The sequence below is a fragment of the Lemur catta genome, chromosome 8, assembly GCF_020740605.2.
Source record: "Lemur catta isolate mLemCat1 chromosome 8, mLemCat1.pri, whole genome shotgun sequence".
Taxonomy (NCBI): Eukaryota; Metazoa; Chordata; class Mammalia; order Primates; family Lemuridae; genus Lemur; species Lemur catta.
The window spans coordinates 41,506,272-41,630,809 of record NC_059135.1 but is presented as its reverse complement, the minus strand read 5'-3'; the positions used below and the strand labels follow the sequence as shown (position 1 = coordinate 41,630,809).

The 124,538-nt window shown below is 32.9% G+C and overlaps 1 protein-coding gene and 1 non-coding gene across 2 annotated transcripts; both read right to left on the bottom strand.

Annotated features, from left to right (window-relative positions):
* Nucleotides 1-12,944: 12,944 nt before the first annotated feature.
* LOC123644177 lies at nt 12,945-13,060 on the bottom strand. The gene has a single exon (XR_006737004.1). It is a non-coding gene; the product is annotated as a U5 spliceosomal RNA (small nuclear RNA).
* On the bottom strand, nt 12,989-80,946 carry TFPI (tissue factor pathway inhibitor). Its single transcript, XM_045559141.1, has 8 exons — nt 80,678-80,946; nt 46,679-46,795; nt 39,520-39,717; nt 35,485-35,523; nt 30,841-31,017; nt 30,117-30,212; nt 13,888-14,067; nt 12,989-13,170 (listed from the first exon to the last, which is right to left on the bottom strand). The coding sequence occupies exons 2-8, from the start codon at nt 46,779-46,781 to the stop codon at nt 13,064-13,066; spliced, it is 900 nt and encodes a 299-aa protein (XP_045415097.1). The 5' UTR covers nt 46,782-46,795; nt 80,678-80,946; the 3' UTR covers nt 12,989-13,063.
* Between the last annotated feature and the right edge of the window lie 43,592 nt (nt 80,947-124,538).

The window sequence follows — 124,538 nt, the reverse complement described above, 5'->3', positions numbered from 1 at the left end:
AGGAAGAATTATGGGGCTTTGCATAGATTAGAAAGAAGTATGTTCTTGCTAGAGCTTCCCAGAAGCAGGGCTTGAGAGAAAGATTTGGGTGCAAGTGATTTATTGAGGTTTTGCTCTTCAGACTTTAGAAAAAAGCAAAAAGGGAGGGAAAGAAGCAGGACTGGGAAGAAGAATGAGGTGAGTGAGCATGTGGTCTAAGTTAAAATTTGTATTGGACCTAACCCACAGGGGTAGGGCTCTGAAGCACAAACTGCATTTCAGAATTGTCCTTCTGTGAAGCAAAGAGGTCTATCTTCAGTAGCTACTTATTGGTTTGTCCTTGTTGAATCACCCAGGGGATGGGGAAAATATTTTCTAGGGAGAGTGATTGCCATCAGCTGTGGACTTTTGTCTGAAGAAGGACAGCTGGGAGCTGTTAGCAGTCAATATTCTCAGGAAATGAGAGATGAGTTCATCAGCTTAATAAAAGATATATGACACCACTCCTGTGCCCAAGCACTCCACCTGGGGGCTTGAGTATTGCCCAACCCTGTCCATCACCACTGGTGTCTGCATAATCCTCCTGAGGGCTTAATATGGGACCACGAAACTTGCTGCTATGACCACAGACAGCATCTACTCATAGACACTACCTGGGGACCTGGGGGCTGGCCTGCCCATTCCATTGCAGCCACCACTAACACCAATTCCTGCCCACCCACCCACCTGGCCCACCAATGCCACAGCTGGCACCACAGAAAGCCACCTGGAGGTCTAAGAATCCAACTGTTTGGACCTGCTTACACGTGTGCCTGTGTATACCTACTGGAAACCCATGGACAGGCACTTTTAGCCTGCTGCTGCCACCACTCGGGCCTGAAGACTGGTTCACCTGGCATCACCATCCCCAACAAAATTTCACCATAGTCTCCACTAACAACTGTAGCTTAAGCCACTGAGGAAATCTCAAATATCACTGATGCTGTTTACAGCCAAAGAAATCATACAGAGGCTACACTACTGCATATATTCAGAATCAAAGCTAAAATGTCCACCCAAACAATATTATAGATACATCCCCAGAGAAATGTTTTCCCTTGTGAAAGTCAATTGAAAAAATTGGAAGAAGCAACTGTTAAACCAGATGCACAGATATCAACACAAAAAACATGAAAAAACAAGGAAATATGATACCTCCAAAGGAACAAAATAATTCTCCAGCCACAGATTCCAATGAAAAGGAAGTTGATGAAATGCCAGAAAAAGAATTCAAACTAATAATACTGAAGGGGCTCAGTGAGATGCAAATGAACACAGATAAACAATAAAAAAGAATCAGAAAAACAACTCAGTATATGAGTGAGAGCCTCACCAAAGTGATATATATCATAAAAAAGAATCACACAGAAATCTTGGAAGTGAAGAATTCAATACATGAAGTAAAAAATATATTTGAGAGGAAATAATCTCAGAATTTGAAGACAGATTTTTGAAATAACCAAAAGACAGAAAGAAAGAAAGAAAGAAAGAAAGAAAGAAAGAAAGAAAGAAAGAAAGAAAGAAAGAAAGAAAAGAATTAAAAAGAATGAATAAGCCTACTTGATATATGGTATACTATAAAGTGACCAAATACACAAATTTTGAGTATTCCAGAAGATGAAGAGACCAAGGCATAGAAAACCTATTAAATGAAATAATAGCTAAAAATTTCCCAGTCTAGCTCTTGCACAGAAAGTTAATAGGTCTCCAAATAGACACAATTCAAAAACATCTTCTCCACAGCACATCTAGTCAAATTGTCAAAAGTCAAAGACAAAGAGAAATATAAAAACAGCAAGAAAAAAGCATTTAGGCACATATAAGGGAATCCCCATCAGACTAATAGCAGATTTCTCAACAGAAATCTTACAAGCCAAGAGAAAATGGGATGATATATTCAAAGTATTGAGAGAAAAAAACTACCGGCAAAGTTATTCTTCATAAATGAAGAAGTAAAGAAGACAAGCAAAATTAAAAGGAATTCATCACCACTAGACCAGCCCTGAAACAAATACTTAAGGGATTCCTATACCTGGAAGCAAAAGGGTGATGTCTGACATCATGAAAACAGACAAAAGTATAAAACTCACTGATAAAGCAAACACACAGATGAGAAGAGAAATGATTCAAATGTTACTACTACAGAAAACCACCAAGCTGCAATGATAAAAAAAAAATAGGAGAGATAGAAAGAAAGAATATACAAAATAATCAAAGAACAAATAACAAAATGACAGGAATAAGTCCTCATATATCAGTAATAACTTTGAATGTAAACAGATTCAAATTTTACTTAAAAGACATAGACTGGCTGAATGGATATAAAAACATAAAACAACTAAATGCTGCCTACAAGAAATTCACTTCATCCTAAAGATAGATATAGACTAAAAACAAATGGATGGAAAAAGATATTCCACATAAACAGAAGCCAAGCTTGAGCAGGAGTAGCTACACTTATATCAGGTAAAACAAGTCAAAACCAGTATAAAGAGATAAAGGAGGTCATTATATAATGACAAAAGGATGTATTCAGCACGAGGATATGACAATTCTAAATATATATGTAATCAACACCAAAGCACCAGATATATAAAGTAAATATTGTAGCTCTAAAGGGAGAGATATACTATAATACAATAATAATTGGGGATTTCAATAACCCAATTTTAGCACTGGACAGATAATCTAGACATAAAATTAACAAAGAAACATTGGATCTAAACTTCACTTTTTACCAAATGCACATAATAGACATGTACGGAACATTTATCCAACAGCTGCAGAATACGTGTTCTTTTCGTCAGCCCATGGAACATTCTCCAGGATAGACCTTGCATTAGGCCACACAACAGGTCTCCATAAAATTTTTGAAAATCAAAATCATACCAAGTATCTTCTCAGAAGAAAATGGAATAAAACTAGAAATCAATGATAAGAGAAACTTTGGAAATTGTACAAATAACATGGAAATTAAACAGCACATTCTTGAATGACCATTGGGCCAATGAAAAAATTAAGAAGAAAATAAAAATAAATTCTCGAAACAAATGAAAATGGAAACTCAACATACCAAAACCATTGGGATACAGTAAAAGCAGTGCAAGGAGGGAAGTTTACAGCAATAAATGACTAAATTAAAAAAGTAGAAAGATTTCAAATAAATAATCTTATGATGCACTTCTAGGAACCAAAGCAAGAACCAGAGGCTGGAAAGGGCTTGAGTGTAGGGGGGTGGCGGTATGAAGAGAGGTGGGTTAACAGGTACAAGCATATAGTTAAATACAAGAAGGAATAAGCTCCAGTGCTCAATAGCAGAATAAGTGGTGACTATAATTAATAACAATGTATTACATATTTCAATATAGCTAGAAGAGAGGACTTGAAATATTTTTAACACATAGAAATGATAAATACTTGAGGTGATAGATACCCTAAAACCTTGACCTGATCATTACACATTTTATACATCTAACAAAATACTACATGCACCAAATAAAAATGAATAAATGTTATATATCCATTTAAAAAAGGTATGTAGAGGGACACCAAAACAGAGTCTACTAAAAAAAATGTTACAGGTAAATAAAAATTGTTCAGGTGATGTACCTGGATTGTTATTGGAGCTTATCAGAGACCAGTAAGCAAGAGAGCCCCACATGAATACATAAGGACATGGGATGTAGGGCCCTGTAGATTATAGTAAGGAATTTGTATTTTACTCTGTGTGCGATGGGTCATATAATCCTAGAAATCCTAGTTCTAGTGGTTCTAGAGGTTAGGGTAAGGAGACAAGTAAAAAACTTTTCCTGGGAAATGTTTTTACACATTTCTGCAAGGTAGTAATTTAATTTAATGTCCACAGTATTCACCATAGTCCCTTATAAATGATGCCCATAAAATTCATTTCTCATGGTATTTTTAAATATTCAGAAAATAAAAAAATAATACAGTTGGAGGACTCTCTTTTTGGATTAATTATAATAATGGATAAAAATTCAATTTTGAGTTATATTAATGGGGGTATTGTCATATGTCACTTAATGATGGGGATACATTCTGAGAAAAAATATAGTTAGGTGATTTTGTTTTTGTGCAAACATTGTAGAACGTACTTACACAAACCTAGATGGAATAGTGGTACAGCCTATTGCTCCTAGACTGCATGTTACTATACTGAATACTGTGGACAATTGTAATTATTTATGTATCTAAACATAGCAAAATATAGAAAAGATACAGTAAAAATATGGCACAAAAGATAAAAAATGGTACACCTGTGTAAGGCACATACCATGAATGGAGATGTAGGAGTATAAGTTGCTCTGGGTGAGTCAATGATTGAGTGGTGAGTGGATGTGAAGGCCTAGGACATCACTGTATACTACTTTTGACTTTATAAACAATGTACACTTAGACTATGCTAAATTTATATAAAATATTTTCCTTTTTAAAATAAGTTAACTTTTGCTTACTGTAACTTTTACTTCATAAACTTTTTAATTTTTTAAAATTATTTTACTCTTTTGTAATAGCACTTAGTTTAAAACATATTGTATAGCTGTATAAAATATTTTCTTTCTTTATATTTTTATTCTTTAATCTTTTTTCTATTTTTTTTTGTACTTTTAAAACCTGTTTGTTAAAGACTAAGCCATACACACAAACACACACACATGCACACACACACACACACGCTCACACAGGGTCAGGTTCACCCATATCACACTGTTCCACCTCCACATCTTGTCCCACCAGAAGGTCTTCGGGAGCAATAAAATGCATAGAGCTCTCATATCCTATGATAACAATGCCTTCTTCTGGAATACCTCCTAAAAACCCTTCCTGAGGCTGTTATGCAGTTAACTTTATTTTTTAATAAGTAGAAGGAGGACATTGTAAGATGATGATAAAAACTGTAGTATAATAAATACATAAACCAGTAACATGGTCATTTATTATCATTGTCAAGTATTATGTACTGTATGTAATTGTATGTGTTCTACTTTTATACAACAGGAAGTGCAGTAGGTTCATTTATACTACGACATCACTTGGCAGTAGAAAACTTTCCACTCCATTATAATCTATGGGACCACTGTTATATGTTCGGTCCGTTATAGATTGAAATGTTATTATGTAGGCAATGACAATATTTTTAAGTACCTTATAATATCTAGTAGCAGTGCTGGGTCTCTGTTTTAATTTAGGGAAAGTTGAGGTAGAAAAGTAGCATTGTTGACAGCTGGCATTTTCCCCAGAAATATGCTGTACTCTTGACATTTTCGTTATTTAATTGCATGAAAATTTTATTTCCGCTTTTTAGATGAGGGAACGGAATCTTAGTAAGTTTACACAACTGGAAATTGGTAGACCTAGAACTTGAAACTTAAGGTGTTTGCATATTAAACTTGTCCTTCTTTACAACATGTTACCCTCAATTTTCCATTATTTGTAAAATATTTAATCTGGTAAACTATTTCAGATATTTTTGAAAGTAAACTATATGAACAAAAAGATAAATTATACCAGTTATTGGGGCTTCAGTTAGATAATTCCATATTAAGAAAAAGAAAATTGTATTAGCAAGATAGGAAAACATAGCACAATGTTCAGCAAGTTTACATTAAAACATTAACCACTAGCATGGTTATTTTTCTATTTTGTATTCTGGTTTCTGGATCATATTTTCCAATATTGTTCACATGTGGATAATAATATAGGTTTCTCAATATTTGGGAAGATGGCACAGGAGTGATGGTGCTCATTTTTTAAACTTTTAAAATTTTAAGATGAGTTTTATATAGGTTTGTTAGAGAAATAAAAAAAGCAATTCACTGATTTTTTACCCCTTTTTAACCATGTTATAGAAGTTTCCGTATTAAAAATATCATTAGTACCTCTTAGGTAATTATCTCAAAAACAAATTATTATAAAATTTACTAAATTCTCTAATATACAATTCTTTACATTTCCTTTAATTTTGTTAACAGTAAACCCACTTTATATTTATGTTCATTTCTCATTTTATAAAATTACCTTAGCAAATTTGCCTAAAATTGCCTGCTTGAACTTTTAATAGCCTGTCCTATTTAAATAATTGTTGTTATAGCTCAGAGACTATATTCTAAAACTGTGAACATTAATTATTCACAAAATTGTAATGCCAGTCACTACCATTTTATTGAATCCTTCTGAGACAGGAAGCACTGTGCCAAGCCCTTTACACATATGCTCTCATTCATCTGCACAACCATTTCACAGACAAAGCAGTAGAGGGTGAGAGACACGAAGGTCTATTGAACTCAAATCTAAGTTGATCTGAATATAAACTCTATGTTCTTTATCATTATATTTGATTTGGCATTTGGTTTTGTCTTCCATAATCTGTAATGTATTCTTCATTGGCATCTGAGGGTTTATTGGCATCCAGCAGAGATGAGAGAAGCTGCAGGATGTACTGGATTTTAAGGATTTTCTCCGTAACTAAATGATTCTGCATGTTTGTGTGAGGAAGAAAGATAAAAGGAATATGTAAAGAGTTAAAGAAAAAGTTTCTTAACATTACAATTTTCAAGATTTTTTCATTGAAAAGTGGCAGATATTTAGAGTAAAATATGGTAATTATTTTCTGGAGTAGCAATTTCTTGGCAAGCTATGTTGTTTAGGTAGCTCACAGCTGTTCACATTTTGGAACTCTCTGGAAATTTCCCTACAACAATTTATAAATTTTGTGAAACATTCCATTGAGAGTGGGGAGTATTTAAAAATAGAAAGAAAGAAGGACTATTAGAAAGTTCAAATTTTTGCCTTCTGATTCCAAAAATTGACTAAAAAGAAAGAAGTAGCAGTTATCCTCTGGTTTCTAACTTGAGAGCACCTACAACTTAGAAACAGAGTTCTGTAAATTAGAAGTACACCCTTTGTGAAAATACAGATTAAATATAGATTAAAACCCCAAAAACATTCAAGTTCATAACTGAATTGGCTGCTGTTATCTCACAATTAATGAAGAACAGCAACACATCAGTAATGTTGACAGGAATGGGTTGATTGGGGCTACAATTATGATTTGATTAAAACTTATTAGAATAAATTGTAGATTGAAATAAAAAATTGTGGTACTAGAAAAATCTAGTTCTAGCTAATTGTTCTTAACTAAATTTGGCTAGCTCTTTAAGAATGATTAAACAAGACACTAAACACTTTCAAAATTGTTTCAAAACTTTTCATGAGCTTGAAATACCTTGATGAGTTAATGTAAATCAGATGCACATGTATTATTTCTCTGGATATAAATATATGTTATATATGCATATCCATATAAAATACTGAAGTAGAAAAAAGTTAATGACTACAGAAAATGTATGAGTCATAAACAAATGGCTAGTTTGTTTAGTCAACAACCCCAAATATTTAGGCATTCAGAATCTTGTAAAGTAAGTTGAGATCCCTGTAAAGTAGTAACTTGGAAGCTTCTCATAAAATCTTTTGATATTTGGGAATTTATCAGGCACTGAAAAGGGAAGTTACAGGTATAGTCAGTTTAGAAATGGTAAGCTGCTTCAATATAGGGTAGTTTTAAAGGAATATAGAAGACTGCTGTAAATGACAACCTTATGCTAGAAGGGATGTGGATATTACCAACAGAGCCTGGTCAGTGTTGATTTTTGTTTATGAATCACAGAACATCTCAACATTTTTTGGCCTACCATATGTTGGTATTGGATGCTTTTAAATAGAGTATTCTCATAAAATCTTAATATGCCCCAAAGTGGAAGAACAGTTATACATTGGCAGTCTAGTCTAAAACACTCATTCTAAATACAAGTAAATGTGGGGCCAGAAAAATTAGATGTCAAATAAATTCATCCACCAAGTTGATCTTAGTTTTGGTACAAAAAACATCTTTTAGTTTACACTCCCTTTTTCCATCTCTATGACTTTTTCCTTCTATAGCTTAGAGCTTTTTTAAAAAAAATTTATTCTATCCCTTGTTTTAAAAACGTATTGCATTTTAATTACCAAGAATTTTTTTGATAATCTAGTACTGTTGTCTATTTCTCTGTGAATATTCATTATAAAGGTTATATTAGATAGAAAGACATTTAGCTCTTTGTATGTCCTTCAATAACATACTTGAATTTTCAATATGAGGTTATTCTCTAAAAGCTTTTTTAATTATCTTTTATAGGATTTACTGTTACATAAGAATTTTGTTCTATTGTGGCTAGTACATGTTTTCTACTATTTTTTGATGTAGTGCACAGAAATGCTATTGATTTCATATGTTGAACGTTAATACAGCAATCTTGCTGAATGAGCTCCAGTTATTTCTAATTGTGTTTTAGATTCTCTTGAATTTTCAAGTATGACAAGCATATTATTATATGATAATTAAATATAATATTTATGCTTAATTTCTGTTTCTTACCTTTTTGCATTGACAAGGCTTAAAGATTACTTGGATATGATGAATAGAGGAGATAGTGGAGAGCATATTGATCCTGTTTCTGACTTTAATGGAAATGTTCTTAGAATTTTCTCACTAAGCATCACATTGTTTTATGTTTCCAGTTGATATTTATCATCATATTATCAGCTCTCTTCTCTAGTTTGCTTAATATTTAAATCATGAAATAAGTGTTGAAGTTTATTAAATGATTTTCTTTCTCTATTGAGAATAATAATTTAGCCTATACTTTTTAATGTTAATATTTTCATTATATTAAACAATGTTCAAATTTGAACTATCTTTACAATTAATAATAAATTATCCTGATTACTAGTTTTTGCTTTTGTCAGATCCCTATGTGGCTAAGTTACTGATCCCACCATTTACAAAATTTATGTTTTTTCATTACAAATGTTTGTTATAGTTAATATTTTTACAAAAGACTGTATTACAATATTATTTATCTTAATTACTGAGATATTTTTATGCCCTCTTAAATATTGTGGCTGAGGCAATTAACTCATTTGCCTTACTCAAGTCTCAGCCCTGCCAGTCAGATCCCAAGTTTCAGATAGTGTTTACACCAACCAGATGTCTGGGAGTGGACTTGTGAATCAACCCATTCAATCAGAAAGCAGTATTTCTCTAAACATGGTGTTTGGGTCAAGGCTGGCCATAAGACATTTGGGTTAAGAAGCATGAAGCTGGGACTTCAATTCAATTCAAAGTTTTCTAGAAGATTTTATCCAAAGAGACCTCAAATTCTAAAAATTATCTTGAAACCCTGTGAGATTAGAAGCAAAATATACTGGGTAACAAAATCAAGAAGCATAGATGGACTGAGTTATGATGACTTTATGTGAATCTCTGAATCCATCCATATTGAAGTCAAATGCCTATGGTCTTTTCAGTTTTGTTATTCAAGTATATCTCTGCTTTGTTTTGAACTAATTGTGCTAGGATTTTAATAGTCTTTGCACAAACTGATAAGGAAATCTTATTCATTGTTTTATTTATTGTATTATGTTCTATGGTTAAAATGATCTCTCTTCTCTCTTTCTCTAGTAAAATGAATCACCACACACCACTACTATCCAAATCCTCTCTTTAAAAGTGCTATGAATAATTCTAGCCTAGGAACCATCTAAGCAGTTCAGAGACTGGGCCTGAGGGACTGACAAGAGCAGGGTTTTCTGTTCTATATAGCAGCATGCAGGAAAAGCAATTAAGATGCATCCAAGCTAAAGTCCTTGACAAACAACTGAAAGACAGAGGTTGGAAAAACTAAATACAAATGCTAATTTTATAAAACCAGATAAGAGCAGGAGCAGCTGATGAAAGAATCAACACACCCCCTAAATATTAATTAACTAGCCAATTAATAGTTGGCTAGTTCAGTGTCATTTTCTTCCTGCTTCTGGTATAGAGATGGGTCAGGCTGACTATAATAGTCAGGATCAAAAGTTATTTATATAATGTATAGTTATATGATATAAATGTAAATATACATGCTTATATTTATACAATCATATATGAAATAATGGTAGAAATACATATGTAGCAAAGTAAATGTAGAATGTATGAATTGTTAAGGCATAGCATACTGATTTGCTTGACAAATAAGAAATCATAATACATGGATGTGTACTTGAAATTAAAAAGGAATTATTAGAAAATTCCAATTTAATAACTATCTTTGAGTTAACAAAAAGCAGTAAATTCTTTTCTATGTACTAACAATTTCATGAGTACAACAATCAGACTTTATTATTCAGAATACTGTATTTTACTTCTTATAATGTAAAAAATGAAATCATTTGAGTAGTTTTCAGCATGACATGTTAATTTTGAATACAGAGAATAAAGTAGGTAAATACACATATATACTATATAATGTAATTTTATATAAAATTCACAGTTAAATGCATTTGATTATGCAAAATGAAGGAAGACAATACCATCAAGAACTTCCCTTTTAAAAACACAGTATAAAATAAGTTTCACATGCATTATACATTGCAAACTATCTCAGTATATGTCTTTTTTTTTTTTTCTTTCTTTCTTTTTTTTTTGAGACAGAGTCTCCTTTGTTGCCCGGGCTAGAATGAGTGCCGTGGCATCAGCCTAGCTCACAGCAACCTCAAACTCCTGGGCTTAAGTGATCCTTCTGCCTCAGCCTCCCAAGTAGCCGGGACTACAGGCCTGTGCCACCATGCCCGGCTAATTTTTTTCTATATATATATTAGTTGGCCAGATAATTTCTTTCTATTTTTAGTAGAGACGAGGTCTCGCTCTTGCTGGTCTTGAACTCCTGACCTCGAGTGATCCACCGGCCTCGGCCTCCCAGAGGGCTAGGATTACAGGCGTGAGCCACCGCGCCTGGCCCTCAGTATATGTCTTTTTTAACTAAGTAATGAACTGATGAACTCAATAATTATTGTTGGAGAAAGCAATCAGTTGACGCACCAATGTGCTGTTTGTACGTGCTTGGTGGCTACTTGCCACGTGACCTAAGGAGATTTTGCTACTTATTTAAAGCTCTTACTATTCACAAATAAATGATAACAGAGCATATTTCACAAGGGCTTTTGATTTCTAAAAATCTCGAACACCACAACAAAGACTGAATTTAAAACAATTATTTATGTACTGAACATTTTAAATCAAGATATAAAATTTTCCTTAAGGTAAACAAATTGACACTATTCAGTAATGATCTGAATATTTTATGCCACAGTCGAAAGTGATTTGGAATCATATGCTGGGACTTTTCATACTCCATCTGTGAAACAAGTGACTCTGTAGCTGACAGCAGCTGCACTATGACTTCAGATGAAATGCCTGGAGAGGATCAGATTTTTAAATAGGAAATCAGCATAAATAAGCTGAGTAATGAAGATTATATTCAGTGAACAGTGACTGCTCTTCACTAAACTGAAGTAGTCATGTAACAAAGTATGGTCGGTAAATCTAAAAGTATAGATCAAAATTAAATTGTGGGGGTGAGGGTTCAGTTAAGTACCAACTAGTGAGTCTTTGGGGGATTTTGAGTAGTGTAGAAATACAAGAAATTTCAAGAATAACTCAATAATGATTTAAATGATACAGTGAACAGTAAAAAGCCTAAGGTTTGGATGAATCTTTTGAAAAAGGAAATAGGATTTGGAGACTGATTAGAGGTGGTATATGATAGGAAACAAGAAAGAAAAATTGAGTTCAAACTTTCAAGACTGAGGAACAGACAGAATTATAATACTACCGTTAGAAGTCCTGAAGGTAACCAAATGGATGAGGTGGTAAGTTGTTTCTAAATGACAAGTTCAGATTTAAATGGGAAAATTGAGGTGAACACCATAGAAACCAACAAGTCTCGGTGGCTGCTGAAATGCCAGACTGCACACAGCTCAGCAGAGAAAGACAAAGGTCTGGATTTAGTAAATTAACTCCAGAGAAGTGTTAACCCTGACAGTGAATAGCACATGGATTTTCTAGTAGAAATCTTCCTTGCTGATAATTTTCTCTTCTATAGAAATAAGGTACTTTTTTTGAGCATAATTTACTAGTGACATACTGTGCAAAACCTAATGATAAATGAGTAAATTTCAGCAGGTTTAATTATTCTTACTATTTTTAGTAAGAGAAAATTTTGTCAAGCAATAAAATTAGGAAGTACATATTAAAAATGCCTTTTGATTGCCATTAAAACATTTCTATTTCATAAAGTTTCTTCTTCTTATGAGATATATTTAACACATAAGTATTCAATTATTTTGACTGATAGTGTGGGTTATAAACAAACCACCAAAAAAAAAATTAAACCAATCCAAGCCAGGCAGGCACAGGAGTAGAGTTGACTGTCCTTTGTTCAAAGAGAGTTTGGATCAATATTGATGGAAGTATTGGTAAGTACAAAAGGAGAAAAAGTATAATCTAGGGAGGGAAGCACAGAATAGGATTGTATTATTACCAGTTCTTTCCAAATGCACAATCTAGTGATCTTTATCAGAAGCAGGTGTTTGTCACCATTTCAGATGCGAAATCCAAAAAGTGCTTGTCTGTTAATAGCTGTATTTCTTAATGTGGTCACAGGCTATAAGGGAGATCATCATATATATGATCATAAAAAAAATAAGTGAAATGGAAAAAGTGGACTGATTTGATGTGACCAGCAGTACGATAATTTGTAGTTAAATGACAGCTAGAAAATGATCAAGAGAATAGTAAATTCACATTAGCCAGTTAATAAATTATAGACCTAGAACAAGCAATTTGACCAACTTAGAAAAGAAACTCTGGTGCAAATGTATTGCTAGCAAGTACCATAAGCATAAAAAATTGCTTCATGAACATATTCCTTTAAAGTATTTTTAGCAAAGGAAAAAATAGAAAATCATAGTGAAACATTCTATATAAAATATTTAGTAGAATTAATGTTTCAATAATATAACAAATTTTATATCTTTTTTTTATTAGCCTTGCCAAAGCAAGGCCTCAAAAAATTGATCAAAAACTCGGAGTTGTTCCTCTCCATAGAAATCTTTAGTAAAAGGCAAAAGATTTATTCGATCCAAAAAGAAACCAGGGTATAATTTATATCTTTTTAACAAAAATTTCTTCATATACTATTTTCACTGACTGCTTCTTTCTTTTTCTTTTGGTTTTAATTAGTCCTCCTTTAGATATTCTTTGGATGAAACCTATAAAAGGAAGAGTAACAAATTTACGTATGATAAAATAACACAATGGAGCATTTTATCTAAAATTTTCTCAAATTATCTTTTAATATTTCAAACAAAAATATTAGTTTAAAGCCTTTAATTTGCCTGTCTTTGTGTAGGACACCCTATTTCTAAGGAAGTCATTTTGCATATATGAGTTAATAAAAATGGATAAGCATGTGGTTGGTTTTTGTTCACAGGTCATCTTCAGTTAGAAATCCATGCTATTTAAAAAAGCATAAATATAACTGTATATGGTTGATATAGTTACAGATGATTTTTATTTACATTTTCATACTCTTTCTATTCTATTATAAACATGTATCATTTTTATATTCAGAGGAAACTAATAAATATGTTAAAATTTTATGCATTATAAGAAAGCTTATAGGTATTTTGGTATAATCATTTAAAATGAATGCTTAGTATTTAAACATTAAACGAGTAGCATGTTTAATTTGCCCTGAATTGCTTCTTTTTCTATGAATGCATATTAAGAGGAAATATAGTTATATAGCCAGCAATATTATCTAAATTTATTTGAAAATAGAACATTTATTAGCTAAATAATACTTTGTTTCTTATAATAAAAAGAACAGTTGCATGATATTTTTAATAGAATAAAATTTACTTATAATTTCAATACAATTGTTATTTCAAACACTAGTGAATTCATGGGAAAAATATCTTCCATACCTTTTTTACATGTCCTCAGACATGCTTTTTTAGAAGTGAAGTTGTTTTCATTTCCCCCACATCCACTGTACTTAAATAGGCGGCACTTCCCAATGACTGAATTGTAGTAGAATCTGTTCTCATTGGCTTGACACAATCCTCTGTCTGCTGGGGTAAGACACCACGAGGGGCCGTGAAATTCTAAAAACATTAAGAAAACGTGGTAAGCCACATATGATAGTGCATCTGAGGCCTTCATGTTACATATTTTTTATAGATTAGTCTTGTGGAATATCTATATAAAACAGTAATCTGGATGAATAAAAGTAGTATTTAATGAAAGTCATGTATTTCCATTCCCAAAAAATGCTTAACTAATTCCCAAGTGTCTACTATACTGAATTATAAAGAACTCATTTGCTAAAGGGAAGTATTATGACTATTTGGTATGTAAACAAACCAACTGTAACCACTATTCAATAATTGAACAGTTGAAATTTTGATTTATATATTCACATTTACATATCATTTGCTAATGAATGTCATCTTCGAAAAAAATCCTGATGAGCAAACTTTTTCTTCATTGCGTGAAAAAAACGCTGAAGTTGAGGAAGAAGTTTAGTCTCTTGATTAAAAACGTTCTGAAAAATGTAATACAATACTAATTTAAAGTGCAGGAATTCAAGTGTGGCAAGTTTTAACTTTAAGTGTCAGGAAAAGAGCCCAGAAGAGAGATATTTGATTTAGTAATAACATTTTTTTTTTCTTGTGAATTGAATCACCAGTTCTAGATAAGCTAAATGTTTTTGCAAAGGAAGCAATATTGCTAAAGCCAGTAAAATGAAACACTGGTTTGGACCACACATGAGCTGTTCTGTCAATGGGACCAATGACTTTCAAAACAGAAGAGGAAAATACAGCTAGAGTATTAAGAGAAACATTCATATACTAAAGACAAAAGAGAAAATTAGTTTTAGCTTAATAGTGGTTTTTAGCTCATTTGGGAATTCCTGTTGTCAAGGGGAAACTCTTCAGTGGTACATCTAAACCGATTGATGTTAATAAACCAGTACTGCAAGGAAGTTGTTGGATGGTGAAGAATCAATGTAAGAAAACTCTAATAGCTTTGCCAAATAGTGAGATGCAATACAGCTAATACTGATGAAGAAGATTTGATAATGTTTAATACTGGAAGGAAATAGAACTTTGAGAAATCTAGTAGTCAATGAAGGCTAATAGACTACGCATAAAGCAAGAAGCAGTCTTTTGGCAAATAAACCCCAGATGAATAGCCTGTATAAGAAAAGAAAGAAAATGAAAGAAACAGAGAAAAAATGAAAACAATCTTAATGTGATATAAGCACTTTTACTACTTCTTGCCATCTAGATATTTAAATAAAGATTAGAGTATCTTGATATAAAAACTCATGTAATAGAGAAAACATTTCTGGAAAATATGAGAGGGAATGAATGTGAACAGAAGAATTTATAAGAAGAAATTATAGAAAGGTAATATTTTTGTGCCAAAATTCAAGAGCAATAATCACAGAAAGAACATTACATGTTATTTCTGTCTTTGACTAGATATATACACACCGATTTTAAAAGAAAGTCCTAGGATCTGTAAAATTAAAACACTGTTCAAAATTATGTAGTCCTTTATGTTTTACCTCATCTTATGTGGGGATTATAGTGTATTATTTTAAATAAATGTTACTGTGTATATTTGAGGTTTTTAACCAGATGTTATGGGATACATATAGATAGTAAAATGGTTACTATAGTGAAGCAGATTAACATAGCTAACATCTCACAGTCACAATTTTTTTGTGACAAGAGCAGCTAAAACCTACTTGTTTAACAAAAATTCCTAATCCAATACTATTTTATTGACTATAGTCCTCATGTTGTACATTAGATCTCTAGACTCATCCTTCATGTTTGCTATTTTGTATCCTTTGACATGATTATGTACTGTCATAAATCAAAGTTAAAATGCCTTTGGTGAGAATGTGTGCTAACCATTCTAGAAAATGTTGACATTTCCTGTCATTAAGAATGGTTTATATGAGAGGAATTTTCTAACAGTCTAGGAGGGTTAGGTTGTAATTGAGCCATACTATTTTACAAATTTTTCCAATGTGTGTGATGTGGATTCTAATCATTGTACAGCCTAGAAAACGAAATGATTATTAATTGCCATCACCTTTATCTCATGAGCTTCCAAAGTCATCACCTATGTTCAGAAATAAAAGAGATACACTAGAAGCAATTAGACTGATTTGAGAGAGAGCGAAAAGAGAGGAAATTGTTATTCTTTTTTTTCTCAAGCACCCACAGATGCTTCCAAATAAACGTGCATGATAAAATGACATATGACTTATACATCAATATCACTTATACATCAATATCACTTTAGCATTTTGCACATAAGATGTATCAGCCCACAGTAAGTTGCAGATAATATGTGTGAATGTATTTGTAAATCATACCCTCCTTTACAAATGTTAGTTATTATAATATATCTTAATAGCAATTCCTGACCTAAAGCTTCTTTATTCCAGGGCAGAGATAATTTTCTGATGACAGAGAGCAAACTCCTCCTTTCTTTCCCCGATAGACAACCTATATTAAACATAGCCCCATAATAAAAGTGAGGTTAAGCTAGCCTGGTTCATCTGGGGCTACAGTCCCTGGATTGGAAGTACCAAGGCAGGAGCATCTGTTATCATAGAACAAGTTCCTGAAACACCAAGTGAAAACTAAAACCATAATGGACCTTTTCAGTGGAGCTGAAACCATGGAGGATATATCGCAGGTGTGGTGGGGAGACATATCCTAGTTTCTGTCTTCCTTTGACCATCTAGTCATCCAACTGTATCTGCTATTGACTCAACCTACTCAGAAGCCAGAGGAAAAGGGTTCCCCATAAAAGTGCATGAGACAAGAGAAGGCAGGGGGATTGGTTTGAGAGCAGTTTGCCAGCACAGATGCCAGCGGAGAAAGTTTCACTACCAGTTAAATTATTCAAGGGATCAGATTGCTACTACCTGACATTCTTTGTGACTTCTGAATTAGAGGATGTCTGGCATGCTGCTTCTGACAGCCTGGGATCTGGTTTGGAGACGCAAATTGCCTCTATTTTCAGATACTTGCTCCTGTTCAGAGTGCCTGTCCATGACTCAGCCTCAGCCGTGGCAGTTGTTTGTCTCACTTTGCCCTGATTTCAATTGCTGCTTACACAGATCATTCAACACAACACAGCTTTGAGCCAGATCAATAATGAGGTTCCTAACACTAGAAATAAGAATATTTTGATAGTGGGTTAAAATTTGAAATAAATCACTGAGGATGTTGTTTTATATGTAGTTAACATTTAGAAGTTTTAAAAATGCAATAAATTATCAGTTAGGGAGTCTTTATAAGGCAATTATTTTTCAGAACATGAATTTTACCTGATATGTAAGTTAATTAATTTCTCTTAAGATCATTTTAACTTTGAGCACTAAGACTATGATTGGGTTACTATAGCATAAACCACAGTAGACTTAAAGCAATGAAGCAGACAGTTTCTTAAGGACATTTTAGCTCTAAGATTTTTTTGAGTTCTTGATTATCTTCTAGTTAAATCTCCAAAGGTGAGGAAATTAAATTTTTTGTACCCATGAGAAGATAAGCTTGATTGTTTTCAATTAGCAAATTTATTCTAGATATAGATATGCACTCACCTACTCAAAATCCAGACTTTGATATCTACAATGAAAGAAAATATAAAGGTTTTGAAGTAATTGCACAATGTGATTTTTTGGGGTCTAGATTATAATTATTCAAAGAAATTTAAGGTAGAATAAAAAGACACTAACCTGACTTTTGTTCATTTTCCAAAAGGAATTTAATGATCAAATGCATTATATCTTGATTCCGCCATTAGTATTAAGTTGGTTAGCTTCTGTCTAGAGAGTTTTTGACAGGTTTCAGAATTCAGGATCCACTTTTTTTGCTATCAGGAACTACTATGATCTAGTATGACTGCTAAACTCTAAGGTGGTGCTCCAAAGTCAGTTTTACATGTAGAGTGGTTTATATAAATTTACTTTGAAATTTCAGTAGGAAACTTCGAATCTTATGCTCACTTTGTATCTTTGCTGCGGTGTCTTTTCTACTATTCACATTTTGCATGCCTATTTAGACTTTCCTTTCTTCCAATAAATGAGGTTTTATGAAATAACTCATGACTTGTTGAGTAATTTTTTTGTCTTCTGAAACATTTTTCCATAAATTATCTTTGTAAAACTTTCAAATAATACAAAAGTTTAAGAAATGTAAAACAAAAATTCTCCATAATTTGATTTCCTGCCCTTTAACCACTATCAGTGGTTTGCATATCTCAAAATTGTTTGCATATGCATATGTATTAGTGTACTGTCCTACGTCTTATTACTATACTTGATAATATTTTGTGGCTTTGTCTTCATCTTTTTGATAGATATACCTCATTCTTTTTAATGCATGTATAATTTTTTAATGAATTTACTATAGTATATTTGTTCAATTTATTACTCATGAATATATAGATTAATTTTTTTCAATTCCACATAATGACTCATGAACATTCTTGAACACTGGTTTAGCTGCTTCTAGAGGAAATATTTCTAAAATTAGAATTATGCAAAAGCAACATTCAATTTGTAATTTGGTAGATGTGAATTTTCCACTGAAAGTTTGTCAAAATTTATACACCTATGATGGCATTTAAGAGTGCCTAAACTTTATTTAATAAAACATGGACCTTGCTTTCACGCCTTTATTTACCATGAATCAGTGGTCCCCAACCTTTTTGGCACCAGGGACTAGTTTCATAGACAAAAATTTTTCCACAGACTGAGGGGGAAGGGGAATGGTTTTGGGATGATTTAAGTGCATTACATTATTTACATTTGCAGCTGCTCCCCAGCACTAGTATCACTGCCTCAGCTCCACCTCAGATCATCAAGCATTAGATTCTCATTAGGAGCATACAACCCAGATCCCTCGCCTGTGCAGTGTGCAGTAGGGTTTGCGCTCCTGAGAGAATCTAATGCTGCCACTGATCTGACAGGAGGTGGAGCCCAGGCAGTGATGAGAGTGATGGGGAGCGGCTGTAAATGCAGATGAAAATTCATTCACGTGCCCCCTGCTCAGCTCCTGCTGTGCAGCCCAGTTCCTAGCAGGCCACAGACTGGCACCACAGGCATAAATCACTTTTTCTCTCTCCCTTCACTAACAAAAATAGAGAGGCACTATGTGGGACAAGTAATTGATAATAGCTCCTCAAATGTTCTGTGAAATATCAGTCACATAGAATTTATGATGCCACTGATTTTAAGATGCATTATTGTATGTACTACTTATAAACATCATTATGCTATTATACATTATCAGTTATAAGCTTAATCATGATTAGAACCATGTTAAAATGTGAAAATATATGCATCTTAGAATCAATAAAATATACTCATTTATATTTTTGTGCCAACACACGAAACTCACACACACACACATATACATATACATATATAATCACATTTAAATGAAAATGGAAATGGTATATGCTATCCATTGGGCAAAAAACTGAGAGAATGTGTTATCAGTGGAAGAAGTGATTACTATAAAGATAGTTTTATGAGGTAGGGAGCTTACATGTTTGCTAGGTTACAATTTTAGAAAAAGATTCTTTTACACTGAGCTTATTCTGAATTGTTGGGGCTCCTCCAGCAGCTGCTTCCAGTTTGTATTTACTTTGTGATGAATTGAAAAACAAAAAAAATACAAAGAAATAGTAAAATGAAATATGCTGGAATGCTAACAGTGATTGTGTAATGTGAATATGGGCAATTTTTCATCTTTTTTTCTACTTTTCTATTTTTTTAAAATTGTTGGCAATTATAGGCTCAAGTTATATATGACAAGAAAATAATCTTTTTTCAGAGTAAGTCCATGTCCTGGAGTCATAAAAAAAGACTGGAGATTGAAATCTGCTTCTGATTAGGAATGGGTAGTAAAACTTGTCCCTCTCTCTGTACTACAGGAAGAATATGTGTCTCTGTTCATTAATCAGGGAGAAATGGTGTTAAATGGTGGAAATTAACATTCTATATAGAAGAGAAAAGAGGGCAGGGAATGGGAAAATAAACAGTGTGCAATACTTTTTTTTTTTTTTTTCCTGTGTGTACTGGGCTCTTTAGCTGGGGATAAAATGTAAAAAGTGGGTTTCCAGGGAATTTGAAATTGAAAGGTGACAAAGTATCGACTGTGGGAAACCTTATTCAGATAGAGAATCTATCCACACATTAAAAAGGAAAGAAAGAAATTGAGTAGCTATTTCTTGGGTGGATTTGTTTTCCTAGATACTGCCCAATCCAGTTTACAAAGTCGTATTCATTTAGGAATTTTTCTAAGCAAAACCACAAAGAAAGAAAGCCATGCTAAAATTACAAATTATGAAATTGTTAGGAATATACTTTATTATAAGATAATTATGTCTTACAATACATTAGAAAAACTTTTCTTTAGGACATGTGCAAAATTGTAAATACTATCAAATTTTAGCACAAGGTGAAAATTAATGTTTATTTAGTCCATTGATTATCTTTCTAGGAAGAATGAGATTTTAATAAACAGGGGAGTTAGAGGAGCATATGGCTGAAGGAAAGTGAAAGCACATAGGTCAGAATATTTCTGATGTGTTTGGGGTACTTTGTAAACTCTAGGCTATCTGAAGAATAAGATGCATGAAGGGGTACAATGAGATACAGGCTGGAAAAGTACATTTAGAGAAAATTAAGAAGTTTTTTGAATACTAATATATTTGGATTTTATGATGCACATGTTAATGAGTCACTGAAAGTATTAAAGGATGAAGGAGACAAGTTCTGATAGTTTTTGATACATGAAGCAAACTCAACCAGGCATGTATAGGTTGAATCCAGTAACTTTCAATAAAGAATATAAAAAGACCCTAACTAAAGCAGTTACTGTGGGAGTGGCTAAAGTTTAGAACCAGATTGAATTTGGGCAGGGAGAGAGTTAGAGATGAGATAATTTTAGTGTGTCTAGACCAGTTAACTTATAAAGTAGAATATTTTCTAATGTATTATGAAATATCATTACAAAATAAATTCTACTTATAATAGTTTTGTAATGTGTAATATTTTGTGGCTTGCTTTCTTTATTGCTTTACTTAGAAAAATCTCTGAATGTATATGGAATTGTAAGCTATGTCCATGGATTAGCCAGCATCTAGGAAAACAAATCCAAGATGGAAGATGGAAGCTAAAACTCAGGTTTTGAGAAGACAGACAGATTTAATTTTGACATCATTTAATGGATGTACAATATTATTGTGACTCTGTCCTCCTGTAACCCTTGTGCAGCTCTCTGTCTTAGCATGCAATAGATAGGCATTGAGGTCATTTATTTATCCATCTCCTTCCCCTGCTTGATAGGCACACCTGTAAAGGGTAAAACTACCCTCTTATTTATTATCCATATACTCCCAGTCTTTGTGATAGTTCCGTTATATAAAAGGTACTCAATGTTTGTTGAACTGAACTGAAATTTAAAAGTACACAGACTCGCAGCTGAGGTCTTAAGATGAAGTTGGAAATACAGGTTTACAAGTCCTTCAATTAAAAATAAGATCCAAAGACAAAAAAAAAAAGTATGTGTATTTTTAAATTAGGTTTGAATTTTATAAGTGCTATATATATTATTTCAGATAATCATAGTATGCAATACATTAGATGAAGATATTTCAGATCAAAGCTGCAGATGTTAGTTACATTAAAATCATCAATAAAATTTATATAAGTAATACTTCTGATTATTTTATTTTTTCTGCTATAAAGCTAAGATGAAACTGGGTGATTATCATCATCATCATAAAAAACTCAGAAATTAATATTTTAAGCTCTTATGTGCACAGCATTGGGTTAAAAATTTTATATTTCATTACAATTTCCACAAAAGTTTTGAGATATTACTCTCTACACATAACAAATGAGGAACGTGAGGCTGAGAGAAGTGGTTTGATTTTTTTCAAAGCCACAGAGATAGTCCACAAATAGCAGAACTGGAATTAAAAACCACATATTTCCATGCATAAAGCCAATGCTCTTCACCATTATAATAAGTCATTCTAAAAACTAACTGGAAAATTCAAAAAATAACATCTGAGAAAAATATTTTAATAATTTTGTCAGATAAAAAGAACATTGTCACAATTTCTCTTTCATAACTGGTATCCAAATTCCCTCTTCTCTGAAGCTCAGGTTCAGAACATGATAGATGTGTCTTACCCAGAGTTACCTGTATGAAGTTGAGGTTTACTAAGTTTGAAGAGAGAAAGACATATAATCAAAATAGGCCACCAAACGAGGAGGCTAGAAACAAATCTGAGGGGCAGCAGTGCTGAGCCATACAGTATTTAGAGAACTAACACTTGAAGGAAAGAATTATTGGGTTGGCATGTTGAACCTGGACTGATTCTAGAAATGACACAGCAAAGTTCCAGACTTTTATGTATGTGATCATACTGACACTGGTCAGTGACATCCATATAATGGTATCAGATGTGATCAAAAGCTAGAAACGCCACTCTGCTGTGTCCCTAGAAAAGATAGAGTTGGGATTTTCCTAGCTGACACATTTTATATCAATGCTTTTCAACTTCATTTCTGCAAAGAGTGTCCAGTATTCAGACAGAAAAAGGGCAGTCAGACAATTATATACAACAGAGAGTAGCAAAGTCTTTTGTAAACTATTCCTACCTCATTACTAACCTGCCCTATAGTAATCAATACAAAATTTATATTACAATAGGGATTTTTAAAAAATTTATTTCAAAGTATTATGGCGATAAAAATGTTCTTGGTTATAAGGATAGCTTTTGTAATGCTTGAGTCAGGATTATAAGTGTGCCCATTACCCAGATAGTGTTCATTGTATCCATTAAATAGATTTTCACCCATCTCCTCCTCCCCCTTCCCCCAATTGATTTCCATTGAGTTATACTTCCCTTCATGCACATATGTGCTCATTGGGTAGTTCCAATTTAAAAGTAAGCACGTGGTGTTTGTTTTTCCATTCCTTAGAGACTTCACTTAGGATAATGGCTCCATCCATATTGTTGCAAAAGGCATTAATTCATACTTCCTCATGGCTGAGTAGTAGTATTAATACATGGTATACATATACCACATTTTGTTAATCCGTTCATGAATTGATGGGCATTTGAGTTGATTATTTATCTTTGCAATTGTGTATTGTGGTACAATAAACATTTGAGTGCAGGTGTCTTTTATAAAAATGACTTCTTTTCCTTTGGGTAAATACCCAGTAGTGGGACTGCTGGATTAAATGGTAGTTCTACTTTTAGTTCTTTAAGGAATCTCCATACTGTTTTCCATAGAGGTTGTATTAATTTGCAATCCCACCAACAGTGTGTAAATGCTCCTTTCTCTCTGCATCCATGCCAACATCTATTGCTTTTGGACTTTTTACTAAAAACCATTCTGACTGGGGTAAGGTGATATCTCATTGTGGTTTTAATTTGCATTTCCCTGATGGTTAGTGATGTTGAGCATTTTTCATATGTTTATTGGCCATTTGTCTATCTTATTTTGAAAAGCTTCTGTTTATGTCTTTTGCCCACTTTTTAATGGGGTTGTTTGATTTTTTTTCTGATTTGCTTAAGTTCTTTGTAGATTCTGGTTATTAGCCCTTTATCAAATGTATAGCTTATGAATATTTGCTCTCATTCTGTACGTTGTCTATTTGCTCTGTTGATTAGTTACTTGGCTGTGCAGAAGCTTTTTAATTTAACCAAGTCTCATTTATTTATTTTTGTTGTTGCTGTGATTGTCTTTGGGGTCTTCTTCATAAATTCTTTGCGTAGGCCAGTATCTAGAAGAGTTTTCCAACATTTTCTTCTAGAGTTCTTATGGTTTCATGCCTTATATTTAATTCTTTTACCCATCTTGAATTAATTTTTGTGAGTGGTGAGAGATATGGATCCTGTCTCATTCTTCTGCATGTTGCTATCCACTTGTCCCAGCACCATTTATTGAATAGAGATTCTTTTCCTCAGTAAATACAAGGGATTTTTATTGCTTTAGCAAAAAAATATGCTTTATCAAGTTAGTGTTATCAATTTATTAGTGTTTATACTTTGGGTTGTATTAATTTGTAAATAAGTTTTGGTTTATAGTTGTATAATGAACACAAGGTTAAGGAGTTTCTTCCTACCATTTTACTTGTTCATGCAAAACTACTTATTTAAAAAATTTGGTTTACAAATTGGAAGTCTGTGATTTTTCCCTTTTAAAAATGTGTCTGTATGTTATTCAAACATGAGAAACACTTCTCTGGAGGACTCTTATAACAAAAACAAAAATTGATCTTTGTTAAGACTAGAAGTGGTCCAGGAAGAAAGGGATTAGAAAGGTAGGCAGTGGTCATCTAGGGTGACTGCATTTGGATGGCAGCAATTTTGGCAGAGATGAAGTATCACATTTTTGTTCCTCACCAGCTCTCCTGCCAGGAAGTAGAAGGCCTGATGGATACTCTCCAGAAGTTGTTATCTATTTTTGGAAAGCCAGCTTGTCAGAAAATCAGCAGAGGAGGCTCCAGATTTACTACGCAGGCATATTTAGATTATAGGGGATGTTTCTATGCTTCTTGGCTTGAGACCACATTACGAAAGGCAGGATACTTCTTTAGAACTATCGAAGTGGATTGGGGATGAAATGAGGTTTTTTAGAGTTGTCCACAGTACTCGTGATTAACTGTAGTATATAGCTGAATGTGTAACTCTGTAGTTGATGGAGTATGTTTTCTTTTCAAAAAGTTTTCACACTTGAAATATTCCTCTTACATGTAATCATGTCTTCAAAAAGAGGCCTAATAGGTGACAACATTATCTTGCAGATCTGGAAATTGACTGTATCAGTGATGTTGTTTAGTTGTCACTTAAGTCTTTTGTGAGCATAACACCTCTTCCAGAAGGCCAATGATAACCAAAACTTTTTAAAAACACTTGAGAACATTAGTTTTTCTTTGATAGTTAGACATGTACTAATGAGATGTAGTGAGAAGACTATATTCACTATCCACGTAAATATTCAAACTTTATTAGTGGTATGCTATCAAAGGCAATACATATACATATAAATATTAAGGAAATGCCAAAAGCACAAATATTAACAGGTGCATAAAATATTATCCAATCCTAAAAAGAACATGGATGCATGAATGTAGAAGGCGTTCAGAAAGACTTGGTAAATATGATCAGCATTCTTCCAACCATCATTTGTTCTTTCTTTTGTAACTGTGAATCATAAAATTAATAAATAAAAACTATGAGTCATCTGTTATGTGCTTAACACTGGGCTAAATGCTGGGAGTGGGGATAGTCTATAAAATATATATACATGATCTTTTTCTTCAAAAAAAACCTTGTAATCTGGACAGTGAGGCAGACCAAACATAATATCAAATGATACGAGTATTAAATGAATAAAAAATAAGAAGCCAAAGGGAAGAGAGAGGAAGAGGTTTCATTATGGTCATGGAAAAGCAGTTAGAGAAGAAGGTGAGGTGGGCCACTGAAATTTTAGGTGAGAAAAATCACAGAAGACATTATACGGAATGAGGGTGGATAATTTGTGTTAAGTGATAATGAAGAGAGCAATGTGGATGGATGAAATATTTTATATTTAAGGGACAGCAAGAAAATCTGGAATAGGTAGAGGGCTAACAGATAATGCAAACTTAAGCCAAGTGTAGGAGGATAAATTAACACAGAGAAAGAATATACTCATTAAGTATTTTTTGATTTTTTTAATTTTAATTTTTTTGTAAAAGATAATGGATATGTAAATTTGTTTGATTAAAGATAGCCTACTCATAACATAACAGATGCATAGGATTAGGACAGTGAAGTCAAAAAGGTCATATATAATTCATAGATATTTGATTCTGTCTCGGTCTCTCTATCTCTGCCTCTCTTTCTATATAAAGTACATTATACTTGACTTATGTCAAATATCGGATTACATTATGCGTATTATATACATATAGTATATCTGAGTTATACTGAGCTCTGTGATATCTATTTATATCTAACTCATGTCTACATGACCTGATTTGCCTAAACCAGTATTAGTTTATGCCTATTATTTTAGAATATCATGTCCCAAAATATATGTGATTAAAAATATTGAAATACTTTTAAATATAAAACTATTTTTATAAAGCTACCAAAATGACTATTTCAACTTTTATCAATGCATAGATATTTAAAATAGGTATATAACTTAATTTTTTTAGCATCCCCATTCATTTTCATTAGTGTCCCAGTTTGGATGACATGTGATTGTTTAGATAACCTAAGCTGATAATCTGAATACAACAAGTAGGCTGCAAATGGAAGAGACATAAATGTACATTTCATTGGAAAAAGCAATAGAATTTAATGAATGACTGGAAGAAGAGAGGCAATCAAAAGAAATTATTAACTGTTCCAATTGGAATAATCAGAAAAACAGTGGCAGCACTCTGAAAGGATGAAAAGCTGGAAATATTGAAAAGATAAAGACAAATGATACAAATAAACTTTTTTTTTGGCTTTGAAATCACATGATACTTCTCCATGCCAATAATCTCAACTTGTTTCTAATAAACACATTTGAACTGTTTGAGTTTCCATATATGCATTAATTTAGTTTTAGCCTGAATTCTTCTTTAGGTTAGTTGTGATTTTGTGACTATATGTTTATAGATGCATTTATCTGAATAATTAGAGATTTCATAAGTGTCTGAATGATAAATTTCTTCTACAAATGGGAATTTACAAAAACTTGTTTTACAGATGAGAAACCTAGGCCTGGGAAGTTAACAGTATTTTTCTGAATCACATGAATAATAATAATGAGTAATAATACATATTACTTGCTAGATATCAGGTTCTGTCCTAAGAAAGCTGTGCATATTGACTGAGTTAACCTCACAGCAAACCCTATCAGGTTACTACTATCGGACTACCATCCTCATTTTACAGTGGGAAGATAAGACTCAGAGAGATAAAGAAATATCCTAGGGTCACACAGCTATTAAGTGGAAGAGCTGGGATTTTAACCCATGTCTTTGGGCTCAAGGGTCTTTTATCTGCTGTATCATACTGCCAATCCAAAGGGGGAAATTGAGGGGAACCAATTGTGGTGGTTTTTAATTCTGAAGATTATGTACAATATTCAAATATTATGCTTAAGGACTGTTATTTAATGAAAATAATTTTAAAAGAATGCTATTCCATTTACATTGTGGGTAGATTATTATTCCTGTACACTGAATTGAAACTTTAAAGGATTTACATCTTTTCAGAATAACCTGATACCCACAGAGAGCTTTGCATATTTGATAAAACCTTTGAACAAGGTTTTCCATAAACAAAAAACTGTATTTTCTTAAACTATAATAATGTATTTATAAAATTTGAGCAATGACAGATGCAACTATATGGGAGCATGGGAAATCAAAAGGTGTCTTTATAGATCTCAGCAAACCCATTGGAGGGAATGGAGAAGGTATTGCCTAGGTTTTAAATAGAGAAGAGGGACAGCTGCAGTCCCACCTTCTCCATCTTGGATGAGTTGGGTCAGGGATCATGATGGTCTTAGGAAAAAGGGAGGCATAGCTTCATTGACAACCTTTACATGTCAAGCTGCCCTTGCTATCAAACTTCCCATAGTTATTGCAATATAGTTTTATGTTTTAGACTAGGAAGCTTGCAAAACAAAAGAAAAAGAATTCCTTATACTCCTAAAAAAAGAGGAAAGGGGGTCAAATTGGCTACAGGAATGTAGATTTTGAGTTAAATGTATACAATCAAAAATAAAATAGTGTCCTAAACAAATAAAGGAGACATTTGCCCTAATTTTAAGTGGAGTTGCTATGAAAACATTATCCCTTAAAAGTATATTATTTAAATAAAGATCCTTATTAATTTTTTAAATTTGTGTTGTCAATGCTTACTGCTTCAGTTAATAGTTTACTCATAACTTTTCATTTATTTATTACAATTTTCAATGTGCATCTACATAAAAATATAGAGAGGATATATGTCAGGGAATGTTTAATATTCATTAATATTACTTTCTTACACTTATTTTCATTGCACCCTTTCTGATATGGTAGTATGCTTGCCAAAAATCATGCATTTTATACTTTATAAAACTTCAAGGCAAAACTATTCCCTAACCTATTCCACTAATTTTAATGATAAATGACTGAAGATCTCCACATGAATTGGTAAAATAATTCAAACAAAAAACATTGGAACATATTGAAAACTGATTTCATACATTTATTTGTTGATATGTTGTATCACATGTATCCTTAAATTTATTAATAATTTTTGCATTCTAAACCTTTCACAGCAATAAGGTTTAAAGTGGTTTTAAACATGTGATATTTAACTGGATAAAACAAAATACCATTGAAAGACATAGAGTTGGAGAGACATAAGGAAACGATGCAATGAAATCCCTTAATTTTACAGGTAAAACATCAAACCACAAAGATACTTATTATCACAAGGCAGTACTTAAAAATGAGGCTTAAATCCATCTGCCATTGAATTCACTGCTCTAATTATAGAATCTAAGAACCTGCAGGCATTTTAAACATAAGACATTACCCAACTCCCACTGAAAGTTTGCCTCCCCTTTATGACATCTTAAGTGCTATTAGAACATTGCTTGAATACCAGCAATTTAGGGAATTTGCTAATCTCTGAGACAGCATCCATTTTTGAAGTTCTCACATCAAAAATAAACATTTTACAGAAAAAAATATCTACTTTAGCACTCACACATTAATCCTCATGCTTAGGCTGGGTTTAAGGAAATAAAACAGGATGAGGATGGCGAGGGTGGGTTATAGGGAGAATCTGGAACGGGCAGGACTCACGGAGGCACGTACAAAACATAATTCTCCCGTCCCATGATAGTGTTTCAAGTACTGAGAGCACATAGTATGTTCCCTCTTAGATCTCCTTGCCTCTGTAAGCACGCTTCATATTCTCTCTGTGCCTTCTAAGGTGTGGAATTCAGTGCCGAAGCAAGTCCCACTGATGATTAGGTCGGTGTGGGACTGAGCTGGACATTCACAGCCCTCATTCTAGATAAATCACAATTAACATTTGCTGTGCTTTAAATCCATCCGGGCAGAAGGTGGGTTTGGGGGTCTGTTGTTTTTGGGTTTTTTTTTGTTTGTTTGTTTTGTTTTTGCTTTTATTGCTTGCTTGCATATTTGTTTTTTTGTTTTATAAGGAGGAGCCACTCTAAGACATTCTGATTCTGAATCCCATATGATTCTGATACATGGCCAGGGTGGAGAACTCCTGGCCCAAACACAATTTTTTTTTATAGCCTAAGGTTGCAATTTTAATAGCTACAGAATTCCTTAAACTCATGCCAAGTTTACATTTGACATGTTCACACAGACTGCTTCTAAGCAAAACCTTCAATATCTTAATGAGTACATGTGATTTTTACAATTCAGCTAGGACATTTATATGTTTAGGTTGTTCCTAACTGTCCAGATATTTGTGGTTGCTGGTTACGTTTTCCAGTATTTTCAATTTTTTCTCAGCTTTGCATTTTCGTGGGACTATTTCCTGTATATTTGTTTAAATCTGATAAATATGTTAACAGGGTAGCACCCAGAAAAGAGACCTGCAGAAGTTCAAAAGAAAATTCCCTCCCCCAAAGTGACATACCATTTGAGTATGGTTATTCAACCCTGTGACTAACCAGAGACTCTGCCCAGCGCCACGCTGACATTAAAAGTACTTTAGACTCCCTTTGACACACTGCTGCCAGTACAATAATTCTCCATCATATACTGAGGCTGATAATTCCTAGTACTATCTTATACGATAAATTTAGCAGAGTTAAATATCATAGGAAAATTTCTTATGTGATACATAATCAAAAGCCTACTTCAAAGCATACTTTAAAATAGCTTTAAGATTTGTCACCTTTATGGGATTGAACATTTTAAACACTTTGAATCTCAATACTTCAATACACTGTTATTAAATAATAGAACAGGTAGGTAATTTTTAAAGGTAAACTGCTAATACACAATCCACTTCTATTGTTACCATGATAATATTTTTGTGGAAACAATAAAAATAAAGAGATTCTTACCAAAAATTCTGGGAACCTTGGTTGGTTGGGGAGTCAAGGAGTTATTATTCCCAGCATCAAGCTGGGTTTTATAATCATCCACCTGGAAATCATTCACTGGAAAAAAATACAGCCAATTAAAATAAAAGAACATTGTCACAATCTCATACTTGTATACATGAAGCAAAGCACAAGAGTTAAGAAAAATTGACTTCCAGTAATTTTATTCACATTGCTATGTTAAATTACTAAATAGTGAATCTTTAAATACATATATTATAAAGTAATTTCTATGAATAACTTTATAGATCTTGGTCAAAAAACTATAACAGTTAATGTTTGAGTCATTCCTTTAATAAATGCTATGGGCAGATAAAAGTGATTGATTTTAGGTGATACCTTCCAAATTACTATTTGTCCTCAATTTTTTTTTTATAATCATAAGGGATTTCAGCAATTCTACAGTTGTGCTGAAATTATACTGCAGTATTCTAAGGAGGGAAAATTAAATAATGTAACATAAAAAATAATATGAGAGCTATGAAAACCGTTTCCACTAGAGTTAAATTTCTTAATTCTTAATGCTTTTTTTTAAAACATACAAATCTCTTTCAAATCTAATGAGCACAAATATCTCTTCATTTGCATGCCTAAAACAAAACTTGGGTAAACTTGGACATCCTCTAAGATGCCTTATTTTTAAAAGGATGCTAATGAATAAACTAAAATGAGATGAGGAACTTACATGTATCCTCACAAGTGTTCTTGCATTCTTCCAGAGATTCAAAGTTGTTTTGATTGCCTAGGCATCCACCGTACTTGAAACGTTCACACTGTTTTGACTGATTGTTATAAAAATACCTGGTAATATAACCTCGACAGATTCCAGCATCTTCTTCCAAAAAGCAGAAATCTGGCTTTTCTAAAAATTAAAAAAATGTCAAAAAGTAATATTCTTTTTTTGGTACATAATTTAGTTATTTTAATTAAATTTATAAATAATGGGCTAAGTTCCTTAAGCAGTAAACATAAAAATTAAAGACAAGAGGTAAAAATATAACATTATCCACAACTATGGAATATTAAAATTATCTATCATATCTACTGTGTACTTAGAATAAGGAAGAAATAGCCATTGAGACACATATTTTGTGATTGGCGTTTCAATTTCTAAGTTTCTTTATAAATATATACAACTATTATGTACCCATAATATTAAAAATTAAAAAAATGGAAAACAGTATGTGTGACTAAAAGAGGGAATATTTATAATATTTATTTGGAAACAAACTATTACATCTAGATACAAAATCATATCCGTGTAAATCATAGTAAATTAATAAGGAAGTAACTATCAACTATTTTATGAATTGAGAGAATAAAAGATAGTAGGTTATTTTATCATGTTCCACACTTGCTTTGGATGTGCAAAATATTACAGCAAAAATGGGTTTAATTGGTTTTATTATGTTTATATGTAAAACATTTAGAAAAGGTCTGTCAATATTTCATGTCATGAAGTGTGGAGTGTCATTAGGGAAAGCAATGCAGTGTATTACTTCATTAGGAATGGTTTGCACCTGCAGTGTGAAAAACATAAATTAGGTCTAGATAGATGTGTGTATGTTTGTGTGTGTGTACAACAGAGAGAGAGAGAGAATGTGCATACATGAGAGATATATCTGAATTCTGCCAAAACCACATAACTGCTAAATACTGGTTTTTAACATTTTTTCTTTCATTTTTCTGCTTTAAGACTGTCTGAAAATGATGGGTTTAATCCCTATACTGTAAAAGTATTAACATGACTATGTCCTAGATATTTTATGATAGTCATTTATTCTTTTCAACAAGTGTTTAATTGATATAGATACTCAAATGTGACTTAATTTATCCCATGGTAATACTTTCAGAATGTGTATAAATTCACAAATACCAAAAAATTTCTTTGAAAAGATAATGTGTACTGGTTTTCAGTTAAGAAAATATGATCACTATATTCCAAGTAGTATGCTTACCTAATCTCAGGGTTAAAACACTTAGCTTCTCCAGTATGAAATTTTTATTTCATTTCATTTCATTTCATTTTTTATTTTATTTTAGATGCAGGGTCTCACTCTGTCAGCCAGATTGGAGTGGTTCAGTGGTGCGATCGTAGCTCACTGCAACCTCCAACTCCTGGGCTCAAGCTACCCTCCCCTTGTTAGTATCCCAAGTAGCTGGGACTACAAGCATGCTACCACAACTGGCTAATTTTTAAAATTATTTTGTAGAGATGGAGACTCTCTATGTTGCCCAGGCTAGTCTTGAATTCATGGTCTCAAGGGAATCCTCCTGCCTCAGCCTCCCAAAATGTTAGGGTTACAGATATGAGCCACTGCTCCCAGCCTGAAATAATTTTTTAAAAATGTTCATCATAAATATTTTCTATGAAGAGAAAGCATCTTGAGGAAAGAAATTGCCTCCAATCTAGGGTCTGACTTATGACTTGAAATTTATGATTCCAATGACTCGGAAAGGGGAGAATAGTGATGATACCATGAAGCGTATATAACATAGGTCATATTGGAAGGTATAGTTCATGACTAATATAATTTTTATATATGTGTATAAACATACCTTTTGTTACCTCTGAAGAGAAAAATAGAATGGTTTAAATTTTTAAAAGTTGGAAAGGAAGATTTGAAAAGTATGGAAGCTTTCATGACTAGCCTTATAAGTTCCTGTATTCTTCTGCAGAAATTGATATCTGTACTAGATAGGACATCCTCCACTGTATCTCTTTTTTTTCTTCTTCCAGGCATTGGAATGACTCCAATAGTACAGAGGAAGAAAGGAAATACATGTTTAGGGATTGGAGAGGCTTTTGCAAAAGTCCAATACCCCTTCTTTGATAGTGCTCCAAACCAGGCTAAACCCAGCTGTCATAAAAGTTGTGCCAATGTGATCTACATTACCAGCCCTGTCTACATCATACTCTGTGAAAACAATTGAGATAATTTTCAAAATCACTATGATCACAAGGCATATTGGGCTTGAATTTTTTTAGCACAAATCTCCAATTTCTCAATTTTTTTTTCCCTGTGGCTATATTATCATAGTGGCAAAAAGGAACTGTGGTATCTTTTCACATCTTAAAGCAACTATCTCAGGGAAGCAATGCTCATAATTGTTTTACTATATAAAGGTCATGTATTTAATAATGCTAATGACTTCTACCAAAGTTGCAGATCTGGAAAAGAACTAATCTCCCATAAAACTTATTTTATTAAATAAAATTTCCTATTATAATACAGTTTTAATAATCTCTACTCTGCATCTTCTCAAAACACCAATTTCACAGTTGACTTTATTTACTGTTTATCGTGTCTTTTTTCAGAGTGAATGTTACTTTGCTTTTCATATTGCCTTTTGTTTTTCAAAGTGAATGTTATTGTGGTTATTATACTTAAGTATAATATATGGGAAATGAATAAAAACTCTTTAAATTTTTATAATATTTTTATAAGGAAAAATACATTCAATTACTATCATTTTGTTTTTGTCTTAGTATGTATACTTTATGAAATTTTAAATCATCTTAACAGAGGGCATAAGAATTTTATGTTTAACAAATGTGGTGGGTAAAAAGTATTGCATATAAAGAATAAAAAACATAAATTATGCTAAGTATAATTTAAAAACTGTACAACTAGAAGTTGTTATTATTCATATTGAACCCTCATTAGAGGACATAAACCTATTTTAAGATGAAGTAAAAAATTCACACATGTAAAATAATTCTTTTTAGGCCTACAGTTTGAAATACAGTTATAAATCAAGAAATTAATTCCCATATTCTTCAGATAAACAAAGTAATATTCTTGTTGACTTTGTATAGACAGCTCTAGCTCTAAACTGGTGCTCAGTTAAAACTGAGTTACAGAGAATGCGGACATGGCACTATATCAACTTTCATAAGCCGTGGGATTTTTCCCGTTGATTTTTCTTTAAGCCGGCATACTTGGGAATTGACTTAGATCAAATTTTATTTCAAAGGGTTTGTAATAAATCTCCACTCTCTTTATAATTGTTCTAATGCTAGGAAGCATATTACAAACTTAACTTCAAATAGATAGAAGTCTTTGTTATGGATTAGTTTTAGCATCTAAACATTTTTAACATGTATATGAATAGAGCTTTATTCTTTAATTTTTGTGTATAATATAAAGTAAGGATGGTTAAATTCTGAATTATCAAATGTATATTTTATAGCAAAAGTTTACCTGTATATAATTTTTTTCTAATTCTATGCTTCTGGAAAAAGGTCTTAATATTTAAATGTTGGTATTTCCTTTCATGAAAATATCTTCTTTCACTTCGTGGACAAAATTCCCTTTATAAATATGCTTTATTCTTTGATATTACAGATGAAGACTTTGGTTAATTGAAGCACCAAACACTTTTGTCAAGATTAATTCAATATTTACAGGAAAAATTTTTTAAAAATTGTAAATAAATACATACATTCACTTATGTTGTTTGTACGAACTTCACCATTGAATTTATTTTATTAATTTTGATTCAAATTCTGATTAGTGAATAAAGTTTAAAGATTATCACTGAGTCACAGAAATTTTCAACTCTTTCCCAGACAACTAAATCAAAATAAGTAAAATTAAAATGCACTTTGCATTTCATGCTCCTTCATGTCTTGAGTTAAATAATTTAATCTTTTTTTCAATATTTTCTCATTCAAATGTAAATGCCATAAATGATAATTAGACCAAACCAGTTTCTAGACCATTACTAGAAGGAGGTTGGTTTTCTTGATCTATTGATAACATTGTTTTTGCTGATATATTCAGCAAAAAGTAATTATTTTTAATTAAAAACAATAAAATAATTTAAATCCCAAAATTAAAAATGTGCTCACATACACTAAATAATGTTGACAAAGGCAATTATTTATTTTTAAATATCTCCATTTACTTTTGCATATAGAACTATTGACAATTCAAAACGTATCCATTCAGGGGAATATTTAATGAAATTTGCTGAAGCCACACAATGCTGAGATTAACAAGGGATTAGAGACCAGAGAACTAAAGACTAGAAACATTTAAATTACTATTTGGAAGATGTTAAAATAGCATGTGTGGCTCTGGATTGTAAATGGATTAAAATTAAATGTCATACTACATTAGGATGAGAGTACATAGGATGTTTGGAGCCTCCCCCAGCAAATATCATGTGTATGTTTTTCTAATTTTTCATTATATTCAAGGAAATAAAACACCATTTCAAAGATCATATGAATTTATGATCAATCTCATATCAGAGAAACCTAAGAATTGAATATCTAGATGCCTTATATAAATGCTACTAATTTACACACATGAATATTCACCTTTTCTGAATGTTGTCTTTGTAAACTTCTTTGAATAATCTGCAATCAAAACAATATGTATATATGTTAATTGCTACAATTTATAATGTAATACCATGAATTTGAATTGAACAAACTAGGATGACATATTTATTACCATTAAATTATTCTTACACAGAATGTCAAAAATTAAATTTCTTTTCTCTAAAAATTTTTTCTAGTTATTATAACCATGAAGCCACTTAATTTTAACATAATAATGTTTCAAAAACTATGTTAAAAGTTTCTAACACATTTACAAAAATGAGAATTCATAGTAACTAAATTTTCTGTTCAGAATATCTATAATTAAAATGATTAAGCTTTCTAAAAGAAGACAAATGGCCAATAAACATATGAAAAAAATGCTCAACATCACTAATCATCAAGGAAATGCAAATTAAAACTACAAAGAGATATTACCTTGCACCTGTAAGCATGGTTTTTATTAAAAAGTCCAAAGCAACAGGTGCTGGCATGGATGCAGAGAGAAAGGAATGCTTATACACTGTTGTGGGGACTGCAAATTAGTACAACCTCTATGGAAAACAGTATGGAGATTCCTTAAAGAACTAAAAGTAGCCCTACCATACAATCCAGCAATCCCACTACTGGGTATTTACCCAAAGGAAAAAAGGACATTTTATAAAAATAACACTTGCACTCAAATGTTTATTGTACCACAATTCACAGTTGCAAAGATGTGGAATCAACTCAAGTGCCCATCAATTCATGAGTGGATTCACAAAATGTGGTCTATGTATATCATGGAGTAATATCAGCCATAAAAAGGATGAATTAATACCTTTTGCAACAATTTGGATAGAACTGGAGACCATTATCCTAAGTGAAGTATCTAAAGAATGGAAAAACAAACACCACACGTACTTGGTAGTAAATTGGAACTAACCGATGAGCACACATGCAGAATGAGTAAAACTCAGTGGAAATCAAGTAGGGGGAATGAGGGGGAGGTGATGTGTGAAAACCTACCTAATGGTACAATGAACACCATCTGGGTGATGGGCACACTTATAGCCATGACTCAAGCATTATAAAAGTGATCCATGTGTTGCTATAAACATTCTAGTGCAGATGTCTTTTTTATAGAATGTCTTTTTTTCCTTTGGGTAGATGTCCAGTAATGGGATTGCTGGATTGAATGGTAGTTCTACTCATAGCTCTTTGAGGTATCTCCATATTACTTTCCACAGAGGCTGTACTAGTTTGCAGTCCTACCAGCATTTTATGAGTATTGTTATCTCTCTGCATCCATGTGAACATTTATTATTTTGGGACTTACTATGCTGAAATAAAAAAAAATAATGCCAACAACAGCAACAAAAACAACCCAAAAGTCATCCATGTAACCAAAACCATTTGTATCCCCATAATATTTTGAAATTAAAAAAATGTGAAATATGAAAATAATTCAGGCATCTTACTTTACACATAAAAAGAGATAATTTTTATAGTGAGTTGGGAATAGGGATGGAATGGACCAGCATCATCTCCTTTCCTGATTTCTTCTCCTGTCTTGTTATCTCAACTCCATTGCAAGTTTCACTCAGAGGAGAAATGAAGGAAAGGCATCTGGGACAGATTATTGGTACTAATTGATCAACACTAATGTGCACATATGGGAAATAACATTCATAGGGTGTTGGGCAGGTGGGAGGGGGAGAAGGGGATGGTTAAATCCACACCTAACAGATAATTAGTTGTTCTACCAGAGAGACAGAAAGGTAGAGAGAGAAAGGAGAGCAAGAAAGAATATGAGCTGGATTACATGTCCTTTTTAGCCATGGAATCATCTTTCTTAAAACAGGCAGATGATCCTTCTACAGGCAAACTCAAAGGGGACCCTAACCAGATTTCTTAGGTGTTTCTGTACAAGTCCATTATCTCCCACACATTGTTACAAAAAATCCAGCTACCTCAGCTTCGTAATCTCCAATATTCACCTACTCTATTCTGGGAGACCATCATGCTATACTTGGATTTCCTTTTCTTAACTGTAGTTCAGAATAACTTCATACAGAAAGCAGCGGAGATTGGAGGGCTCATCTTGTATGTTTCTCTTCTCTCAGAGATCAGAATTCTGTGCTGCCTTTGAATCATGTCTGCAAACAACTGCTTTATACATTTTGTCCAGTTTTTTAGTACTTTATGTTGGAAGAGAAAGTCCAGTTCTAGTTATCTATGATGGCCGAAGGTTGAATTCTCTCTTTAGGTGATTATTAAAAAGTTTAGCAGTATTTTTCATATGTGCCAGTTACAGCCTTAAGAGTATAAAGAGTATAAAACACTCAGGCCTTCATACAACAATATGAAGTGGCTTTTGAAGAGATAATGAGGAGATGGGGGCAAGCGACTTACATTTATATGCCAGTCAGTAACGATGTTATAGAAGAGTATAAAGTAGGGCTGTCACTGATGAATGAGATGATTACATTTGATTAACTTCTTAAAAAAGGATAACTTTTACACAATGGTAAGCTCTAAGACTTGTGAGTTATTTAAAAAAGGAGAAACAGGTTATGTATTTCAAGAAGAGACCAGTTGATGAAAATAAGTAGGCTGCCAAGCGAAAAAGCAAGGATTACAAAGAATGGATAAATCAGGCCTCTGGCCAAGATACTGAAGACTAAGAATGATTTTCAACTCAACACAAAAGGATACATAGCCCAACATGTAGGGAAGAAAACGGGGTATAGAAATCTGTGATGAATGGAAAAATGACCAGGCAATTATAAAAACCAAAGGCACCACTGAGGACCACTGAGCTGCCTAAACTGTGTCAGTAACATTCACAGAACATCCATAGAGAGGAAAGAGGAAAATAAGTGCTCTGAGGCTAAAGAAATATCTTCATGTCTATTCTCTTACGTTAGCTCTAGAGCATACAACAGAGCGTCTCAGAGACTCATAGAGGAGAGCAGTTCTCTGTTTCCACCACATTGAGATTGTCCCACAGGCCAAAAGCATCAAGATGCCAAAGCTGTTTAGTAACAGCTGCTTCGGAAGGCATTATCAGAGTGAGAATGGAGAGCTGCCTGACTTGCAAAATACAAGACATCTCGTGTTCCTAACTAAAGATATCGTCTCTATAGTACTATTGCTCAATCCAACTAGTTCTAAAAACATGCTATGGGGGAATATTGGGCTAAAAACTAGGGACATAAAGGCAACTCAGATTATTTTATCCCTCAAGTAGTTCACAATTCAGAATAACCTGAGATAAAAACATTCAAAATTTTGACCAGTAATTACTTTTAATTTTTCTTAGTGAGAAGAGATAAAACCGCATATAACATTGTAATTTGCAAAATTTGCAAAAAAAAAATTAATAGGATTAAGGCAGAATAAAGTTTAATAATTTAATATAATATGATGTTCTTTTAACCTTGTAACTTAGTAAAATAACATAAAAAGAAAAGTTGGGTTTAGGAAAGTATACATGGGGTAGCAGGGATGATATTGTCTTTTCTACAGTATTTTAAGGGTCCAACAGAAAAGACTTAAATTTCATTTATATGGTTCTACTAGCTGATGCAGTTTAGAATTTTCCAATTAGGAAATACAGAGCCTCAAAGTGAATTTTCAGATTCATGATCATGAGAGAGAATTATAATAAGACCGTTGTGTTGATAAAGGAAAGACTAAGTCAATGTGACTAACATTCACTCTCCTGTCAACTCAGAGTGCAATTCAGGGAGGCTGAATTACATTCACTTCATACAATGATACTTCACTGTTCTGTGAATTTGAGGGTTTTCCTTCCTTCTTTATTATGGAAAAGAGTACAGGACAGTAAATGAGGCTGAATATATTTTATAATAATTGATTTTAAAAAATAAAAAAAAGATAGTTGAACATGAAAGCTAAATATGTGAAAATAAAAGATTCTTTGGAATGTTCAAAAAGTATCAACTTATTTTCCTAAAATTATCAAATCTAATATTAGACCCAATAATCCTTAAGGCTCTTGAGTAATAAGGGTTGCCAGAAGCCTACCTCTTACACATATTTTATTGCACTCTTCCAGACTGTCAAATCGATTCTGATTTCCTTCACATCCCCCATATACAAATTCTTCACACTGTTGAGTGAAAATATTGAAGAAAAATCTCTTCATCATTGCTTTGCATGGGCCATCATCTGCCTTCAATGCACAAAATGAATGCATAGGTTTCAGTGGTGGCAATGCAGTATCTACATGGGAAAAATAAAAGAACACGTAATCCTCCATCAACACTTTAATAATGTTCTTTATAATAATGTCCTCTATAATATGTCCTGATTACAACAATAAAATATGCTAAGAAACCATAAAAAGTTATTCAGTTATCAAAGAGATAAAGTTAATAAATTCACCAAATAAGGCACATTTTATAATCTATTACGGTTTAATAGTTGATGACTTACCAACTATTAAAGGAAAAAATGTATTATGACTTTTTTCTAGATTTTTGTTAATAGGTATTGCTTAAAATCTGTGTCAGTTGACTGAGAAGGAATTGAGTAATAGATATAAGGCAACCTCATTCAAAGGGATGTGTCTACAATAGACCTCTACCTTTAACTCAGTTAATGGACAATTCTTTTGAGTTTCTCTCCCTAAACCATAGTTGTGTCACTTTTCCCACATAAAACAACTCTTTAAAAACAACAGTATATTCACATTCTCATATATATACATATATATCTAAATATATATGTTTTTTATATATCATACTATAATGAACCATTCCCTAATTATGGAAATTAACTTGTTTGATGTTACAAAAAGAATACACTGCATGGGGCATTCTTTTACTTACTGTGATTGGTTTTTAATAATGTTGAAAAAACTTAAACATTGCTTTCTATATTTTAAATAGAATGAGGCAATTCTTTTGACCTTGAGCTAAATTTTTTTTTCTCTAGACATTTAGTCACTGATTTTAATAACAGAAAAATTTCCTATCTTGAGAAGGGACATGAAAATACAGGAAACTCAACTAATTTTTTAAAAATTTTATTTGTATCAGGTCCAGTAATATTAATAGATGTCTAATTTTAAATAAATTGCATTGTTTACAGAATCTACCAGTAAAGAAAGACACTGAAAATTGTGCTTGGTGCAACAAAAATAATAATGACTAAAGAATGTCAGATCATATTCTTGAGTATTGTCTATATATTGACTCTATGTATCTTCTATGTTTTTGGGAATTGACTGTTGATCCCTTATGGAGGATAGTGAAACCTGTAAATAACCTGAACCAATTTGCCCTCTAGAGGGCAGTAGTATTAAATTAAAACAGATTATATGTGTATGTTCAAAAGAGGTTTAATGCATGCACTCTAAAATAATTTACTTTGAACAAAAGAACATATATAGATGTCACTTTAAAATTTTCACATAAAACATTTTTAAAGCCTGAAATTAAGGATAAGTTTGTGGATGTATGATCATCTGAAAGGAAATCCACTTTAAATGCCCTGTAACTTCAAAAATTATGTGAATATTTTTTAAAAGAGAAAATATGCAAATAATAAAAGTAGGATTAGATAATTTTATCAAGTCTCTTCTACACTTACGCTGTTATTATTCTAATTATATATTTCGTATTATTAATATCAAGTATAACCATATTTCAATAATGTTGAAACTCTATAACAAAGCTATTGGAACATTATTGCTAATTTTTATATGAGTTATAAAATGAGAGGTAATCCTTGCAATCTTGGAAAGGTTAAAAATGTAGCTTTCTATACTTAAGTTGGAATTTTTATGCTGTTTGATTCATATGACACTGATTATTTATGAACATGTGAATTTTATCTGAACTACTAACATAAATTTAATTTTAAAAAATTTGAGTTGAATTTATAAAATACTATCTCACCATTTTGATTTACTTGATAACTGACTTAACTATTTTTTTAAATTTAAATAAATTGAGCTGACAGAACTGATAGAACAGTAAGTTTTTCAGACCCAAAATTTAGTAAGGAAGAATAAAATATGACAAGGAATAATTATGATAGATGGATACCTTCAGCACTAAACCTAATTGTCATGAACTAGTTAACTGGAAAGTAATAATGCCAGCCAAACCTTTAAATAAAATTGAGTTTTATACACCTGGGAAATTGTATGTTTTCAACTGTCTCTGGGGTTATGTTCCATTGACAAAATATAAAGTTTGTGTTTATCAATATGGTATTTTTTATAATTTTACACCAATAACACAATGTCCCTAAATCCAATAAATATCTATAGCATATATGTATATAACTTTGTCAAAGTGAATTAATAATTACTGATGAACATGTACAAGTTTAACTGGCATTTCTTTTTCTTTCTAATTCTTTAACATTTTTTGTTGAACTTATCTGAAATATGATAATTGGCTTTAAAGAGTCTCTCAGATACATCATGAGTTTCTGGTACCTACAAATATGAATATTACATGGTAAAATTCAGAATGATAATTTTTCTTAAATGTTTTTAGACTTCATTGAAATTCTCCACTTTTCTTAAATGACATGCACAAGTACTTTTTAAAGAAAAATTTATAACGTAAATATAATCATACTTGAGATAAATACAATCATATTTGAGAGGGTTGGAAACATATTTTCCATAGAAAAATATTTGTATATAAACAACCATGACGTATAAAAACCATGTTTTCTCTCTTCATCACTGAAATTATAATTGTTAATTTGAATTCAAAAATCACTGAAAGCTTTTTCTGAATAATGCATTTACAAATAATTGTAAATGCATTTATATTCTCTGAGTTTATTTAAGGATTTTATAATGCCATAACTGACATTTTGAGTTGTTAAATTGTGAGAAGTCAGAACATTTTGCATAAAGACATTAAGTGGAGCATCCGACTTAGAGCAGGCCCACAATAAGTATCATTGAATTAGCACTGTTTCTACACTATAAACATGTATTTTGATACTGATAAAAATTTGACCTATCAGTTCTATAAATATATGATCTCAGAATCAGTTATCAGAACTCATATACATAATTTCAAGGAATGAACCAGCTATAAAAATATTCTGGCATTTGGAATCTTATAGATTTCTTAAAGCTGTATGCCATTATCTCAGAAATTCCTGTAGTACCTCTCATATGGTATCATGGTCCTCATTCCCAAGTTAATGTTACTTTAGAACTTTAAAGACAACAAATTAAGGAAGCAGCGTTTCAGACAGGCATCTTTAATATAAATATACAGATCTATACATGTAGCATACAAGAAACTTTATCTAATACCTGAATTGCCATTGTATTTAGAAAAAAACATTTCTTATAAATCAATGCTTTATATCAGATTCTTTCTCATTGATGATTCCTCTACTTTTTACTCTTAATTTTTTTTCTTTATAGAGAGATGGGATCTCACTCTGTCTCCCAGGCTGGAGTGCAGTGGTGCGATCATAGCTCACTGTAACCTCAAATGCATGGGTGATCTTCCTGCCTCAGCATCCTGAGTAGCTGGGATTACAGGTGCACACCAACACAGCCAACTATTTTTATATTTTTTACAGCCACAGGGTTTCACTATGTTGCCCTGGCGGGTCTCGAACTCCTGGCCTAAAGAGATCCTCCTGCCTCAGCTTCCCAGAGTTCTGGGATTACAGACATGAGCCATTGAGCTCGGCCTCTTAATATTTTTTATAGTCCTTATTGTCAAGCTAAATATTTTCCATTTTCTGTATTAAGGATACACCCCACGCTCAATCGGTTATTAAGTAATTTTGCCACCAGGTGGTGATAGTGTACCACAAAAACAAAAGATAGTAAACTACTAGTTGAGCAGTCGCCTAGCAATAATGACAATACCTAATGTTTACTGAGTAATGATTATACTCTGGACATTTTGCAAATGTATGGATTTTTATCTCCATTTTATAAATTATAAACTAGTATTTCAGAAATTAAATAAATGGCTCAAATTCACACCATAAATGATGGTTTTGAATTGACCTCATTTGTTTTTATACCAGATATCTCAAACTTTCTTTATAACTGAGTGAAATTGTTATAGGTCCATGATTAAGATTCCAAAACTGACATTTGCATCAAGCATGCAGATTCAGTTATAAAAAGTTCTGCTCAGTTAATAACATTTCTTTCTAGAACTCACTTTGTAAAACTAAAAATGGCTTCAATGGTGGAGATAAATGATAATTTTACAGCAATTTGTTAAAGAAAAAACACTAAGTATTAACTTTTATTAACTGTATTTTATTATTAGCTTTTTCACCTTTATAATTCATATTTTAATGTATTTCCTCGATGAATCCTACATTAGAATATTCTTTTGTGCAGTGAGCTTGTGCCCCACACCTGAGCACAGCATCCCTGGAATTGGGCAGTGGCCAGGTGTGCTGTCTGACACACAGTTCCCTGACACTCCACTCAAAAGGGATGGAAGTATGCCCTGGTTTTCATATTTTACTTTGAATAAACCTTTATGAATGTTAATAAATATGTGTTGAGCATGTGTCAGGCACTGTGCTGTCACTGCAGATATGACAGTAACTTAGGTGGCAACAAGCAGTTCCTCCACCATGGGACATACAGTCATTGGAGACTGACTTACATAAATATTCAGGAAGTTCTGGGTGCTGTGCGAGCATATAATAGGATACCTAAGCTAGCCTCAGGAGGTCATGGATAACTTTCCCAAGACTTGAAATTGAGACTTGACAAAAATGCTAACAGAGACAAGGATTATCTGCCTCTTGCCATGAAACTGGAAAACACAGGGTGATCTAATAGGAATTTAATCTGATGAAACCATAAAAATAGGATTATGGTTTATTTAATCATTTTTTAATTGATGAAATGTATTTTATGTCTCATAGTCTGAGGGTTACATTCTCACCTCCCCCTTCCCTGTGTCCTGGGATGTTGGATAGAAGGCTCACTATAATATTTTGTACCTGAGAACATGCCATACTAGAATTCTCATTCTCCTGGAACTTGTTTGTGAATCTAGGGCTTTCAGGTAACTTGCTAAAAGTCTATGCGCTGCTTGCCTCTCTGACTAAAGGATTCAATTTCTCTAGCAGTGAAGAACACAGACATGTACTGTTTGCCTTCTCTGCATCATAAAATGTGCCAGATGTTTTTTATGTGGTTTATATAACAGCCATATGGAATTAGTTATTTACCTCATTTATTTACAGCTTAGAACCTTGGAAGTCAGAGAGTTTAAATAATTTATTTAATTTCACAAAGGTACTAGATGGCAAACCACATCTACAAACTCAAGACTGTCTGATTTTGAATATTATAAAAGACGTCTGCCTTTCCCTAAATGTTCCCTGCTAATCTTCTCTCTCCCAGCCCAAAGGTATTTTTTTAAAGCTGTTTTCATTATTGTTGTGGTCTTATCAAGAAGTTTATTCTATCTCATCCTCTCTTCTGGTTGGATTGATTTTTAAAAAGTCTACTATTGACTTGTGAGAGAAGCAATAAAATTGTACATATTTTTCTATAAATAACAGTACCCTATTTCAGTTGAAATGGATGATGGCATGATCTTGGCATCTGTGATAAATTATATCTCCAAAACTGAGTTTATTCAGATGTGAGATCATGTTATTGCAAAATGAATTAGAAACAAAGCAAAAACAAAAACAAAACTAGGTAACACTGTGCAACTAGACAACCCAGAGGACTTCAAATCTAACTTCAAGATCAAAATTCTTTGTTACCCATCTAGGTTTGGAAGCTACCTTATAGTGATTTTAAATTCTCACTTAATTGTTGGTGAGTTAACTCTGGTTTATGGTTGACTGTGGCAGCAACAATTTCAGGGCCCTCCTGACTAATGGGTATATGTTGTCTCAGTCTGATTGAGGGGGATTGGAATGGGAGAATACTGGGAACATTTGTATGCATTATCCTCCCACTTCCCAAAACTGAGGTTGCCTGTCTTTTCCCTGCCGGGACTGACTTTATCTTCCACATCCTTTGTCTCCATAACTCCTAGAATGTTAGAACTTTAACCCAATCCCTTTTGAGAAAAAAGCTGAATGAAGAAACTCATCTCATAATGGTCAAATTCCTATTTTCAAAAGGCACATTACAATATTTACTGCACTAAATAATTTTCCATCTCCAGGAAATTTTTATAACATCACTTCCCCTTGCCAAGCTCTCAGGTCGCCAAGCTTGGATGAGTCTCGTTCCTCTTTGCATCAATGGCAGTACCTATGCATGCTTCCTTCACTCCATTTACTACACTGTACTGAAATAACCTTCCGCTCTTCAGTCTCCCTATGAAATTGTGAGATTCTTGAGAATCCGGTCTCAGCCATCATTGCTGCCCTAGCACCTTCCACACTTTCAGGCACAGAAGATGTTTTATTCAGTCTTTATTACAGAGAAGTAAACTGAACACAATCACTTCAGAGATTTATTAGAGATATAAAATAAGAATGTGTTCATGAAAATCTTTTGCATATCATAAACTGCTACACAAAAAGAAGGTTTTATTTTGTTAATATTCTATCACTTTTACTGAGAACTTGAGATTGCTATCAACAATTTGCTAATTTGCCACAAAATGTTACTTTTAAGAAAGATATACATTTATAATGACAATCACTGTACAGTCTTCTCGTTCTATTTTTTTATTGTTAATATTTTTATTTTTTGATGCAGAGCTTTATGGGATAACTTGTATTACCAGGTCCTTTGGTGTCCTGCTTGACTAGATTCTTACACTGAACTCATCTTGGAAATTCTTACTTTGGAAATATGGGCAAGAATGAGAGAATGGCTGAAACCTTAGATGTCTGTAGTTCCCTTTCCTTCTCACACTTTTCCCACCCCAGGGTGGCATCAAGTGCCCTGGAGAGTTGTTCCCAGAATAGTTTGCTCCTTGCAATATCCCAGAGCTACTCCAGTGTTTGTAGCCTGAAAAAAGGGAAGTCTTTCAACTAAAATGATCTTATTTTTGGACTAAGTTTTAAAAAAGAAGAAGAAGAAAAAAAAAAAAAAAGACACAGTAGGCATAAGAGGTTTCCAAAGAAAAAATTCACTTCAATAAAAACTAATTTTTCTACACAACAGAAAAATATGCTAGAGTTTGGATTAAAATTGAGAGCTTTGACTAGCTTAAAAAGATAAACACATATAACATTTTACCTGTGATATTTGTATGTTCTTCACCTTCCTCAGGATCAGCTTTAAGAGGGGCAGGGGCAAGACTAAGCAGAAGAGAAGCCCAAAGAACATGTTCTTTCTTCATTGTATAAATCACCTCTGAAATACAGAAGCCATACACATCTAATAAATAAAGCGCTAATGTCAACTTGACTATAGACTAGTAGAAATCATGCATCCTTCCAAATGCAAACTTCTATGACATTTAATGTAGGTTTGCACACATCTCACTCCACACAATCCATGAGTCATATTTAAAATATGTATGTAGTTTTCAAAATTATGGACAAATACACTCAGTACATATATTTAATAATATTCAAGTACCCAGGTCATATTCTAACTTTGAAAATATAAATAAAAAGGGCAATAATTGAGCGACATTGATAATGATGATCACTATGGCTAAGTACATGTTAAAATCCATTTTCACGTACAATTCTACTTTCCACACCTTTCTCATAACTATTCTTTTTCAGACAGAACTAATTATATTTTTTGTATTTTGCTATGATTTCTTTAATACAACTTTCAATTTCTGCTTTCTCTTTTCCTCTGCTCTGGTCTTTGCATTAAAAAGGAAATACTATTTACAATTTTCATCTTTTTTTAAAATATATTTGTTTTTATAATCAACTCCCTAACCAGGTTTTCTATGAGATAGCAGAGAGCCAGAACTGCAGACAAAAGAAATGTCTAACATTCCAGCCAGTCCTATTCCCCAGTTCATCCTCCCTCAATTAAGTGAGCCATCTGATTCAAAAGAGTTTCACAGTGACTCTGTGAAAAACTGACACTTTTACACTCTAAGGGAAACAGCTTTCAGCAGGAGAATGAGACACTTCCTGCTTCAAGATGATTTAAAGGTTCATGGCAAAAAATCATGAAAAAAGCACCTCTAAATACATTTTTTAAAAGATTTTTTTCCTTTGTATTTAAAGATGGAAGGAAACGTGTCATGTGCCTGTAGCACAGGAAGAGAAAGAAGGGAACACATGCTCATGTTCTCATCCACTAATGCCATTCAAGTCAGGAAGGAAAGAGAAATCTTATCAGTAAACATTCACAAATGCAGGGACAGATACTCCCTCAAAAACAATCTAGAATTCTCTGGTTTTGTCTGTAGTGGCTCATAGCTTCCATATACACCATTAAGGTGTGCATAGCCTTATAATAAATAATAAAGTAATAAATATCATTTTTCTTAAAGTCTCACTAAAATCACTAGTGAGACATATAATCTGTTTTCTCACACTTTGGAAATGTTAACCCATTTGATTTTTGGTCAGTGGAGGTGTTATATACCTTGTAAATCATACCATAAACTGTTTCAATTCACAAATATATATCTACATAGATACATAATTTTGAAGACTCAACTTTTATTCTTTATCTTATTTTTGAATACATATTTTTCAGAGACTCTCCTGTTTCCATTTGATTATTTAAAGTATAAAATCCTATTCTACTTTGAGTGTAAAATGAAGCACGTTTATTTGTATCACATGGCTTAGGGAGCAGGCTGAGGTTGGGTGCTGCTGAAGAACTTGAGAATTAGGGTTCTAATGCCAGGAAGTTCCTGTCTTAAAAAATGGCGGCCTAGAGTGTTGCCCAAACAGTAGTTTAGTATTCCTTATTTGCAAGGATCAGAAGCCAGCTCACAAATATTTAGATCATCAGTTCATCTATTCTAGAAAATGTGGAGCAATCTAGGAATAGAAGGGCAGGTTTGTGTTGGATCTCAGAGACAACTAGAGCCAGGGAACTGACCACCACCAGGCGCCTCTCATTGCTGTTACACTCCTTAGACAAACTTGATTTTCTCTTCATGCAGCACAATTTTCTCTACGTAAGCATGATGCCTGGTCACTGACCTGTCCTGGTTTTAAACCTTAAGATAAGAATGCTTCCATCAAAACAGTGCGATTTCTTCTCTTTATGAAGCAGTTTCAAATAGCTTGAGACTAGCACTGATAGTTTCAGCTTGGAACAAGTGCCACCTTTTGGACCAATACATTTGAGTTGGGAGCTGTGGAAGATCATCATGGGTTTGGTGGACCCTACACCAGTCAGAAGTCAGGATTAAGAAAATGTAATAGTATTGCAAATCTTAATGGAAGTACGGTTTTGATAGTAGAGTGGACAGGTGTAGCTCTGACAGGGAGGGGGTTATTGCTTCCAGAGGAAGGGTAGGGTGTTGGACAGATAAAACTATGACTGTATTCTACAGCAAGCCATAGTTAATTATTTGCTGATCCAGAACTTTATATGATGCAGTCAACTTAAAAAATAGATGAGCAGAGTATCACAAAATACACAGACACACACCAGAAAGAAAAAAGGCAGGTATATAATTTTTAAAAAAATAGGAAAACAAACAAAAGGCAAATAAAGTACATGCATTACAAGAGCAATGCAATCTTCAAATTTTTACAGAAAAATCCTATTGTGGGTGATAACAGATTTAATATAGGGATGAATCCGTGTACCAAATCTGATATATAAAGTATCTCTCTTTTCTTTTCGAACAATCCAAATTTCCTAAAATTGGAAAACACAAGTTTACAAACCACCATCCAAGGATCTCTTTCCCTATTGTCCTGCAGGGGATTGCCTGTGAGGAACTGCTTGATAAGCATATAGTCCTAGTTTTTTGGTAGAAATATCCTCTTTAAAAAAGTTGACAATTATTTAGAATGCTTTTAGATTTACAAAAAAAAACTTGAGAAAAGAGTACAGAGACTTCTCTTACATCTCAAACTCAGTTTTCCTATTTTTAATATCTTATATTAGTATGGTGCATTTGTTACCATTAATATACCAATATTGATACATTATTATTAACTGGAGCCCATACTTGCATCAAATTTCCTGTTTTTCCCTAGTCCCTTTTTTGTTCCAGTATCCCATCCCGAATACCACATTACTTTTAGCTGTGATTTCTCCTTCGCTGCCCTTGGCTGTGACAGTTTCTCAGACTTTCCTTGGATGATGATCTCGACAGTTTTAAGGAATACTGGTCAGGTATTTTGCAGGGTGCCTCTTTATTGGAATGTGTCTTTTTTCCTCATAATTAAATGAGGGTTATGAATTTTGGGGAAGAAGATCACAGAGGTAAAGTGATATTTTTTATCACATCATAACAAGGGCACATATTACCAACATGATTTATGACTGTTGAGCTTGACCCTGAACATCTGGTGGGGTAATGATCATTAAATTTCTACTCTATGAAGTTACTTCCTACCTCCACCTTTCCATACTGTACTCTTTGGAAGGAAATCACCACGTGCAGCCCTTTTGATCTCTCTCCTTGAGGTTAGAGTATCTACATAAATTAATTGGAATTCTTTTGCATCAATATTTGTCTCCTCCCCTCTATTTATTAAATTATTCAATCCTTTATATCAGTATGGACTCAAGAATATTTATTTTATACTTTGTGTTATAATTCAATGCCACTTCATTTATATTGTTGCTCAGATTGTCTTTGGCCAATTTGGGTGTGCATTTAGTTGGCTCCTGTGCTTCTTTGACATCGTTCCATGAATGTGGGTTTTAAGTTTTTTTGAGTACCTCCTTCCTTTTTGTCACTACAAGATGCTCCAGGCTTATATTATGCCCCAGTATTAGAACCAGCCATTTCTCCTAAAAAGCCCTGATTCCTTTTGTTAAATATTGGTATTAGAAACCAAGATATGGGCACTAGGTTTGTTCATTACTAGGGGGTCATTTTTTAGGCCCTCTCTTTGACAGATCAAAGAAATATATGTGTATACTATTCTACATATAAAGATACACTACCTTTAAATATATCTATATCCTTCTGTGACTAGTTTATTTCACTTAGCATAATGTCCTCAAGTTTTGATGTTGTTGAGACAGAGTCTTACTCTGTCACCCCTGGCAAAGTGCAGTGGCATCATCATAGCTCACTGCGACTTCAAATTCCTGGGCTCAGAAGGCCCAAGTGATCCTCCTGCCTCAGCCTCCCGAGTAGCTGGGACTACAGGTATGCACCACCATGCTTGGCAATGTCCTCAAGTTTTATTTTGGCAAGATCTCCTTCTGTTTTAAGGCTGAATAATATTTCATTGCATGTATATGCCACATTTCTTTATTCATTCATCTGTTGATGGATACTTGGTTGTTTCCATATCTTGGCTATTGTGAATAATACTGTAAGGAACATGGAAATGCAGAGATCTTTTCAAGATTCTGATTTCAATTATTTTTGATACGTATTCAAAAGAGGGATTGCTGGATTATATGACAGTTTTCTTTTTAATTTTTGAGATATTTTCATAATATTACCCAGGGCTGCTGTACCATTTTACATTCCCGCCAACAGTGTACCAGGGTTCCAATTTTTTGACATCCTTACTAACATGTTATTTTTCAAGTTTTTTTTTTTTTATAATAGCCATTCTAACCTGTCTGAGGTAATATCTCATTGTAGTTTTGATTTCCATTTCCCTGAAAATTGATGATATTTATCATCCTTTCATATACCTGTTAGCCATTTGTGTGCCTTCTTGGAGAAATATGTGTTCAACGCCTTTGCCTATTTTCAAATTTGGCTTATTTATTTATTTACTTTTGCTATTGAGTTGAAAGAGTTCCTTACATATTTTAGAAATTAACTCCTTATCAGATACATGGTTTGCAGATATGTTCTTCTATTCCATAGTTTGTCTTTTAATTCTGATGATTGTTCCTTGGCTGTGCAAAGCTTTTTAGTTTGGTGTAGTTCTACTTGTCTATTTTTGCCATTTTTTGCATGAACTTTTGGTCTCATTTTCAAGAAATTATCGCTCAGACCAATTTCAAGATTTTTTTTTTCACTATGTTTTCTTCTAGCAGTTTTACAGTTTCAAGTAGTAACCATAATAGTCAAACTCATAGAAGCAGAGAACACAATGGTGGTTGCCAGGAGCTTAAGGGGGGGAAATGGGACGTTGTCCAATGGGCATAAAATTTCAGTTATGCTAGAGGAACAAATTTTAGCTATCTGCTACACAATATAGTGTATATTGTTAACAACATGGTAATTTGTGCTTCAAAATTTGTTAGGAGAGTAAATCTCAACTTAAATATTCCTATCACAAAAAAATAAAAATAAAAACAAAAACAAAGGAGGCACAAGGAAACTTTGGGAGGTGTTAGATATGTCTATTACCTTGATTGTGTTGCTGGTATCATGGGTGTTTGCATATGTAAAAACTCATGAAATTGTACATATTAAATATGAGCAGTTCTTTGTATATTAATTATACCTCAATAAAGTTGTTTTAAAAACCACTAAAATAAATAAATAAGGAAAGATCTTTGTCTATATTTAAAAAAATGAGTTCTTATATATGTGTTCAACACATGAATCATTCTAGCCTTTTCTCTTATCTGTAACAGGAAGAAAGAAATATGATTCCCACCATCTACCAACCATTTAATTAATTGTTCAATTCTAATATACATGTATAGCAATATGAGAATTGTTAACTCATATCCTCATGGTTACAACTTTATTAACTAGTGTGCAGTGTGTCTATGTGCAGCTACTTTCCCATTAGATTTACAGACTTCACTTATATCCAAAGTTACTTAGGTCTGCACTTCTGCACCTTCAACTCCTCTGGTGAGGTTGTTCCATGTATTTATAATATATTGAGATTTGCTTGTCACAGTCTATATTCCTTCCTGGGATTCCTGACCTCTTAAATCATGGTTTTCATTTGTGTACATCATAGTACACTCTGTCATATAGTTGCAATCATACAGGATGTAGTCTTTTAAGATTGGCTTCTTATGCTTAGCCATATCCATTTAAGGTTCCTCCATATCTTTTCATGGCTTAATAGCTCATTCTCAGTTTTTCTTATCACTGAATAATATTCCATTGTATAGATTTACCACAGTTGTTTATTTACATATTGAAGGACATCTTGGTTGCTTCCAGTTTGGGGGATTATGATTAAAGCTTCTATAAACATTTATGTGCAGCTTTTTGTGTGAACTTAAATTTTCAAATCAATTGGGCAAATATCTAGGAGAGTGATTGCTGGATCATATTTTAAGACAATGCTCTCATTTGTAAGAAACTGGCAATCTGTTTTCCAAAATAGCTATATCATTTTGTATTCCCACCAGCAATGAAGGAGACTTCATGTTGATCTACACCCTCACCAGCACTTGAACTGTCAATTTCTTGGGTTTTAGCCATTTTAATAAGTGTTTACTGGTGTCTTATTGTCATTTTAATTTTCAATTTTTTGATGACAATGATGAGTATATTTTCATTGCTTATTTGCCATCTGTATATTTTCTTTAAGTATATTTTCAGATCTTTTGCCCATTTTTAAATTAGGTTGTTTGTATTTTATTGTTGAAATTTAAGGATTGTTTGTATATTTTGGATATATGTTCTTTATCAGATATGGGCTTTGCAAATACAGTCTGCAAGTCATGTTTTCAGTTTTGTTTTTGGTGACTTTCAGGATGCTACCAAAGGACTTGGTGGACTTTGATTTCTTTGGTCTTGCATCACATTGTGTTAATATGCTTAGAAATACACTGACATTAAAAACCACTATCTAGGTATAACAAATAGTTCAATATCTCAGAGTTCATCAGTTTTAAAGTACAATTGGACTATTTCCTTAATATTTTGACTTATAATTTCCTGCCTTAAAATTTAGTTACCACATTTTTTCCTACGGAATCATATTTTACTTTCTTTCTATTTGGTTGATATTGCATTGTTTGGACAACTATAGCATCATTTTAAATGTATAACTTTTTATTGTGTATTATTTCTTCGATATTTTGCAACTGTTCAATAATCCAATCTTTAATTTATTTAAACTTTCTTATTATAGAAGTCAGCTTAATAGAGTTCATGGATAATATCAGACTGTTGATGAGTCAGTGGCTGGATACATTTATAATCAGGTTTCTAAATTAGTTAAACCTATCATGGGTAATCTTGCACCTAGTTTCTTTCAAACATCTTTTTCAAATACCCTTTCATATGTGTGATTTATCAAGATATAGTATGACAATACAATCAAGAATGCTTTGGACATTTATTTAAATTTATTAACTACAGAAAACCATTCTGTTTTAAAGAATATTTAACAGATGGAAATTGAATTGGTATTTTTGAAAATGAAAGTAAAAATACATTTTTTTCATAATTTACTTTAAAAATTAAGCATAATTTTTGCACCATCAGAACTAATCAGTCATACTGATTCTTAGATTGGGAACCTCTTTTTGATTTATTGGCTTAACAGTCTCTTCATAAATCTTCATTAATTTCTAATTTGGCATCAGAAGTTGTTTAAGCAAGGATATTATATAAATGTGTTAATGACTAGTTGTGCATGATAACATGTTAGAAACTAAGGGAGATTTAAAAGTATAGGCAAAGCCTGGGACCCTTAAGAAATTTACACTCAAGATACTTTGAGAAATAATGTTACAGAAAAGGAAAGTCAGTAGTTCTTCTGAACCAGAAAAATATTTTAAAAAGCATGTTGTGATTTATGCTTTGTTAAAATCCAGGGTATGTGGAGGGATAGCGAGAAGACAATACAATCAGTGGAATTAACAGCTAGAATATTGCAGAGGGTGACATTGAAAATTACAAACAGGAGGCTATCATTGGAGCTACAGAGAAAAGGGCAGATGTGAGAGACTCTGAGTTAAGTACTGATAAAATTAAGCAATTGAGTAGATAAAGGATATTAAAGACAGAGGATTCAAGAATATCCTAATTGAGTTTTTGTGCTACTTATACAACTAGATAAATTGAAATAAGTGTTGATTGCTGTGCATGTTACAGATAAATTCAGCTCTGGAAAGATTGCCTTTGAGGTTATAACATTTCCAAGTGGACCAATATAAAGGCAGTTACAGACATGGGGCAGCAGCTGGGTGATGTTCTGCTGTATCATCATCATCTTCATGAGGCAGGATCATTTCACCAATGACTTTCAATAAGTCATTCCCAAATACTTTAACTTTATTTCCTATCAGTCTTTCTCACAATCACTTAGCTTTATGGACTTCACCTATCAGTCTTTTGGGTTCATTGAAACACTAATACTTGAATACTCTAAGACTATTCTATGTTTAGTACTTTGAACTTGCTATTTCTTATGCTGGGGACACTCTTCCACAAGATCTGGAATGGCAAATTCCTTCTTTATTCAGGACCCTGGTCAGATATCCTCTCTACCAAAAGATCTTATTCTTGTACTAAATTTAAAAGGAAACCACCACCTGTTCCTCCATTTCTCTCTATCATCATAACCTGATTTTTTTTGATTATTTGTCCTTCATTATTGAATTGTAAGAGTTCTTTTTATGATTATGAATATAAATCCTTTGTCAAATATACATGCATTGTAAATATTTTCTGTCCTTGACTTGCTTGTTAATTTTTGTACAGGTGCCTTTTTAATCTCCATAAATCTAATTTTTAAATAATTCAATAGCTATTAGTATATTCACAGACTTTTACAATATCATCACAGTCAATTTTAGAACATTTTCATCACCCCATCAGGAAATTCTTCACAGTTTAGCCATCATCCCCAACTCCTCAATTTCCAGATCTCTATGTAAGTGGAAAACAATTATTCTACTTTCTGGCCCTACATATTGCCTATTCTGGAAATTTTATTTAAATGGAATAATATAATATGTGCCTAATAACATTTTCAAGGTTTATCCATACCACAGCATATATCAGTACTTTATTTCTTTTTGTTGCTGAAAATATTCTATAGTATAGATATACCATGATTTATGTATCTATTCATCAGTTAATGAACATTTGTGCTGTTTCTACTTTTTGCATATTATGACTAGTGCTGCTGTGAACATTTGTACACAAGTTTTGTTGTGAACATATGTTTGCATTTCTCTGGGGTATATACCTAGGAGTGGAATTGTTGGATCATATGGTAACTCTATGTTTAATCATTTGAGGAATTGCCAGACTGTTTTCCTAAGCAGCTGCACCATTTTAAATTTCTACCAGCAATGTCTTGCTTCATTTATTGAATAGCACTTATCACCATTTATATACTTATTTGGTTACATGTGTGCTGTCTCCATGACTAAAATGTTTTCCATTTTTAGCACAGGCTTTTTCATAACATTCACAATTCTATGCCCAATACTCAAAACAATGACTGATGTAAGTAATACTTGATGAATAAATTAGAATAAACTTTGTAAGCTAAAATTAAGCTGCCATATAGATCTCTGGATATACGTAGGTAGTTTTATTTATTTTTGCCAATTTCACCAAAAATAAAGAGATCAGAAACAAGTATTATGAAATGGTGCCATCAGTATTTTTTTTCTAATTATGTCTTTTGTATTGCTTATTTCACTTTTCTAAAGGTATGAAATATTTCAATTAAAATTTTATTTAAAAGGAAATTTTTAAAAGAAAATAGAACACAAATGAAGTAGATTGAATATTTATAAAAGTTTGCTTAAGTGATAGGTATTTTTCAGGTCAAAGGGAAAAGACAAGAATAATTGCTGAAATCTAAGCAAAAGAGAAATGTTAAGTGTGTGGAAGAGATGACTAAAGAAATGTGTGATTTAGAAAGAGATAATTAGGTGAAACAAATGCATTATTTGCTATTTAACCATGTATTTATGAAGTTAATATTCTTTATGAGAGAATATGTGAAAGATAGGGAAGTGCTCTCACTGGAATCTACTAAGTGAGCAGCAAAAAATGGAAAAGAAAAGGGAAAAACTCTGGGATTTTTACTTGTTCAAGATATGAGATCTTCTATGAACGAACTTCGTATCGACTGTAATCCCCCTAATAATCCTATCCTAAGAAGTATGATGCATATCCTATGGAAACTGAGCGTCAGAAAGGGGATATAACTTCCCCTAATAGAATGAGAGAGAGTAATACTTGCATTCATCTCTCTGTGACTCCAGAGTTCACGGATACTTCACCATACAAAGCTGACTTCCCCAAAATTAGTCAGTCTCCAGTGTGTCTGGAAAGCCTCCTGTCTCCAGTTGCCTACAGGATTATTCTGATGTGCTTGGTTTATCACTGTGGGGGAGGTGGCTCTCTTCTGTATAGAAACCAAGGACCATTAAATCAATCCAAGTGTTGCCCCATGCCTTGATCCCAAGTAGCCCCTTTCTTACCCTTTTCCTCTCTTCTTTCTTCTTTTCCTCCCTTTCTCCTGTTCTTTCTCATTCTCTCTCTCTCTCACATTTTTTTTAATTCTTTCTTTTTTAAAAATGTTTGCCTGGTGGTTAAGAGGAGGGGTTTGGCGTAAGACCATGTTTATGGGCTGAATTGCATCCCACTTCAAATTCCTATGTTAAAGCTGTAACCCACAGTACCTCAGAATGTGACTGTGTTTGGAAGTAAGGACTTTAAAGAGGTAACTAAGGACAAATGAGGTCATTGCAGGCAGGCCCCAATCCAATATGACTGGTATCTTTATAAAAACAAGATGTTAGGACACAGATACACACAGAGAAAAGACTCATCATCTATAAACCAGAGAGAGAGGCCTCGGAAGAAATCGACTCTGCTGACACCTTGATCTGAAATTTCTAGCCTCCAGAACTGTGAGGAAATACATTTCTGTTGTTTAAACTACCCATCTGTGGCACTTTGTTACGCAAGCCATAGCAAGCTAATACAGACTAGAGAGCTTCAAATACCAGTTCTGTAACTTACTAATTATGTGAATTTGACACTACATTAACTGTCTCGTTGTTTCCATTTCCTCATCTATAAAATGGGTATTATACTGGAACCTACCTATACTATTATGCAAGGATTAAATGTAAAGGAATTAGAATGGCGACTAGCTTAATAATGCTAGCTATTATAATTTTTATAAGTAATTCTTGACACCATCTTGTGTACACTGTAAAAACAGACGCTCAATATTCATAGAACTTATCCTGTGTTGAAAATATCATTTCAGACTCTTTGAAGGTCTAAAAAAATAACTGAAACATAGCACTGATTTAAAAGAAGGTTAGGGCCAAAGTAAGAAACATTTCTGTTCTAATATGGTTAGGTATGGGAGCCGACAGTTGCTAGACTACAAGTTGTAAAGTGAAGAAGTACAGATCTCAACGTAAAAGGCATGTTCTGATGATTCAAATCCATTGGAGCTAAAATATTTTGGCAATTTGGCTTTGCTGGCTGTAAGAGAAAAATTCAAAGGGAATAGCAAAGGATATTGAGATCATCCCATGAGAATTTATGGGATGATCCAAAGAGCAAGACACTCACATAGAACGAAAGAGACTTAAAGTAGGATGAAATTATGACAGTAGATTTCTAGTACATCATGTTGGGAAAGGCATGATCCAACTATTAGGCAGTAATTGATCTACTCTATCATTAGTTTTAGGGTACACATATTATTATTTTATCTTTAAGTTAATGAAAAATCATATATGTTGCTTAAGTATATATTATAATCATGGTGTTCATATACTTTAAACTTTCTAGATCAGATTCTCTTTATCACATATTGTTGAAGTTCGTTTTAAAAGTTTCACTATTAATTGAATAGCTCAATCAGTACTTTGCCACGTCTAAAAGAAATTTAATTTTAGCTGCTACTTTATTTATGGTGTACCAGTGAAATACAGGAGAGACAAAACCTGACAACCAGAAAAGGAGAAAAAAAGTAACTTGAAGAATCTTTCCAATTTTCTGCTCAGCAGTGGCTAACGTTGTTATCCTCTTGGTGTTTATTGCTTCCATCTACTCAATTTGGCTCATCCCCAGGGGGCCTATACTTCTACCCACTAGAACCTGCACTTTTTTTTTTTTAAATCATTAACCTCTGTTCTTTTTACTTTTTATTTTTCAACTGTTCCTCATTTTGGGTGGGTTTGCTGCACACCGATATCAAGAAAAATGCATAAAGAAAGGAAACATGAGAATAAAACTATAGTGTGGGAGGCAGACAAATAAACTCTACAGGGATTTTAATAGTTTTCTATTTTCTTTTTATGTTTTCAAGTTTACTTTGTATAAGTAGTATTCTCAATAGAAAATTCCAAAACACTTACATTAACGAGGGTCTGGAAGTGGATTTTTGTAAAAAACTTTTCTTAATAGACTTCTAACTCTTGTTCCCCAAAGGAGAACTTGCAGAATCTTAGGGAGAGATTTAAGAGTCAGATTTTTCTCAGGAAAAAGAGTTATTTTCTGAATAAATACATTGTGGGAATGCAAATGTTTGGGCAGTTTCCCAAGGGAGGTCTAAGGCTGTGCAATTGCACATTTGCCACATACCAAATTCTGACAAGTCAGCACAGAGCCTTCTTTATCTCTTTATTAACTTCCCTCCTGGGTCCCACATTTTTGGAGTATTGAGTCATCCGTATAAGCATTATTTTGGCATTGAGATTATTTACCTAAGACATAAAATAAAAATAAAATATCATGAGGTTCACTGCATGGTATCTATACCAAATTTATTTTAAGAAATGATATTAGAAGGACAAAGATGTATTGTTACAAAACTTTTTTTAATAATTTACTTTTTAAAAGTGATTTCTTATCTATTAGGTTACTGTATCTTGATAATGATGCTGTGCAATCAATTAGGCAGGTATGTTGAATTTATGTTGAAGATGTGTGATTTCTTTTCTAATATTATATGACTAGATGGCTAGGAAGTGACAAGGCTGAACTAGATTCTGAACTACATTATTCCAGAGCATCCTTAAAATAAACAAGATAAATGGAATAGAGACCGAAGTCCAACTCAGGAAAATATAATTAACAAATATATTAATTACTAATGTTTCTCTATACTTATTTCTCTAGAAATATTACTTTGCAGCTTGAAGAAGATGGTTAGGGAACATTACCAAGGAAACTACAGCATAAAAATTGGTTTCTCTGATTTGCTAATTTTACAAGTCCAATTCATTAACCAATATATGTTTTTACCTTGATCATTATTATAATTTTTGATTCAGCAAGTTGTCTAAATGTTTTCTCAGCAGTGGGGAACCTATGGCCTTGCGGCCACACGTAACCTTTTGGATCCTTGAGTGTGGCCTTTTGACTGAATCCAAATTTTACAGAACAAATCCTTTTAATAAGTTTGGATTTGGTTGAGGTTGTAAAACTTAAAAACTCTGGGGATTTGCCTCTTATGCCTGGCAATAGGGCACAGAAGTTTACCCAGCAGTCAGAGCCTGAATGAATAGTCTTAGAACAAGCCTAAACAAGGGATGTCTAAATGAGAAACCTGAAAATCTGTCAAGTATCATATTTTCTTTTTCCCCCTTAAACTTTAGAGGACATAGAAACCATACATCATATATACACACACTAAAAAAATCTTCATTGCAGACAAGAGCAAATCCTATTTTATTTGAGCCTTGTTTCAAACATGTAATTATAACTGTTGAATTACCTGGGATTAATTTTTATACTATAGATTAAGGCTGTTTAGATTTTCTCCCTACATGCCATTTTGTTACCATTGGGTGGTTAAATTACAGTTTGTCACTTTAACACATTGACTGCCATGTGAGTTGTATTTAACACATGCTAGCCTTGGGCAGTGTGAAGCAAAACCCTGCAGTTGGTCCATGAAAATCTTACTTGTTGATGTTCTTACTGTTACAATTAATATTGATAATTTAATTCTAAAAAGGTGGATTACATTGCATATAACTCATAGAAAACAATAAAAAATAACAAATTAGAAAGGGTTGTTTTGTTTTAATAAAACACCATGGCCCCAGGGAAATTTTTTTTCTAGTGTGGCAGGCAATGTGTTAATTATAATAATCATAATGCAAATAGCATTTTCCATTATGGCACCTTCATTATTGTTTTGTTTTTCTCATTTGTATCTCACACTCATCTTAAAAGAATGTTATCCTCATTTCACAGAGGAAAGAAACAGTGTTCAAAATAATAAAATAAATTGTCCAAAAAACAGCTTGTTAGTGGGAGTGTAAGTATATCTGATTCTGAAGCAAATGCCTTTAATCACTGCTCTAATTTGTCAGATTTTTAAAAATAGTGTTGGTGAAAGCAAATTTAAATATTAGTAAAAATCATATTTACACATTGATGTGTGGATTTATTAGTGTGATTTGTTTTAATAAAAATGGTAAGTAAGAATTTGAAAAAGGTGGAAAAAATTTGATAAAGGCAGTCACCGTCTTACAATGGAATCATATTTCAAAATATATTGGTAGGACCAGTTATTTGAAACTCTAAACATACTATATTATAAATGAAATTCACATTGATAGGCAAAGTAGTAAATAAATTAATTAAAAGGCTCAATGTTTAAGGCAGGTAGCCTTCAATGAACTAGTCTAGGGTAGAGGTTTGGCTAGAATGCTTCATCAGACCCAGTTTAAGGGAACTTTCCTTTGCTATCACTTTCAAAGCAGCCTACAAGGCTTGAAATGAATCTTCACCAGATAAGGACATAAGTGATTTGTGGATAAAGCTCACAGGAACTGTCTTAGTCTACTAGGGCTTCTATAACAAAATATTATAGATTGGATAACTTAAACAACAGAAATTTATTTCTCACAGTCCTGGAGGCTAGGGAATCCAAGATCAGGATACTGGCCAATTTGGTTCTTGGTGAGGGATCTCTTTCTGAGTTGCAGATGGTGGCTGCTGCGTTCTTTCTATGGCCTCATAAGGCCTTTCCTCTGTGTGTGCAGAGAGAGAGAGAGAGAGAGAGCGCTCTTCCTCTTTTTATAAGGCCGCCAATCCTATTGAATTTTGACTGCACCCTTATTATCTCATTTAACTTAATTACCTCCTAAATTCCTTATCTCCAAGTACATTGGGGGTTAGGACTTCAACATTTTGTAGGGACACAATGCAATTCAGAGCAGGAAACTTCCTAGTCTTTCAATGAAGTGCCTCTAAATTTGGCCAGTAAATTTGTCTCAGAAGTGAGGATGACTACCCTTCTCTCAGAAAAGAGGTAGAGACACATCAGCCCTAGAGTCTACTTTCTAATGTGTAATATAATAGCTATAGACTTCCATCTCTGTTTCTTGCTGCATTATTAAGCTTGAGGCAGGACTGGTCATAACCTATTACGTTCCTATAGGAAATACAGAAATCACTAACCTCTTATATTCTCTGCTTTCTATCAGTTTGCCCAAATTATGTGGTTTTTTTTTTCTGGGTAGTTATTTCAGAGGGAACAAATGTCTCAGGGAAATAACTATACTCTACAAGACTCTTCCAATAAGTCTTTTTTAGTTCACAATAAGGACAGACTTGGCAGAGAAAACAGACCCTCACTGCCTAGTCACTTCTCTCCCCTCACTCTTCAAGTGCAGTTGACCATCACATGTTACAGAACAGAGGACACTGCCCTGGAGGTCAATTCTTGTAACCTGATTGGGAATTTTTTTTTCTCATTAGTTAGTTGTGTGAGCTAACTATAAAACTACTCAGAAGTTTTATTCTGAAATTGGAGATTTTTTCATAACTTTGAATAATGAAGTTTGCGTGATACATAAGGTTCAAAAAGCTAAGTATGTAACATTTGCCATAAGATTTTGAGAAAATGAGCAGTCATTGTCACTAATATGAGAAAGGTGGCGAGACATTGCCAGCTGTAGCAGAGAGAAATTTCTGTGATAAATCCCTACTCATAGAGTCCTCCTTACTTCTTTGCTTCTAGAGTTATGCCCTGACTTAATTTCATGAAAGCAATGGAAATATTGCTTCTGTATCAAGTTTCTGCTCAAATAGTTTCTTTTCATAGTCTTTACTTGAGTACTGAAGACAAAATAGCTCCATGAGTATGTTCTATTCTTCCTCTGTTTTTTAAAGCACTGAACTTGTCCTTATGTTACATATTACACATTTATTTGCTTACTCTCTGTCTTCTCTCAAATGTAAGCTCTTTAAATGCAGGCATTATGTCTGGTCACTCTAGAATGGAACAGGAGCTCAGTGAATATTTGTGGAATAAATCAATGAGTTAAAACATCAGTTAAATTTTTTCTTTTTTTACAGAAAGTAAAAAGTCACTGGAGGAATTAAAAACAAATGTATAAACTAAGATTATTTGAAACTGTATCATTGAAAGTGAATATAATGGGCCTCAATTATATACTAATCCTTTATTAGAGAAGACAATAGTTATTTAACTAAACTATTTCTTCCTTTCTTCTACCCTTCTACTTTTTCCTTCTGCTTCTCAGAAAACCTGCTCATATTCTGTGCTCATAACTCCTATTCTGACAAATCCTATTGAATGGACAATAATGGAGTCACACCAGCATCTGGCCACAACTGACTCACCTGAACATACTCAGGTCAACTACTGCTCTATTGGAGAGAGGCGTGGTAAAGACTTGCATAGAGGGCCAAACATTAGAGCAGAAGCTATCGTGATCTTAGTTGTTTACACGGTAGTCTCTGGCCTAGCTCATGACTGAGGTTCTCCAATATACTCTATAGTCTTTCAGCTTTCAAGGTCCTATTATATGAAATGTTTATTGTGTCTACATGAATTCTGTTCTATGACACATAATGTGATATATTTTATAAGCACCATATTTACATAATAATCATTTTCTTTCTATAGTTATTACAAAAATAACAGAAAAACAAATATATTCACAGAATTTTTGCTATGTGTATTTTGCAACCATTTTATCCTGTTTTTAGAATAATTGTATTGAAAATTGCCATTCAGAGATACAGTGCTAATACATACTTTTTGCAGGACCCTATAAAAGTGTTTATTCTTTGTACTTTTGTCTAAGGAGTGTGTGTGTGTGTTCTTTTAAACTTTATCAATTGCTCGTTTGGATTTCAATAAGCATTTAGTGGCTGCTACTGTGGATAGTATAATGGCTGTGAGCAAATTAGAGAAATATTTTACAAAGTATGAGGATGCAAAGTAAAGGTTGGCAATAATAACATTCTGGATTTGCTCTCCTATGTTTTTTTTTTCTTTCAAAATCATTTAAGGATTAAAAAGAGATGATATAGAGCAAATGAATATATTGATATTATTTCATAGTAGGCAAGACAGCATGATAAAATGAAATGTATTGAATGTACAAAAGAAAGGAATAAAAAGATCCAAGTTTTGATTATTAGTTTTTTAAAGGCAAATGCATTAACCATCTATGAGATTCAAGCTTTTCATATGTTAAATGAGGCTCTTCTAACCCACTTGTATTTATGATGAGTAAAGATAATATGTGTAATCACACAGCACATAGTGAGTAGCCCTCGTGGATTTTCCTTAGCACAATTTAATCCATGCCTGCAGACTCCAACATCTGTGATTTTCTACACAAGTAGAAATAGCCTCCAGAAAAAGTTTGATAACAGTAGTTAGAGAATTAGCATTTGTTTTCCGAATGACAGATGTGATTTATCCCAAATCAGACAACACAAAAAAAGAAATTGAAGGTGGGGGGGAGGTAAGTGTGAAAACAAAGAGTCTAGTATCCTTAAATTAAATAAGCATGTTTTGTATCATTAGTTATATTCAGAGAATTATTGACATCTTTAACATCACACTACCACCCATCATATCATCTTCATTCATAACCCTTACCTATTTGAGTTTAGTTTGACACTAAACTGCAAGAGTTAGATACAGAATCTTCTCTGTAGAAAATTGTAAAATAAGATGGAAAAAAATGTGTGTCAATATATCATATCATACTATGCTCAAAATCAAAGAAGTTGAGCTGTATACTCGGTATAGGTGGATTACTTCTCTCAATAATATGAGAGTTGTAAACTGGAAGAAAATAATATCTGGAAGATAGATCCTAGTTAAAGTGAAATATCAAAAACCTTTGAAAAATTTGAAAGAAATCTTGACAAATTTGGACGAAGAGTGAGCAAAGTGTGTGAGAAATTCTATATGTGTAAGTCAAATGAAGGAAGAACTGTTTTTGTATAATAAACTTTCTTAGAAGAAAAGAATATAAACATTTAATGAAAAAATTAGGGAGATTTATGAAATAGGATTAAATAATGACAGATTGTTCAAAATGCTGAAGCACAAAGTAAACCAAACAAGCAATATACTATATAAAAATCTTCAGAGACATTATCATATATATCCTCCATATTCACATTACAGCATGACAAATATTTACCACACACACTTAAAAAAGGACATAAAACTAAAAATTTCTCATAACATACATATTTGAAAGTTTTTATGGTGTGATTTGAAGTATATTCTGAAATATCATAAAACTAGATGCCTCTGGTTCATGTTTTGGAATGAGAGGAACTTATTATATGTAGCATAATATTGAAAATGGGATTAGAGAGAGGTAGCCTGATTCATGAGGAAATTAAGAAGTAAATTCAAGACAATTTTATGATTAAATTGATAAGGCAAGTGAGGAACAGAGAGGAATCAAGGACACTTATAGCTTCTGACTTAAACAAAGGGGTCAAGGATGGTTGTAGGCACTGAGGTGGGGAGCCTAAAAGACAAAAAGCATATTGTCTTAGAGTTCAAGGTGAGGTAGTTTGAGTTGGAAGTATTTGGGATACCTCCAGTGGAGCCATAAAATAAGAAGCCTAGTACATAGACATGGAGCTCAGAATAGAGTCTCTGGTGGAGATAAAAATGTGAAAATCAGTATATAAATGATGATTATTCCTCTGGAGTGGATGAGATTTATTCATTTGACAAGTATACATATATATATATAGAGAGAGAGAGAGAGAGAGAGAGAGCGAGAGCATACTTGATATGGAGAAAGCAGTCTTCTAAGTGCTTCTACAAATATTAATTCATGTAACCCTCATAATGACTATGAAGTCAATGTGGAGATTGGGAATGAACATCCCAGAAGTGAACTCTGAAGAACAAGGAAGAGAAAAATAAGTTTGAGAAGACTGAGAAGAAATGGCCAGTGAAGTAGGAGAAAACCTGGGAGGATGTAGTCACACACACAATAAGGATGTATTTCCAGAAATTGTCACAAGCCAACACTGTCAAAAGCACAAAGGGTTCCAGAAGGCAAGGACTAACACATATGCATGGGATTTAGAGATGATGACATCACCATTACCCCTACAAAAGATTTGTTAGCATGATGTGGCAGCAGCAGGTGAGCTGGTGTAGGCACAGGAACAGAGGCTGAGAAAACAGCAATTTAGAATATGACTTAATAAATCTGTACTGAAGAGTAAGATAGAACATTTGAAGGGAAATTTTTGTGGAGGGTACAGTTTTATATGGTTCTGCCATTAAAAACGGAGAGACAAAAGCTAAAAGTAAGAGATAATAGAGGATGAGATCCCAGGCACAGGTGAAGAGGGTTCAACTTTGGCCTAAAGAAAAGATGTGTCCTCCATTAAAACAATAGCTTTCCTTGGTTGGGGGTAGAAGATACAAAAAAATTTGCAGTTTGTGTGATGGGTGTGTGTGTGGTGAGAAAGTTGTTGAGGAGTAGATAGGGAGTTGAAACTTTTCTTGCTTGGATTCATTTCCTTTGTGAAAAAGAGATTGAGATCGTCTTTTCAAACTGACAAGAAGTCTAAGAATGGACTTTGAAAAATGTAAAAGTTTGATGTTTTCCCTAGGTAAAGTGAAACGAGGCATTAATAATTTATCATTCAAAGATTTCTGGGCTGCTTGAATCCTAAATCATAAATTCATAGTAATATCTGCCTTAAAAATTTGGTTCTCCATCCCTCCAGATTAAACATTTGAATAATTCATAATTGGACTCTATCAATTGGACAGAGATAAAGGAAAAAGAGTCAGGACTGTAAGAGGAACTAGTAAAAGGAAATATATATGGGGTTTTATTACTTAATTATCAGCTACTAATTTTTTCTACATGAGTATGTTCTTCATCTAGAAATGCAGATGATATTTTAAATTAGTAAAATCACACTTGGGAATAAAAAATATGAAAATGGCTAAGTGCATATTCATGTTTACTTTAGCAGAGAAAATGATATTCCATTGTAAACAATGTAGGCTTCCAACATTATGACATTATTACGTATGGTGGCACATGCATCTACCAGATGTAATATCCACAGAATTAAATTGGCAATGTTAATGACTAGAAGATAATGTGGGGAATAATCAGGGTAATATGAATTTTAGAAGATGTACACAAAAATATATGTGTATTTTAAGATAAACTAAGCAAAAATTGGTGTTCATATAGAAAAATATGGTCAGTAAGACTAAATACATTAGGTCAATGAGATTATCGATTTTATCTTGTTGAAGCATTCTATTTCTGTACTTTGTATAATGTGGGATGATAAGTTTAAACTCATTATTTAAGCTACCTGTGTTGTAGTGTTTTCCTATCAGCAGCCAAAATGCAGCCTGTCAGTTATTTTGCTATTTTTTACTTTCACAAACAATCTAGTAACCAATTATTAAACTTTTTTGATTGAAGGATGCTTAGAGTATAAGAATATAATATTAATACCATAAACCCAGATAGGAATCCCCTTTTCTTATCATTAAAACTGTTTTGACATTAAAACAATGCCTAGGCTGGGCACGGTGGCTCACGCCTGTAATCCTAACACTCTGGGAGGCCGAGGCAGGCGGATTGTTTGAGCTCAGGAGTTCCAGACCAGCCTGAGCAAAAGCGAGACCCTGTCTCTACTAAAAATAGGAAGAAATTATATGGACAGCTAAAAAATATATATATAGAAAAATTAGCTGGGCACGGTGGCACATGCCTGTAGTCCCAGCTACTCGGGAGGCTGAGGCAGGAGGATCGCTTGAGCCCAGGAGTTTGAGGTTGCTGTGAGCTAGGCTGACGCCATGGCACTCTAGCCTGGGCAACAGAGAGAGACTCTGTCTCAAAAAAAAAAAAACAATGTCTAAATTTTTGCCATAACACAGTAAAATTTTGAGACTATATTTTAAAAGTGTACCCAGATCAAGATAAAATGTGGGAAACAATGAAGCAAAACATTCTGAACCTAAGTAAATTAATATTAGAAACACAGAGTGATTTAAAAACAAGCAAAAAACAGCAACAAAAAACAAATGCCCCAAATAATTGCAGCCTCTATTGACTAACTATGTTTACTTAAAGATTGGCCAGTTCACTACAGAAATGGTTCTTGGCTTTGGCTTTTATTACAGGAAGTCATAATTTTCCAGAGAATTACTTCATGTGACATTTCCTATTGTCAGCTAATGAGTAAAATCACAATACATCTGCATGTAGATTGTGACAATTTCACTCAAAGCAAAAAAAGGCTTTTTACTCTTTCTTTTAGATACAGTAGTTATCATATCTGGTTTTATAAAGCAGGGGAGTTTCTTCTAAGAATAAAAATGTTCAAAGCTGTTCACTGTTAGACATAATATCTTGTTTTCACAGTATTAAAAAAAAGTAAACGAACAAAAACCCATAGAGAGGAAATAGCAATACAGGCAGAAAAGAGTGGATATCTTCATGTTACAACCAACTAGCATAAAGCATATGTAAACTAAGTTTATTTAAAAAATGAGAACTGAAATGGAGGCAAGGTCACACAATTATGTATTGTTAGAGCTAAAAGAAACCATAGAGAAAAGTACCTGAAATATCAAGATTTTTTTAATAATAAGAAAACTGAAGCTCAGAAATTGATTTCTTTTCAAAGTCTCACATTTGCATATTGGCAGAGTTTCAACTCAGACGTAGAGTATGTGAGCATTCAAGGAAAGAATAACTGCAAGCCTCAGAAAGACCCCCTTGTTCCAAAAAATATTTTCCTTTTTCCCCCTAAAAGTGAATTTCTGATTACTTAGAATCTCTAGAAATTAGCATTTTCATCCAATCACAAGTAGGAAATTTTTATTTTCTAATTTGGACCAAAGTTCTATAAGTAAAATCTAAGCTAAGAAACTTATTAATTAAAACAATTATCTTTCTTATTTTTTGGGTTTATATGTTTGAAAAGTAAAAATAATTTTTCCCTAAATAATAATAGGGAATATTAATTCTTGTTGTCAGTTAAGAGAGAAGAGTGACAGCCCTAGGTGTGGAGAAGGAAAATGAGAAGCAAGAGAGGTATGGGGATGGTAAGGAGATAGTTACCAAGTGTAGAACAAGAAAATGTAAATATATTTCTTAAAATTTGTAATAGAAGTCTGAAGAGAATGTGATATTCTATAGATCTTTTACTACTGAAAATACAATGAACAAAGTAAAATAAAATACAATAGAAGCACATAACAAAAGAAATAGTGCCAATGTTTCTTATAGTGATGAATACTATTTTACCCATTTTACATATACTTGTCCATAACTACTAAAATGCTTTAAAAAATGTGTGAAATTATTTTGTCTGGATTTTATAGTTAAATTTGTAAAACATTTTTTCAAAAACTGGTGATATTCATTTCTTTGAATGAGTTCATCTTTCTTTATCATTATCACTAATTTCCATATTAACTCAATTTGTTTAAAAGCAAAGCTCTTTATAATATGATATTTTTTGTTTAAGAGGAGAAAAAACAAATAAAAGTTAGTATTACAATATCTAAACCAAAATGGAGGTTTCTGAGAATACAATTCTGCTCAATTACTAATGCTAGTAACTCCAAAGGTAAGGAAATGGGAAAAAAAATACAAGTTAATACAATAAATTTTGGTGTGAGAGAAGATTAAAAAAAGAATTGAATATATCAAATGTGTTTTCTCTATTATCCTTACTATACATATTAAAAATGAGAATGATTTAAAGAGACCTATGACTACTTGTGGCTATTTTTCCTGCTTTTTGTATGTGTTCTGCTAGATACCCATTACTGAGTAAGATAAACAAACAGTATTTCAGGACCAAAAATATATTTCTATTTTCCTACAAAGTTACTTCTGTAATTATCTATCTCTCTACCTGTCTATATATCTCTTCGTTAACTAATTAGCTTGTTAATTAAAATAAATCTCTTAACTCATATTGAATGTGATATCTACTCACAGGAGGCATAATTACTTCATAAAGACATAGAAAAACAGTTGAGACCTTCCTAACAGGTTTTGTAATTCATCTTGATATTACATTTTTTAAATTTCAAAGATCAATAGCTAAAGTCAAGTCAGTTTCGTCCTTTCCCCTCAAAGTCTGTTTCTTTCTCAGATTTTATTTCTGCTTAAACAAATACGTTGAAGATGTCTTAACTTTCTGCTTCTAATTATCTGAACTTGTAGCATGACAAAAAGAGAGCAAAATCTTAGCACATGTATGGGAATTTCTCACAAAATGTTACTGTATTATCTTCTTTAGGAAAAAAGGAGTAAAATTTATACTCAATATACCCAAAGCTAGATTTTGAGAACATTTTGGTTTCAGATATATGATGAATCAGATAACTTTCTGACTAGAAAAATGTTATGGTTTCAAATATTAGCTCAAGTTTTGTTCTTTTTAATTCTTATTTCAGCATATTGTGGGGGTACAAAAGTTTAGGTTACGTATATTGCCCTTGGTCCCCCACCCCCCTGAGTCAGAGCTTCAAATGTGTCCATCCCCTAGACAGTGCACTTCGCACTCATTATGTATGAATACACCCATCCCCTTCCCGCCACACATCTGCCCAACACCCCATCAATGTTATTCCTAAATGTGCTCTTAGGTGATGATCAGTGAAACCAATTGATGATGAGTACACGTGGTGCTTATTTTTCCATTCTTGGAATACTTCACTTAGTAGAATGGGTTCCAAGTCTTTCCAGGAAAATACCAGAGGTGCTATATCACCATTGTTTCTTATAGCTGAGTAGTAGTACTCCATGGTATACATATACCACATTTTATTAATCCACTCATGTATTGATGGGCACTTGGGTTGTTTCCACATCTTGCAATTGTGAATTGTGCTGCTAAAAACATTCGGGTGCAGATATCTTTGTTATAGAATGTCTTTTGTTCTTTTGGGTAGATGCCCAATAATGGGATTGCTGGATCAAATGGTAGGTCTACTTGTATCTGTTTAAGGTATCTCCATATTGCTTTCCACAGAGGTTGCACTGGTTTGCAGTCCCACCAGCAGTGTATGAGTGTTCTTGTCTCTCCGCATCCATGCCAACATTTGTTGTTATGGGACTTTTTGATAAAGGCCATTCTCACTGGAGTTAAGTGATATCTCATTGTGGTTTTGATTTGCATTTCCCTGATGATTAGAGATGCTGGGCATTTTTTCATATGTTTGTTGGCCATTCTTCTGTCTTCTTTTGAAAAATTTCTGTTCATGTCCTTTGCCCACTTTTTGATAGGTTGTTTGATTTTTTCTTGCTGATTTTCCTGAGTTCTAAATAGATTCTAGTTATCAGTCCTTTATCAGATGTGTAGCATGCAAAAATTTTTTCCCATTCTGTAGGTTGTCTATTTACTCTCATGAAAGTTTCTTTGGCTGTGCAGAAGCTTTTTAATTTAATCAGGTCCCATTTATTTATTTTTGTTGTTGCTGTGATTGCCTTTGATAAGCATAACAACTTAATAATGATCAATTTTTTCACTTTTATCGGGGATGGTATTTCTGGTAGTCAACATAAGCCTTCTGGTAGTCAAAATAAGCCTTAATGTGAAAAACTCTGGAATTTCTGATTATGCTGTGATGGAAAGTATCTGGGAGGAGCCCGAGCTTGGTTCAAGATTGGGACTACAGCTGCTAGTACTTCACCCAGCTCTCCAGATGACATCATGAGTTCAACTTCTCTGAATCACCATTCTAAAGGAATGGGATGCCCTGGCAGCTGAGTCATGGTCTTCCAGGAACCATTAACAAGTCGATCTTCAAGCACTTCCATTCAGACAGGAAAATGTCAGACCCATGAAGGATGAGAACTATGGATCCAGAGAACGCCAGGCAATTGGTGCCACTTTTTCTACAGCATGCAATAAATACTTCTCTTTTTTCTTTGTTCCTCATACTGAATGCTTATTATGTTACATATTTATAAAGACTAGTGTAAATTGACATTGTCTTTTCCTGTCCAAATCCTAACCTAACACATAATCATATAATCAGGAATCAGATGATGTTTTCCTGTTAAATGCCCTACTTAACTCCTTTGATTATAATTCTCTGGGAATGGTGACCAGGGAGTTGATTTTTTTGTAAAGTACAGCAAATCTTAATAATTATGTTAATTTATAAATGATTAAAATTTATCACATTGTACTTTTCATATCCTGCAAAGGATCTAATATATAAAAAATACATAGTTAATTCTCAGCTTTAAAGATATTAAAAATTGAATCTGCTTATTCAAGTGTAATGATGGAACTGAAAGAGATCTCAAAATAGTCAATTTCTTCCTTGGCTTTCTTCTTTTCTTGAAGATGACTTATCTATAAAATATCTCTTCTCCTCCACCCTCTCCCCATGTCAAGTTATCTGCCTTCAAAATATTTATCCTGCTTCCTTCCGGATGTATCATTGCTTGACACTTTCTTTGAACCTAATTATACAATATATACTGTTATCATTAGATATTTAAGCAAGTCTCAGATACATTTTTGATGGTGGTATATAAGCTCCTAAGAGATCTCAAAAAGGCTGTGGGCTTTCTTTTAAAGTGCAAATACACACATGCACAGAAATTTTTTTAACATACTATTTTGAGACTATTTACGGATAACCACTTGCTCATGTCTTTTACAGGTGAGGTTTCCTGTGCCTATTAGGCAGGATAGATGGTCACTTGTATCTCTCTTCCATATGAGCATGGAGATGATGGAATGCAGACAAGCAGTGGTGGGGAGAGTAATACTGACATGATAGTGACATAGCAAACATTTGCTATTAAGGAACTTTTGAGTTTTTTGAGAGCTTTAATTAATTATTACCAACTTAGAAAGGCTTGAAAAGAGACTGATCAGAGCTGACCATATATATATATATATATATATACACACACACACACACACATATATATATATATATAAAGATCTCTCTTGCTAGGTGAGCTGAGCTTAATCTAAATTCCCCCTGATTAAACATTTTTCCTCATTTGCCACATTCTTCAGCAATTCCTTAAGAGCAAAACATACCAAAGAATGCTAATTTTAGGAAGGCTAGAACTAGAATAAAATTACTGACACTGAAAGGAAGATCTGGATCTTTATAAGAAAAATTTCTTATCTCAAAATTTTTGATAACCCACATTATCTCCAGAATGTGAATGCCATCATTTCTTTAGTGTGTCCCTATTTCCTTTCCTCACTGAATAAATAGCTTTGCTAACTGAGATTAAAAACAGAACTCAAATGAGATGCATAGGATCTTGAATAATGTTCCCATAGTTATAAAACCAAATTCCAATGCTAATATAAATTATTCCTACTATATTTGTCATTTGAGATTATCCGTTTGTCCCAATAGGTATAAAAAATTGAGCAGGAAGCATCTGAAACTGTGTTTCCTTTCACACAAAGAAAAAGTTTTAATTTATATTTATTTTGCCCAACTTTCTGTATATGAAAGTAGCCAGGAAGCAGGGGAGAAAAGATAATTATGAGAAATTGTGATAGGAAACCATTAGGAAAAGTAATCTGTAATTCCTCATAAAACTCTGGAGTCTCTAGGTAAATAACACGAAACACCCATAGTTTTGGAAGTGCCTGCTGAACAAGTGACAACTTTATTGGTTTTAAGCATGTGGAGCTCATTTGTCATCTAGAATAGAAGAGAGTGACATATTAGCTTCTGAAACAGCTATTGTTATCAGAAGAATATAATGAACAAATAAACTGCTTATCTGAGATGAAATAAGTATTTTTTAGAAACTAAGAATTTAAGTTCTCCATTGTATAAACATGTAAGTGTATGTAGTCACCTAACATAGTTCCTGGCAGATAGTAGGAAATAAATGTATGTTTATCTTAATCAGGCAAACTGAAAAATTACAGGTTCTCTGTGCCCTTCAAATTTTTTTTCTCTTGAAGAGATCATTAAAATATAATTTAAAAAAGTATCCCTTCCACGTCCAGCCAAAATGAATTAATAGAATTCATCCACCCACTTGAAATATTAAATAACTTTTACAAAGATAAAATTTATGAAATAATACTGGTCAGTGGGGGGCAGTGGTCCCACAGAGATTGAAAACAAGGGTTTAGCTCTACATTCCTGCATTTGCTCTAGCAGACTAAGTGAAAAGATTTTCTATACTACAGTTCAGAGAGGAAGGACTCTTAAGGAGCCCAGTGGTCTCCCTGAGTTTAGGAGTCAAAGCAGAGAGTCTGGGAAAGTCAAGGAGGCTAGAATATGCAGGGCAGGGTATCAGATGAAAGAAAACTATACAGAAAAAGAAATCCAGACCTCAAGTCTTCATCTCGATACTGATCAGTGCATGTGTGAAGCAAGAAAATACCCAAGTCTGGGTAAAGACCAACCAGAAAGGGTTAGAGGGGACAGCACATAGAGCACATGTAAAGCTGGGAATAGTTCCTGTCCCTAAGTTACAAAAATCTCAATGCATGGAGCATCCAGCAGAATACTCAGAGGGTTGTTTGCCTTAGTAGTGAGAAAAAAATTAACCATAGAATAAACATTTCTCTGGTACTGCCTAACAAACCTTAACAGCGAGACAACAAAATACCAAGCTGATTCCAAGTAATTTAACTTCTTCCCAAAAGAAAGCTCAGTAACACTTATAGAAATGCATGTACAGCATGGGATTATAAATAGATGAGGCATTGCAGAAAAAAAGATTAGTAAACCTAAACACATAATGATAGAAACTATGCAAATTGAAGCATAGAGAGAAAAAACATGACTAAAAGCAATGAATGGAGAATTAATGAGCTGTGAATTAACTTTAAACATCCTAATTAGTAAACATGTAAGTAGAGTTCTAAAAAGAGAGGGAAAGAACCTGAAGAAGAAAAATGGCACCAGATGGAAATGGGGATCTATATAAATGAATGAGGATACCAGAGATGGTAACTACACAGGTAAATATAAAATTTTAAATCTCTTTAAAAGATAGTTCATCAATTTTGACAAATGTACTATACTAATATAAGGTGTTAATAAGGGGAAACTTGGTCTAGAGTACATGGGGACTCTATCATCACAATATCCTGTAAATCTTAAATTTTAAAAAGATTACTCAGTGTTTGAAGCCAACATAATAACATTATGGTGCATTGGATATAACATAGGTAAAATGAAAAGGTATGACAACAATAGCACAGAGGGCAGGAAAGGAAAAGTAGTATACTCTTTGAAATTTCTTACATATACTGTAAGAGAAGTAGTTTAATATCACTTGAAGGCAGACTGGGATAAATCAAAGATGTACACTCTAAATCCCAAAGCAACTACAAAATAAAATGAAGATTTATAACAAATAAGCCAACAAATAATATCATATATAATATTCAACCCAAAAGAAGGCACAAAAAATGTAAAAAAGAAAACAAAAACAGAACCAATAGAACAATAATGGTAGCATGGCAGATTTAAACACAAGCATATCAATTACCACATCAAATGTAAAGATAAATATTGTCTCATTGAATAAAATAGGAAGATCCAACTGTATGTTGCCTATAGAAATACACTTTAAATGTGACCACACAAACTGAAAGTATAAAGACGGAAAAGGTTTTACCATTTTTACACCAATCAAAATAATCCTGGGGTGGCTATATTAATATAAAATTACATTTTAGAACAAAGGATTTTAAAAGTGATAAAGAGAGTCATGTTATAATGAAAAGGGAAAAATACACCAAGAAGACAAAACAATCCAAAATGTTTAGGTACCTGATAACAGAGCTTCAAATTACATGAAGCAAATACTGATAACTGGAAAGTGGAGTAGATAAATATAGAATTATAGCCATAGATTTCAATAATTAGGTCCCAATGTGCAATAAAAAATTACACAAAAATATTTAGTAAGGATATGGAACATTTGATCAACACTATGAACTAACTCGATCTAATTAACATTTATAAAACTTTTCATTCCACAATAGCAGATGCACTTAATTTTCAAGAGCACAAAGAACATTTACCAAGTTGTATCATATTCAGAGCCATAAAATAAGTCTCAATAAGTCAAATTATTCAAACCATATAAAATATGTACTCTGACCCTAATGTAATTAAATTGGAAATAAATGGAAAAAAATATCCAAAATCCTTGGGAAAATACCCAAATATTTGGAAACTAAATAACACTCTTCTAAATAACCCAGGGATCAATGTTAAAATCACAGAGAAATTAGAGAATATTTTGAGCCAAATAAAAACACAGCATATCAAAACTAAAAGTAAGTTAAAGCAATATTTAGATAGAAATATATGGCAAGAAAATAATAAAGATCAGAGTGAAAATCAATGAAATAAAAATAGAAAAAAATAAAGTCAATGAAACCAAAGGGAGGCTCTTTGGAAAAATATATAAAATTGTTGACCTTTCAGTATTAACAGATAGATAAGAAAAACAAGAAAGAGAAAAGCACAAATTATTATACTAATGTCAGGAGCTAGAGATTTGACATCATTACAGATTTTATTATGAAGAAATATTAACTTTATGCCAATAAATTAGACAAAAAAAATTGAAATGGACCAATTCCTTGAAAGACACAAAGTACTAAATCTCACCCAAGAAGAAATGGATAACCTGAATAATAATTCTACCTAATATTTAAAGAATAAATAATACCAATTCTATATCAACTCTTGCAGAAAATTTAAGAGAATGAAGGGAATACCTGCCAACTCAGTCTATGAGGTTTTAATTAGCTTGGAACTAAAAAAAGAAAAAAGCATTATGAATAAAAATAATTAGCCTTCAGTACAGAAATTTCACATAAAAACATATTTCGGTTTCTAACAGGAAGATTCTGTTTTCATTTTTTAAAATTCAGGCAACCATCATTATAATATTTGTACTTTTTCATCTATTAAGAAAATATAAATATCATCAAGAATCTGGAATTCTTCAAACTGAATTCTTATATCTTTTTTTGTTATTGTTCATCGTAGTAAAGTAGATATACCATGAAATTTGCCATTTTAACCATTTTTAAGTATACAACTCAGAGGCATTAATTACATTCACAGTGTTATGCAACCACCACCACTGTTTATCTCCAACATTTTTCATCACCCCAAACAAAAACTCTGTACTCATTAAGCAATAACTCACCACTCATCCAGCCCTTAGTGACCTCTAATCTGTTTTCTGTCTCTATGAATTTCCCTATTTTAGATATTTGTTTAAGTGGAATCATATGCTATTTGTCCTTTCATGTCTGGCTTATTTTACTTAGCATAATGTTTTCAAGGTTCTTTCATATATCATGTATCAAAACTCGATTCCTTTTGCATTTATGTATAATTGATATCAGTAACACAAGAAAGAGCAAGAGCAGGTACAAGAAATTTTAATAGAAACATTTTGATTCATTTTCTAGATGAAAATTAATCTGGGACTTTGAAGCTTCCTAAAAGGACTTTAATAGTATTATCAAAATATTCACAAATGACATTATTGTAGAGACTTATTCCATTTCTGAGATTTACTCTATTTTTAAGTCTTGGGAAATGAGGAATGAGGAATGAAGTGATGCTTAGAGATGAATTATTATGGGATTCAAGGATTCAGTAGAAATACGTAGGGGTCAAGAATAGGAGTAAAGATAAAATGGGGCTGGTGGCAGAGTGGCAGTGGCTCTGAGGATGTGGCATAGTTCAAGGGTATCAGTAGCACACTATGCTTGGTAATGACAACACTACATTTTATTAATGTCCTATTGATGGGTATTTTCTTATGCCCCAGTCCATGGCATATAATACACCATCACATTTGGATTAGGGAATTAGCTGCAATTATTTTAAGTCTCCCAAGAGATTTGTGGTCCACCAGATGGACCACATTGGGAAAGAAATATTGCAGCTTTGGGATATCTATTATGGACTATGGTGTCCTTTTATTCTTTCGTTTTTAAAATAAATTCAACATGTGGTTGTTCCAACTAAGAACACAGAATCCCAAAGGGAGGCTTGAAGAAAACTAAAAACAGTGGATTTGACATGAGCCCGGGACTTGTTACTCTTGGCTTTGGGAAGAAGAATAGTGGAGATGACTAGGTTACCCTCAGCCTTTTGGTAGTTGAATCTCAGGCTCTGCTTCTATATGGCACCTGCCAGTTGGAGAAGTGAAGACAGGGAGAGATGGGTAATGAAAAGACGGGGCCGCTGGAATTGATACGTAATATCAAGAAAGCAGTCACTGAGGATCTTAGAGAGCCAAGAGAGATGGTCTGTCATGAAGAAAACTCACTGGAAAAACCTGCACCCTTTCCTTGTTTTGGTAAGATTTAATATTCAGAAACAGAGACTTCAAAAGATACTCCATGTCTATTGAATTCAGATTTCTCCTAATGCACATATCAGCAATCAGAAAAAATTGTAATGTTGCTGTATTTCTATAAAAGATAGCAAAACTTACCTATGACATTAATGACTTTAAAAATACTTTTGTGTTTTAAAAAGGTATCTTGTCAAGTTAAATTCCCCAAATGAGTTAATTACTGTAGATGGTAAACAGAAAAAGGGTGGCTGGCTGGAGAAGGCCTTTATTGAGAACAGATGAGTTGGATTATGGTACAATTCTTAGATCATTTCCACATAGCAAAAATAAAATGGTGATATAATTAACTCATTTTAATCTATATTATCATTCAAATTATTAATACTAATAAATAAGATTTTTTGAAAAATCCTGTTCTGAGTACTTTCCTTCATTTTTTTAATTTTATTTTTAATTATTTTGGGTACATATTAGTTGTATATCTTTATAGGGTACATGTGATGTTTTGATACAGGCATACAATGTGAATTAATCAAATCAGGGTAGTTGTATCTATCCATCACCTCAGGCATTTAACATTTCTTAGTGCCAGGAACATTCCATTATTGTCTCTCCTTTTTTATTTTATTTTACTTTTTCTGATCAAGATGTTTACTTTGCATCTTTTTCTTCTATTAGGTAGATAAAAGTTTTTAATGTCTTAAAATTTGTGACACTAAATTTAATCAACCGACATTCCTAAAGAATCTATAGCACATTTACTATTTGGTTAGATTGTCAGGCATTCTGAAAATAAATCAAATCTTTTGAGATTGGCCTTTATCCTTCAGTAGTTTGTCATCCTGCCTACTTACCTTTTGAATTTGGTAAGTAACTAAGGTCAAGAAATTAATTCTTGAAGAAGGAATAAATTAATACTATAAAAACTGTATTTTAATATAAAAATATTTTCTCATTTTAGGTATTATTTTTTAAAATTTAAAAATAATGTTTATGATAAAAGGTTCTATCAAAATAGTTATACAACCAATAAGCAAATGAAGTATAGAGTTATAATCAATTAGACTACTAAGCACGATTTGATGGCATAATCCATTTGAACGAGAACCACATTTCCAAAAGGAGTTTTGATCTATTCATTGGAGGTAAAACAAATGTTTAAAGATATCAGACTGTACCTTAAAGGAAAATAAACAAAAAAGCCCCCCAAATTTGTCCAATTCAGCATATCTAGTAGAGTTATAAACCAAATAGTAAAATATGTATGTCATTAAAGTTTTCTAACAAGATTCTATGGTCATCTGAAGAAGACAAATTTGGTTTTCCAATACAACTATTGAAATTGTCAAAAGTATTAAGTTTTACTCTTAAGATTTTATGTTAGTTATCTGTATTTGCATTAATATTTTTCAATCTCTATTGATCTCTATTGATATTTCATATCCTTTTATTAAACTATAGGTCCCAAATTAATATTTCATACTCAAGCTTTCAAAGACTGTTCACTCTTTAGTGTAAGGATTAGATGAGATATGGATAATATGCATTGAAATAATCATGCACTAGCATGATGAATTTTTTAAAATCCTTAAAATGTTTTATAAAAGGATATTGTCAGGCTTAAAAATTTTGCAGTATCTCAAAACTGTCACAACTTTTCTTCTCTGATGTAAATATTATGTCTTCATACATAAAATATGACTCTCTGGGCTGTATATTTCCTGCTTGGGTTCTGCCCTGTGTGTTTATGTTATCTTATATTATACAAAGTCATTTCGTGACTAATTTCCAGAGCACTGAGTCACAGTGTGGCTGTTGCTTATCTTTTCTTTTTTTCCCACATGGTACTACTCTTTGCCCTCATTTTTCTGGTAATTCTTTTATACCAATAAGTTTTTTTCATAATTAAATAAATGTTTGTCTCATTGTAGTTCTGTGGTTGTGTACTGCTATATTATGTGCTTCCTTTTTCTCCCAGAAGCAAAGCTTAATACGGTTTCATAGCTAATAAGATGACAGTAATCTACTGCTTTAATTTACAAAACTGCACAGCATAACAGACTTGATCATAAGTATTCTCATTTAAATACCTCAGAATATGAGCTTTAGTTTTTGGAGACTTGTATTTCCTTAGATTAGTTAATGGTAGCATAAAATATTTAATTTAGATTACAATAATTCTAATGTTTACATTTCATTTTAAGTATCACCCACTAATGACAATGAAAGAAGTTTCTTTAAATAGAATGCTATCAGTCTCTTTATTATTGTTCTTTATATGTTACTAATAAAATTGAAAGGTAAACTAAACCTTCAAAAAAATTCCCATTAACCAAACACAATTAGTAAATAATAGTTTAAACTCAAATATAGTTTAAACTATAGTTTAAACTATAAAAAGGCTACACCTCACCAACTACTTACAAAATTGTTCGTGGTCTTAAAAGCATAAACATTGCACATATATTTGCTTAAGACCTAAATGCAAAATGCTGAGAACTTAATTTCACATTGCAATTTGAATTTACTTTGTTTCCAAGGAAGAGTTTATTTCAGGGGAATGGCCAGGGGGGTCCTCCCCAACACGACCCCGCCTCTCTGAACCCTGCTTTTCCCCCAGTGCCAAGTACTCACGAGTCAAATCTCTGAAGAAAGTTCTTGGAAAGATTTTTTTCAAAGCGGCGTTGACGTTATTTTGTTTTCCCGCTAGGTACTGAAGAAAGGATTTATCTTTTCTATGTCTTTTAAACAGATCAAGACACTGGGAAGCAGAGAATACTGAGAGAAACGCAATCTGATCCCACTAGCAGTGAAAGGGCGAGGTAAGAATTTGACGATTATCCAGCCCTAAGTCCCTCCTGTCTATTGGAGCGAAGAGGGAGCCTGAGAGCCTTTTTCAGAGATCACTGGCAGTTGGGAATAGCCCAGCTTCCTGTTAGGTCACTCCAACTCCGACTCTATTTAGTCTAATTTTGCCAAACTCTTCAAAGCCTTTTTTTTTTTTTTTCTTAAATGGAGGAAACAGACAAAAGAAACACTTCACACTTAAGATTTCAGACATTACCACTTTTGAATAACTATTTCTTTTACCTTCCAGGATTCTTTTTGTAATCAGTTTTAAGAAAAAAACACTTTTTTGCCTAGCTAGGTTTAAAAAAAAATTACATATTTATCATTACATTGTTCATAAATTTAACTTTCTTTTGCAGTTTATTTCTTATCTTTGGAAGTTTTCATTTATTTCGTACATTGTTAATATATTTATGAAAAGAATTTGAGGGCTACTGGAGGTCTCTCTTATTAGAGAGACAACAGAGTGCATTATCTATTGCAGAACGTCAGGCTGTGAGCCCTCAGCTACTCGCTAGCTTTGCTACTTTAGCCAAGTAATTTCAGTTCTCTGTGCCTGTTTCTTTTTACCTAAGATGGTGATAATAAAAGTTTCTAGTCTTGGTACAAGTACTAAATGGCTTAATAGTAAAACATAAAAAGCACCATCATGTAGCAAACCTTCAAAACAAGTTGACTATCATTATTGCTGTTTGTTATTATTATATTATTATTATTTTACACAATATATAAATCGTTAAAGATGTCAATTAGAGTTGTTCTGCTGTTGGTCCCTGTCATTAAGGCTAACCCGTAGTATCTCTGTAATGGAATTATGGGTCACATTAGACTAAAATCAGCAGAGATTTAATAAGATGGCAGAATCTACTTTGCCAGGATGGCTAAATTCATTCATTCAAAAAATACACTAGTCAGAGGCTTTTTGTGCCTTTAACTTTTCTTGCTTCTTTCCTTTGACCTCTGTGTGAAGAATAACCTTTCCTTTCCTGTTTTTTGTTTTTGTTCAGGTTTCCTCTATTTTTTTTCACATGTGATAATTTAATACATTCATATAGTTTGCAAAAGTCAAATCAGTGTACTTGATATCTTTCACCTTAAATATTTGTCTTTTCTATATGCTAGAACCTTTCAAATTCTTTTCTTCCAGATATTTTGAAATATATAATAGGTTATTGTAAACTATAGTCACCCTACTGATCTATCTAACACTAAGTCTTATTTTTTCTATCAAACCATATATTTGTAAGCATTAATCAACTTCTATTCACCTCCCCCTCCCTGCTACCTTTCCCAGCCTCTGGTAATCACCAGTCTATTCTCTATCTTTATGAGATTCACTATTTTGGCTCCTACATATGAGTGATAACATGTGATATTTATATTTCTGTGCTTGGCTTATTTCACTTAACATAATGCCCTTCGGTTCCATCCATGTTGCTGCAAAAGACATGATTTCATCCTTTTTATGGGTGAATAATATTCCATTGTGTATATATACCACATTTTCTTTATCCATTTATCCACTGATAAGCATTTAGGTTTATTTCATATTTTAGCTATTGTGAATAGTGCTGCAATAGATATGGGTATATACATAGCTGAAGCATCACACTCCTGACTTTAAAATTTATTCCAAACCTACAGTAACCAAATTATCATAATACTGGCATAAATACAGACATATAAACCAATGGCTCAGAATAGAGGACTGAGATATAAATACACATATTTACAGCCAACTTGTCTTTGGCAAAGGTGACGAGTATATATGCTGTGGAAAGAATGATCTCTTCAAAAAATGATGCTAGGAAAACTGGATAACAATATTCAGAAGAATGAAACTAGATCTCTATCTTTCACCATACATAAAAATCAAATTGAAATGGATTAAACATTTAAATATAAGACCTGAAGCTATGAAACTACTAAAAGAAAACATTGGAGAAATGGTCCATGACATTGACCTGGGCAAAGACTTTTTGAGAAAACCCTCAAAAGTACAGGCAGCCAAAGCAAACATAGACAAATGGAATTATATCAAGCTAAACAGCTTCTGCACAGCAAAGGAAACAATCAACAAAAGGAAGAGACAACCCACAGAATGGGAGATAATATTTTTAAACTCCACATCTGACAAGGGATTAATAACCAGAATATATGTAATGAACTTAAACAGCTCAATAGCAGAAAAACAAATAATCTAATTTTAAAAATGGGCAAAAGATCTGAATAGATATTTCTCAAAAGAAGATATATGAAATGGCCAACAGGTGTATGAAAAGTGCTCAACATCCCTAATCATCAGAGAAATACAAATCAAATATACAATGAAATACCATCTTATTCCAATTAAAATGGGTTTATCAAAAAGACAGGCAATAATGAATAATGGATGCTGGTGAGGATGAGAGAAAGGGAAACCCTTGTACACTGTTGGTGGGAATATAAAGTAGTACAGCCACTATGGAAAACAGTATGGAGGTTCTCCAAAAAACTAAAAATAGAATTACCATATGATCCAGAAATTCAACTACTGGGTAAATACCAAGAGAAAGGAAATCAATATATTGAAAAGATGTCCTCTTGTGTGCTTTTAAAATTAATTGAATAATTATTAGGAGCCTGGCACATTAGTTACCTTATTTAATTCTCAGAACTTGCTTAAGTAGAAGATCCTTTCTGTAATTCCCATTTCACAGGCCTAGGAAGGTTGAGTTGTGTATGGAGCTGTGATTCAAATCATGCAGTCTGACTTCAGAGCACAGATGCATAAATGCCCCTCTATGCTTCCTTCTCACTCAAGTTCTGAACTTCATACCGTGTTAACAACTTACACCCTTGTTACCTCATTCCCTGCCACTCAACCATAATCAACTCTCCTTCTCACTCAGATTATTAAGGAAACTGGCCTGTCCTTTGTACTATTAATATAATGGACACTGATTAAACTTTTGGCCAATATATAGTGTGAGTAGAAGTGAGCTCAGCCAGTCAGATTTCCTTTCTTGAAAGCATAAACTAAGAGGTATAGAAAAACTATATAGTATAAAAGAAAATAAAATTTCAGGACCCTCTAAATTTAATATGCCAAGGGAAATGTTAAACTTTGGGGACTAAGTCACGTAACTTGTTTTCAGTTCTTCTTCTTAGATTATAGTTTAACTCTCTTCCTCATTGTTCTTGTTCTTAATGACTAGATCAGAGACCACAGCTTCCCTCTTCCAAGCACTAATCTTTGTCATAGATTAACTGACTCCTTTATTGTCCTGTACTTAACTCAGACCAGATGGTGCCCAAGATCCCATGACTGTTACATCTTAAGTGTGAAATGTTAAATATACATTTTCTGAAAGAAAAAGACTACCTTGACTAATAAGATCATTGTAACTATGCATTAAGCCTTACATAGAAAGATGCTGAAATTCTGTTAAGCTTCCCTAAACTTTGTCTGTATAGACAATCCCAAATATCTACACTTTGGAACATTGACTTCCATTCTTTGGAATCTGTGCTTCACTGGTGACCCATCCTCAAACTTTATGTTTGAATATAAATCCCTTTAAACTAGATTTGGATGCTTTTGATTATTTTTGGTTGACAACAGTAAATGTCAAACTCTTAAAAGTCAAGAGGAGAAAGGTCTGGCAGCCATAATGTCTGTGTGCAAGATGGTTGTGTGGAGAAAGCTAGTTGACAGGAATGACAAAAAGACTAAAGGAAAGAGAACATGTAATTTCTGAGAGGGAACTAGGGAAAAAAATGAAAGCAAGAGTAAAAGTGAGAGGCAAGTGATGTGAGCGTGATGCCTGAGCTCATCTGCAGCCGCAGGCCTTTCCCAGGCCTAGTTTATTTTCCTAAGTACTTAAGAACATATAACCTTGCAATAGGCCCTTTAGTCCTAAAGTCATTTAAGAAATCTTTTTCTTATAATGTTAAGAGCGTATCTGGAAGAGCCACAGCTAAGCTGATTTTTTTTTTTTTTTGCCAGAGATCATCAATTTCATAATAAGCTGCAGCTGGCATTCATGAAAACTTTTCATTATTTTGTTTCCATGTAAGTTACACAAACTTGGGTATTTTTGTGCTCAAGAGAATGTGAGAACTTGATCTTAAGATATTAAATCAGCCTGATGCTGTAACTTACAGATTCTGTAGACATAGCTCTTCTCATCCTGAGGCTTATGTGAGATTCAGTTTGTGGTTTTATTGCTAGTTTGCTATTCCATTGTGAATTACTCTAAGTTATTTGGATAAAATACATTTTCTCACCAACAATTTCACTGTATGCCATTGTATATTAAACCTATCTGTATTTAATCAGTATTTGGATATTCCAAGTAGTCACCTCATACTAAATACTCTCCTTTTCATTTCTTATGGTATTCTGTTATTTTTTCTTTACAACTCACACAATTAGAATAACATTCTGGGTTCTTAATATTACCTGATATATTTCTTGACCAAAATATAAAGGTCATCTTTTTTTCCCCTTTACTTTTTCTATCAGGAGGTATTTCCTAATTTTATTCCTTAAGAATCTTGGCCATTAAAATGTATCTCATGCTTCAACAAATTCAGATAACTCTGTATGATTGAGACATAATTTGCTGGAAAGGTGGTTCCTTATCAGAATTATGAGCAGAGTATACCTTGTTGTAGGATAGAGAACCAAAGTTAGAAATAATGTTAAAACTTCAGTTAGACAGAAGTTTTGATAAACTTCCAAAAAGAAATTAAATTTTATCATATTGAACACTCATGTCAGGCACTTTTGTCTACTTTAAAGTGTGTGAAAGATTAGCTATTCCACTATTTTACATTTTAACCAATTATTTTTCATACAAAGTGTGACTGAAAAGGTGTTTAATTGGATTGGGTGGGGGGTGGGGTGAGTCCTTGAGCGTCACTCTTTGTCTCAGTCTTCATCCTTATATCCAGAATGTAAACCATATACTCTTTGTGGTTCACTTCTCCAGAAAGTAAATTCCTGAAGACTGATTAGCAAATGGAAACAAGGCACATTTTCAGATGTCAGGTGTAAAAGAGAACAGCACCTAGGCTTTACCAAATTATGTTCATTAAAAGTCTGTAATAGGCGAGACACATACAAACATGGATGTAAAAATGTCTGTATTTATTTCATCATTAATGATATTTATTTAGCTCTCAAGCCCCTATTTTTTGTCAATGTGGCAAATGTAACCTTGTCTTTTCTAGGTGTTCACTACTGACTGAATTACTAGTTAAAATTTGTCCACTTTGGGGTAAATCCAGGCAATTCAGATGTCTTCTGCTCTCACTCCTTCCTGTTTCTCTAGGGCACCTGAACCTTTAGGAGTGTTTGGGGAGGACCCCTGACCCATTCACTGCCCTGTATCTTGACTGCCTTCAGCTGAGAGGTTGTGTTTATTACAACCTGTGTCTATTACAATTTGGCCAAGATTTAGAATTAAAAATATATTCTCACTTCAGATCATAGTTCTTGCAATTTAAAGTCTTGTATTTCAAAAATATCTTCCCTCCCGTAGGTTGAAACATTCATTCAGCAAGTCACATGAAGCCTCTGCTTTTTAGGTCTTAGTTTTATCTGCCTGGGGGAAAGGTAAGAATAAAAAGTTATGGAAAAACTTATACTTGTAAATCAAAGTACTACCAACTACAGTCCAGCCACCTCATTTTTAGCCAAATTTAATATCAAGCTCATCTTAACAATAGTTGAGATGCCTAATATTAAGTGTTAAGTATGAGCTTGAAGTCAGAGTACCTGCACAACTAATTTATCTTTGTGTGTTTTTTTAAAACCATTAAGTGTCTAGCCATAAAATAATCCATTTCATAAGGAAGCAGGGACAAATAGATATATGTCAGGGAGAAGGGGCATACTTAGCTTCTTTTTCTGCTCCTCTCTGTGGTAGATTACATTTTTTATTCAAACATTTGCAGCCCCTCCTTCTAGATCCTTCCTTGGTAACTAGTGAGAAGAGTTTATTTTCCTACCCACTAACATAAGGTTTTGCTACATTACTAGCTTTGGCAAATAGAATTAGCAGAAAAAATACACACACACACACACACACACACACGTATATATATGTAAGCAACAGCTGAGTAGAATTTTTATGAGCTTTATGGGAAGTTTATGAGTTTTATGTTCTACATGTTTTTTTTCTCCATTTTCTCTGTCAGATGATTGTGATGTCTGAGATAAGGGCTGTTCTTTCAAACTGGATCACAGTAAATAGGAAATGGAGCACCAACACAAATGACCCACAAAGGTGATTAAAAATGAACCCTTTATTGGTAAAAGCTCTGTGGATCTGGGGGTAGCTTGCTAACAAGAATAACTTAGGCAGAGATGAATAATACACTCTCTACCCCTATACTTTTTTCCCTTCAAGATACACTATCTTGACTGAACTCATATTTTTACATAATGTAACCCTGGACAACTGGACTAAATCGAACTGCTAGACCCCATGCCTTCCATTTCCCTGGTGCCCCATCTCTTTTCTTCTACATATTTCCCTTGCAGGATATTAAGTAATCTGGGGAGAATGCTTTCTGGAAATTTACTTATGGTAAACAGCTGCCTTAAAAACAATTAAACAATAATCAGTTTGAAATATGTTGCAGATTAAAGTAAATTCTTGTTAAGTAATGTAGTAATAACAAAAGAGTTTTCAGGAATTTTCTGGTCACAAGCAAGCTGATTCCATCTGTAGGAAAATCCCATCTTAAATTAGGTTGAATTTTCACATGGATATCAAAATAAATTTATGTATCCAAAACTCAAGCACCAGATTCATTATGTTATTTTTGGTAGATTAAGTGTGTATTTCTTATTAATAAGATATTCCTTGCAAATTTAAAAATGAGAATGGTTATTGAGAAGTACTTGTAACATATGGGACCATGAAGCCCTACTCATGGTATTGTGCTTAGCCCTCAAAGGAGATTTTTTCAAAGAAATATTAGTCAAAATTTGCATCATTAAAAGGTGAACATCTTGGGCAAATACTTTTCTTTCATCTGATAAAACATATTAAGTAAGAAAATAGAGAAAGCTAATCTTTATATGATCTGTTTTTAGGCATTGCTTTTCAGAATAAAATGTTACTACTTATTGTTATTTGTTAAAAAACTGTAATGTCTCACATAGAAGAGAAATAAAGCAGGTTGATTTTTTTCTGGTTTTCTAAAATCAGATATTCTATTACATAGCATAGTGATACTACTTAGACCTTTCACTTTCATTAATGTGGTTACTTCTTAATCTTATTTTTCTTTTGTTTCTCTAATTCTGTCTGTGGAATCTGGTAAGTATGTCTGTATCTCTAAAATGTGAATAAAGAGGTACTCTGTAAATCTATTTTCTTTTTATTGATGAAACAGGGGTTTCTAATATGTCTACCTCTGTGAAATAAGTCCTATGCAAGTGACATATCAATTATAAAAGTGTCACAAAATCTTAAGTCACAATAAATGATATAAATACTCTAGCATAGGGAAAGTAATACTGCCACTGCACTTTGCAATCTTTTGCTCAGATTTCTGGACCAAATATTAGGAGAGCAATTTCAAAGCGGAGTGTGTTCAGAGGAGTGAGACAAAAACCATGTTATTTAAAGTGTACACATTTAGACACCTTAAAAATATACATTCCTCTCATATCCTAAGAAAACTGAGCACTCCTGCTTAACAAATACTTAGATAAACAGAACATGACCTCTTATATTCCCTTTCTCAATCACTACCCCACAAGGATAACAACTGTGCTATCTTCTAATAATAGCACAGATTCATTTTCCCTGTTTTTTTTTTATTTTATGGCAATGTACTCTTTTGTGTCTTGTTTCTCTTAGTCAACATTATTCATATAAAGTTTATCCATAATGTTGAGTGTTGTTATAGTGTACTATTGCCATGTAGTATTCTATTATGTGAATATATCACAAGTTTTCTATTTATTCTACTGTTGATAGGTATTTGGGTATTTTCAGCTTTAGTTTATTAAGAAACCAACATATAGTACATATCTTTTGATGAACATAAATAAGCATATCTGTTGCATATATTACTTAAGAGTGTGTAGCTGAATCTTAAGATATGTATATGTTCAGCTTTAATAATAATAGATACTGCCATACAGTTTCCCAAAGTAGTTGTGTCAATTTTCAACTGTTTTATCCAGCACACATTTATTCAATGATATTCTCAGGAAAAGCAATATTATTAGATCACTTTTTTATTCATTGTAGATTTTGAAATCATGGCTGATGGTAGAGATATGACCCATTTAAATGGACTTGCCACATAAAATAGAATGCTCTGATTAATAAATCATAATAAATATTTTTCTCTGAGGAGACTGGAAAAAAATACATGTCTCAAAAAATGTGAAGCAAGCTGGGATATTTAACTTTAGGAAAAAGAAGCTGGGAGGGTGAGGAGAGTATATATGTCATGTATTACATTATATTACAGTAGTTAGAAGACTGTTATATGGAAGACAGAGTAAATATAATCTATTTTGCTCCAGAAAGAATTAGGTGGGTGAAAATATTGGAGACACAGATTTTAGCCTAAAATCTAGATAACTTTCCTACCAATTATAGTTTGTAAAGATGGGATGAGCTGCCCTATGGATAGGAAGTGTGCGAGTTTCTAGGAGTGATGAAGAAAGGTGTTCCGTGGAAGCCACTCAGAAGACATCCCATCTCTGGATGTGAGAACTGGAGTAAAAGATCTAGAGAATTCCCTATAATATTCACAATAGTTTGAGTTCTTTCATCCTTTGATCAATAATAAAGATAATGTAACCACATATATAAAAACAATAATACAAATAACAAACATGACAATAGTTACTGTTTATAGAAGGCCTACTGAGTGCCAGATATTATCTTAAATGCTTTATGCTTAAAAAAAAAAAAAAACATTTAATCCCCATGACAAACCTATGAGGGTTGGTAATGTTAGCTTTCCCACTTATAGGTCAAGATAAATGTTTAAGTAACTTGTGTAAGTTCAAACAGTTAATAAATAAGGGTGAGATTTGCATCCATATAGTTTAGATTCTGAGCATACAGGCCTAACTGCTATACCATACTATCTCTCTGTTTTAGAATTTATGTTACCTTTTATATATTTCCATAGCCATAATAATAAATATCCATTTTCCTTCTTAGTTAAATTAAAAACAAATTTCCAAGGCCACAACTAGTAATTTTGAAATTATGTATAATCTGTAACCAGAAATTCTATCTCTAACATTCTAAAAAAAATTGCATCCTGCATTTGTGCACCAGTAAATATTTGCAATGATAAATGCAGTATTTTTATAAAAATATAAAATTGAAAACAATTTCAGCATTAATCAATGTGGAATGAATAAATACATGTGATATAGTCATTTTATGTAAAATACTATATAACAAGTTATAAATTATTACATATAATGTATGTATAGCAAATATGATGAAATGCTAATATTTATCATTGCATGGATCTTGGGGATATTTTTCTTGTCCTTTTTGATTACAAATATTTAAATAAAAACAAACTGAGCACAGGGGTTTGAGGCTGCAGTGAGCTGTGATGATGCCACCGTACTCCAACCTGGGTACCAGAGGACAAAGCTAAACCATGTCTCTAAAACAAACAAACAAACAAAAAAACCCAAATTAGAACATATAACAACAGAAAAACATTAGAGAGTGAATATTTTTACTGTTTATTCTCTCCCAAATGTTTAATTTTTTAAATTCTAATATCTGCCTAAATTAAAACAAAATAATGGTTTGGCAACAAAATAATATTAAAGAAAAGAATTAAGTCCATGAACATTTATTTCATTTGATCACTCTTATCACAGCATAATTAAAAAAGCAGGTATTATTTTACTTTTATAAAATGATATGGTTCTCTTTTATAATATAATTTTCAAAGTCAGTGTGCATGAAAGGTAGGAAAGGTCTTTCCTGATTATCTGCACTAGAAGTGATAATAGCCATGTGAAACTAAGAGCGCTCCTTTTCTACATGGACTAATTTTTCTTTTCAACAGGTTTTCCCATAAAGCAGCTGAAAATTTTGGCAAGATGTGTGAATTTTAACCTACAGCTCTCTTTGTCTGCCAGTGCCAGGCATGCATGGCAACAAATGCCTTCAGAATTTCACTCTCAGAAAAGGCTTCTTTTTGGCTCTATTTTCCTTTTCTCTTGAGGAAAGCATACAAACAAACTTCCTTTGTGGTATAGTTACTTCACTCTTTCTAACAGAAACATCAACTCTGTTGAATGTGAGTTGTGTAACTAAACAAATTGAAAGCTGTGGTAGCACTCTCAGTATGCAATCTTGACATCACTTTAAGTCTTGCAACTTTAAGTCTAAATCTTGACACAAATATTTTGTGGCACAAGACAAAGTACACAAGAGAAATTGGTTATTTCTCTTTTTGCGTATGCTTGTTTCTCCTCCGTGAAGAATTGATGTGGGTTAGGGATTACTAGCAGACTAACAGCCTTCTTGCCCAGCTTGCTTTTTCACCCTATCTGGGAAATTTCCTAAGAGAGAAAAAGTCCAGATGGAAAAGTGGTCTTCTGTGAGAATTCGATAGGCAGTGAAAAAAAAAGTTCAAATATTTGTTCAATCTCTTATCCGAAGTCTGGCATGTGTGAACTGCATCTGATAAATAAGTGTATTGGTCTGCTCACCATATTCTCTTCAAGTTTCATTAAGAGAAGTAACATTTTATTTAACACAGTTATCATAAAGCCAGTATGTACTCAAAACTATTCCAAATTATTAAAAAATTTTTAACTAAATAAATTCATTTGATTTCTTAGCAACTCTGTAAGATAGCACACAGGATGTTTAAATAAATTATGAGTATTAAGTCCAAATCTAGAATTCTTGAGCTTAACATTATGGCACATTGTCTCACTATACTTTTTAGGAATGAGGCGTTTTCAATTTAAGGATCCTTTTGTCTTGATGGTGTGGAGGAGATCAGTATATACCCATAAAACCTTGGATGGGTGAACACAAAGAGAGAAAAGTCCATAGAAAAGCAAAATTGTTGATAATAAATTCACAGTCTGTTGCGCTCACCTGAGTTTCAATGTCTACTCTCCTTATTTAGGATATTGGTTTGGAGAACTCCTTGAAAGAAAGTCAAGTGTGAGGACAATGGAAAGGGATTGTCTTTTCTTTTATGATTTCCACATTGCTCAGGACCCTTCTTGCTTCTGCATTGGAATGTTAAGCCGTAGAGTTTATACTTTTAACAATTTTGTGTTTTATTCTTTAATCTTCTAGACTGTAATTGTTTTGCTTTTATTTATTTTAAGAATTTTTTTAAGTTTTTCATTTTCTAGACCTTTTATTTTAATTCTTTTGTAACACTCTGATTCTTTTAATTTATTACTTGTATTCCATTAAAACCATTTAATACTATATCCCATTTATAATATTTTATTTTAACTAATTTTATCATTTTCAGTGTTTCATTTTTTAGCACCTGTCATAAGGAGTATTATTAACACTGTATTAATGTATTAATACATAATGTATGCTGCTCATATGTATGAATAACCAGGAAAGTTGGGTCTTTATTTCCTTCTGGTTAATATAGCAGCAAGCTCTGTATCCCCATAAGACAGACTATCCTTCCTTTAGCCAAAGTGGTACTCAATGACTTTAAGATCACCATATTGAATAATTTGGTAGACCCACAGACAAAACTTACCTGTCTTGCCAGAATAGACACTGGAAAATTGCATGAAAAGTCTGTCTTCTCTTACCACAAACCATTTCATTCTAACTCTTTCTGGGAAATTACGTGTAAGGATAGATAAGTTTTATTTGTTTCCACTATCAGCATACATTCATGCTGATTTACATTTCTGTACAGGTTAGGCTTGAGGGATAATTACTTATCCAATATATTATCTTATTTTATCTTTCTTATTGAATAGGAATACTAAAGAAAGTTTATTCTCAGAGAGAATTATCTTTACATCTCCATTTCTGTTTTTCAGGTAGCTTATTACATGTATTAAGCCCTTGATTGATCCTGGCCTCAGAGAACCAGGATGATTAGATCATACAACCCTGCCCAGAATTTCAGAGTCCACAAGAGCAGCCAACATCTTCATTCCTTCCTTGATTATAATCTTAGAGCTTCACAAAAGGATCACATGAATTAAGTAAAAACCAGTTCTTACATTCCACTCATTTCCTTAGTTTAGAATAGAATCTCATTTTAGAAAGGTTTCAATTCTGCAAAGCAAGTAATAGCATAGGTGACATAGAGTCATTACAACTTTCTCTAATTTATTGGCCTTCTTGGTAGTTAAATTTAATATTTGTCCCAGATTTATCAACCTAGGCACTATTGACATTTTGGGACAGGTAAATCTTTGTTGCAGGGGGCTGTCCTGTGCACGGTAGGCTATTTAGCAGCACAACTAGTCTCTATACACCAGATGCCAGTAGTGACTGCCCCTCAATGGTGACAACTAAAAATGTTTCCAGGTATTGCCTAATGTCCACTGGAGAATAAAATCTTTCCCAATGTAGAACCATTGTTCTACTGTGAGCCCAACTCTGTAAAACCTTCTTGCATCTAGGGGGTTCCATCTTACTGCCTATTCCTATACTAACTGACTGCGTGTCCCACATTCTGCCTCTGAACCAATTCTCCTGAAATTCTTTTCTGTGAACTTTGGGACTCTCAAGTGGTTTCTCAGGAAAAGTTCATCTGGGTGTAGAATGTGGTCATTCTCTCAACTGATTTTCATTTCAAATAAAATAAAATATTAGTAAAGCAAAATATCTGATTTAAAATAGCTGTTAGTTATAGAAAATAAGAAAAGTGTAGAAAAGATAAAATTCAAACAATACATATTATCATATGCATTTCCAACTATAGACATTAAATTTTTTTTTGTATATTCTCAGTCTTGGATCGCTCTACAGATATATGTTTCTGTTTTCAAACATGGATGATATTGTGTCTATCGGTGTGTGATCTGCTTTTAATCACCTAACATCTTTTTTATTTTACACATCTTCTAATACATTATTTTTATTCGTTCCATGACTTTTAATTGCAAATGTGCTTTATTATTTATCAAACCAACATTTTATTGTTACAAAGCTGCATCTATTAAATGAGTGTAAAAGATTTGAAGTCTATAGGCAATGTATTTTAGAAAGCCTGGTTTTCTCTGTTATTACATTGGTATTAGTTATTCATTTTATTTCAAAGGAATTAGGCTGGTCCCATTTTAAGAAGTCAGCCAGATTGTTGCCACAGATCTGTGGACATCTATATTTTATTATGTAAATGGCTACATCTTCCAATGGTAGTATGATACTAGTAGAATGTTTACCTCCCAGGGACTAAGATTTTTCTCTTGGAATATGACAGGATAGAAATGAAAAAAAAAAAATCCTTAGCTGATAATATTTCTCCTATGCTACTACGATATCAAAAAAAAAAGTTATAAAGGCAGAGTGGCATTTGTTGAGTATTGAGTTTGAATAGACAAGATAATGTACCAGACTTGGGTAGGTTTATTCAAAAACATTCCTTAGAGTACAAGTTCATCTGAGTGAGAATTAGGCTAAGTGCTATATATAATGTCTACAGAGGCACATTAGTGTATCTGTATTGTATTAGAGGCCAGAGGTTATGTTCATGACCATATAGCTCAAAAAAGTTTTAAATGATACCAGATTATGAGTTCAAAAAAATGAATAGACTGTCTGTTTTATTCTATTCTGATCATTTGATAATTTAAATAATTTAGATATTTTTTATTCAATGTATTTTATTTTTATCTCTCTTTATTAAGTGTTTTCCCTAATCTTTTCTAAAAGAAACCGGAAAAAACGATATTGGCCAGTGCCATTTGGAACTCTGGAAAAAAAAAAAAAATGGCTCATTGCCATGGTTGGTTAGTGATTATCTCCTTTTGTCTAATGATACAATACACAGTCTACAAAAGCAAGAATGGTTGGCAGAGTTTGACTAATTTTTGATACGAATTATAAAAATATTGCTGACAGATAATCTTTGTTTTACATATTTAAAAAGTGATTTCCTGTAAGTTTGTAAGCTTTTTATTAAAATATTTTAGTTACAAACTTCTTAGAAAAAATTTCAAAGTAAAAATGTATGAAATAAACTACATATAAGCATATCACATGGACATATTTATTGAGCTCCAAGTATACAACAAACACAGTTCAAGGATTTTTAAAAACAACAAAGAATAAGACAGACCAAACCATTTTCTTCCTGCAACTGTCATTTACTACAATGACATGAATTCTACCCATGAGCACAATTCTTACTCAGTGAATGAAGATTGCAGCAAACTAAATAAAGAATGTCCCACCTTTTAATATATCTCATTTTAAAGCTGCTTAGAAAAATGTTATGCCAAATCTTTACATAATTTCTGTTTATTTATGCCTTTTAGTTTATACAGAATCATGTTAGTATCTTGTGGCAATTTTATTGATTATTCAACATCCAAAATGTGAAGACAAATTTTTATTAGTATCATGTCCTGACTGATTTCTTAAAATTTTAGAATTCCATGGTTAAAATATTCTATCTTTATATCAATTTCTAGCCACTGGCACTTCATACTTTATGATAATCCCCATATGCTAATTCCTCCCTGACACTTTTTAAAATTGTTTTCTCAATTTTCAGGCAAAACATAAAAAGATTTTAAATTTGGAGTCCACTGAGTAACAGTGAAATTGAATTGTTCATTTTCTTATTGAACATTTTTATTTTTTCTTTTGTGAATTGCTATTTGTTCTTTGCCCATTTTTACATTATTTTATGTGTAGTTTTATTAATTTTTAAGAGTTTTCATTTAAAAAGGAATGCAATGCTGATCCATGATCCAACATGGGTGAGCCTTGAAAACATTATGCAATATCAAAGAAGTCAAATGCAAAAGGGCACATATTGTATGACTCCACTTATATGGAACATCCAGAATAGGCCAGTCCACATAGATAGAAAGTAAATTAGTGGTTGCCTAGAGCTGAGAGGGGGAGCAGGAAAGGGAGGTGCCTGTTAACGGGAACAGGGCAACTTTCTGGGATGAAAGTGTTCTAAAATTAGATTGTGGTGATGGTTGCACAACTCAGTGGATATGCAAATAAACCCGTTTACGTGTACACTTTACTTTTTAAATTTTAATTTTTTTAAAAATTTTTTAGACAAAGTCTCTTTCTGTAGCCCCTGGTAGAGTGCAGTGGCATGGCATCATCATAGCTCACTGCAACCTCAAACTCCTGGGCTCAACAGATCCTCCCGCTTCAGCCTCCCAAGTAGCTGGGACTACTGGCCCATGCCATGGTGCCCAGCTAATTTTTCTATTTTTTTTTTTTTTTTTTTTTAGTAGAGATGGGATCTTGCTCTTTGCTCTTGCTCAGGCTTGTCTCAAATTCCTGAGCTCAAGCAATCTTCCCACCTCAGCCTCCCAGAGTGCTAGGATTACAGGCATGAGCCACCGTGCCCAGCTACTTGTATACTTCAAATGGATGAACTGTGTGGTGTGTGAATTATAATATATCTTAAAGCTGTTGTTTTTTTTTAAACAGTTCTCATTTAATATCCCACATTTTCCTCTTTTGACTAGCTTAAAATTGTGATGAAAGTTAACCTGTTCTTTGTTTTAATTAATTAAAACATATATCAAGTTTTTAAAATGTGAATCAAGAAAAAAAATTCAGTCACTTTTTATTAAAAAATATATACATATGCATATATGTACATACAAACATAAATGTTTAAGGATAAAATGCAATATTCCTCCTATTATTAGATACTATTGTCTTAAAACAAAAAAATCTATATAGTTAACAGTAATATTAAAATAATAATAAACATTATTGAGCACCAGTTATATGCCTAACTCTGTTATACCTTTTTCAAATAATTATTTTAATCCTTAAACAATCTTCAAAAGGCTCTATTTTCACAATTTTAAATTTAAAGGAATCTGAGTGTTGGAAAACTTAATTAAATTGGCCAGAGATTTAGCACTTACAGAGAGTAACAGACAGTAAGTAGCCAAGCATAGTTTAAACTTAAATTTGTTGGAATCCTTTTTGATTTTTCCAATGGACACTACTTCATTGGCATCCACTATGCAAGTGATTAGAAGGCAGAGAGTAAATGACATTCTGATTCTCATTAACAAGGCCTCTTCTGTCATTATAAAATTATTTTTAAAATCTTTCTTCTTTTATAATATTTTCTCTTCCTAACCCCAAAGACTGAAGATGTATGAGACAAGGTCTTTGGTTGATTGAAGTCTTTGTTTGGATAGGAAAAAATTAGAATGTGATCAAAATTTTTAGGAATAGAGAGGAAAATGGTGGTACCTTGAATAATATTATCCATCAAATTCTGAGAAAATGATTCAATCTTGCTCTGAGAAACAAAGGACTATTTGTGGTTAATTACTGCCCTCTGTTGACAATATGTTATATCAATCTTAATTTAGGCTTTAAGAGTTAGAATGACAAGAAACCTCATTTATAAAGATGAGTAATTAAATCCTCCCAAATTGAGATGCCTTGCTCAAGCATCCATAGCTAGTTAATTATAGGGACAAGACAAGACTCCAGGTATCTTAAGTTATGATCAATTTTATGTTGAATAAATTAAAAACTAATTTTTTTGCTTAACAATATTTGTCCATTTTCTGAGGCTCAAAAACAAAGTTTCTAATAGTCAAAAGAATTTTAAACCATCTACCTACAGCCAACTGATCTTTGACAAAGCAGACAACATACACTGGAGAAAAGAAGCCCTATTCAGTAAATTTTGCTGGGAAAATTGGATACCCACATGCAGAAGAATGAAACAGGGCTCTTATCTCTCACTACTCACAAAAATTAATTCAAGATGGTTAAAGCCTTAAATGTAAGACATGAAACCATCAGAACTCTAGAAGAAAATGTAGAGAAAACTCTTTTAGATATTAGCGTAGGCAAAGAATTTATGACTAAGACCTTAATGGCAATTAAAGCAAGAAAAAATAAATAAATGGGGTTTGATTAAATTAAACAGCTTCTGCACAGCTAATCAACAGAGCAAATAGACAACCTACAGAATGGGAGAAAATATTAACAAACTATACATCTGATAAAGGGCTAATATCCAGAATCTACAATGAACTCAGACAAATCAACAATTTAAAAAAGCTGCACTATTAAAAGTGGAATTTTAAAAATATTTTATTTTTTGAAAACTTTGAAATAAAACTTATATTCAGGTTAAAAATAAATCATACAGTACAGAAAAGTGGGAAGTGGAAAATAAACATCTCTCTCACTTTCTACTTGATCTCAAATGTGGCAACTATTAACTGCTTCCTTGTTGTTCTGGAAATTAATTTTATATGCATGTAATATTTTTTTTCAAAATGGAAATACTGTTCTCCAACTTTTTCTAAAAAACTTAAAATGTACATCTTAGAGTTTATTCCGTGTCACTACCTAGAGGTATAGCTTATTTTTTAATGTAGCTCCCTTGTAGTGACACTTTTAAAGATTACAGGCAAGTTTAGAATGCCCTTAATTTAGTTGGCTTGATATTTCCACATCATAAAATGTAGGTTGTGTGTATTTTCTAGGGCACAGAAGTGAGTTTGTTTTGTTCTCATTTTATTCCATCAGGGGGTGCTTGATTTGGTTTGTCTCATTGATGATGAATGTTCACTGATCACTCACTTAAGGTGTCTGCAGACTTTTCCATTGAAAGTTACCCCATTTTTCTGCTTTTTTGTATGAGAAGAATTTGAGTGCCAGAAATGCTCAGCTAAGATAAAAAATAAAAATAATTACCCTGTCAAATCGTTTCTCTTGGATAGAAGGAGTAGAACAGATCTTAGAATTCTAAGTATTGTTTTCCCCAATGTGCTGAGTATTCTAATTTGATTCTAATTCTTCTTTCTATAGAACACACAAATTAGTAAGGTATTTTCAACAGTTACATATGGAGAGAAAGGAAACTTTTGCTTTATTAAACTATTCATATAACTCTGAAATTTGTTAATATGTAGGTCTATACATAATATATGTAGTGGAACAAGAATTCTTTTCATTGGCAACTCTATGAACTCTGAACACTAGAACTACTGACAGTGTTTTTCTTAAAACATCTAATAAGACTCAGCCATATTTTTAAAGCTGATTTGAAATATTCAGTTTCATGTGGCTTTTTATTTTAAATTTTGATATTCATAATACATTTTTACTTTGCATTTGTATTTAAGAAATAATTTTGAATGCTTTAGAACAGGGTAGAGAAACTTTTCATGTTGGAAGGCTGCATTAATTTAGCTGTAATCAAATAAGACCACATTCAAGAAACTTCAATTAGATATACTTACAAATGTACGTTATTTTGTAAAAATCTAACTACTATGTACTTAATAATTATAAAAAATGAAAATTATTTAATTTTAAAGTTAACTAACCTTTTAATGACTTTGCTGTGTGTGCTTTTTGTTGGAAAGCACTTGAATATTTGGTTGCAGCATGGAGGCCTGCAGTTTCTGTTGATCCTTTAGATGGATATCAGTCATTTTTTACCTTAAGGGTATCTTGATTTGGGTTAGGTAGGAGAATGTAGATTCTCAGCAATAAGTGCTTGAAAAGCAAGAAAGCATTTTTTGAGCATGTTGCCAAAGGTGTGGGTTTTCTGCTGCATTTTTCCATATTTCAACTGGATCTTTCTTAGCATCAAACAATGTCACCTATTGAGAGCTTAATCAATTTCATCTGTAGTTCTTTAAGTGCCTTGATGATTTCAGCTAGGTGAGGCCGAAATGATAATTTGAGTGTGATGTCATGATTCTCAAAGTCAGTGAACCTTTCATTATATTGGCCAATTAATTGATCTATAACAGCTGCGTATTCTTCAAATGATTCACATATATGGTCCTGCTCATCAATGACCTTTGCTAACTGGGGAAAATGTTCATCTGAAATTTCCTTTTGAAGAATTGTTTTGAAAAAGGATAGCTTTTTTTGAAATGCTTGGATATTTTGCCACATATCATATGTAGACTTAGTTTTACCTTGCAAAGAAATATTCAAATCATTTTTATTTGACATGCTATCACACAGAAATGCTGCATTCCTATAGAAATCTTCTGTCAATAATTCACTTTGCTGATTCTGTTCATCATAAAATTTAACACCGTATTCTTGCAGATATAGAATTTTGGCAAACACCTGTCCCTGCGATAGTCAATGCACTTTAGAATGATATGGCAATCCACACTGAATACCTCATTGTTCAACTTCAGCATGTTATGAAACTGACAATGCTCTGTTACATTCGCAAGAATATAGTTAAGAGTACTTATAACTTGTTGCAAAGTGTCACTTAAAATAGTAGCTTTACCACAGAGATTTTGCTCGTACAAGATATAATGAAAAGAAATCAGAGCATCTGGATCTGTTAATATTTATTTTATGTGTGCCATAAACCCTTCATGTTTTCCTGTCATGGAAGGTGTACCATCTGCACATACACTCATTAAATATACCAAATTTAGTCCAACTTCATGACATTTATCTTGAAAGATGTTGAAGATATCTATTCCCCATGTTCTGTTCACAAGAGTGCCCAAAGTGAGAAACTCTTTGTAGCAAAGAAAATCTTCTGTTATGACTCAAATGAAGTATAAAACCTGCACCAAGCCAGTAGTATCAGTTGATTCATCCAAAACAATTGAATAATATATATTTTCCTTTTGAAGTATTTCATGAAGTTCTGTTAAGTTGAAGGCTAATTCATGCTGCTCATCAGTTATGGTTCTCCTTGAAAGAGGCAGCTGTTTCTATTTTGAAATGTTATTGGGGTCTAAGCATCCCACAAGTGGAACAATGCATTACTTCAAAATTTCTACATCACTGAATGGCTTCCCTTTTTTTTCTGAGTATGTAAGTTGCTTCACTGGCATTATTTCCAGGTGTTATTGCTTCTTGAAAGAATTGTCTTTGCTTTTGCTTTTCATCTTTTAATTTCTGCAATACAACCTTTTTTGCCTCGCACTCTAATTAAAAATATTTATGGTCCTTATGAGTGTTATAATATTCATAAGCATTGAATTTCTTTAATGTTGATATTGCAGTATTACAAAGCAAACAAATCATCTTATTTTTAGCAGAAACAAGATAATATTGCAATTCCCAATCCTCATTAAAAAATCTGTTTTCTTCCTTCAGCATTCTCTTGGTCTTCTTTGACATGATGGACTGTTAAGCAGACAGAATTAAAAAATACTGTTGAGCTGTGCAACTATTGATGAATTCCACTTCAAACAAAAACGTAGTGCACCCTTGTCAAAAACTGATAACAGACTAGCATACTTGATCCCAATAAACTCTCACCAACCAGCCTCATGCAGTAGTGGCACCAGTCAGGTGGGGGAAGTTAGAACAAAATCATGAGCATAGCAGCTGTCATTTTTGCCCTTAAGGCTCACTAATGTTCTAATTGTGCCGGTCTATCTGAGAAGATAATTTTGTTGAAACTTATTTTATTTTTTGGTATTTTAAATACGTTCATTTTTAAAATAAAATAAAAATATAAAAGACAAACAAAAATGTGTTAATAAAAACAAAAGGATTTGTTCTGTAAAATTTGGATTTAGTCAAAAGGCCACACTTAAGGACCTAAAAGGCCACATGTGGACTTAAGGCTGCAGGTTCCCCACCCTGCTTTAGAAGAAAAAAGTTTTTGAAAACATGAAATTTTAAACTGTTTATATTTAATTAAATTTACATTTTTGACAAAACATTTCAAATTGTATACACAAATACAGTAGAACAAAATTATTTGGCAATCTTGATTACAACCTAATTATTAATTTTTCTGAAATTAAGTCAGGGAACATCAATGGTATGGAATAAACATATAGATACTTACGAATTGTCTATGTATTTAGTTTAATGTTGATACAAGTATCACTGGCCAATTAACTGAATACTCAAATATGCACAAAAAATATTCAACTGAGATGTCCTGATATTTTGTCAACTTTCATCATATAAAAATTCTAGCTTTACAACATATCTTTCATTTTTTTCTTTATGAAATAAATTTGTCTAAATGAGATAGAAAATATTTAATGTAACAATTTGCTAGCTTGATTAATGACTTTTAATATTTAACATATAGTTACTATATTGCATTGCTGCTTCCCACCTCATTATAATACCAGCAGAGTATTTATTGAAGCATCCATTCACCAACCGTTCATTGGCTACCTACTACATGCCACTACAGGGACTATAGCAGTAAACAAACCAGATAAACATTCCTGTTTTTTTGAACTTATGTTGTAGTACATTTTTCATCAAAGGTGTCAGGAGATATATTCAGGCATATAAAATAGATTTTGCCCACTACCACATACAAACTTTCCCAAATTTTCTTCACTGGCAGGACAAATTTTGGCAGAATCAACGTGTGGTTTTTGTAGAATGTAGTTATACTACAGAGGGATTTATCAGAAGATTGGATAAAAAGTTTGGCCGTAGGAAAAATGAAAACAGAAGAATAAAAAAAATGCCAATGCAGACAATAATATGCTCAATATTTAATAAGTAAAATTCAAAAGTGGAAAGAAAAAAATATAATTTAAATTGAGTTTTTATTTAGGGTTAGAGAGATATTACAGAAGCTGAGTAGAATATGCTTGATTAATTGATATCATAACATGTAATAAGCAATCACAAAACCACATCCTTTATGTCCCCATAGAAACAAAGTGATAAACAGCTGCTGTCCACTTTGCAGGTCGGGCACAGAAAAGCAAGGTTAATTAGAAGTACTGTATTTAAAAATTCAGTTCCATTAACAGCAAAACCAATTCAGGAAAGAACATTTTCATGGCATGATTTTTTTTCCCAAGTTCTATTAGTATTGTGTCAGATTTATATATTAGTAATTCATAAGACAGCTTAGAAAGTGGGGTTCCTGCCAAAACTCACCTTGATTGAGAAGAATATCATTTCTACTGCTTTAGCAACAGTCATTTTTCTTTCTTTCAATGCAGAAGTCATTCAGAATCCAGGTGACATTCAATATAACCCAGAATTACATTAAACAATGAAAGCATAATGACAATACTCAGTTTTCCTCACAAAAAAACTGAGTAATGAAATGTTTAAATCACAGGAGTAATTGAAATTTTTCAAGTTTGTTTTCAACTCAGCGAGTGTCTGTACCTTTTACAAATTTGAATGACAACTGAGTAATGCATTTACTTTAGGATGATGTTTCATGTTCATTTACCTGTGGATCTGTAAGTATGGAAATAATCTTCAGTACTGACATTCCTTTATAGCTCCTGGGGCAGGAAGCTGTTTTTCCATCTTTAGATGTTTCTCCTGATACTTGGTCTATTCATACTTTGCTGATAGTGTTTACCACTCATAGTCAATAAGGACCCAAATTTATTTTACTGTCTGAAACAACCATAATTCCAGTCCATTCCACAGTCTTTTTTTCTCTTTAGTAGTAGCCAATAACCAGAAGTTGGAATAAATTTACTTCATGTACAATGTTGTACATTTGCTGTATATTATATTTACACAAAAAATTTGTATAATTTTTTCTTGTTTGAAAGGTAAATAATATTATATTCATTTTATTGCAATGTACATACAATATATAAATATAATATATTTTTTCAAATTGCTTATTTTTTTGCAACTTGTTCTTTTGAATAGATATGTACGAGTGGAATTGCTGAGCTATAGAGTAAGCAGTTATTCAATTACATGTGTTACTAAATTGCTTTACAAAGTGGTCTCACCACAGCACAGTTTAAGAGTACTTTTTTTCTTCACATACTTCCCCAAAACTGCTGTCAGAGTTTTTAATTTCTGCCAAATTAATATTTAAGGAATGATGTCTTATTATTGATTTGATTTTTATTTCTCAGATTTCTTCTGAGGATATGTTCGTGCTTATTGCTTTTCTCTTCTAAGAAGTGCCTGTGCATATTCTTTGACCATTAAAAAATTTGGCTTTCTGGTCTGTCTTGTTCTTGTTTAAATAATAGATGTTTGTATTTATTCTGGACAAAATCCTTTATTAGTTGTATGGATTGGAAATGACTTCAAATACGTATCTTGGCTTTTCAGTTTGTTTACAGTATTTTTTGTCATTTAGAAGTTAATATTGAACTAGATAAATATATCAATATATTCTTTAATTTATGCATTTAAAACCTTGTTTTAAAAATTCTACCTAGCGCAAATATGATAAATATATTATTCCACACTTTCTTCTAAAATTTTACTTTTAAGTCTTTGTCTTTGACATCTTCACCTTTGTCTTATTTCAAAGTTCTTTTGGCTGTTTTTATGCTTTACATCTTCCATACGCAGTCTAACATTGGTTTGCCATTTTCTTTGAAAAAATGTAATATTGACTGGTATTTCATTGAATTAATAAATTTGTGGAGAATAATCTGGAATAGTTCAGAAAAGCTGAAATTCAGTGACCAGGTAGATGTACTCACCTTAGCTAGGAGACAAGCAGCTCATCTATAAAAATACAAGTAAAGACTAATTAAAGATTGTCCATCCTCATGGACATGTGACTGGTATAGTCACACAGGATGATGTACTCATCCAGCAGGCTCAATGCTCTGCTGTCCCCATCTTGGATTTGAATAAGGGGTCTACATTTTCATTTTGTACTGGGCACTGAAATTATGTAGCCAATCCTGATCACCATATAGATACAGTTGCAAAATATGTAGTGGGTGTATATGAAAGTTCTTTTCTGTTGGCCTTTATTTCCTTCAATAAAATAGAAAGTAAAAGTTATCTCTCTCCCTGTGCTGCGTCCTGGGTCATTTCCCTGGGTCTCATATTCAATTCACCAATTCTCTATGTGACTAATCTGTGATTTTGGTCAACTAAAAAATTTTTAATTGTAATAACTATATTGTAATTTTAGAAGTCCTACTTAATTCCTTTTCAAATCTGCCTTTTCTCTTAATTTGGTGTTTGGGCCTTAATGATTTTAGTTTCTTGTTTCATATTTAATGACTTTGTACATATTATTTTCTGGTCTTTTTTTCCATTCATATGTTTTATTTATTTTTTGAAGTTTTTAAAACTCTAATTATCCCATGGGCTATGTCTGCTAGTTATCACTGATAATGCTAATAATTTTGGAAATGTATTTACTTACACTGTGAGATTATTTGGATTCTATTCTATTCTACTTTGGATTATGTATCTTTTCAGAGAGATCATGCATTTGCATATGCCAGGTATCCCAAATGACTGCTATTAGCCCACGCAAAAACTTTTAGTTAACATTTCTACATGCGATTTCTTTGATGAAATTGTCAAAATGCATTGAGTTTATTAGAATAACACAAATTACTGCCATTGATGGAAAATTGTAATAGAAAAGACACAATCTATGATGTCAATGATATGATTCACTTTCCTTGAAAGCAGTACCAGTGTGCAGTGCAAAATCTACACAAAATTTTATGAAAGTGTTGACTTTACCTATTTTTAAGATTTTTTTAATGGAACCAACTTTTAAGCCCCCCACCACCCCCCTTCTACCTTCCTAAGCCATTAGAATTGTGCAAATTTGACTTCAAACTCACTTGAAAAGCTTGTCTTTGCTTTAATTATCAAGGGAAGCTTGTTTTCTGGCTCTAATTCCCGTAAAAAAGTCTACTTGTTCAGGTGGATAGAGATTTCCCTTGTCTGCCTTTTTAGTCATTGTGCAACATTCTGTAGACTTTCGATACTTTGCAGGTGCCTCAGTTCTAATGTCCTGTCTTATATAGACTCAAAACTTATTTCTTGTCCCCAAGGGTATGTGAAACCAGACTTAATACCCAGCCATAGCCACAAGATCAGCTCACTACTTCCATATCCTCTCTTTTTTTCCCCCCTGACCCAGGGGATTTCATGTTCTTTCCTGTAAACACAGCAATAGATTTTATTAGAAAAGTTATGTTTTTATTCAGCACTTCAAGGTATTTGTAGCAGAAAAATTTGGCATTAACTTGTTCTTCCATATTGCCTCAATCAGAATATTTTTAATTGTATCTTTTAACTCAGGAATTTACGTTTTTCCTTCAAAACAAGAGTTTACAACTGCCAGGACAAAGATGAGTTTTTGAATACCAATTTGTTGTTAAACTATTTATATAATAGTATTCCTCAAGTCCCTACTCCAAAACCTTCCTCTTTTCTCTCAATAGAATATCTTATTTTGTATTGAGAGAGAAAGGAGACTGTGGGAGAGTGTGTCACCAAACTTCCTATTCCCCAGCAGCAGTTTTGTCTCTATCCGTATCTTTTTTTTTTTTTTTAAAGTTGTCTGGGTTGTGGTTGAATTGACGTGAACAGAATCTACTCTAGTTTAAGGATTAAAGTATTTATTAAAGTGCCCTGCATGGGTTATAAATCACTGTGAGGGCTGAAGAAAGAGACTTTAATGTAAACTTCCAACTGGAGGCTGGTGCTATTGTGCTGGTAACGCACAAGCATCTCCCTCCATAACAAAGAACTTGTCTCTTGCATTGATAAGTTGTCTTCATAGCTGTTGTCTTCAGAAAAATGCCAACACACACGCACACACCATCACACCTGCTGGATTCAAAACCATGCTGCCTCTTTTATAATATAGGCTACCAATTAGAGAATCATGTATATTGCCTCCCTTATCAATAAGTTCTGATTCCAAACCTCATATGAGTTTGATTACAGAGCTTAAAACACATTTAGAATTCTAGCTATGAGATAATCAGGAATTTTTTAAAAGCTTTCCTATCCCTGGAACATAGAAAGAAATACTAAAAAGAAGCTGGAATATATATTGGATAAATAAATCCACTATGTATTTGGGGGATAAATAATATCCCCCAAAGATACTATTTTAATTTTATTTTCTTTTACATATTCAAGCATCTTCAATTAATCACTCCCATAACTTTCTATCCACATCAGCTCTTTCTATTCATCAATAACATAATCAGTTTCATCCATCTTTAAAAGGAAAGCAAATTCTTAGAGCTGCATCCTGTTTAGCATTCTACAACCTTCTGTGGCCAAGACTCTTGAAATGGTCAATAGTTTCTATCTGCATTTCTCCACCAGTCCAGTCAATACAAACTTCTTTTCACACACACTGATCTACTAAAGCTGTTCTTTCTAAGGTTTTCATATTTTATAAGCCAAATGGACACTTTTCAATGACCATCTTGACCTCTGCAGACTTTGACCTCTCTATATGACTTTAGAATTGTCACTGTTTCTTTCTAGAATTTCCAGCTGATTTTTTATATCTATGCCTCAGTCTCATTTTCCAGCTCTTCTTTCTCTGCTCATCCATTAATTGCTATTTTCCTCAAGTTTTTATATACTTTTTCTGCTGATCTAATGCCCACATCTAATTTAACCCCTTCTTATTCTATCAAATACACTACATATGTATTGAATCGCAGTTATTTTTCTCTTTCTAATACTTTTATTCTAAACATAGATGCTATACATACAATTACCTGTTGGATGTATTCATTTAGATATTCCAAAGACATCTCTAGAACCTTATGTATAAAGATGAACTATATCATTGATTTTCTAAAGTAGATCATTCTTCTTGATACCCTAGCAGTTCTCCATAATTTTTCTTCTCCTCATGTCCTGTGGATTACAGCTCCTAAATAGTTTTTTAAACTTTTCCACCTCCTCTATCCCCATAGCTACCACCTTGCTTCTTCATTTCTCATTCAACAATCACAAAATTGGTCTCCCTAGCTGCAATCTCAGCTTCTAGTTTAGTTTCCACATGAATATCTATGTGATCCTTTAAAAATAAAACTATCAGCATGTCAGTTCCTATTTAAATATGTGATGCATCAACTTTACAAATATCTATCAAGCGCTTGCTATGTTCAGGCACAATAGAATATAGGCTACTTCTAGCTGCTCAGAGTTTATAACCTAAAACACTCATTCCAGTGGTCAACCTAGCATATGACACTAGAATGAATTATTTAACATTTCCCTCCCCTATATGACAAAATTATTTTCAATAATGACCATAAAGTTAAATTATACATAATATTGGAGGTATTAGATATACCAAAATAGTCTTATAAAATGAGTTTTAATGTAGATATTATTTAAATTTAGAAATATTTTCATGCATGGGATAAAATTTACACTTAACCAAAAATATTATCCTTCTTAGTTCAGACTCTGTTTCAACATTTTAAATGCACATACACAAACTCCCAGTGGTCAAATAGAATAACACAATTTAAATCATGTAAGTTCTGTTCTTCCTTTTTATAACTCTACTATCATTGTTTATTTTGAATTTACTCTTTAGATACAAAAACATGTATATATTCCTCACACATATTCCTCAGGGGCTAAAGAACCAACTGGCACAGAATGGGAACTAGTATGATTCTGGACGGTTGTGAATTGAGCATTCAATATTATTGGGAGTTCTCAAAATTAACTTCCTTGTAGAAAACAATGTTTATTAAAGGGTAATTAGCAAAATTGGGCTAATTTGGAGCTTAATATTACAGTTATCTATTGATATATAACCAAACACAATTAGTAGCTTAAAACAATGACAATCATTTATTTAGCTTGCAGATCTGCAATACAAGCAGGCTCAGTGAAAACTGTATCTGTTCCAAGTGGCACCAGCTGGGGCGGTTAGGAAGACAGTTGGGTGCTGGAATTTGAAGATTGACTCACTAACCTATCTGACAGTTGAATTTTCCTCCCATCTGAGGCTTCAGCTGAGAGTCAATCAAAGAACACATGCACTGGGAGGAGTTAAACAGGAAGGAAGATTTTAAGACTATTGCAATTAGGGAAAGGGATTGAAGTCAACTCTACTGAAACAAAAAGCAGAAGAATTTTAAGCAATAGGGTGAGCTAGTGGAAAAGAATTGAAGGATGTTAGGGGGGAGGTTGGTCACTGTGGTTAGGTCATCTGTATTTACTAACTGGTGTTTATCACAGTTAGACTCCTACCCTCTCATAGAGACACTGAGAATTAGGTACAATATTCTTCTGGATGATTGCATTTCAAAGGTATGGCTTTAAGGCCCTTGAAAAAGACTTCCCAGGATTGTAAATCTGCATGAGACTGGGAGAATATTTACATCTCAAAGGGGCAGAAAAAGAATGTACAATTGCAAGGTTTTTTCTTTAAGTAAATGCCCTAAGAAGAAGAAGAAGAAGATCAAGGGCCTATAGTTAGGAAAAAACTGTCTAAAGTTTTGTCAAGTTGAGTTAAGTCCTTAAGGCCATCTGGTCAAGTGTCATCAGAAATGTCTACATATGACCTCTGCAAATGACTGCTTGCCTTCCTTACAGTAAGCATGGCTGGGTTCCCAAAAGTAAATATTCCCTTACAAGAAAAAGCTACTATGACTTAACCTTGAAAGTCAAATACAGAATTACTTCTGCTGCATTCTGTCTATTGAGGCAGTCACAAAAGTCTACCCAAGGCATATAGAGGGGAAAAATATTCCACCTCATGATAGGAGAGTGACAAAATTGTGGAAGAGCACAGGGGACTCGAAATATCATTGCATCTGTTTTTGGGAAATACAATCTGTCGCTCTGGCATATATATTACTACAATTCAGTAGTAAGTGCAGAAATTGTATTTATCACTGACATTGTTTAGAATTGCTGGTGCATAATTTAAAAAAGACCAAGTTTATTTTATTATTGCTTTTACAGTTAGATAAAATGTACTCAATTACTGTGTGTATGTGGGAAGTCCCCTTGTATGGCAGTTCATTATTTAATAACTCATTTTCCTTTGCTTGGGGCAAATATAAACAATATTCCTTGAATTAATCTGAATAGTCACTGGATGTCACTGTTGCTTTACCAAATATGACTGTTTTGAGCATAAAGAAAATTATTTAGAATATTTTTTAAATAAGCATTTTATTAAAAGAAGCTAATCCATGTCTTAAATTCCTGTCAGTAATGTTTAGCTCAAAGCTACATAGGATATCAAAAAAATTTTTCAATTGTCTTTTACTATATATGCTATATGTTTCTTCCTAAGCTTATAGTCATGCTTCAAATGACACTCATTGAGAAAACTGTACAGAAAGAATAAAATTATTTGAACAAGGACTTATTTTTCACAATAAAGGAGTAATCTTTAGGTTACATTTGGTGCATGGCTAATATTAAAATTTATCCAGGCATGGTGACTTGCACTTACAATCCCAGCTACTAGGGAGGCTGAGGCAAGAGAATTGCTTGAGTCCAAGAGTTTGAGACTTCAGTGAGCCATGAGTGCACCACTGCATGCCAGCCTGGGCAACAACGTGAGACCCTTCCCCACCACTCCAAAATTTAAAATTTCATTACTCACAAAATATTTTAAATCAGATATGCAAACAAAATATATATTTATATACACTTAAATACTAAAAACTTATACACTTAATATAAAATTGGAATAAGTTCATCCTACACACATTTTTCCACTGCAATTTGATATATTTACTGAAATTTTATGTACCTTTTATGTAAAAAAGTATATAAAAGAAAGAAGTTTATCGTCCCCACCATAACTACCAAATAAAACTGTATGTACAGATCAGCTTATTTTGCAAAGTGCTGCTCCTGCACATGTTCTTCTATGGTTCAGACATGCTCTACTCACCATTCCACTGTCTGGCTAAATTTGGGCATCCTTTCCTCAGGGACTTTTATACTGGATTAGAGCCTCATTCATTATATCACCTTAGAACATTACTTATTACTTATCTTTTATTTTTATTTATTTATTTATTTTGAGACAGAGTGTCTCTCTGTTGCCCAGGCTAGAGTGAGTGTCGTGGCGTCAGCCTAGCTCACAGCAACCTCAAACTCCTGGGCTCGAGCAATCCACCCGACTCAGCCTCCCAGAGTGCTAGGATTACAGGCATGAGCCACCGTGCCCAGCCGATCTTTTATTTTTTTTTTAAACATTCACCACCCAGGTCAATACCAGTTGAATCAGTTGAAAGTCCATCTACCCTGCTGGCTATAAACTTCCTGAAGGTGGCACAATATCAGCTTTATTGATAGCTAATGTCCAACAGCACACAAAAGATTATGCGTCAAATAGTGAAAATTTTGTTAGACAATAACCACTTTAACCCTGCAAAATGTTACACTAAAAGTGATTTATAATCATAATGAATATTCCTAAATTTATTGTTGGAGATGGAGATGAAATTCTAAACTAAAATAAATTACAATTGACAAATAATTTTATTAGCTATTCCCTGAATTGAAGAACATAAAAACACATATTGGGAGACTTTCAGGACTTACCTTGTTATACACCTTTTACACACTTTTTATTTTCTATTGTGTTCTACTTTAGACAATCATTTACATTTATCATTAAGAAAATAATGATAAAACGTTGATATATACTTCATGATCATGATCAATATTTTAGGTTATGACTTATAAAATATCTCATTTCCTTAAGTACTAAATTTGATAGTTGATATCTTTGACATTTTACTATTACACTTCTTTTTTTTTTATTGTGAAGGTACATCTTCAGTCTTTCAAACCTATAATTTGACTTATGATTATCTTTCAAGTTTTCTTTAGAGCAGTTTTTGTGAAACCATGGATAAGTCAAAAATTCGTGTTATTTTCAAATATGAGTTCTGTCATGGAACCAATACAGTGCAGCCAGCTTGAAATATCAACGAAATGTTTGAGAAGGATGTGGCTAATGAACATACAGTATGCCAGTGGTTTGAAAAGTTCTGTTCTGGGCCGGGCGCGGTGGCTCATGCCTATAATCCTAGCACTCTGGGAGGCCGAGGAGGGTGGATCACTCGAGGTCAAGAGTTCGAGACCAGCCTGAGCAAGAGCGAGACCCCGTCTCTACTAAAAATAGAAAGAAATTATCTGGCCAACTAAAAAAAATATATATAGAAAAAATTAGCTGGGCATGGTGGCGCATGCCTGTAGTCCCACCTACTCGGGAGGCTGAGGCAGGAGGATTGCTTAAGCCCAGGAGTTTGAGGTTGCTGTGAGCTAGGCTGATGCCATGGCACTCACTCTAGCCCAGGCAACAGAGTGAGACTCTGTCTCCAAAAAAAAAAAAAAAAAAGAAAAGTTCTGTTCTGGTGATTTTAATCTTAAAATGAGTCACATGGGCAACCTGAGACCAAGATGGATAATGATGAGCCGAAAGCTGTAGTGGAAGCAAATCCATCTCACCATAAGTGTGAATAAGCAGCAAGGTTTGGCGTTACTGTTCCACCAGTATTGGACCATTTGAAACCAATCGGCAAGGTAAAGAAGCTAGATAGATGGTTTCCACATGAATTAAACGAGTGTCAGAAGAGAATCATCTCAAAGCTTGCCTTTCTTTGCTGTCACGACATAAAGGCAAACCATTTCTACACCATATTGTTTGTTACATGTGATGAAAATGGATTCTTTTTGACAGTCACAAGCATTCGGCACAGTGGTTGGATAAAGATGAAGTGTCGAAACACATTCCAAAACAGAATATTCTTCAAAACAAAAAGTCCCCCAAAACTAATGGTTGTCTGTTGAGTGGTCTAGCGCTGGTATTATCCACTACAGCTTCACAAAACCTGGCTAATCCATTACAGGGATGCCTATTGCAACCATCTAGACAAAATGATGAGGACGCTTGTGATTAAGCAGCCAAGAGTAGTCAATAGAGACAGGCCAATCCTCTTGAAAGGCAAGGCTTGACCACATGCCGCACAAACAATGCTGCTCCAACTACAGCAGCTGGACTTAGAAATTCTTTGTCATTCATGGTATTCACCAGACCATGCAACAACTGGCTCGCACTTCTTTTAGGCTTTGGACCACTTCTTGCAAGGAAAAATATTCAATTCTCAACAAGCTGGGGAAAATGCCTTTTATGATTTCATCACGACTGTCTTTCTAGGCCTTTTCCCTGCTGACATAAACAAGCTACCACTAAAATAGCAAAACTGTGTTGACAGTTAAGGTGCATACTTTGATTAATTGTACTGCTTCTTGTTTTATATATAATAAACTACATTTTTTATTCTAAATCAGACATTTCATTTTTAGTGGCCTAAATAAATATTATTTTGATGCACAATTATTTATTTATTTCAGAGTATTATGGGGGTACAAAAGTTTTGGTTAAATCAATTGCATTTGTACAGTTTAAGTCAAAGTTGTAAGTGTGCCCATCACCCAGATAGTGTACACTGTGTCCGTTAGGTATGATTTCACCCATCTCCTCCTCCATCCTCCCACCTGCATGATTAAAGTTCAGTTTTACTTCCATGTGCGCACATGAATGTTAATCAGTTAGTTACAATTTAATAGTACATGTGTTGTTTCTTTTTCCATTCTTACCATCTTCCACTTAGGATAATGGTTACTAGTTCCATCCAGGTTGCTACAAGAGGTATTAATTCATCATTTTGTATGGCTGAGTAGTACTCCTTGGTATACATACACCACATTTTATTAATCCACTCATGAATTGATGGGCACTTGGGTTGATTCTGCATCTTTGCAATTGTGAATTGTGTGGCAATAAACATTTGGGTACAAGTGTCTTTTTTATAAAATGTCTTTTTTTCCTTTGTGTAAATTCCTAGTAGTGGGATTGATACTAGTATTAAGGAAAGCACTTTTTAATATAATACTGTCTGTGAGAGACTGCTAGTTTCCCTCCGTATCAGTGTAACCAAAAATTTTGTCTTCCAAATTGGAAGTCCTCTGAGAGTGAAAAGGGGCTTAAATCTGAAGGGGTTCCGGAAGAACAGTTGTACTTACCTAAACTTAGGCAGCAAACTGGGATATGCAGCTACTCTACTTAAGATACATTCTCAGCTTCTTTTATAGTAAGGACATTTTTAAACTATAGTTATATTCTTCCAAATAAAGATTACTTTTTCCAGCTTTCCTTTAAGCTACATGTAGCCATGTGTTTAATTCTGCTGGGTGAAATGTCACTAGTGGTGAATCATCTCATATTATGTAGACAAGGGCATCAGCTAAGAACGGCAAAGAGGATGGAAGGAGTTTTATATCTTGACATGATATCATAACAACTAGTCCTGATTTTTATGGAGTGGTAACTGTAACGGTCAAAATTTTTAGCAAGAGATAAATAAACTTATATGTCTTTTTAGGCTTCTATTATTATATGTCTGCTATCTATAATTTATCCTCACTAATAAACACAATATAATAATATGATAAGAAAACATGTATAGAAAATAATAAAAATGTCTGGCAAAAATATTTCAGAATATTGAAAATAGTAAGATGTATTTCTTTAGATAAATGTTGATTAATTTGTTTAGAGCAACAACCTGGGACAACATAAGTAGAAAGCATGTATCTGGGAATCCTAGTAATTAAATTAACTAATTGATAATTGAAGTAATGTATTAGTTTTAGGAATATTATGGCATCCAAAGAGTAACTAAATTTATCTATCTATCTATCCATCCACATAAGACCCAAATGTTGTTAGTGGAAAATCTGCATATTTGTCCAACATTGAATAGAATAAATTAAGCAAAATTAATATGATTTAACATGTATGTCTATGTAGCTGATATAGGTTAAATATCTCTTAATCAAAATGCTTGGGACTAAAAGTGTTTCAGATTTTGGACTTTTATGGATGTTTGAACATTTGCATATATATATAAGATATCTTAGGGATGGAGCCCAACTCTAAAAATGAAATTATGTTTCATATACACCTTTATAAATAGTTTCATATAATATTTTTAATAGTTTTGTGCATAATACAAAATTTTAATTGTATTTTGACTGTTACCATCACATGGTAACAGGTTAGGATGGTTAGGAGGTTAGGATGTGGAATTTTGCATTTGTGATGTGATGTCAGTGCTCAAAAGGTTTGGATTTTGGAGCATTTCAGATTTTGGAGTTTTGGATTAGGGATGCTCAACCTGTGTAAGCAATTACTACTCTAGTTAATTCTTCAGTATGCATTATAAAGCAGGAAATCAGTGGAAAACAAGTACAGCATTAAAATGTGTCTTGAAATGAAGCTAATGTTTTTCTTGACAGATTTATTATATTTTGAAAATTCCAGTGCTACCTTTGCTGTGGAATCTACTATGTTTTAAAAACTAGTCATTGTTTTGCCTCTCTATTTTCAAAATTAATCCTTACACTTTATCCTTCATAGAATCTTATAATTTATAAAATGCTTTTGTACCCATACATGATCTAGATTGGTCTGCCAAGTAAGTTTCAAGCTTTAACATGCATTTTATGTATTGATGCATACAAATAACCTAAACACATTGGCTTAAAAAGGTATCAGCAAACTTTTTCTGTAAAGGGTCACATAATAATTATTTGTGTACTACAAGTTTTTATTGAATATTATTATTATTTGTCTCTGAAAAATATAAAAGTGATTCTTAACACAAAGTCTCATACATAAATAGGTTTCAGGCTGGATTTAGCCTGTGGGTTGTGGTTTCCCAGCTCTGGCTTAAAGCAACACTATTTTACTTATTTATAATTTTGTGGATCAGAAATTTTGGCTGGGCTCAGCTGAATGGTTCTTTTGCTGGTCTCATCTGCGGTCACTGTTGTGGCTGTGATCAACTGGTAGCTCAACTGGAACTGTATGGTCTCAGATAGCCCAATTCACATGGCTTGAGTTGGTGCTTGTTATATGGCATGCTTCTTTCTCTCTGTGGCCTCTCTCATTCTCAGTAGGCTGGCCCCAGCTGCTTCACCTGGTTTTCCCAGGGTTCTAAGAAGCTGATATTGGAAGCTGCAAGTCAGAAGGCCAGCCCTGATTCAAGGGGTGGAGAAATGGACACCACTTATAGACAGGGGAGTTCAAAGCCACATTATATAAAGGAGTACGTGTACATGCACAGGAGTAATTATAGCAGTTATCTTTATAAGAAATATATCATGATTTTATGATCTGGGATACTGGTGTTTTTCAATGTCTACTGATAATAAGTTTTCCTAGAAAGGAATCATATGACAAACTAACTTGGAATCCCAATTTATTAATTTTAAATAGGACTTATGACTGCCAAGCACTCAAGAATGCTTGTGCCAGCCAAAATAATATTTTTTCCTCCATAAACAATCAACATGGAAGGTAAATTTTTTATTAAAATTTGCTTCCTAAAGAGCAAACTGGATTGTGTTTGAGGTGGGAGATATCAAGTATGGGTAGGGGCAGTTAAATATTAAATTTTTTAAGTGTTTACTATCTTTGGGACAGATGCTCTGAGTTGGCATACATAATAGCTTCCCACTAGACTGTCTTCCTTTACTGCAGAGGCATAAAGCACAAACGGAACTTTGCCAACTCCGCTAAAGCTAATGTCACCTAGGTTCTGCCATGCAGTTGCTCCACTGTGAGAGTTAGAAAAAATAAATGTATGGCAGGAATTACACAAGAAGACATTAGCACATCTTCCAAGCACCATGATTGATGCTGCTTACGTACATGCCTTGAAAAGCTTCTGGCAGCCCAGCTAACATATACATTCAATATAATTAAAATTAACATTCCAGGAAAAGTTCTGTAGAATTTGATCACTTGATTTAAAAAATTTCATGTAAGAATTAATGCCCACAGATAGCTAAAAGTGTTCTAAAACAAAAATAAGTTATTTGCTTCCTTAGATATTAAGACATATTGCAAGGATATAATAATAAAAACCTCATGATATTTGCATGTGACCAGAAAACTAAATCAATATAACAACATAGTCCATAAAAATATCCCTTGGATATAGAAAAATAGTATATGATTGTTATGCCTTAACAAATTTGTAGAGAAAGAATGGTTTGCATAGGAGGAGGGATAGACATGCTGGCTTCTAGCTACAGAAAAATAAAGCTTTTCTAGAACTCATACCTATATAAAAGTGAACATTAGATATAACAAAGACCTCAATGTGAAAGGTAAAATATGTATTAATTAGAAAAAAATAAGATAATACTTTTATTACCATAATGTGAAAAAGTGTTGTTACTTAAGTCCTCCAGGAATGAAATAGATTTACATTTTTCTTTGCTAATGAACACTATAGAGAATGCAAGAAGGTGAATTACAGACTGGGAGAGGATGACTGAAACTAAGGGATTAGAACCTAAAATATACAGGAAACTCTTTTCCAATAATAAGAAAAACATAGTAAACTAGGAGGAAAAAGTCCAAAGTATATATGTGTGTGTGTGTATATATATATGTGTGTAATCCTTTATCAGAAGGATTGTCTGACAGCTAATATTTTTATGAGGAGATATTCTTCACTAATAATCAAATAATTAAATATAAATAATTGAAACATTAGTGTTAGAGGGTGAATATTCACCCTGGTTTGCTGAGGATAATCTCAGTTTATGATTGATCTCTCTTTGCAGTTATTATCTCTTAACTTACAAAAATGTCCTGCTTTGGACAGATAAATGAAATATTTTCTTAATAGTTACCATGTTATATGCATCAGATGTGAAAAAAATAGCAAGTCAGACAATAGCAAGCTTTGGTGAGAATACACAGGATTGAGAGCAGGCTTATTTTGCAGTAATGAGTGTGTAAGCTGGAAAAGCCATATGAAGAGCAAACTACTAATTTTAGTGAACTTGTGACTGCATATTTCCTATCACACTGCAATCTTGCTCCTGAGCCCATGCTTAAGGTGCATTCTCATTATTCATTATAACACAGCTGTCTGTGGTGGCCAGTCATTAAATAGGAAAATAGAAATATGAATTGTAATGGAATACATGGAGAAGTTGGGACAAAACTAGATAAACACACCAAAAGGATCTTAAAATATAATATTGAATTAAAAATTCAAAAAAATGTATTTATAGGTGAATATCATTTGTACAAATTAAAAGCATATATGCCAAATCATATCACTTTTTAAAAATGAAGATACATGCACATTAAAAATATATACTGAACCCATTAGTGCAGACAGCAAGGGTAGGAGGGTGCACAGGTAAAAGGCAATGATAAGGGTTTGATAAAAGCCCAATGAATTAATGTTTATTATGATTCAATTGCACACAGGGCAATTCCTCCATCTAATTCAAGCAGGGAGAGATTTAATACAGATAACGGGAAAAAATTAAATGTAAATCAAGGAAGTATCTTGTGTAGATGATAATACTATGACCTGGGATGAAAAGTGCACTTAATTCTGCTCCTTACATGATCATAACTCATGTACACATAGTATATATATTTACATATATAATGTGACATTCATATATACATGCATATGCAGAGTTTGAACTGTTCAATATTATACTGTGCAAGAAATTAGTTTGTCATAAATTTATTTATTTCCTGCATGACTCAGCAATTAGCTTTCATTTGCACTTTTCTTGAGCCTGTATCTGTGAGCAATAAAGCTAATAAAATTATTTATTTATTTATTTTCCCTTCAATTATTGGAACTATTCCCTTAATTTGTAATTCTTCATTAGGCGCACAGGAATAGTCAAACAACATTAATTTAAATCTTTGTTTGAAAATCAATTCTAAATTTTAAAGAAGTATTAGTATGAATATGTCCAGGAATTCAATTAATTACAGCAGACTAACATTGATCAGTTATAAGAATAAACCACTTTTCAATTTACCTTTTGACTATATAAATCAATTGCTGACACCACCAGCAATGACCCATATAGACTGATTCTTCTATATTTTAATTAGCTTGGCTGTTTGCATTTGGCTTTTGTGAAAACAGAACATGATAAAGAGAAGCATAATTACACAAATAAATTTATAAATAAGTTATTAACATCAGAAGATTTCTCTAACTCAAAATTCTAGCAAATCCTACAGAGTATCATTGGTTTTAGTCTAGCAATGAAACAGTTATGTTCATCTAAATGAAATATGTTCATTAAGAGGTTTCTCTACAAATTTTTCTAACATTTACTGATGGCCCAGCACTTGACCCTCCTAATTGCTTTACATTTATCACCCTCCTTTAATCCTCATAGTAGCCCAGTGAATTAATGTTTATTATGATTCAAGTGCGTACAGGACAATTCCTCGATCTAATTCAATAAGGGAGAGATTTAATACAGAAAATGGGTACTTATAAAATAACATAAAGGTCTGGAGGATCAATAAGATGGGTCCCTAAGAATTACTTTAAGCAAAACACCAGAGAACTGAGGGTTCCATCTGTGACAATCACACACTTGGGGAATATGGTCACTTATTCTAGAATCACACTACCTTAGTTATAATCTTGCAACAAGGTAACCAGAAGAATTGATGGCTCCAGGGACCCACTGCCTTGGCTGGAGACTAGGAATCAGAAAGCTACTGATCAACTGCTGCCTTCTACTTACTCTGCTGAAAGAAAACAGACACCTTGGGCTTAGCCTCTCTTCCCTAGTGATTTACTTCCTAAATCTAAGTCTCAAACAAATGCATCTCTTTAGAAAAATATAAATCACATCCAGAGCCATACTTTCAAGGAACTTGGGGAACGTACCGTTTAGTTTTCTGCCGACGTACATTAAATGAGTTGGAAAGCATGGTGAGTAAGCCAATGCCAGGGAACAGACTTAGAGGAGTTAAGTCAGTTGTCAAGACTCGCGGACCCCAACCCCCCACCGTGGTCCAGTACCGGTCCACGACCTGTTAGGAACCCGGCTGCGCATCACCGCCCGAGCTCGCCTCTCTGCCCCACCCTCGGCAACCCCCACCCCATCCCGTGGAAAAATTGTCTTCCATGAAACCGGTCCCTGGTACCAAAAAGGTTGGGGAGCACTGGCACTTATTTAGCAACATATGTTCCTCTTATATAGTAATTTTCATTAAAAATTTCATTGTAGAAAACTTGAATGAAAAGCACAAGTTACATTCAAAGAAGGGAAAAAATTTAAGATATACAACAAAAACTATAAAAATTGAAAACAATTCTGTTCATATGTAGACGATGAACTAGTATAAAGTTGGTAATTCATATGACCTCCTACTTTTAAAATTAGACAGCATCTGAAACAACCCAGATGCTGCAGCAGTATTTATATATGATTACCTAATATTTAAAATAGCTATAAGACTAGATTTTAGAGAATAATTTTGACTATTGGCTATATCAGTATATGCTAGTAATAAACATCAACACAACAAATGCCTTATACCCCTCTCCCTTTTGACTCCTCAGAGAGCCCGCTCAGGGTTGGTTCCACTTACTCTCCTTCTCCACTCCATTTCCCTCTAGCATTCTAAGTAATTTCAGTTAGAAATTAACCACAGCTGGGCATGGTGGTGCATGCCTGTAATCCCAGCTACTCTGGACACTGAGGCAGGAAGATCACTTGAGCCCAGGAAGGAGTTCCAGGCTACAGTGAGCTATGATTGTGCCTCTGCACTACAGCTTGGGTGACAGAGCAAGATGCCATCTATAAAAGAATAAAAAAGAATATCAAACCACAATATAATTTTGGTTGGGAATGTTAAATCTTATATTTTATGTATTAATAATTTATCAATGCATCTATAAAAATTTTGACTAAAATGTAAGGCATTTATTTTATTAACTAATAAAATTGATGTTTGTCTATTTCAGTTTGACTTTTGAAGCAGTTAATATCATTTATTTATTTGTAGAAATTTAGAATATAAACATGGCAAAAGTTGTACCTTTATTTTAATGAGGAGCTCAATTTATTACATCAAGTAGTGCCTGAAATTACATCTTATATATCTATAGTTATATCCATATCCATGCCCACACTTATGGCCATATTCATTTATCTTTTTATTTGCCTGTCACCCTTATATCTTCAGTTTATACCAAACATTTCTTTCTTCAATGCCATAATAACTGTTTTACTCCCTTTTTATTAATTATGAGATCTACACAGAACATGGTGCAATAGACAACTATTGTAAGGTTTAATTTTTTTTTAGGGAGGTCTCTTAATTTTTAAAATATAAACCTATTGTATAATAAAACCGACTTTGAAACTTCTTGCTATAAGTAAGTAAGTCTGTAGCTATTTCAAAGGTAGAAGGGAAAAATATTTTGCTCAAGCTAAAAAAATTCACAAACACTAGTTTCAAGAGGGCAAACACCAATTTAAAGGGAAAATAAATATGCTTTGATTTTTGAAAAAAAGACATTACACTGATAAATAGAATTATACTATAAAATTTGTTTAATGTTATCGTTTTATGTGCCCAGAAAGACAAAAAATGAAATGCAATAGAAAATGAATATGGTCAGGAACTCTTAAAGTAATGTCAGCTTTTGATATTAGAGGCTAACAAATTCTAATCATTTGGTAGAGTAAAGGAAGGTCGTTTGAGTTTCCCTAAATAAGCTTTTGCAACTTATGAGTAATTGGCAGCATACCTATATTTTATAAAAGGTCTTTTTCAAGGAAACATATTCTTTATAATGGTGCTATCAATTCCCTCTCATGTGGTACACAAAATGTTAAGAGTAAAGTACTATACGGTCAGGATCAACCAGTTCAAATGATAAGTCTATTAGCCTGTCTATAGTTTACGTCTACTTATCCTACCTATCACAATATCTAAGATATTTTTTTTTAAATTAGGACCTTACAAAAACTTAAAAAGATTTGTTAATAATTGCAATATACTCAATAATATTTAATTGTACATTAATACTATGGAAGCGAATATAATATTATATATTTATTTATAGTTTTCTCCACATTAAGAAACTGAAATATCCTTAGTGAAGTATGACCATGAGAATAGTCTTATACTATCCCCATGGGCTGTCCTTTGCTTCTGAAATTAATGAAGTGCTGCTGATTCTTTTTTGTTTGTTCTGTGTTTTCTTTATACATACTGATTTGTGATGTCTCTTTCACTTATGTGAACCATTATTTTCAGCAGAAAATTCCTATAATCTCACTATTTTTAAAAAAGTGTTTGCTAATTCTATTGTTCCAATATATTGTTTCTGCATATACATATTCATTTGACCAAAAGTATATGCCCACTAATTTCTACGTATCATTGGTTCATGTATTTTTAGATTTTTATTTTCAAGTGTCATTTTATTTAAAAATTAGGTGATTTACAGAGAACAGAAATCTTTAATTTTTCTAAAGTGAATAGAAGGGTTATTATTTAAAATAATCTTTTCATTCACTATAATCACTTAAAAGAAAGATATAATCTTAGAATAAAAGATGATTTAAAGGAATAATTTTAGCTTAATGAAAAACTTACTACTGTGTCATTAGTTTTCTCATTTTAATGTGAAATATTTAACAAAAGAACAGACCAAAACCAGACTGACATATAGAACCACTGATCTATAACATTATGTAAGATGATTAATTTGTCCCATTGTCTCATCATACCCTCCAATTGGCATAACGTAAGAACTGTGAATTTCGTGGGCATGGAGTCATTGCTATACTTTCTTTGTCATAAAAGTGCCTTCCTGGAACTAATAGTTCAAGGATGTCACTGATTAACATTTGACTCATAAATATTATATATATTTGTGTTAGATGATATGAGAGAAAGAGAGGGAGACATCATGGTTTGAAGGGATAATAAAATCTATTAAAGAATCTCAAGTATTATGGCTACTGTTTCTTATCAATCTAGTTGTTGGATAATTTATATATCTTAAAACATTCTGTTTATATGTACCCCAAAGTTATAAGAATATAAAGAAATATCATGGTCCGATCACAACTTCCTCTTGCCTGTCAAATTATATAACATTTTCAAATGCCTATATACACTATGGGAAATAAGTTTAGTATAAATGTTCACGTCTCCTACTAACTTTACTCTGGTCCCAATATAGAATATTAAGACACACTTAGCATAAGTTATTTTTTTGTTGTTGTTGTTACTAAGGGGGGAACCATCAATTTTACTTAATTTATATATGCAATACTATGCAAAGGGAGAGGGTTTCTAGAGAGGACTGTAGTTGTGAAATGAGCAATTTCTTGAATTCTAAATATAGAACAAATCTTGTGCATATCTTCAAAGAATAGGTTATTTATATCCATGCTAAGTTTTTCACTTACAGCTCAGAAAGGCTTAGGAATAGAATTAACATGGATTTTTTTAGTTTCAAAATCTCAATGCTCTATTACTTAATAGTTAACTAGTATATATGACACTGTGTTGCAAGTAAGAGATATAAAGATACCTGATTCAAAACATATCAAAACAGCTTTTACTTACATTCCCTCAAAAAATAGTAATCTAATTTTTGAAATTGGCTTTAGATCCTTCAGGGTCCAGACTAACTCTTATGCTTTTGATTTATTGATCAAAAGCAATGAAAATCTGAGATGATATTCCATATCCTGTGCTAGAATTTTTCACAGTTGGCATCAAAAGCTTAGTGGGGAGAATACAGAGTTTGGAGTTTGACAGATCTGGGTTTTAATCTTGCCTCCACCACTTAGGACCTCTGGTAAGTTACATAAACTCATTGAGACTCAGATTTTTCATCTCTAAAATGAAAATACAACATCATGTTTGATGTCCAGTTCTAACATTCACCAACTATGTAACTTTGGTCATAGAACCTTAGTCCTGTGTCTCAGTTTCATATCTGTAAAATGATGATAATATAAGTACCTCTTTCCAGAGACAAACTAATGAAATGACTAATAAAGGACCCTTTCAAGGTCCTATATTCAATTATATATTCATAATTTTATATGTATTGTCATAAAATGGGCTCCCAAATTAAAATCTTCCAGAAAATATGGATCTTCTTCCACCTACATCTTTGGGCAGTTTTAATATTATAATTTTTTATGATTTCTATTATCCTTTCAGGATAAGGTGGGTGACATTATGTATTGTATCTGGATCAAAGTGGCTGCTCAAAAAAGAACAAGCTGGAGGCATCACATTAACTGACTTCAAAATATATTATAACATTATTTTGGCATAAAAGTAGACACACAAACCAGTGGAACAGAATAAAGAACACAGAAATAAAGCTACGTATTTCAAGCCAATTGATCTTCAATAAAATTGACAACAACTTAAACTGGGAAAGGCCAGTCTCTTCAATAAATGGTTTGGGAAAATTGGATAGCCACATGTAAAAGAATGAAACTCGACCTCTATTTCTCACCATACACAACAATCAACTCAAAATGGGTTAAAGACTTAAATGTAAGACCTGAAACTATAAAAATACTAGAAGAAAATCTAGGCAAAACTCCCCTGGATATTGATCCAGGCAAAGAATTTATGACTAAGATCTCAAAAGCACAGGCAACAAAAATAAAAATAGACAAAGGGGACTTAATTAAACTAAAAAGCTTCTGCACAGCAAAAGAAATAATCAACAAGACTAAAGAGACAACCTGCTAAATGGGAGAAAATATTTGCAAACTATTCATCCAACAAGGGACTAATATCCAGAATATGCAAAAAATTAACATGAAAAAAATAATCTCATTAAAAAGTGAGCAGAGACATGAATGACATGTCTGAAAAGAAGACATACAAATGGCCAATA

Excerpts from the sequence above, each read along its gene's own strand:
- TFPI (XM_045559141.1), bottom strand. The coding sequence starts at position 46,781 with ATGAAGAAAGAACATGTTCTTTGGGCTTCTCTTCTGCTTAGTCTTGCC. Across the intron at positions 39,718-46,678 it reads AGAACATACAAATATCACAG|ATACTGCATTGCCACCACTG; the intron begins GTAAAATGTTAT and ends TTTCCCATGTAG. Across the intron at positions 13,171-13,887 it reads TCTGAGGACATGTAAAAAAG|GTTTCATCCAAAGAATATCT; the intron begins GTATGGAAGATA and ends TTCCTTTTATAG.